This window comes from Scyliorhinus torazame, chromosome 7, assembly GCF_047496885.1.
Source record: "Scyliorhinus torazame isolate Kashiwa2021f chromosome 7, sScyTor2.1, whole genome shotgun sequence".
In the NCBI taxonomy this organism is placed as follows: Eukaryota; Metazoa; Chordata; class Chondrichthyes; order Carcharhiniformes; family Scyliorhinidae; genus Scyliorhinus; species Scyliorhinus torazame.
Genome location: NC_092713.1, coordinates 78,884,727 through 79,028,905, shown reverse-complemented (window position 1 = coordinate 79,028,905; position 144,179 = coordinate 78,884,727). Strand labels below are relative to the sequence as shown.

Genomic DNA, 144,179 nt, shown 5'->3' with positions numbered 1-144,179 from the left:
AAGACAAAACGATTTCCCCCATCGCCTCCGCCAGGATACAGCGTTGGGCCCTACTGTTGGCTGCATGTGAATACTCATTTGAGCATCATCCAGGTACCCAGATCGCGAACGTGGATGCGTTAAGCCGACTGCCTTTGTCGCCATGCCGTCTTCTCCTCCCAACCCTGACGAGATAGTGGCCATGCTCAATTTTATGGACTTGTTGCCTGTTACGGAATCCCAAATCCGTAAATGGACACAAACTGACTCAGCCCTTTCGAAAGTTCATCAGCATAGAAGATTGCCAAACGACAAAAATGTCTGAGATTACTGTAGAAGGTGGCATCCTTTTGTGGGGGACGCATGTCGTCCCGGGGAATGGGCCAAGATTTGATCTTAAGGGACCTGCCTAATGGACACCCGGGGCTGTCCAAAATGAAAATGCTCGCCCGCAGCTATGTTTGGTGGTCAGACCTGGATGCTGATATAGAACGGGTGGCCCAGCAGTGTTTCATTTGTCAGTAACAACAGAAGCTCCCGCCAGCCACGTCCCTTCGCCCATGGGAATAGACTGTGGGTGCAGTGACATGCCAACTTTACCAGCCCTTTTTAAGGCTCGATGTTCTTTCTCGTGATAGATGATAATGGTTTGAGGTCCATAAAATGTTGTCAGCCACTTCAATGGCGACCATTGTGAAATTACACCTGCCTTTCAGTTCGTACGATATCCCAGAGGTGTTGGTTACTGACAACGAATGCCCTTCATTAGTGAGGAATTCATGGGATTGATGAAGGCAAATAGCGTACCTATGGCTCTGGATCACCTGGCTTCCAACCGGCTGATAGAAAGGGAGGTACAGACATTCAAACGAGGGCTGAAAATGCAGACTTTGGGGTCAATGGACATGAGACTAGCCAGATTCTTCTTCTGCTATAGGACCACGCCCCATTCTGCGACCGGAATGGCACTGGTTGAATTGCGAATTGGCCGGAGGCTTCGAACCCGGCTTAATCTTGCTTTCCCTGATATTGGCGGGAAAGTTTGCCACAGCCATGAGCAGCAAGGACATTGCCCAATTAGATGAAAACCGCCCAGACTACTTGTACCTGTTGACGCTGTCTATGTCTGCAACTTTGCAGATGGCGTCAGTGGGTCTCAGAACAATCATCCACCAGACAGTGCCGGTATCATATCAAGGTCAGGCACAGAGTCATGTCATGAAAAAACACGTCGATCATATATGGTCCAGGAGACCAGGCATTTGAGAAATTCCTTGGGAGAGGAAAGTTACAATCAGACCACATCCATTGCCAGTAAAGGCTAGAGCATTTCCCTGAGAGGGTCAAGATGTCGAAATGAGAGAGCTTGTAGATACGGATTCCGCCATGGAGATCCAAGCGTCGGAAGTCTCTGAAGGGGAGCAAGCAGTGCAGCAGCCTCAGACAATATCTCCACATGGCGTTCCGAGCGAAAGTGGCGTTCGCCGCCCAGATATATACCGCCTGATCCGGCCCTGCAAGTGCAGGAATCACAGCCACGGGTGAAGAATGTCTGCCAACCTCCTACTTCGCAGTCGTTTGAAGAGTCTTCAGACGTTGGTGGGGAGAGATGTTATAACCCACGCGAGATCCACAGGGTTGGTGCAATCAGTCTCGCCGAATACAAGCTCCCCTGCTGAGGGGGACCAAGGGCTTTCATGATTGAGTTCTATATAAAGTCGGCCAGTTATGGAACCGACAGAGCAGACCCGGCTGGGATCTGATATATATTGTAAATATAATTGCTTTGCAATAAACCTCAAGAGCAGGTCAGAGGCTAGGAATTCCGTGGCGAGTCACTCACTTCTTGACCCACCAAAGCCTGTCCACCATCTGCAAGGCACAAGTCAGGTGTGTAATGGAATACTCTCCACATGCCTGGATGAGTGCAGCTCCAACAACACTCAAGAACCTCGGCACCATCCAGGACAAAGCAGCCCGTTTGATTGCTCCCCTTGAACAAACATTCAAACCCTTCAACATCGACGAACAGTGGCAGCTGTGTATACCATCTACACGATGCAGTGCAGTAACTCGCCAAGGTCCCTTAGACAGCACCTCCCAAACACACAACCAATACCATCTAGAAGTACAAGAGCAGCAGTTACCTGGGAAGCCCACCACCTGGAGAACCCTCCAAGTCACTCACCACCCTGACTTGGAAACATATCGCCGTTCCTTCACTGTCGCTGGGACAAAATCCTGGAACTCCATCCCTAACATCACTGTGGGCGTATCTACACCTCAGGGACTGCAATGGTTCAAGAAGGCAGCTCACCACCACTTTCTAAAGGGCAACTAGGGATGGGCAATAAATGCTGGCCTAACCAGCGATGCCGACATCCTGTAAATTATTTTTTTTTCATGTGTTTTCCCATTTTCTTGCCTTTAGTAGTTAATAAACACTCCATCATTAACTCAAGAAAGTCTGGTTAAATTGGTTCCCTTTAAAACATAAATATTGGGTCTGGGGAAAGGGATTCCTTTTTTATTAATCTTGTTGTGACCAGCAGAGAGCGTTCGGTAAATAAAAGGAACCAGTTAATCTCTCCTCACCTGGGGAGTAACAATTGGGGTATCGCAATCTGTCGCTAACACATTGAGGGATCTCGCTTGAGTTAACAAATTTGGGGAACCTCACCTGGGGGGTGTTCGCAACAATAGTAAGCAATTATTCAACTTTGCAAGATTCTTAAGTAATCCCATAATACAGTGCAACAGAGAACATTATTGATATCTTATCTGTCTCCGATGTTGCTGCTTCGCCTATCTCCATTCACCCTGTTTTCCTCTCTGTCTTTTTCTTTGCTTTCAGGTGGGAGGTGGTGGGTTACCTGGCATTGTGCATTGGGTGGGGAAAGGGCTACTAATGGCTGAAGGTGACTTTCAGGTTGTTTTTTGCTGGAAAAATGTGCTCCTCGGCAACTTTATTCTCTCCCTGAATGGCTTGTCCTTTCCCGCCATTCTGCCCTGTTGCATCCCCTACCCCTTAGCTCCCGTATCCGTTCCTCTTCCTACCAGCCCTATACTGTCATGACCCCTACCTCATCCTCTTTGAATAGCCCACTAAGCCCCTTATCTTCCCCTTCCCCCTTGTTTCACTGTCCCTCATCCTTTAAACCTCCATCTACTCTCCTAAACTCCCGCTTGTTTTAAAGGGTAGGAGGCATGAGAATAGGCAACCAATTTGCATCAACCCTCTTTTCCAATCTTTTGACTGTTTTTCCTCAAATGGCCTTGTTTGCTTTCAAAACTAATCTTTTCTTTTATCAAAACAAAATTAGAATGCTGAAAAAATATTTGTCTACTTTTTTTCTTTTTGATATTCTTCTGTCTCTCTCAAACTGCCCGAAAGCTGTTAGTCTTAACTACTTCTACCTCACAGATATAAATAATTAGCAGTGATCTTTTTTACCTGTCATTAAATGTAGCTGGAGATAATAAGTTGGAATTACCACTTTTGTTTTTCTCTTTTTAAAAAACATTTAGAGTACCCAATTCATTTTTTTCCAATTCAGGGGCAATTTAGCATGGCCAATCCACCTAGCCTGCACATTTTTGGTTGTGGGGGTGAAGCCCATGCAAACATGGGGAGAATGTGCAAACTCCACACGGACAGTGACCCAGAGCCGGGATCGAACCTGGGACCTCAGTGCCGTGAGGCCACAGTGCTAACCCCTGCGCCACCGTGCTGCCCGAGTTACCACATTTAACAATAAAACATTGGAAGAAACTTTTATTTCGGCCTTTTTTTGGGGTATGTAACTGAGGGCGACCAGCTAGCCTGCACCCAAAATGGAAGGCCTAAGGTTGACTGGCCCAAAGCTGAACCTCAAGCTTTAATTTTATTTATATATATTTTTAGTTGAGTTTTATAATTCTTTACAAGTAACGCAACACAAATTTTCAGATCACAACTTGTATAGTACAGAACAAATATTACTGCAAATCTAAGAACAAACAAGACAGGATAAATTCACAACAGGCCTCAAGAAATAGTGCCTCCGGTTTTAATGTGCAGATCAGTCAGAAAATGGGGGAGAAAAAGAATAAGGCCATGTGAAGAAAATAGAGTAATATCTCATAGCATCTTTAAGTATGGCTCATGGGAAATCTTGCAAGAGTAATTCAGACAAGGCGCAGCCTAACAATTTGCGATAGGGGCCCCACACTTTACGAAATATATCAGACTGAGACTGGATCACAGACGTCAGGAATTCCATAGGGGTACACACCTTTTATTTTTTTTAAATATTTTTTATTCTCCTCCTTTTTCACATTTTCTCCCAAATTTACACCCACCAACAACAAACAATAGTCAGTAACAAATATGTCAATCCCCATATCAATAACAACAATCCCATCCTCCCACCAAACCCCAAACATTAGCCCACATATTCACATAACCAAATGACAAAAAGGAATCAGGAATCACCCATTGTCACCATCAACACACACCGCCCCCCCAACCCCCCTCCACAACTAATGTTCGATGTTATCCAGTTCTTGAAAGTGCATGATGAATAATGCCCATGAGTGGTAGAACCCCTCCATCCTTCCCCTCAGTTCAAACTTAACCTTCTCAAGAGTCAAGAATTCCAACAAGTCCCCCCACCATGCCAGGGCACAGGGTGGAGAGGCTGCTCTCCAGCCCATCAGGATCCGCCTTTGGGTGATCAACGAGGCGAAGGCTACAACATCTGCCTCCGCACCCTTTTCCAACCCTGGCTGGTCTGACACCCCGAATATGGTCACCTGGGGACCCGGGTCCAGTTTCACGTGCACCACTTTAGAAATTACCCTAAAAACCTCCTTCCAGTAATCCTCTAGCTTTGGACAGGACCAAAACATATGAACATGATTAGCGACCCCCCCCCCCCCCGCAACGTTCACACACATCTTCTACTCCTTCAAAGAATCGGCTCATTCTCGCCCTCGTGAGGTGTGCTCTGTATACCACCTTCAGCTGTATCAGCCCCACCCTTGCGCACGAGCAATGTGGAGGCCGGCTCCACTGGGAAGCTCTGTATCTCCTTTCTGGCAAAATAATGAACCTGCATGTATTTAAACATTTCCCCCTGCTCCAGCCCATACTTCGCTTCCAGCTCCTTCAGCCCTGCAAACCGACCCCTAAGAAACAAATCTTTTAGTGTCTTACTCCCCTTCTCCTCCCATTTCCGAAAATTTCCATCCCACCTCCCTGGCTCAAATCTGTGGTTCCCCCAAATCGGCATTTCCCTTGACCCTGCCCCCAACCCAAAGTGTTGGCGAAACTGCCTCCAAATTCTCAATGAAGCTATTATTACCCAACTCCCTGAGTACTTCCCCGGGGCTATCGGGAGCGGCGCTGTTGCTAGTGCTTTCAATCCCGACCCCCTGCACAAACTCTCTTCCATTCTGACCCACTGGGAATCAACCCGTCTGGCCCAGCTCCGCACCTTCTCCACATTCGCCGCCCAGTACATCAGGTTCGGGAGACCCAAATCCCCTGCCTGCCTTCCCCTCTGTAGCAGTACCTTCCTAACTCTGGCCACCATCCCTCCCCATATGAACAAAGTAATCCTTCCCTCAATCTCTCTGAAAAAAGCCTTTGGCAGGAAGAGATACACTCCATGCCCTATTTATGCCAGCTTTGATTTAAGGATACTTGTTGCTGATCCAGGAGCAGAGGAGATTTTTACGAGCTGCTCAAGCTTCAATTTAATAGTTGTCATGAGCTGTCAGTACTTGTTGCTCCTCCAAGGAAACTTGCCATATTTCAATGCAGCAGTGGCTCTCAGTTAATTGCCGGCCAGCAGTGGTACAGGAAGGGCAATGAGAAGGGGGTGAACGAGACCAGCAACAACCTTCAGGGGTGCTGCGTTCTGGCTCCTCCTGGGTTCACACAGGACTTTTATTTTTTTTAATTTAATTTTAATTTGCGGCCATTTGTTTGTCTGCATTCGTTGCTGGGAAAGATGAGTGAAGCCCGCCACATGCTTATTCCATCCAATGCAGCCCAATTTCAGCAAGCCGAATTAAAACAGCCTTATAGGACCCTCATTGACATATGAGGGGGACCTAATTGCCATTTTAAAGGGCCACCAGTGACACCTCAGAAACCAGTCAACCCAGTATGGATTTGGATGTCATGGAATTTACAGTACAGAACGAGGCTATTCGGCCCATCGAGTTTGCACCAGCCCTTGGAAAGAGCACCCTACCTAAGCCCACACCTCCACACTATCCCAGTAACCCAGTACCCACCTAACCTTTTTCGACATTAAGGACAATTTAGCTTGGTCAATCCACCTAACCTGCACATCTTTGGACAGTGGGAGGAGCACCCAGGAGGAAACCCAGGCAGACAAGCGGAGAACATGCAGACTCCGCACAGACAGTGACTCAAGCCGGGAATCGAACCTGGGACCCTGGAGCTGTGAAGCACCAGTGCTAACTACTGTGCCACCGAGCCAAAGCCTTGCAAATGTAATCCTTTTGCCCTCTGTACCACCAGAAAATAGGAGCGATGAAGTTCAATTTCCATGGAATTGTCTCTTTTTTCTCTTTCCCCTGACTCCTTTCTTTCTCTTGTGCCATTTCTGACACTGTCTCTCTTACCCTGGCTCTTCTCTGACTATTTCTGATTCATCGTCCTTTCTTTCCATTAGCTTAGTATGTTCTTAAAAAGCTTACAAAGCACATACGTTCGGGGCTGGATTAGCACAGTGGGCTAAAGAGCTGGCTTGTAATGCAGAACACAGCCAGCAGCGTGGGTTCAATTCCCATACCGCCCTCTCCGAACAGGTGCCGGAATGTGGCAACTAGGGGCTTTTCACAGTACCTTCATTGAAGCCTACTTGTGACAATAAGTGATTATTATTATTATAAATTGCCAGAGTTGAGTTACAAAATTCTGTTTCTTCTTTCTCTCAGACACATGGACACAAAGAAAGGCAGAGGGACTTCATTGGCTTGAAAGAAAACTTTTATTTCAGTTAAGTTTTTTTGAAAATTTTGCTCTTGATTTTCAAAATTATTTGAATAAAAAAGTTACAGGGCAGCCATCAAGATCAAGGGAAAAACCCGACCAAACATAGAACATTTACTTTACCTGGGGAGCTTTACCTCTCATCTAAGGCTGATATTGATGCGGCGATCCAACATCGTATCCAACCTGCGAGTGCCTCCTTTGGACGCCAAAAGACCAGAATCTTCGTCACCCACAACATTTGTGCTGACATCAAGATCCTCGCGTACAAGGCAGTCTTCCTCCCAACTCTTTTATATGGCTCAGAAACTTGGACTACATACAGGCACCACCTCAAGACCCTGGAGAGGTGCCCCCGGAAAGTAGGGAGGTGGAGATAGTGGTCACGATGGATGCGGAAAAAGCTTTTGACCGGGTTGAGTGGGATTATTTACGGGAGGTTTTGGGGCGGTTCGGATTTGGGAGGGACTTTATTGACTGGGTCAGGTTGCTGTACCAGGCTCCTGTGGCAAGTGTACGGATGAACAGGACGACTTCAGACTATTTTAGACTGCACTGGGGGACGAGGCAGGGATGCCCCCTCTCCCCACTGCTGTTTGTGCTGGCTATAGAGACGCTGGCAATTGCCCTGAGGGCCTCAAGGGGCTGTTCTGTGGGGTGGGGAAGGGGGGGGAGCACAGAGTCTCGCTGTATGCTGATGACCTGCTTCTGTATGTTTCAGATCCTATTGAGGGGATGGAAGAAATAATGGGGATTTTAGGGGAATTCGGCCGGTTTTCGGGGTACAAGCTTAATATGGGGAAGAGCGAGATGTTTGCGGTCCAGGCGAGGGGTCAGGAGAGGCGACTGGGGGAACTGCCGTTTAGATTGATAGGGGCCAGTTTCAGGTACCTGGGTATCCAAGTGGCGAGGGATTGGGACCGGCTACATAAATTGAACTTGGCCCGGTTGGTGGATCAGATGAAAGATGATTTCCGGAGATGGGATGCGCTCCCGTTGTCTCTAGCTGGGAGAGTCCAAACGGTGAAAATGACGGTCCTCCCGAGATTCCTGTTTGTATTTCAATGTCTCCCCATCTTCATTCCGCGGTCCTTTTTTAAGCAGGTCAATAAAGTTATTGTGGGCTTCATATGGGGGGGCAAGTCCCCGCGAGTGAGGAGGGTAATGCTGGAGCGGAGTTGGGGAGAGGGAAGGCTGGCGCTGCCGAACTTTAGCAATTATTACTGGGCGGCTAACATAGCCATGATTAGGAAGTGGCTGGTGGTGGTGGGGGGGGTGGGGGTGGGGGGTGGGGGGGGGGGGGGAGTTTGCATTGGTGGGGGGGGCACGAATTTCGATATCTGCAGGTGCGGGTCCTTCTGCGTAGACAGGTATCAACCTTCCCACTCCTGCCGCTAAGGGGGATTCAGGACAGGGTAGTTTCCAGAGGATGGATAGGTGAGGGAAGCGTTTCTGACATTTACAAGGAACTTATGGGATCAGAGGAGACGCAGACCGGGGAGCTGAAGCGAAAGTGGGAGGAGGAGCTGGGGGGAGAGATAGAGGAGGGCCTTTGGGCTGACGTGTTGAGTAGAGTCAACGCGACCGCAACTTGTGCCAGACTCAGCCTGATTCAATTCAAGGTCGTTCACCGGGCCCACATGCCAGTGGCCCAGATGAGCAGATTCTTTGTGGTGGAAGACAGGTGCGCAAAATGTGCGGGAGGACCAGCAAACCATGTCCACATGTTCTGGGCATGTCCAAAGCTGAGGGGATTTTGGCAGGGGTTTGCTGATGTCATGTCCAAGGTATTAAAAACAAGGGTGGCATTGAGTCCAGAGGTGGCAATTTTCAGAGTGTTGCAGGATCCGGGAATCCAGGACGAGAAAGAGGCAAACGTTCTGGCCTTTGCTTCCCTGGTTGCCCGGAGGCGGATATTACTAGCATGGAGGGACTCAAGGCCCTCGAAGTCGGAGACCTGGCTATCTGTGGTGGTATGTATTAGGGGTAGTACGGTACCCAGTGATGCCGAGAGGCTATTGGTGGACAGACACTGGGTCCGGATTGGATCTGCCGCTTGCTGGCTCCACCCAGTAAGGCGGAGTATAAGAACCCGGGTTCTCCCAGCAGCCGCATTCTGTAACCGAGCTGCTGGGGAACAAGTCTGTGTAATAAAGCCATCGATTGACTTCATCTCTACTCACCTCGTGAGTGATTGATTGTGCTACAATTTATTACGCACACTTTAAAGGACTATGGAGCTCTAGATCGCCCCGGAGTGTCTGCAAATCAGCCCCCATGCAGCAAACTCAGCGGCCACTTTTAAACACTGGCTGGCGTGTTTTGAGGGATACCTCCGAACGGCCCCCGGCAGACCTACAGAAGACCAGAAAATGCAGGTCCTGCATTCCAGGGTGAGTCCGGAGATCTACACGCTCATTGAAGATGCAGAGGATTTCCCTACGGCGCTCACCATGCTGAGGGGAATCTACATTCGACCCGTAAACCAGGTCTACGCACGCCACCAACTCGCGATGAGATGGCAAATCCCCGGAGAATCGCTGGACGAGTTCTACAGCGCACTGCTAATATTGGGAAGGAGTTGCAACTGCCCACCGGTGACGGCTAACGAACATATGGAACTCCTAAACAGGGATGCTTTCGTAGCAGGTATGACCTCATCCCAAATTCGCCAGCGACTGCTGAAAAATGACTCGCTGGGGCTCACGGAGGCACGGGCCCTTGCGGCCTCCCTCGAGGTGGCATTGCAGAATTCCCACGCTTACGCCCCCGACCGCGCGGCAGCCCCTTGGGCTCCGTGAACCCCCGCCGCGACCGACTCCCCGGCACCCCCCATCCCCCCGCAAGCCTGTTCAGCCAGAGCACCAGACCACCCTGCTGCTACTTTTGCGGGCAATCGAAAAAGCCCCGGCAGCGCTGCCCGGCCCGCTCGGCCATCTGTAAAAGTGCGGCAAGAAGGGGCCAGTCCCGGGGGGTCGCCGCAATCTCCGGGGGAGAACTGGAATCACAGACTCAACCCCCCCAACGATCCATGTGCGGCCAACAGGCGCCACCATTTTGGGTCCCGGACTCCATGCGGGGGCGATGGGCGCCACCACCTTGTGCCCCGCCGGCCGCGTGCGATTCATGGGCGCCGCCATTTTTTCCGCCCCGTCCGCTTGCGATCCGTGGACGCCGCCATCTTGGCTGACAGCCAAGGACCCCAGCATGGATGGTGCCACGGGGCCTGAAGAAAATGCCCCGATGCAGCAACCATGACTGGCTTCAGTGACCCTGGACCAGTCGCGGCCCCAGACGCTCCAAACGGCAACGACGACGGTGCTGGTTAACGGGTACGAAACGCCATGTCTGATCGACTCTGGGAGCACGGAAAGTTGTATCCATCCGGATACGGTAAGACGCTGTTTTCTTTCAATTCATCCAAGCACCCAAAAGGTTTTTCTGGCAGCGGGATTCCATTCCGTAGAAATCAAAGGGTTCTGCATCGCGAGTCTAACGGTGCAGGGGAAGTTTAAGAATTACCGACTTTATGTCCTCCCCCACCTCTGCGCTCCCACTCTCCTGGGGCTAGATTTCCAATGTAACCTTCAGAGTTTAACGTTACAATTCGACGGCCCTATACCCCCACTTACTATCTGCAGCCTCGCGACCCTCAGGGTTGAACCGCCTTCCTTGTTTGCGAACCTCACCCCGGATTGCAAACCCGTCGCCACTAGGAGCAGACGGTACAGCGCCCAGGACCGAACATTTATCTGGTCTGAAGTCCAGCGGCTGCTGAAGGAAGGCATAATCCAGGCCAGCAATAGTCCCTGGAGAGCCCAGGTGGTAGTTGTAAAGACCGGGGAGAAGCAGAGGATGGTCGTAGACTATAGTCAAACCATCAATAGGTACACGCAGCTAGATGCGTACCCTCTCCCCCGCATATCCGACATGGTCAATCGGATTGCACAGTACAAGGTCTTTTCCACCATGGACCTTAAGTCCGCATATCATCAGCTCCCCATCCACCCGAGCGACCGCAGGTATACTGCCTTCGAAGCAGACGGGCGGTTCTCCCACTTTTTAAGGGTTCCATTCGGCGTCACTAACGGAGTCTCGGTCTTCCAACGGGAGATGGACCGAATGGTTGACCAGCACGGTTTACGGGCCACGTTCCCGTACCTCGACAATGTCACCATCTGCGGCCATGACCAGCAGGACCACGACGCCAACCTCCGCAAATTCCTCCAGACCGCTAACGCCCTGAACCTCACCTACAACAGGGAAAAATGCGTGTTTAGCACCGACCGTCTAGCCATCCTTGGCTACCTAGTGCGTAATGGAGTGAAAGACCCCGACCCTGACCGCATGCGCCCCCTTATGGAGTTCCCCCTCCCTCACTGTTCCAAAGCCCTGAAACGCTGCCTGGGCTTTTTCTCTTATTACGCCCAGTGGGGCCCCAACTACGCGGACAAGGCCCGCCCGCTAATTCAGTCCACCGTCTTTCCCCTGTCGACAGAGGCCCGCCAGGCCTTCAGCCGCATCAAAGCGGATATCGCAAAGGCCACGATGCACGCAATCGACGAGTCCCTCCCCTTCCAAGTCGAGAGCGATGCATCCGACGTAGCTCTGGCGGCCACTCTCAACCAAGCGGGCAGACCCGTGGCCTTATTCTCCCGTACCCTCCACGCTTCAGAGATCCGCCACTCCTCAGTGGAAAAGGAAGCCCAGGCCATAGTAGAAGCTGTGCAGCATTGGAGGCATGACCTGGCCGGCAGGAGATTCACTCTCCTCACGGACCAACGGTCGGTAGCCTTCATGTTCGATAAAGCGCAGCGGGGCAAGATCAAGAACGACAAGATCTTGCGGAGGAAGATCGAACTCTCCACATATAATTATGAGATCTTGTATCGTCCCAGAAAGCTGAACGAGCCGTCCGATGCCCTATCCCGCAGCACATGTACCAACGCACAAGTGGACCATCTCCAAGCCCTCCACGAGGACCTCTGCCACCCGGGGGTCACTCGGTTCTACCACTTCGTGAAGACCTGCAACCTCCCCATCACCGTCGAGGAGGTCCGAACAGCCACCAGGAACTGCCAAATCTGCGCAGAGTGCAAGCCGCACTTTTTCAGGCCAGATAGAGCGCACCTGATAAAGGCTTCCCGTCCCTTTGAGCGCCTCAGTCTGGACTTCAAAGGCCCCCTCCCCTCCACCGATCGCAACACATACTTCCTAAACGTGGTTGACGAATACTCCCGTTTCCCTTTCGCCATCCCCTGGCCCGACATGACGGCAGCCACAGTCATTAAAGCCCTCTGCACCATATTTACACTGTTCGGTTTACCCGCCTACATCCATAGCGATAGGGGGTCCTCCTTCATGAGCGACGAACTGCGTCAATTCCTGCTCAGCAAGGGCATCGCCTCGAGCAGGACGACTCGGGACAACTCCCGAGGGAACGGTCAGGTAGAGAGGGAGAACGGAACGGTCTGGAAGACCGTCCTACTGGCCCTACGGTCCAGACGTCTCCCAGTTTCCCGCTGGCAGGAAGTCCTCATGGATGCCCTCCACTCCATCCGGTTGCTGCTGTGTACCATAACTAATCAAACGCCTCACGAGCGCCTCCTTGTCTTCCCTAGGACGTCCTCCTCCGGAACGTCACTTCCAACCTGGCTGGCAGCCCCAGGACCCATCTTGCTCCAAAAGCATGTGCGGGCGCACAAATCGGACCCGTTGGTCGAGAGGGTTCATCTTCTCCATGCGAACCCTCAATACGCCTACGTGGCATATCCCGACGGCCGACAGGACACGGTCTCCCTGCGGGACCTGGCGCCCGCCGGAGCTCCCCACACCTCCCCAACACCAATCACCCCTTCCCTCCCGCCGGCGCATCCCACAGCCGCTCCCTTCCCTGGTGGATCGGTCCTCCTCCCGTGCCCTCCCAGGAGTAGTGAAACAGGAACAAACATTGCGACGCTCCCAGAGACGACAGTGCCGAGCCAGCGCCTGCACCACCATCGGAGCTGAGACGATCGGCAAGGACGCCCAGGGCACCCACTCGACTCATTGAATCTGCGTGACAAAGCAAGATCTGTAAATGATTCAGTAGCCCAGTAAAAGCGGCATTGTAAATAGTTAACAGTTGATATCGATGCGTAGCCACTGTGTTAATGGAATCCCAGTACCAACCTTGTAAATCCCTACCACCATGCGACCCACCACCCCGCCGGGTTCTTTTTTAACAAGGGGTGAATGTGGTGGTATGTATTAGGGGTAGTACGGTACCCAGTGATGCCGAGAGGCTATTGGTGGACAGACACTGGGTCCGGATTGGATCTGCCGCCTGCTGGCTCCACCCAGTAAGGCGGAGTATAAGAACCCGGGTTCTCCCAGCAGCCGCATTCTGTAACCGAGCTGCTGGGGAACAAGTCTGCGCAATAAAGCCATCGATTGACTTCATCTCTTCTCACCTCGTGAGTGATTGATTGTGCTACACTATCGAACATGACTAGCTTTCTCTGGAGAAAATTAAGTTTGCCTTGAGAGGGTCACTGTCAGAGTTCGCCTGGAGGTGGCAACCATTCATCGACTTCTTCGCGGAGAATTAACAGCAGAGGGGGGGGGGGAGGGGGTTAGGTTAGCGTAGATTTGGGGGTTAATTAATGGTGGGACCTGTTGGGGTCGGTGGTATTTGCACTATGTTTATATTTTCATGTACATTGTTTATATTGCTGCTGTTACACTGCCAAAAAATACCTCAATAAAATGTTTATTTTAAAAAAAAGATCCTGGAGAGGTACCATCAACACTGTCTGAGGTGGATTCTCTGCATCAGCTGGGAGGACAGACGTACTAACATCAGCCTCCTGAAGGAGCCAAGGCCACCAGTATTGAGGCCATGATCATCCAAAACCAACTCTGCTGGGCTGACCATGTGCTTAGGATGGCAGAGTCCCGAATGCCAAAGCAAATCTTTGTTGCCCAGGTCAATGAAGGTTCCCGAACTTGAGGAGGACAAAGGAAGTTCTACAAAGACACTCTGAAGGCTTACCTCAAGAAATGCAACATATACATCAATGCCTGGGAGACCCTTGCCCAGCAAAGATCTACTTGAAGGAACCTCCTAGTTGAAGGGACACAATTCTTCTCGGATACCCAATGGCGAGAGGAGGCCTGGAAAAGGAGCCTGAGAAAGGAATACCAATGATCTAGAATCCAAGGACTGATCCCACCTCCTGGAAACACCTACCAAATGTGCGGTCGAAGATGCGGCTCTCGGATCGGGCTCATCAGCCACGCAAAGACCCGTAGATCCCGTGATCAGTAACACGGAGTTTCTTAGGTGGACAATCATACTTATGGGCGAGACAGCTGGTTTGTGATGCAGAACAAGGCCAGCAGCGCGGGTTCAATTCCCGTACCAGCTGAGAATTCTGAATTCTTCCTCTGTTTACCCGTATGCTTCACCTGATGTCGGAATGTGGTGACTAGGGGCTTTTCACAGTAACTTCATTGCAGTGTTAATGTAAGCCTACTTGTGACAATTAAAAAAAAGATTATACTTGTTAGCGAGTGATCACTGAAGACTTTATGGAACAGAAACATATCCCATCTATACAGCTGATGCCTGGCACTGATTAAACAAGCTCACACAGCACAATCCAAATTCAACTCGATACATATCTGGAGAAATAGCCAAAATCATGCCTAGGCTTTTGGAAAATTTTTAACTTTCTTATTAAAATAAATTAAGATGTTAAAATACAAAACATAATTTAACGGATCAGTTTAATTATGTGTGGTAATCACCACTGTTGTATATATTAGGGGATGTGTGGTAAGGCCCTGTACTACAGGTACGGGGGTAGTTCCTGCCTGCTGCTCCACCCAGTAGGCGGAGTATAAATATGTGTGCTCCCTATACAGCAGCCATTTCGCCAGCTGCTGTAGGAGGCCACACATCTTAGAGTAATAAAGCCTCAGTTGTATTCAACTCTCGTCTCTGTGCAATTGATCGTGCATCAATTTATTACTCTAAGATTTTCAGAAGATGGACCTCCGCCTCAAGCCGGATCGCCTGCAGCTGGATCCGCAATCAAGCGACGCCAAAAAGGACTTTCAACACTGGCTAGCTTGTTTCGTAGCTTACATCAGGTCTGCACCAGACCCAATCCCGGAAGCTCAGAAGATCCAGATACTCTACTCGCGGCTGAGCTCCAACGTCTTTCCTCTTATCCAGGATGTGCCAGACTACACCGAAGCCATGGCGCTACTGAAAGAGAATTACGCCCAGCAGACGAACACGCTCTTCGCCAGACACGTACTCTCTACTCGCAGTCAACTCCCTGGTGAGTCCGTAGAAGATTTCTGGCGTGCTTTCATTCCTCTGGTCAGAGACTGTGACTGTCAGGCCGTCACGGCCACGGAACATTCAAACCTCCTCATGCGGGATGCCTTCGTTATGGGGATAGGGTCAGACCTCATATGCCAGCGGCTTTTAGAGGGGGCCATGCTCGACCTCGCAGCAACAAAAAAGCTGGCGCTATCGATGACGGTCGTCTCGCGCAGTATTCAGGCCTACACCCCCAGCCGCACGGCCCACCCCTCCTACACATCGTGGACTCCGCAGACGGCCGCCCCACCGGGGGCCTCATCCAGTCAATACGCCTGTGCCACGTGCCAGCCAACCAAACCCAGGGGCCCCCGATGTTACTTCTGCGGGCAAGAGTAACACCCCCGCCAACGCTGCCCGGCCCGCAACACCCTTTGCAAGGCCTGCGGCAAGAAGGGGCACTCTGCTGCGGTGTGCCAGGCATGCTCAGTCGCCGCTATTGCCCCGACCCCCCTCGCGTACAGACAATGGGCGCCACCTTCACCTCCCCGGACCACGCGCGGCCAGTGGGCACCGCCATCTTGTCTTCCCCACGGCACATGGGCACCACCATTGTTCCTGGACCCGTGCCCCCCGGGCACCCCATTGTTCGACACCAGCGACGACCAGCCACGACTCGCCTCGGTCATGATCGACCAGTCTCGCCCGCACAATCTAGCCACCGCCTTGACAAGCGTGAAGATCGATGGGCACGAGACCTCTTGCCTGCTGGGAGCACCGAACGCTTCATCCATCCAGATATGGTAAGGCGCTGCTCCCTTGCTGTCCACCCCGCCAATCAAAGAATCTCCCTGGCCTCCGTGGCGATCCGGGGGTACTGTATAGTCACACTCACGGTCCAGGGTGAAGAATTCAGCGGCTTCTGCCTTTACATCCTCCCCAACCTCTGCGCTGCCCTGCTACTCGGCCTGGACTTCCAGTGTAACCTCCAGAGCCTAACCTTGAAATTTGGGGGGCCCCTACCACCCCTTACTATGTGTGGCCTCGCCACCCTAAAGGTCGACCCACGTTCCCTATTCGCAAACCTAACCCCGGATTGCAAACCCGTCGCCACCAGCAGCAGACGGTACAGCACCCAGGACAGGACCTTCATCAGGTCCGAGGTCCAGCGGCTGCTTCGGGAAGGCATCATCGAGGCCAGCAACAGCCCCTGGAGAGCCCAAGTGGTAGTGGTGAAAACTGGGGAGAAACACAGAATGGTCGTGGACTACAGCCAGACCATCAATCGGTACACGCAGCACGAAGCGTACCCCCTCCCATGCATATCTGATATGGTCAATCAGATTGCACAGTACCGGGTCTTCTCAACTGTAGACCTCGAATCCGCCTACCACCAGCTCCCCATCCGTAAGGCGGACCGCCCATACACTGCCTTCGAGGCAGATGGCCGCCTCTACCATTTTCGCAGGATCCCTTCAGCGTCACCAACAGGGTCTTGGTCTTCCAAAGGGAGATGGACCGAATGGTCGACCGGTACGGGTTGCGGGCCACCTTCCTGTACCTAGACAATGTCGCCTTCTGCGGCCACGATCAGCAAGACCACGATGCCAACCGTGATAAATTTCTCCACACCGCCACTCTCCTAAACCTCACCTATAACAAGGAGAAGTGCGTATTCAGCACTAACTGCTTAGCCATCCTCGGCTATGTGGTCCAGAACGGAGTTCTGGGACCCGATCCCAACCGTATGCGCCCTCTCATGGAGCTCTGCCTTCCGCACTGCACCAAGGCCCTCAAACTCTGCCTGGGGTTCTTTTCATACTACGCCCAGTGGGTCCCAAACTACACGAACAAGGCCCGCCCACTCATCCAGTCCACCCTTTACCCCCTGACGGCCGAGGCTCAACATGCCTTCAACCGTATTAGAGCCGATATCGCCAAGGCCACGATGCATGCAGTAGACGAGATGCTGCCCTTTCAAATGGAGAGCGACGCATCAGATGTCACCCTAGCCACCACGCTCAACCAGGCGGGCAGGTCCGTGGCATACTTTTCCCGCACCCTTCATGCCTCCGAAATTTGGCACTCCTCCGTCGAAAAAGAGGCCCAAGCCATCGTTGAAGCTGTGAGGCATTACCTGGCCGGCAAGAGATTCACTCTCCTCACTGACCAACAGTCGGTAGCCTTCATGTTCAATAACACACAGCGGGGTAAAGTCAAAAATGATAAAATCTTGAGGTGGAGGATCAAGCTCTCCACCTACAACTACGAGATTTTGTATCGCCCCAGCAAGCTCAACGAGCCCCCAGATGCCCTATCCCGAGGTACATGTGCCAGCGCACAGGTTGCCAGACTCCTGACCCTGCACGATAACCTTTGTCACCCGGGAGTCACACGGTTGTACCATTTCATAAAGGCCCGCAATCTGCCCTACTTTGTCGAGGAAGTCAGGGCAATCACCAGAGACTGCCAGGTATGTGCGGAGTGCAAACCGCACTTCTACCAGCCGGACCACGCGTGCCTGGTGAAGGCTTCCCGCCCCTTTGAACGCCTCGGCGTGGATTTCAAAGGGCCCCTCCCCTCCACCGACCGTAACACGTATTTCCTCAGTGTGGTCGATGAATACTCCAGATTCCCCTTCGCCATCCCATGCACCGATATGACGTCTGCCACCATTATCAAAGCCCTCAACACAATCTTCGCTTTGTTCGGCTTCCCCGCCTACATCCACAGTGACAGGGGATCCTCATTCATGAGTGATGAGCTGCGTCAGTTCCTGTTCAGCAGGGGTATCGCCTCCAGCAGGACGACAAGTTATAACCCCCGGGGAAACGGGCAGGTGGAGAGGGAGAACGGGACGGTCTGGAGGGCCGTCCAACTGGCCCTATGGTCCAGAAATCTCCCGGCCTCCTGCTGGCAGAAGGTCCTCCCCAATGCACTGCACTCCATTCGGTCGCTACTATGCACCACCACTAACGACACACCCCACGAACGTCTTTTGCCTTCCCCAGAAGTCCACATCCAGGGTGTCGCTCTTGACTTGGCTCTCATCTCTAGGTCCCGTACTCCTCCGTAGGCATGTCCGACTCCACAAGGCGGACCCGTTGGTTGAAAGGGTGCAGTTACTCCACGCTAACCCCCAGTATGCCTACGTAGCGTACCCCGACGTCCGCCAGGATACTGTCTCCCTCAGGGACCTGGCACCAGCAGGTTCCACACACACACACCCCTCCGGCCCGGCTCCGCCCCCCCCCTCCCCCGGTGCATCCAGCAGCAACCCCCCCAGGACCATCCATCCTCCCCCTGCCCACGCCCGAGGATGAAGAGGATTTTGGCATGCTCCCGGTGTCACCGAGGGCCAGACCAACACCGGAATCGCCGCCACCACTGCATCGCTCCCAACGCCACATCAAGGCCCCGGACCGGCTAAATCTATAATTGGTTCGGGACTATCAAACCACCTTGTACTGGACTTCAGAAAGAAATATTTTTTTTCACTTCTGTATATTAAACTTGCTCTGTATCTAGTCCTCCACCACCCCCGTCAGACTCAATTTTAACAGGGGGTGAATGTGGTAATCACCACTGTTGTATATATTAGGAGATGTGTGGTAAGGCCCTGTACTACAGGTACGGGGGTAGTCCCTGCCTGCTGGCTCCTCCCAGTAGATGGAGTATAAATACGTGTGCTCCCTATACAGCAGCCATTTCACCAGCTGCTGTAGGAGGCCACACAACTTAGAGTAATAAAGCCTCAGTTGTATTCAACTCTCATCTCTGTGCAATTGATCGTGCATCAATATGTTTACATCCATTATACTGTAAAACACTCCTCTTCTTTTGATGACACATGTCACATATGTTTAATGCAACATGCAACGGCCATAAGTGTAGGGCTGAGGCTTGATTAAAAAGCAATTTGATTACTATAGTTAAGTACGAAATGGGAAGCTATAAGACTACAAAATTGCAATGGTACACTTTACAAATGTTGGACAATGCATCGAAGTGTGTCGAACCCTACAGCATAAGAAGCTAGGAACAAGGACTTTATGCACCGTCTAGATGGAAGTGAAAATAAGCAGCACTCCCACTCATCTCTGTGTTTCTACCATGATTAAACTATGTTCAGCCAATTTGCGGCTGAATGGCTGGGCCGCTGGCCAATTAGTGGCCATACCGCAGGGCAAACTGGTGGCCTAATGAAATGAGGTGTTGGTGGGGTCACGCAGTGAACTGAATCCTGAGGATCCTGAGGCAGAAGTCCTTGTTGTCGAGATGCTCCAGGGATGAGTGTAGGGCCAAGGAGATAGCTTCTACTGTGGACCGGTTGTGGTGGTATGCGAATTGCAGTGGATCAAGGCATTCTGGGATATGGAGTTGATGTGTCTCATTAAAACTTCAAAATGTTATAGCACCTGGTCCAGTCTCTTAGTCACTGTTGAGAGTTGACCAGGCATCCATAACACTGCCTTGGCATTACAAGTGCACATCTAAATACTTCTTAAATGTTATGAAGGCCTCTGCCTCTACCACCCTTTCAGGCAGCGAGTTCCAGACACCCACCATCTTCTGGGTGAAAAAGAATTTCTTCACATCCCCTCTACACCTCCTACCCTTCCCTTAAATCTAGGCTCCCTGGTCATTGATCCCTCCACCAAGGGGAAAGGTTTCTTTCTGTTTACTCTATGTATGCCCTCATAATTTTATAAATGTTACTTGCCATTTATCAGCCCAAGCCTTATTGTGTCCAGGTCCTCCTGCATATGGACACGGACTGTGTCAATATCTGGGGAGTTGCGAATGGTGCACAAAGTTGAGCTACTGAACGGCAACATGTTAAAAATATTGTGCAAACATGCACACTCCTGACCTGAAAATGGAGGGAAGGTCATTGGTCAGTAGCTGAATTGGACCTGGGACACTATCCTGTGGAATGCCTGCAGTGATCTCCTAGGATTGAGATGAGTAACTTTCAATGGCCACAACCATCTTTGACAAAGGGTCATCTGGACTCGAAACGTTAGCTCTTTTCGCTCCTTACAGATGCTGCCAGGCCTGCTGAGATTTTGCAGCATTTTCTCTTTTAGCCACAATCATCTTCATTTGTTATAGTTTTGACTCCACCTGTCACAGCAAATTGTCTGGGTTTGTTTTTATTTGCCTGAGATCAAATATATGTGAATGTGTGCATTTCGGAGTGATTGACTCAGTTTTAATTGCCCAGCAGCAGGCTTTTGTGTATTAAAAGGAAGGAAGTTACGTTATACCTTGCACACATTTTCCAGAGGTTATCAAAACAATCACATAATTTACCCATGCTATCTCACACACAAAACTTAGGTACAGTCCAGATGAAGATAAAACAATAACTATGAAAATGAGTTCTAACTCAGGTGTGGCCATGAAGTTTCTCAGTTGAGTTGTTACTTCGGCTGAAGTGAATGTTTTGGGAATGCAGCAATTTCTCAGTAGCTGTGATGGTTCCTACAATCGATCTCTTGAGAGATTAATTTTGCTGGTCAGCTTGAAGATGGAACAGATTCGAAGAGAGGGAATCCCTTGTCCCCTTTGAAGGTACTGAGGTTCGTCACTTTGGCTGCTTCATTGACTGTAGCAGTCGGATAGCTTTGCTTATTTGACTCCCTCTCTCTGTGATGGAATTCCGTCTGCAACCAGTTCGAATTGCCTGCTGTATCTTTTTGCACACAGCAACGTTTGCCACCTTATCAATGTGAACTCATAACAAGTGTCGAATCATGGTCCAACTAAGGTATTGTGGTAACACAAAAGCAGTCTGAATCCTTCGCCTACCTATGGATCCTCCTTCAGTTAGTTGTTTAATTGTCCACCACCATTGACAACCGGATGTTAGAGGACTGCTGAGTTTGGATTTGACCTGTTGGTTGTGGGACCGCTTAGCTGTGTCTATTGCATGCTGCTTCTGTTGTTTGGCATGAAAACAGTCCTATATTGTGGCTCTACCAGGTTGAAGCCTGATGTTAGATATGCCTGATGCTGCTGCTGGTGTGCTGTTATGCACTCTTTATCAAACCAGGTCGGTCCCCCGGCTTGATGGTGACGGCCATGTGCCGGGCCATGAGGTTACAGATTATGTTTTAATAGAATTCTGCTGCTGCTGTTGGCCCACAGCACCTCATGGATGCAAAGTTTTAAGTTGTTGGGTATATTATTAATAATATATTGAAGTAAAATATTACAGTTGCTGGAAATCTGAAATAAAAACAGAAAATGCTAGAAAAACTCAGCAAGACTAGCAGCATCTGTGGAAGGAGAAATAGTTAGCGGACTGGAGAATCACGAGGGCCCGGAAAACAGGGACTGCTATGTTTGACAAAGGTGGCACTGTTGCACCAATTCTTCAATGGCTTTATCTATGATGCCCACCAGGCATAGATAAAGGATACTGCAGTGTGTAGAGGAAGTGAAAGTCCTTGGCCTGAATGTCCACAGATCCCTGAAGATAGCAGGACAGGCTGTTAAGGTGGTTAAGAAGGCTTATGGAATCCCTTCATCTATTAGTTGAGACATAGAATATAAGGAGGGAGGTTATGCTGGAACTATATCAAACATTAATTAGACCACAGTTTGCGTACTGTGTGCAGCTCTGGTCACCTCATTATGGGAAGGATGTCATTGCACCAGCGAGGAGATTCACCAGATCCGGAAAAATGCACCTTATGAGGGAAGTTTCGAGAGGCTGAGGTTGTTTCCCACGGAACAGAGGAGGCTGAGGGGAGATTTTATTGAGATTACAAATTTGTGAGGGGCCTGGATTGAACAGATGGGAAGGGCCTATTTGCTTTAGTAGAAAGGTCAGTAACTAGGGGGTATAGATTTAAAGTGATTCAGTGGTGAGGAAATAGTTTTTCACCCAGAGGGTTGTGACTACCTGGAACTCATTGCCAGGAAGGATAATTGAGGCAGTAGTCTTGAGCTCATTTAAAAGGTGTCTGGTTATGCACCTGAAGTAACCTACAGGGCTCCAGGACAAATGCCGGAAAGTGAGATTAGGCTGGGTGGCTAGTGTTTCGCCTAGTACAGACACGATGGGCCAAGTGGCCGCATTCTGTGCCAAAAACCTTCTATGATTCTATGATTTCTATCATCGTCCAACAAATGAATATATACTGGAAGAAATACATGCCACAAATTTTAATATAGTGGTTAAACTAGATTGTGGCACAGAGGATTTATTGCACTTTAGGAGATCTTAAAATGTTGTATCATACTTGCCAAGTTCCATCAGCACTGCATTAAGGCAATAACAATTCAAAATAAAAAGCTTTCTTGAATGTTATAATTTTTTAACATGTTGCCGTTCAGTAGCTCGACTTTTTACTCTTGCCAAAACTTAATTTAAAATGTTTGCATTTAATTTCTGTATGTGATAGTAAATCCAGTAACACTTATCTCTATCGTGCTAATTTGTTCCAACTCTCCTACACTACATTTTGGAACAGAAATAAAGTACAAATGCACAAATAAGTTTAGAAGCACAGAAAATAAGAATAGGAGTTCAATACCATCGTGGCTGATCCTTTCTATCAATGCTATGCTGCCACTTCCTCTGCACACCCCTTGACACCTTTAGAATCTTTATAGAATATATGATAGAAATGTATCTATTTCCTTCTTAAATATATTCAGTGACTTGACCACCATTAAATCTCGCAAGGCGTTTCGAGCGTCGCAAATATCGCGAGGGGCCTCTTGCGAGATTCAAAGGCCTTGTCCCGACACCACTTCAGGCCGACGAGGCCATTAAATCCTGTCCTGTGTCTCTATTTATAAAGTTCAAGATCCAGAATGCCAGTGCTTCCCAAGGTTTTTCGAGATGTCTCATACTTTGTGTGATCCAAGATGTAAAATTTTGAGAGTTAAAAGAAAGCAGTTCTTGGTGGCAGACTTGTTTCTATTTTTTACCTTCCAGGAATACACAAAATAAGGGGTTAAAATCCAACTGCAACCCTGGTTGCTGTGTGCTTGTCTGGTGTCCTAGATCTACTGTGCTACTGTTTGTTGTGAAAGTCACAATGGAAGAACATCCACCAGGTATCCCTGCGCTTGCAGGTAAATAGGTCTATTTTCTGATTGCTGGTAGCAACTGACTTGTCAGCAAAGCCACAGTCAAAAAGGAAACAGAACATCTCATTTTGCAGAACCAAGAATCTCCAAACCAACAGTTCAACTGCTGAAACAGCACCAATAGTTTCACTCAACTTAACAGTCACACATTTCACCACCTAGTCCTTAAAGTCAAGCCAAAGATGATTCTTATATATTCTTTAGTTTCTCTTTGTGGACTCACTTCTCATTTCTAATCTGTGTGTATGTGCGTTGTGTTTTATTATTTTTTCCTCGCATTTTAGTAACTAATAAACTCTTCCTTTAACCCACGGGAGCTTGATTAAATTGGCTCCTTTCAAAACATAAATATGCTTGGACTGAGGAAAGGCATCCGCAAGGGAAGGGATTATATTTAAATTGAGCTGCTGTGGCCAATGGAGGAGTTTGAATAAAGAGCAACTATGGAGCATGACAATTTTAGGGATTTCATCTGGAACTATAACAAACCGTTGGATCTCACTGGGGATTGGTCATAACAGGGGTGTAGGGGAAGGACTTCAGTTGCTGAGGGAGGTTAGGCTTGGGTTGCTTAGGGGAGGCTGCTAGTCTTCAGCTGCTGAGGGGGGATGGGGCGTTCGGGGTTAGGGTTGGAGGTGGGTGCTTTAGTATTTGACTGGGGGAGAGGGAGTGAGTGTTGAACATTGGGGAAGTGAATGAACAGATAGGGGGTGGGATTCTCCATTGGCCGACATGATCGGGAAAGGCGATTGGCCAGAGAATCGGTCGTGAGACCAAAATCATTGCCAGCGCCAGGCGCACAACAGAATGTCATGCTCTGGTACCTCAACAGAGGCGTCAATGCTTTCTACGCCCCAGGTACAGTAAATGCTGGCTGCATGTCATTAACGGGCCTAACCTGTTATTCTCCAGGGCCTTCTCAATGTTCTGCATCCGTCAGGAGGAATTACCGATGGCATGTTTGACTTGTGTCTTTAAAAATTTGGGAAATGGCGGGGTGGGGGGCAGGGGGGCAGCGTATGGGCTGTGGGGGCAGTGTGACCCCCCCACTGACTGGGGTGTTCAGGCATGGACCGCTATTGCCATAACCGGCAAGGCAGCCATCTTGCTGTATAGCCCACTGACCGCCCACCGTGGCCCATGGTTGTGCAGAGTTACACCGGCCATATGGGTGCCCCCACCCGACCACTCCCTGGACCCCAATCCCCACCCCACCACTTCCACACCCCAACCCCCACCCTCCACCCCACCGACTTCACACTCCAGCCCCCACCCTCCACTCTACCAACTTCCCTCCACCAAACCGGCTGCCACCCAAGGGCAACGCCCACAGTAGCCCCTGCAGGACGGCGCCAAATGGGGGCAGCAGAGTGTACCACTGGCATGGGCAGCACACAATGGCTATCGGAATCCAACCAGGAATGGTGGCCTTCATCCTGGCCGCTGCAGCCTTGGGGGATGCACTGAGGCTGTACGAGTTGGAGCTGCACGAGAAGGACCCACCCCAGAGGAACAGGAGCCAGCTGGAGAGGATGGAGAGCCGGCCACCCGACAGGCCAACAAGGAAGAGGTGGGAAGGAGGCATAGCATGGGGCCCCGCGTGTACCGGCAGCACCTGTCATTTGAGGACCTGCCAGACCGGGCATGCTGTCGAAGACTCCGGCTGAGCAGGGGGACCAGACAGCATATCTACCAAATCATGGCCCACCAGGCACCACTGGGGAATGGCAGAGGATACCCACTCCCAGTGGTCGTCAAGGTGACGGTCGCCCTGAACCTTTACGCAATGGGGTCCTTCCAGGCGCCGAGTGGGGACCTGCCCGAATCCTCCCAGACCTCGATGTGCAGGTGCAACTGTGCACAATGTATGAATTTCAATGTGGACCGAGCCCACCAGGATACCTGGACAGTGGGGTTCGCCATCATCGCCAAGATGCCCCTGGTCCAACGGGATACATGTCGCCCTATGAGGCATGATGGGCCAGTCTTCAGAAACTGAAAGGGATTCAACTTGATGAACGTACAGCTGGTGTGTGACCATGAGATGTGCATTATTTATGTTTGTGCTCGATAGCCGGGCAGTGTGCGTGACGCTTTCATCATGGTAGTCTCAACGTTTCCTGACCTCTTCAAGGCGCTCCCCCAGCTGAGGGGTTGGCTCCTGTGCGAGAGGGCTGATCTGCTGCAGGCATGGCTAGTGACGCCTATCCAGAGGCCATGGACTGATGCGGAGATCTGCTACAACGACGCTCATGCGTCGAGTGGTGCTTTGGCATCCTGAAGATGCAGTAAGAATCTCCCACATCATGGCGGCCTGCTACATTCTCCACCACATCGTGCAGCAGAGGGGCAACCTGCTGGAGGAGGAGGACGAACACCAGGCCTACTCTGACGAGGAGGATGCAGGGTGGTGCAAGGATGGGCAGGAAATGGTGCTCGGGCAGGCATGGGAGGCCGCACAATATGTGCGCCTGGGCCGACACGCACAGGACAGGGGCTGTTTAGCACAGGGCTAAATCGCTGGCTTTGAAAGCAGACCAAGGCAGGCCAGCAGCACGGTTCGATTCCCGTAACAGCCTCCCCGAACAGGCGCCGGAATGTTACGACTAGGGGCTTTTCACAGTAACTTCATTTGAAGCCGACGTGTGACAATAAGCGATTTTCATTTCATTTCACCTCCAGGTTCATTGAATATGGGGTCTGGCCAGTGGCACAGACCTCCCATCTCACCCCAATATCCGCCCCCCCCCCCCCACCCGGCTGAATACCCTCCCCCCCCCCCCATGAACACCCTCCCAGTGCTACCCCCCCCTCCCCCCCGTGAAATCCCCTCTGAGTGGGGTGTGGCAGGTGGGGAGGTAGGGGGTATGGGGTGTGGGGTGGAGAGAGATGGGAGCAATGAGCACTGGCTGAACTGGGGTTCCTGGCCCAGGTCCACCCACAACATCCACCCATATACCCCCTGCCACCGATGTGCTCAGCCATGGCGGTCAAGGTGACAGTCGCCCTGACCCTTTGCGCAATGGGGTCCTTCCAGGCGCCGAGTGGGGACCTGTCCAGAATCTCCCAAACCTCGACAACCAGCCTAGCCCAGCCTATCCCTCACATCCTTCTGACAGAGCACCGAGGCAGGTTGAAACATTGTGAACAGGTGTTTATTGTGAAACGGTGAACATATATAACAGATTTGTGCCCTAGCTCCTAATGCTATACTGTGCCCTGCACCTGTGCCAACTTAACTAATGTCTAACTTTCTGGCCTTACTGGCCCCAATGCTACTCCTCATAGATCCCCAGGTGGTACACCAGAAGTGGAGGCAGCCTGCTGCGCTTCCCGCCCTGTGTTCTAGGTCCCCTTTGGCGGCTGTCTACTGGGGCGACTGGGCCTGGATGGGCCCAGCTGCTCGGGTGTCCCAGTGGCATGGTGCCACCCTGTTCTGCCGGCTGCCCATCAGACCTGCCAGGGACAGGAGGGAACAGTCCAAGGTGTTGTGGTGTTCTAGCACTACCACTGCAGGAGTCACAGGCACAGGCCCCATCGCCTCCTCCTCCCTCGGGTGGTGGGGGTGGGGGGGGGGGGGGGGACCTAATGGCCCCCAGGCTATTCCTTGGTATGGTGGTGCATGTGGAGATATCCCCTGAGGTGCCCCCGCCACCTGGCGCTGCCAGTCTTGGAGGCCCGCCACCATCTCGGCCAGGGTCTCAATGCTCTCGGCCGTGGAGCACAGGAAGTGGACCACCTGCCTCTGAGACTGTGCCACACCACCCAATGAATGTGTCACCACCTTCTGGGTCTGTGCCACACCAGCCAGTGACTGCGCCACATCTCTCTAGGTCTGTGCCACATGAGCTAGTGACTGTGCCACCTACCTCTGTGCCTGGTTCAGGTGCGCCACGACTTGGGTAATGCCACCTAAGTGACTGGGCCATGCTCTGGACCATCGCTGCAATGTCCAGCTGGCCCTGGTACATGGTTGTCTGTGACATGGCAGCCATGTCCTGTGTCTCAGCCACCGGCCAAACAGAATGCCCCTGGCCTTGAACATCTTGACCCATGGCTGCCTTCATCCCCAAGGCCTTCACCGCGGATGCCACACTTGCAGGGCTAGCCTGGGTGGCATGCATGGGCAGCACCGCCTCCTGCCGCTGCACGCGGTTGGACTCCTCCAATTGCACCTGCAGGTGCTGGATTGTTACTAACAGCCCCTCAATTAGTCCCCGGCTCAGTGTCTGCACCTCCATTATTGATGAGCCTGCCCTTTCCAGAAGCCCAAAACCCAGCCGGAAGGCAGCTAATCCCTGGATTTGGGCCGCTGTCTGACCATCCCCTCGAGGTTCCTACCTCCATCTGATTTACAGCAGCATGTGTATGGTGCGCACCAAATGGTGCCCCCAGGAGCCTCTTCTCTAAAGTGTCCAACCTAGGTGAGTGTCTCTGGGATGGTGGAAGGTGTTGGAGACAACTGAGAAGGGAAGTCAGTGTCATCCCCGGACTAATGCTCCAGGATGTCACAGGCCGTGTTTTGAGGGCTCCCGTCGCTGTCCGTGTCCTACTCCTCATCGCTGATATCTGCTTGGGGGTGGGCTGCTCGACACCAGAAGGCCCTGCCTCATTGCCAGTTGATTCTACAAGACATAAGACATGTCACATGATTGGATCACGGGTTGGAGTGGTGGGTGGTCATGTAGGGGGGTGTGGGGGTGGCGATGGGGGTGGGGACACAAGTATCATGGGGAACTGCAGCTCAGCGGGGTCTCACTTGCTCGCACAATGCCGACCTCCTCCTTGGTGACTGCCCTCTCTCCTGGCCCACCAATCAGGTTCAATTCCTGCTACTCCACTGTGGTAGGGGGCCACAGGTCCGGCGGCCCGCCTCCAGTCTTTTCCCTCTCCCGGCTGTTGTGGTCCACCTTATCCTGGCTGGGGGCGAGACAGAATGTGCCCAGTGTTAGGCAGTCGGATGCATGCAGCCCAGGGGGTGGGCAGCTGGTGGCCTTTGTGACCAGGGCACCGGGTATTGGCCAGTCCAGGTGGTGGGGCCCACGGCGCTCATGGTGTCTGCCACCTGAGCCCAGGCCCAGTGTACAGCAGTGAGTGGCACCCTCCTTCCCACCCAAGGGTACAGGGTAGCCTGCCTCTCCTCCATGGCGTCTGGCAGGGTTTCGAGCTCAGAGTCCATGAACCGGGGTGCCACTCTCCGTGCTGCCATCTTGTTTGCTGGGATGAGTGTGTGGGCATTGGAGTACCAATATGCAGCTGCAGCTTGTCAGCCGCTCGAGTGCCAATCCTGACCCTGGAGAATCTGACACCATTTTTCATTGGAACCGCTCGTGTTCCACGTGGCGCTGGTGCTAACCCATTAACCTTTGTTGAATTGCTCTGGGAGTGGCGCCCATTTTGCTGCCACGCCGTGCACCGATTCTGTCCTGGAGTCAGCACTTACTTTCTGAAATGGAGAATCGCGCCCAGGATTTTTTTCAAATGCAGACCCACAGTTTGGAAAGCCTTGCATTTAACTTTGTTAACAGCAAGCACAACCTGCTATGCCATCTTCAATGATTTGTGCACATTCACCTCCAAATCCCTTAGGTCTGCAGCCCAGTAGAATTGTTCTGTTTATTTTATATTGTCTCTCCACATTCTTCCTACCAAAATGAATCACTTTTAACTTCTCTGCGTAAAGTTTCACTTGTGCGCCCATTCCAACCTGCCTATGTCCTTTTGAATTTTAATACTAAATTCACTGTTCAGAATACTTCCAAATTTCATCATCTGCAAATTTTGAAACTGCCCTTGCTAGATTATTAACATATATCAAGAATAACAGGGGTCCTAACAGTGACCCCACTAAAAACCTTCCTCCAGTCCAAAAAACAACCACTACTCTTTGTTTCCAGCTACTTAGCCAATTTTATGTCCATCTTGCTACTGTCCCTTTAATTCCATGGACTCTCACTTTACTCACAAGTCTGTGGTGCACTTTATCAAATGTCTTTTGGAAGTCCATGTACACCACATCAACTGTATTACCCATATCTACTTCTCAGTTACATCATCAAATATTCAAGCATGATTTGCCCTCATTTAATCCATCCGGGTTTCCTTAATTAATTTGCATTTGCCCAAGCCATCCATAATTATGTCCCAAATTGTATTTTCGAAAAGCCTCCCCAGCACCAAGGTTGAACTGACGGGCCTGTAGTTGCTGTGCTTATCTTTACAATTTTTGAGCAAGGGATTAGCAAAACGTTTGTAATTCTCCAGTCCTCTGGCACCAACCGTGTACCCAAGGAGGATTGGAAAATTGTGGCCAATGCCTCCACCATTTCCACTCTTCCCTCAGTATCCTCTGATGCATCTCACCCGGCCTTGGTGAGGTGCTTTACAGGATAATTTGGTGCTTGATGAAGTTGGTTATGATTAGACGGTGGCCTCTCCTACATACGCTGAATGAACTGAACGGAGGGGTGACCCGGCTGCCAGTGCAATCCTCTCTCGCTGCTGATTATTATTCTGAAGGTGACTGTTGTTATCTCCACATTGGACATTAGGTGGCGCATTTGGCTCTCGTCGACTAAATGTAGCAAGGATCCCTCAATGGGAGTTGGTTTTTGACACCGAGACATGAAAGTAACGATCAGAACCTTCATGTAGGGGGCGAGTCTGCAGCATGTTGGGTCGTGTTATGTCCAATGTCGATAGATCATGATCGAAAGTGACCAAGGCAAGCAGATATACCACGCCAAGTTATCTGGATCCTAAATCCACGCGGAGTCCGCTTGATGTTCACAGTTGGAGACGTTTTAGTATCCTCTATCGCTCGAAATACGCAACCAAACCATTGAGACTGTTGTACTTAAACTTGGTGAAAAAGGATTTAGGTAAACATATTTTAATCCGTCTATAAATACTGATGCAAAATAAAATTCCTTTGAAATATTTGTATTTATCAGAACTAAGTCCAGGCTGACGCGTGAGGCTGTTGCTTGCACCATGTAAAAACAAATGACCTTTGTTCCTTTGAAACGATTACATACAAATAATTCGTTAAGATTTATCCAGAATCACATTGGCAGAGAGAAAACGTTAGGGATATTGTCGTTTATGTTGTGAGTTAAAGGTCAATGAACTTAATAAATAGGCTCCCATTCAACGGGTTAGGAAAATCGAAGCAAGGAAATAACTTTGCAAAGAGCCTTTGTATTGCATTCCTTCCTAATTGTTTAAATCACTTTTTAATGTTGGGTACATGCAATTATATATGCTCTAGCTGAGGTGCCCTGTTTTCGCGCGTAATGCAGGAATAGTTGGCGGACAGGTAAATAATTGGGAGAGAGAGATTATATAGTTGATGTTGGTAGCGACAGTATCCTAATCCTTAGTTTTTATTTGCAAGCACAGGAGTTTCTTTAGGGACGCTTTTGATCATCTGTGTGTTTAGTTTAAATCACCCTGGATGTGTTTCAATGTGTTTGTGGAATGCTTTAGAAATCAACAGCAGAGATCACATAATCATTTAGAAAGTACAAACTGTTGGGAATTTGGAAATTGACTGGCATTTGGAATTGACAGCTGTTGTCCACGCTTGCTGTTGCTTTACCAGGAACATGCCAGCCCAGCACCTGTTGCAACACACCAGCGTTATACGCTGAATACTACACTTCTTACATACAATTTAAACCTCGCCCCGGTTTCTTGAATTACAAATTGGTGATCGCGTGGTAAACATGCCATTCCGGTCACTGGCAGAAAATGTACACCGGCAAAACGATGAATATCTACACTGGTTCTCAAAGTCATTCTGCTGTCAGCGTGAACCAGCGCCAGGCGGTATCAAACTGGTAATTTCAACACATCATTCATAATGTCCAAATTCCCAACACAGTAAACACACATAGAAAAACTATGCGTTTGACAAGAACATTCAACACCGACAACGTAAGCAGCTAAACCGTGTCTGGGCATTGAGCTATGCAGCCACATTACGTCCTGTGTAGCAGCTCTGTGCACTAATAGACGATCTTGAAACATCAACGTTGGGAATCAAATGGTCCCTTTGAAAATGCAAGTTTGAATGAAGAAAATGAGCAGGCGACGTGATTCCAGGAAATAGCATTTCGCTTGAAGTTCTTAATGATCTTAAACCGCTCGAAATAGATCGGTGAGTCAAGTCTAAATGTGGAGGGAGCTCATTGCCATAATTGTGGAACATTGCGGGTAACATGATGTGCTACAAGGATGTGCAAAGATTTATTACATAACAGCGAGGGCTAGCAGCTAGCGGCCTTGCTCCAATTGTCCAGAAACAACCCTGTCACACCAGGCATCACTTGGAGAAGTTCTGATTGTTTCCAATAAAAGTTTGGAATGATCTGTTTTGTGGTTGTAATGTACGTTTTTGGAAATTCTTGCCTTAAACCGCTGAAAAGAGACGGGACCAGGCTTCTTGGTGATGAGAATAAGGTTTTCCAAGATGCACACATTTAATTCTGAATCGTAGCCAGCACAAAATTAGCATCTGGGCAATATTGTAAAATCCGGAAAGTGTTGCATTTGATAATGTATCAGGAGAAACGGCGATGTATGAAGCCAGTTTAATCTGAATATAAAATTACAAAGAAGGTGGTGATTTTTCAAAAAGGACGCAGAGTTTGAAATTGGGTGCATTTTCAACCAATCTGGGATTGCAGAAATTACAAAAAGTATATTGTTTTCAGCGGCCATAACGCATTGTTCGCAACACCGAATGTGTGTGTTCGGTGATGATGGGGGACAGCTCCTCAAGATAATAGGTGAAGCAGGGTTCCAGTAATGATATTCTGTCTCTCAGAAATAAATCTGAAGCTGATTTATTTTATGAGCTGTGACTGGACTGGCTGTGGTAAGGAAGCTCAAAGTGAACCGATTTGTCAGATTACTGTAATACCGCGGCTTCCCTTTGTTGTTTTCTGTTCATTCACAATTAAAGTTGTCTGCTCATTTTCCCCGGCACAATACACATCAATTTAAAATGTCAAGCATGTTAAGCCATTTCTTTTACCAAACAGATAAACCTACCGCAGTTAGCTAGTTGAATCCTTGGAGTTATTCTTCGTGCATTTCATTGGTAAATAAATGGGGATACCTAAACCTCCCACGTTAGGAAATCGATATATTTGACGAGAGAGCTATCTTAAAAAGCGGATAAAGTACATATTACAGAAGCTGTTTTAGGTGACCGAGATCATTATTCAGTAAATTCACCAGCCAATGGGAAGTCAAATTGGCGATTTTGATTGAACAAAATAAGCTGTAAGAACATGAATCTTTTTGTTGAATGTCCCACACCAGTCAAATGCAATGTGTGTTTTCAATAAAGCGTTCTACTGAATCTCGACTGGACGGCACGTCAGTTAATGTAACCTAGGAACGGAACAGACGATACAGAGTCGCGTCCTGGAAAACATTGCATGGACACAATTCGATGAATAAATAGCGAAAATCGGTGACATTCTTTAAATCATAGGATATAAAATATTGGTAATTGCAGTGATTAGAGATAGGAATTGCAGTCTGAGTGATCTTGCTGTTGGGATTGAAGTTTCACTGGGTGATCTCTGGTCTCTAATGTGAATTGCAGGCAGGGTGATCTTGCTGTAGGGATTGAGGTTTCACTGGGTGATCTCTGGTCTCTAATGTGAATTACAGGCTGGGTGATCTTGCTGTAGGGATTGAGGTTTCACTGGGTGATCTCTGGTCTCTAATGTGAATTGCAGGCTGGGTGATCTTACTGGTGGGATTGAGGTTTTACTGGGTGATGTCTGATCTGCAATGTGAATTGCAGGCTGGATGATCTTGCTGGTGGGATTGAGGTTTCACTGGGTGATCTCTGATCTCTAATGTGAATTACAGGCTGGATGATCTAGCTGTAGGGATTGCGGTTTCTCTGGGTGATCTCTGATCTCTAATGTGAATTGCAGCCTGAGTGATCGTGCTGTTGGGTTCAGAGTTTCACTGTGCGATCTCTGATCTCTAATGTGAATTACAGGCTGGGTGATCTTGCTGTTGGGTTCAGAGTTTCACTGGGTGAACTCTGATCTCTAATGTGAATTGAGGTTGGGTGATCTTGATGTTGGGTTCAGAGTTTCACTGGGTGATCTCTGGTCTCTAATGTGAATTACAGGCTGGGTGATCTTGCTGTTGGGTTCAGAGTTTCATTAGGTGATCTCTGATCTCTAATGTGAATTGCAGGCAGGATGATCTTGCTGTAGGGATTGAGGTTTCACTGGGTGAACTCTGGTCTCTGGTGTGAATTGCAGGCAGGGTGATCTTGCTGGTGGGATTGAAGTTTCACTGGGTGATCTCTGGACTCTAATTTGAATTGCAGGCTGGATGATCTTGCTGTTGGGTTCAGAGTTTCACTGGGTGATCTCTGGTCTCTAATGTGAATTGCAGGCTGTGTGATCTTGCTATTGGGATTGAAGTTTCACTGGGTGATCTCATAGAATTTACAGTGCTGAAGGAGGCCATTCGGCCCATCGAGTCTGCACTGGCTCTTTGAAAGAGCACCCTACCCAAGCCCAGACCTCCACTCTATCCCCATAACCCAGTAACCCCACCCAACACTAAGGGCAATTTTGGACACTAAGGGCAATTTAGCATGGCCAATCCACCTAACCCGCGCATCTTTGGACTGTGGGAGGAAACCAGAGCACCCGGAGGAAACCCACGCACACACGGGGAGAACGTACCGACTCCGCACAGACAGTGACCCAAGCCGGGAATCGAACCTGGGACTCTGGAGCTGTGAAGCAATTGTGCTAACCACTATGCTACCGTGCTGCCCCTCTCTGGTCTCTAATGTGGATTACAGGCTGGGTGATCTTACTGTTTGGTTCAGAGTTTCACTGCGATCTCTGGTCTCTAATGTGAATTACAGGTTGGGTGATCTTGCTGTTGGGTTCAGAGTTTCACTGGGTAATCTCTGATCTCTAATGTGAATTACAGGCTGGGTGATCTTGCTGTTGGGTTCAGAGTTTCATTGGGTGATCTCTTTTCTCTAATGTGAATTGCAGTCTGGGTGATCTTGCTATTGGGGTTGAGGTGTCACTGTGCGATCTCAGGTCTCTGATGTGAATTTCAGGCTGGGTGATCTTGCTGGTGGGGTTGAAGTTTCACTGGTTGATGTCTGATCTCTAATGTGAATTGCAGGTTGGGTGATCTTGCTCTTGGTATAGAAGTTTCACCTGAGTGATCACTGGTCTCTAATGTGAATTGCAGGTTGGGTGATCTTGCTCTTGGTATAGAAGTTTCACCTGAGTGATCACTGGTCTCTAATGTGAATTGCAGGCTGGGTGATCTTGCTGGTAGGATTGAAGTTTTACTGGGTGATCTCTGATCTGTAATGTGAATTGCAGGCTCGGTGATCTTGCTGTTGGGTTCAGAGTTTCACTGGGTGCTCTCTGGTCTCTAATATGAATTGCATCAGGCTCGGTGAGCTTGCTGTTGGGATTGAGGTTTCACTGGGTGATGTCTGGCTGGTCCCTTTAAGAGGAGCCTCGGGCTCTTCACCCAGAGAGAACCCAGCTCGCCCCTGACGTCAGAGCCACGTGACGCCCCCTGTCGGATAAATGTCTATTGGCAGCAGATTGAGGAGCAGAAGAGCTTTCCGCAGTCTGCCTCAACCCGGCCAACTTTTTAAAAAAACTTTGCAGCCAGCCTCGATCGGCTGTGCAGCCATATCCAACCCACATGCATTTGTATGTAATAGGGCACGGCCAGACAGTGAGTACATAACACCAACGGAGAAGCAAACTACTGCAGCAATCTGCAAAGTGGTCGATGAGAAATAAAGAGAACAGGGACCTCTTGGAAAGGGCTGCGGAATCCCTGATAGCGACTTGTTCTCCTGTTAGCCATTCTGAGCCACTCCGCTAGGGGGTCTGGGAGACAGGAGATTTCCGACCGACAGAGGCATTGAAGAAACTGGGCCGATCACTTCAACAATGACTCTAGGTGCCGATATGTCTGATCATTCTCTGCTCTCCGAGGATACGGATATTGATGTGGTCGGTGATATGAACGGCACAGAGGGGAAATATGGCAGCTTCCCCTCGGACAATGATTCCGATGATAACTTAAGCAGAAACGCTTGTGAGAATGTGGAGTCGCCGGACTTGTCCAGCGGATCTGATGCCAGCACAACCCGGGGAAGTGACAAGCTGTGTAAGAGTGCTCTGGTTAAACCTCCTTATTCCTACATCGCTCTGATCACCATGGCTATCCTCCAGAGCCCAAAGAAAAGACTGACACTCAGTGAAATCTGTGAGTTTATCAGCAACCGTTTCCCATATTACAGAGAAAAGTTTCCTGCTTGGCAAAACTCCATCCGACATAATTTGTCTCTTAACGACTGCTTCGTGAAAATCCCCCGGGAGCCGGGTAATCCCGGCAAAGGCAACTACTGGACTCTCGACCCGGACTCTGCAGACATGTTTGACAACGGCAGCTTCCTACGCCGGAGAAAACGGTTCAAAAGGCAGCAACCGTCCGAGATCTTGAGAGAGCACAGCAGCTTCCTGCCCAGTTTTGGATATGGACCCTATGGCTGCGGCTATGGCATCCAGCTGCAGAATTTCCACCACCCCCATCACCATGCTTCACCGAGCACATTCCCGTTCCAATCGCCACACTGCGCAGTGCCACCTCCAGCCTCAATGTTCCCCACTCCAGCCATCCCCTCGCTTTTACACGGCGGCGACCTAACCAGGAAGTCCTTCTACCCGCAGCTAAGTCCTACTCTACCCAGCCTGCAAGGATTGAAAGCCGACCCGAGCCAGTCGAGGCCTTCCTTCTCCATAGACAATATCATCGGGGCTGCTCCATCGAATGCCCCCGGGTCGCCCTATCCAACCCCGACTGGAAGTCAAGCCCAGGTACTGGCAATGTTAAGTCCGGCACTCACTCAGTCCCAGAACCCCCTGAACTTAACACACGAGAATGTTCCACAGACTGGACAGAACTTTACAAGTAAACTCACAAATCTTAACACCTGTCACTATTAAATGTCTCGTCCCGCGCCAGGTAGGAATGATACATTTTTGAATATTTGGAACCACACAAATATTTCTGTTCTGGAAAAAAAAGACAAAATATATTTATCATATGTATATATGTAAAATTCAAAGAATGCGTGGGGAATACTGAATTCTTAATGTCATCTTTTATTGTGTCCAGTGTACTGAACGTTTTTGATCCACTATCTTGTTCGAGCACTGTCCAAGGACGGTTAGGGACACTCAGGATTATCGAACCGAACTTTGATGTAAATTTCATGGAATAATTTGACGAAAGGAAAATTAATAAATGATTTTTTAATATTTCAGTTATCTTTAAAGTCTAGTCCCTAATCCGTTTTTTTTGTAATTATTTGTATATAGATATAGGAAAGATGTACAACGCACGCACTTCCAGCCTACTGTCCCGTTGGGTTGTGCATTGGTCTATTTTATAAGGGATGCCTGTGAATGATACAGTGCTGTTTGTTTTTAAATGTCCATCAGGTCTTTCGGTGTAAATTAATAAATGTGTTGAACTCTGAAAAATATGTCTTGACGTGCATTTGTATATAATATTTGCACATAAAATTTCAAACCTACTTTTTAACTCTGTGTGCTACCGATTTGCAATTATCTTCACAGCGCCGAGGGATGGCGTTAATACTTTTCACTTCAGGTTAGTCATGTTCTGCCAAATACAATGATATTAACAATGGAAATGCCCAACAACAAAAAAAGTGCGTGTTTTCGAGTTTGCTGGATTATTTGGTAAATTCCAGGTTTATGACAGACATGGCACTGCTCCCATTAACCGTGCCGGAGGAAAGTAGCTCAGGCGCCAGTTTAGTTCAACTCAAGGGTCAAGCGACCCTCGTCATGTAGCGTTGGTGAAACTGAAACGCGCGTGTTGGACCATTTCAGCTCGAATGAACATATTTTACATTCAACAAAAATGGTCATGGTTAACTTACAGCTGGATGCACATTTTTTAATTCGCAATTTCCGCTTAGAAAAGGAAACCAAAAGATCAACCAAAATATTCACTGTTAATGACGTTTAGGAGCTGGTCTTTTTCTATTCAAACGTCTAATCATTTCATCAGAAGTGTCCGTATTCCAATGTGTGTTTTTTTGTACGGAACATCAAATGGCCGAAGGGCAGTTTTTGAATGGGGTAGCTATCACTAGAGTAGAAAAGTTTAAGCATTTTACAAAGCTGCTCATTTCCATCAAGCCTAACGTTCAGATGGAATCTCCATTTTAGTTCACCTGTACCTTGGTTGGTATTTTCCTGCAGTTGGTTGGATAGTTTGCTCTAAGAATTTGCACACTTTGGGCAGTGGTTGGAACTGCTCTTTCCCAATTCCTCCTGCACCAGTGGCTTGTTGGTCGATCTGGTTTTAGATTCTATTTTCGGGGCAGCACTAATTTGCAGAAGCTTTGTATCTGCTGTAATCCACATAAAGGACTGGAGTTTGTTTATGTTGCTGACAATGCCTCGTCCTGAATAAACGACGCTCAGTGAGCGGTCCCAGATCCAGCTCACACATTTGCTGTTGAAAAGCGATCTTCCCTCAGACAGTTGGGTTGGCTTTTATGTTTGTGTTTGTTTGCCTGTACAAAGGTTGCTTAAGACTCGGGGATCCGCGCCACGGGAGAAAATAGACGGGCAATGAATCTATTTTAAAAGTTTACCAACTGCATGTTTGACTTTGAATTGTAAATGTGTTTTATTTGCTGGGACTCTGTGCGAATTGCTACATTACTGCGTATGGGTTTGTTGACACGCTCATTACCCCAAGGTAGCTCTTTGTGAAGTCTTTGATGATGCTGAAATATGTGTTTTCTGTTGTTTAAGTCCTCAAGATGTCAGTACAACTGTTTTTAATTACTGACAGCAGTCTGTACAAATCGGCCGCATAATTTCGGCTAATTGGCAAAAAATGAAGACAATCGTCCAGGATGAACCACAGGATAGAAAGAACACGCCCAATTAAAAATAGCCTCCTTCTTGATGGGATACAATAAAAAAAAGAATTCTAATCAATTCGTCAAGTTTTTAAAAAATTGTTCTACTTTTTTGGACTCTGTTTAGCGCTTCCCTGCTATCGTTGGTATTTGGTGTCTATAAGTAACTAAAGACGGATTGAAACGCCCAGTAAAGTAGACAAACACAATTCCTCTTTAAAAAAAAGCTATTCCCTTCAATTTCCTGCAGGGAATGTCCCTGCAAGTATGTTAATGTTGTCGTTCTAACAGTGCAGATTTCCCTTCCAAATTGATCCTTTTTTTCCAGTTTACAAGCTGGGGGGGGGGGGGGGGGGGGGGAGAGAGAGTTATACCCACTAGATTAGTTAAAGTGACATGAAAACAAGCTTCTGTTTTTTTTAAATTGCAGACTTCCAGCATCCGCAGCATTTTGCTTTTATTTTCGAAGTTAATGTAACAGATTGTGTCATTTGAGGACGTTTATTTCAAATGATTTTTTAGCATTATGAAAACAAAAGTTATTAGTCTTATTAATGATAGAGTCTGGTTTTAAATGCTTGGGAAGCTGCCCTTTGGGGGCATAGGTGGGAGCTCGAATTAAAACTACGGTTTTAATCCATTTTAAAAATACAATCAATCTGCGTTGTTCTCAGGCTTTTAAAGATGGCCATTATTTTTATTCCTACTTGTAGCAGACTGGGAACACATCTGAAATGTATATCCATATCGTTCCTTAAGGGAGAAGTGCCGCCGCCTCGCTTTTTTGCTTGCGTTTGAATGTTGCCATACAAATAAACTGTGAAGAGGGTTCTTCATACAAATCTTTGGACGGCAACTGAAGCAGTTCACGCACACGGTGTGCGGTATGCACAGCAAGGAGCCACACGCACGAAATAGGAGCTTTCACCTTCAGCCTAAATCTTTTAAGGAGCATGTTAATAAGGGATTATTTGCAATAACAGCAATAAAACCCCCTTAAAAAAAACAGCCCCTATTTGTAATAGACTGTGTAAATCTCAAATTATTGTTCAATGGGTCGTCACGGGCGCTGAAGGTTGGGTTGTTTTAACCCAAGTAAATACTACTAAATGTACAGCTTAACGTCCGCTTCATAGAGTTTAGAGTTTCAGCCCTCCCCCTCCGCATTCTGAAGGGGCTTTTGCCTATTAACTGGATCACAGGGTTCTTCTGAAAATGGCTTCAGCGTTGATTAGGGGGATTTTGTTTTCCCAGCCACGAGCTGGAAAGGGGAGTTTGTCAGTTTTATACCAAGTGTGTGGCTGTTGGGGGAAGCAGCGGAAGTGTGTTAGAAATGAAGGATGTGTTGACTTGAGGCGGAACATTGAGGATAGGCATCTGGCTGGCATTTAGTCGACCTCTGCCCACGCTGCGGCCGTAAGCAGAGCCCAAACCGTATGAACCTACACTTTAATGAGATTTATGAGGCATAAGTATCAGTTTCTCAGTGATGAAATTTGAATGCTGTTGATATTGATAATTAGATATATACAATACTGTAAACAACTACTAATGACATGTAGCTTGCAGATACCAAAAACGCCGAATAGAACATTTGGCAAATGTGATTGGTGGTCTTTTCGTATCTTCGTTTTCTGGCCCATATTTCCTGGGGTTCATTTTGAATATATATAGAAAATGTTATCTGTTTCTTAGAGTCTACGGTGGATATAATGGTCGTCTAAGTTTCTTCATGATTCACGTTTCTAACCACAACCCCCTGTCCCCTGAATTTTGCGTTCAAAAGAATCTGAAATTTTAAACCAATTAAGATGTGGGCAGGAAATCAGATTTAGTGTCGGGATTAACCTGGCCAACACACAGCTGCTTTGTACAACACAGGAGAACAACGATGATGGCACCAAATGTAATACTGAATCAATTTTGCCATCACCAAACTTTAAGACATATTCGCCTTTTCAAATATACAGATAATTAATTTGGACGCCGATGCTTTACGGCCGTATATATGAAGATACACTTTCAAGGATATTCCGGGCGAGCTTGTGCGCGCTTTATTATGGAAGTGTCTTCATGTCCTCTCAATCTGGAATATGAGACGCACTTTACATTTTGAAGATAAACATTCAAATCGATTGCTCAATCCCCCAGAAAACATGTTTCCAAATCCTAGTGCAAGCCATATCATTTAGATTTTCTTTTCTTTTGTAAGCAGGCCAATCTTCCAAACGAAGCAAATAATGTCAGTTGACAGGGGAAAGTACAGCTCAATTAGGAGATTTAAATGGCGTCCTCTTTAATGTAAGGTTACAACAACAAAAACAACGATATTGTTTTTATTCCATTGCAATAGATCTGACAACCAAATCCCCTACCGAGTTAGCCATGTTGCACTGAAGTGTCATTGTCCTTTTCATAACCTGATATATCTAAATAGGAGTTTCTGCTCGCGGTCTCCTGCAACAGGTGCCGGGTTCGCTCCCAACAAGAGGGCTTTCTTTGATCCTGAGATTATTGGTGTCATCCGTCCGAACTCAATTCAGATGCAAATCGCGTCAGTTCGAATCCTGCTTTGATGGTGAAGAGAATGGTCCAAGTATAACGATTGTTGTGGGGCTGGGGGATGTGTGTGGTGGGTAAACGCAGTTATTCCGCTGTATTATATGACAGCGGATCCTCGCAATGATTGTTATCAAAGAAAGGCTCGGAATGTTAAAGTGAAAGGAGAGAAAGTCTCCAGGAGAAAGTCGTTCTATTAAAAATAACGGGGCAAGGATCAAGCAGATAGGAAACGTAACAATCCTTCCTATTTTTTTTGCGTGTATCCCTCTGAAGAACTACACGCTGATTGTTCGCTGGAACAGCGTGCTGTATTTGGGGAGTCATTTATTATAGTAATATTTGATTAACATCGCCACAAAAATCTTTGCTCATTTTCTCCAAGTGTTCTTTCTGTGTAGAACAGGAAACCGGGAGGTGTTTCTCACAATACTAAACAATAAGACAATATTTTTTTCCAAAGAATGAGGCCTCATTCTCAACACTTTGTAATAAGTTGCTTTAGGTTACAAGCCCCACCATTCATTTTCCACCCGTAATGCTACTGTCTATTTTAGAAAGCGACCTTCCATTTCACATATGATAATATTCAAAGGGGTCCAGTTAGCACTGTTGCTTCACAGCTCCAGGGTCCCAGGTTCGATTCCCCGCTGGGTCACTGTCTGTGCGGAGTATGCACTTTCTCCCCGTGTCTGCGTGGGTTTCCTCCGGGTGCTCCGGTTTCCTCCCACAGTCCAAAGATGTGCAGGTTAGGTGGATTGGCTATTCGAAATTACCCTTCGTGTCCAAAAAAGGTTAGGTGAGGTTACGGGAATAGGGTGGAGGTGTGGAGATAGGGCGGAGGTATGGGTTTAGGTAGGGTGCTCTTTCTGAGGGCCGGTGCGGTCTCAATGGGCCGAATGGCTTCCTTCTGCACTGTAAAATCTATTTTAACAAAACCAATTTACACCCTTACCTTCAAAACGAAAACACTTGACAGCGGATGACAAATCATTGAAGAAACATAGTGCTAATTTACGTTTTTTTGACACTACCCCCCCCCCCCCCCCCCCCCACTGACTGACAAATTAATAGACACCTGCCCTCGTCATTTACCCAGACACAGTGAGAGCAATCCCGTCAGCACTTGGAAATGGGTTGCAGATTAATACAGCGGCGCTCTTCCCGTAAAACGCATTTTCTTCCCACAGACTTGATTGCAAAAAATGAACTAAGCAAAACCATTTTCGCTGTTGATGTTTTCACTGGCAAACCTCATGAACGGCTTTTTACTTGAGGTTTGAGTTGGCCAGGATTAAAGGCTTGAAGTCAAATGTGCATGATGTTCTGTGTTGATAGGAATGGCTCCAAAGCCCTGCGATGCGTTTGATGTCAATGGTCGATGCCCCCTATGCCTAACGCAGGGCCCTTTTCATAAGACGCCGTTATTTTTAAAATTGTCGAGGGTCGCATTATAACAACGCCGATATCTTCATGGAACTTACCTCGATCACAGGGGTTGAAATGCGGAATTGAATCTTGAAACGTCACAAGGAAACGCGGACAGAGGTCCTGTTGTAACAGTTGATGTTCACGTGTGAAATAAAATCAGCTGAAGAAGTGATTCAATGTGGTTTACGGTAAGTTAACCACAGACTGCAATGGTAAATAAAAGTGGACGGAAAGAAGGAGACCCGTGCACTATTTAATTATCTATGACAGTGTTTTGGGAAGAAAATCTGAATTTAAAATTAATTTCATGAAATGAATATTGCAAACTAGCCCTTTATATCTATTAAAAACACATAGAACTTTCATTTTAGGATGGTGTGTGGATTTATGATTGTGTTGGACTAGGAATTAAGAAATGTGGGTTATCTAAATCATGTTCACCTGGAGTTCTGTTATTGGATTGGGAATGTGTTGGATTCTAATGGTCCCTTCAGGAGACAGAGATTCCCATAACCTCTCCATCCCCGAAGAGGGCAGCCAGATCCTTCTGGCAGTAACTCCGCACAGCTCCTCTCGGAGCATATTCACCCTAGAGGTATCGCCTACAGTGACAAAGTGATTGCAAATTCGACACACCTCCGTTGCCAGCACACTTGGATGAAGGTAAGGTCTTATTACCTAACACTATCCAAATAAGCAATACCTCCTTCTAGCTCCCATTGCTTCCTCACTTACAAAACGAAGGAACTTAAAATCCAAGATGCTTGATTTTATAAACTAAATTGAAAAAAAAGTGCCATTATATGCATGTTAAAGTTAATCCATTTTATGTTAAGTGGGAGTAAAAGGCGCATCAATGCGTTATGTTTCCGAAGGACGAAACGGGTTTTTGGAGAAGGTTGGTGATTGGAAGAATAATTATCCAGCATTTAAACGCGCAGAGAGGACATGGAATTTCCTTTCCAATGTTATTTTTGTTGTTGTGAAAGGGAAAACACTTCTGAAATTTTGAAAATCTGCCGCCACTGCGGCTGCTTCAGTGTAACACCTATACAAATAGGTGAGGTAAGCTGACTTTATTAAGAAAAATAACTTGTTCCGAAAGAAAGACTACAGAGCAATTATACATTTCACCAGAATTGCTTTTCCCATTTGGTGCGCACGCACATTGACGGTGGTTACATTGTTGAATTTTCAGGCTCAAGCTTTGGAATAAATCCAACGCACATATTTGTGTTTCAATTGAAATACTCAAAAGGCAAGAAATGAGAGCAGAAAACGCATTTCTGCAGAGACTGTGCTCACACAAACACACCTACATAAACATATGCTGACACACAAACACATACATGCATAAATACACATGCAGACACTGAGACATACACAGAACACAATCGGATACGATCCTCCTGTGAGAAGGGGTTTGTGTCCCTTTATCTTATAGGCAGCAATGTATTTCTCAACACTGTTCTGCAAGACCAAGAACAATGATACATAATATAGATTTTAAAAATGAACTTAATGCAGGACCCAAAGCAGCACCAATCCGTTTACAGTCTTTTATAGCGACATTGTCTTTCAGTAATATTTTTCATTCCCCGTTCTTCTTCAAATGGCCCGGGATAGGCCCGAGATTGCTTAAGCACATGGCTACTTGCACCAGCACAGACCATGTTCGCATACTTATCTTTTATTCAGGAACTTCTGTGTGTGGCAAATTATTTATCAAGTTCGTACAAAACCAATCGGATTGCCTTCAGATTTCAAACATCATTTATTATCCAGAGGTCTCAGGTTAGGTGGATTGGCCATGATCTGTGCACGGGTTTACGGGGATAGGGCGGGAGAGTGGGCCCAGATCTAAATGACCTCGTCCTGCACTCCAGGGATTCTGTGGATTACGAAGTCCATTGGGTTGAGTTTTGTTCAGAGCAGCAAATCCCTTTACGCCCCATTTCTAAACATTAATGGGCATTTAAATATTTACCAACATTTCAAAACAAAAAGTAACTACCGGAATCTTGAAGAGTACATGGTTCATCTTTATCTTGTAATGTTTTGCTTGTGCCTATCTTAGTTCGGTGGGCCCTAAGTATAGACACAAGCACAAAGGCACATAACGCAAGGTCATGTTGCAGATATCTACAAATATATTTTGCTAAATAAAATGAACAAGTGCCTGTCCCATAATTTTTTTTAGCAGATTAATAGTCAGCATTCAAAAGTTGCAAGTACTGACGAAGTTAGTTTGCCTTTAGTCTATCTTCAACCTATTCTTAGTTTATCTTTCATCTGTATTTTTAATCTAACTTTGCCTGACAGATGTCATGCAATTCCAGCTGTTCTGTTTCTGTTTCTGACTTCAAGCATTTATGTGTTTTGATTCGTCCCATTACAACACGTCAGACTGTACTTAGATCCAGAGAAAACGACACATATTATCAGTACTTATTTAGTTGATAGGCTTGCTTGTATTAATTAAAGCGACAATGGGATGAAGCAATTTGCATAGGGAACATATATCATTGTTTAAACCTTATTTTTTGTCAGGTCAGGGCCCTTCTGTCCACGAGGTACCACGGGAAGTAACAGTAAACTTACTGCATGGAATTGAAAATCTATCTTCACCGAGCCATGATCTAAAGAACTAAATGAATTGTTGAAATTCTAAAAACGGACACCATGCAAGTATATTTAAATATGTTACACTAATTAAATATTCACCAGGAGCCCATTGATAACGTGGACGTGTCTCTATTGAGACATTGACTTAGTCTTTGTCGCTAAAATAAAGTGTCTTGCTTTTTTAAGACTTGATAGTGAGTCCTGTTGCAACACTGAAATGGTAGTTGATCTCCCCCTCCCCCTCCCCCCCCCCCCCTCCAATGTCTACACAACCATATGTGGTGATCACCTATGAACGTGGGATTGCAGCATGAGATATGTATTTGTGCGCACTCGTAACTACCTATCAATATCGCCAAATGTGCGTACCAGTACGTATTTTATTGTATATAGGTATGCGTATATGAAGCAAAATGTTTCCGTGCTGGAAATTTGAAATATAAACTGAAAATGCTGGCAACTCTCAGCTGGTCAGGCAGCATCTATGGAGAAAGGAAAGCAGGATTAATGGTTCCCGTCGATGATCTTCGCTCAGAACCAGAACATCGTGAACCTGAAGCATTGACCTGTCAGACCGGATGAGCTTTTCCAGTATTTTCCGATTTTACTTATGTAAAGGTCCGTCTATCGCGTTAGTTATCCGTGTGGCTCTCATTGTGTGTAAAAGTGTTCGCTTATCATTATGTGTAAACATGTGTATACCATAATTTCATTGTTATTTCATACCAGTCTAACCAGTTTGAATAAATATCTGTGCGCGACCAATAATTTGTGCAAATTCTTTTGTGTGTGCATTTGGGACGTGTGCAAGTTTCCGTATTGTGTTCTCAGCAATATGTGTAAATGCAGCAACGTGTCCCTGCCATTTTTCTATCCACTTTATTTGGGACCTATCGAAATGTCAAGCTTTTTCGTGAGCAATTATTTCAATCGAGCGTTCTTTTGTGATTTTTAAGGACGGGTCAGAGTCTCGCCTGTTTGCTTCCAAATTTTGAGCAATCGGTTTCTCTTGGGTTCAGGAAGAAATGATCTCTGCCGTGAGCTGGACCTGGTCGTCGGACGGCAGTACTTTTAATATCAGTAAGTAGAGCAAATATCATACTTCGTGGGGTGAAGCGTTTGACTGTGTGTGGTTTGTGCTTGAGAGAAAAGAAGAAGTCACTAAATGTGCAGTGCAAGGGCGGAGATATTAACTAAATGACTGAAAGGGTTTAACATGTGACCTCTGCAATTACGGTAATTCAACCTGATCGCAGCTGGGGCCGCCTCCCTGAGTAGCAGTTGTGTTCTTAAGACAAAATCTTTCTCAAATAATTAGATACATTTCACGTATTAAAGCGGCGCTATCGCGTTTCAACAATCTGCTCGACAGTGTGAGGTCAGGCGACCATTAATTGAAATGAAGCAACCAGCCTGTAAACGGTGCAATAAACTTCAGATATCCGTAGCTCTGATTTATTTGCTTTTCAACGAAAAAAAAACAGGACATTCCTTTTTTCCCCCCAGCTCTGGTCCGCACAGTCTTTTGCATTTTGTCCCTTGTCTCGTGAATTGATGGCGTGAGAGAGATGCCGGGATAAGATCGAACCTTTGTTGACCAAAACACCAAGCGCAGTTGTAATTGTTAGCGAGTACTTGAATACTTGTCTTCACAAAACGAACCAGCCTGCTTCGGTGTGTAGAAGGGTCCCGGGTGCATTTGCCTAGATATCTGTAAATGAAGATATTATTTAAATAGGAAAATTGTTTTTCTTAAAGCTTTACATTTCTGCATTTGTTTCACCCTAATCGTATTTTTCTCCCTTTGGCAAATAAACAATTAAATTAAAACAATCGACCGTCCGACTGCCGGCTGTAAAAATAACCTTTTACTTGACCACAAATAAGCTTATGGGTTTGTGAATTTAGAAATTAGCGAGAGCTCCTGAAAGGAGACAGTGAATGACGCCTACACATTTAGTAATCAGACTGGAGCTACACATCTTTGTTCACACTACCAGCAATACGCTAAAATGTTTTCACACTCCTTCGGGATTTTCTGTCTTTAGTTATTCCAGCTATGGACACGAATTACACCAGCAAATCATATATCAGTGAAGACATTCCAGACGCTAATAAATATGTGGCACTCGTCAATTTTGCGAAACTGGCGTCATGTTCAAATTACTGATATATGAAAGTTGGTTTGTACAGAGAGGTTTTTTTTTGGCTTTTCCTTGTCATATGTACAGAGCAGTTCAGCAGCGATGACACGATATTTCGAACCTTGCTAATGTCGGCGGCACTTCACTTTTGATCCAATATTAATAAAGGTTGGAGCCAGGTACGATGGATTAGATTGGATAACCACAGCACATCAAAGCACATCTCACTATTATGTACGCAGCTCAAGTTGTGTGTTTCCCCCCTCACTGTCAGTGAAAGATAAATGCCGCGTTTAAATTTGCAATTATTCATTATGAAACCCCCAATCGAAGCTTTAAAACAACCCAGGTCTCCGTTCAGGGACAACACGGACTATTCTGGAAGGGGAGATACAGGCGCCCTCTTCGAAAAGAGCGGACAATGTTTCCCTTCACAATGAAATTCGCGCCGCCCTATGCTACAAAAGTTAACACCACCAAACAACTCAAATCCCTCAATAACTACCGCTGAAAGTAATCTGTTCTCATTGGGGCTAGATTAGACATTTTATTACAAATATCACCGTTGTGATTTATAGATGTTTTCAATTTTAATGTGAACCCCAATGTTTAGTTGGTGTTTCGGGTATAGACATGTCCATTTAGCCTGGTCTTTAGTTGCTGCCCCAGTATCTGTGAACCGATTCACTGATGTTGCTGCATCCCCTAACCCAGCTTTCCAGAGGCCAGGGCTGTAATTCACAACACATTTCAGGCAACTGAACACCGCCTGAATTTACTGCATCCCATATTCCAGACACATTTTGATTTATTTTCATTCCCCTGCACTTCTAATTCCATCAGAGTGTATATAAACCAGCGACATATTTACATTTTGAAATACATACACCCCGCCCCAAAATGGACCATTGGGAAAGTGTAAATGCAGTTGTAACACTGCACTGATAACATTAACATTTCTGATACAAACAGCGCGGTGGAAAGAAAGCAGAGGCGCAGAATGGTTGCGTATAAAAATAACTGTTCCGCTGCCAACAAAAAAATATTTAGTCTGCGCAGAATAAAGAGATGTGGTTTTACAGAAATAAACGCAATCAAATGGTTGAGGTCAATAGTGCAAACTTTTTAAGACTAATGTTTATTTAGAGGAGTGATTGTTGTCTGCCTCGCTTTTCTTGTGCCCCTGTGCCTGGAGATCCTAATAACTTTACCAGAGGTGCACACAGCAGCCAATGCAACCTGGGCTGCCAAAGCTAGAGTAAACTGAACATCAACATCTATCATTAACCAGTTGTAGCGTTGCAAAAAAAAAACACCCCTCATTCATCTGGTCTCCATCTCCAGAATCAGCAGCTTGGTCAGCCATCCTAATGGAGAGTGAAACAGAGGGGAAACCTCCCAGAACTCTCAATTCACTGATTGGTTTTTTTTTGAACCGAGGTTTATTTTTGTCTGAAATATACATGATACTAATCTGCGCTTTCGCAAGAAGTAAAAAGAAAACACGTGCCCGGGGAATCTGTAGGCCATTTTTATTTCAGACCAACAAAAGCAAATAGAACATTTTTTAAACAAAGCCTTATGACATAATTGAATGAAAGCTGGAGCAACATAAATTGTTATCCCCGCCTATTAGAAACTAGGCTTTCCTTTTTCGGCAGACACGAGTTGTTTCAATGCTGTGTAAAATGTCACCATGTTGCCCAGTATATATATATATGTTATCTTTACATATCATGGGTATCATGTTCCAAGAACACCCCCCCCCCCCCACTCCTGCTCACCCCCCCCCCCCCACCATTCCCCAGATAATAACTGCTTGTCTGATTTTAAAAAAATGTCCATTCAGCAAATCGCAATATTTCTCCTGTCCATAGAATGTACTTTAATTCCGGGTTAGTCAGTGTCAACTAGGTGGTTGGTTGGCTTGGTGAGAATCAGTCATTCATTTCTCTTGTGTTATTCTGCAGCAGCGGCCCAAGTACATTTTCTCTCGATGTTTTGTTTTTACACAGTTCCTGGTGGAGACATTTAGTTTTGTTTGCACAACTGGAAAAACCATCCGAATCTGTTTAAATATATTTTAAAAAACGGGTCACAGAGCCCGGGGGGAGGGGGTTGGTGGTGTGGATTGGGGGGGGGGGGGGGGGCGATCCCTCCTTTAAACTGAGAGAAGATTTGTGACATTTTCTTCACACATACACAGAAATCCCAACTAGCGATTGCCTCTTTTGCGGTTTCGTCCTTTTTAATTCTCCGGCCAAGAATGAGCCGAAAATGTCAGCTTTGGCCTGATGCTGATGGGGTCTCCCAGGTGAAAATTTGCCTCCCTCACTCTCCGCGCTTGGGGGACTCTGGAAGCGCCTCGAATCCTTTGGATGTGGACAGCCGGCCTTAGCCGCAGTTGAAATGTTACAATATAAATCCCTGGACGGTGCTAGACTATTTGTTGAGAGGGGGGGGGGGGGGGGGGCTACTAAACGTGTTGCTCAGGGTCAAACGCTTTCATTCAATTAAACATTTGCTGGAGGGTAATTCTTCCCAACAAAAATATTACATCATTTGGCCTGTTGGCTTCGGATTGTTTTCCTTTCCTGGGAAATATATTCGCAGCATTCCGTTAAATAAATAAGGTCAAGAAAGTTCGTGAAATAAGTCGTGCGGGGAGAAAAACACGTTATATTTCATATTCAAGACATGTTTTATTAATGTTCCTAAATTACAATAATTTATCCAAATCATCCCAAAGTACAACGTAAAGAAAAAAATAATAGTAATTGGCCCACTGCCATTCTGAGAGGCTGCCCGCCTGGTAGGTCTCTTTAAATATGCAAATAGCGTTTTTAAATCATACAATAGCACTTGAATTGGCACTTTGGGATAGAGCTGGTTATCATGTTCATGGTTTCATTAGTTCCACTGGCAATGTCACCTAATGTGCCGTTTTAAAAATTATTTTTTAAGGTAAGTTTAAAATTATTCTTTGCGGGCCAGACGGAGCTCCTCTGGTCCCCACAGCAATAATTTAGGAGTGATTTTGCTACAAGCGCAGTGACCTATGCAGCGCCCGATTTGGACCAGCTTGAATCCCAAACAGTGCGGGTTGTCAGCCCCAGTTCTGGACTCTTTGCTTCCGGCTGGACTACCGAAGTGCTGTGCAGATTGCGATTCTCCTCCGCCCACACACAAGGTAAAAGTGACATCATACATTGACACTGTCAATCAACTTTGAGAGATCACGCGGGAAATATTGGATGGACCACTTGTTAAACACGCTCCATTTAATGGGAAAAAATGGTCGAGGTGTGTCTGCAGTGAGAAGTCTTACAACACCAGGTTAAAGTCCAACAGGCTTGTTTTGAATCACTAGCTTTCGGAGCGCAGCCCCTTCATCAGGTGAATGAAGAGGTGGGTGCCACATACACATATGCAGACAAATTCAATGATGGAAGATGATACTTTGAATGCGAGGTGTGTATGGGCAGTCAAACCAAGATTGGCCATTAAATAGAAGCCCCTCGCCCCCAACACACACAGAGCTGACCACAAAAAAATGATTTTAATTAATTCTCACTGCAACTTTAAATTATGAAGATACAAATATATCTCACACATGTTGATATTTATCTCATATGGTAGTACCTAAAACACCTTCATTTATATGTGCAGGAGACTTCTGTTTAATACACCTTAATAAGTTCTCTACAGTCAATATCTCCAGCCCGCCATTTTCCGTTGTTCATCTTGGAATGTGTATTTACAAGAGTTTGCCCAAAGCTAATATTAACCAGGAAACAGGCTACACTCTGGTCATCACAAGTCTCAGTGTTAAAATTGTTCCACTCATTTACATAAGAGTACAGCAAGAGTGGAAATTATTTAGTTGCAGTCTTAATCAAAGGGCATCTCGCACACACACAATCACAAATGCAGGATAAACAGTATGTCATTATTTAATAGCTAAATTCTATACCCTTTTTCTGTACATCCTCCCCAACTCCCAAAAGATAAATGCAAAACAATGACTTCTTCTTTTCATTTTAAAATGGGTTAATCAATGTAACCTCTTTTTCCAATATTTGATTTGTTTTGATATTTAAGAAGATGATATTTTGCATGCTAAGGAAAGCTGATCTGACCTGGATTTACTTTGAGCATTTCAGGTGTGTGCTTTTGCACATGAATATTTCTAAATATATGTAATATATATATATATAATGGGCAGGGCATCTAACTTAATGTTCCATTTACTTACAAATCAATATAAGTCTTCTGAAGAGTCAAAGCTGAAAATCCATTTCCTTTTTGTTATTGTGATCATATTGCATGTGGCAATGATGGCAGTGAAATATTGTGCATCTTCAAAATTATGTTTGAACTTAGAATAAAATGAAGATCTAAGGATATGCTTATCCCCCAATGATTGGCAAGGTGCATTGTATAGCACTTGGTGAGAAAGCTTAAGCTTTCTTTTGTATGAGAACAATTTAAAGAGTATAGTGTGGGAGAACCCAGGCTGCACAATTAGAATTTAGTTTGCTCCACCGATGATACAACCTCTTGAAATTCAGCAGATTCAAGCACCTATAGGAACCATTCAAGTACAAGTTCTTTTATTTTGTAGTTACTAACAGGGTGAAGTAATTAAAAATCTGAATTGAGACAACATATGCTAACCAGAGCTGGTATGCATTATTAGCCTAATAGCACACAAATCTTAACATTATACCTGAAACGTGTGAAATCTGCCGGACTTCTGCAGGAGAAGAGTATAATTACACTGCAAAGACTAATCAGTCAAATAAAACATTACATCCAGTAAATATAAACCACTCTATATCTTTGAAGTGTTGGAAAAAAATTACAGGGGCAAAAATCCCAGGTTAAAGAGGTTATTGAAACAGGAATATTTACCATACGATACAAAATCAAAATCAGTAGCTTTAAAATGTTGAAAGAACCCATGATGATTAATTCAAAGCTATCTTCCTGTTGCCAAATTCCAATCTGATTTTTAGTGTGCATTTTTCAAAAATCTTGCCAGACATGCACAAATACATTTTTTACTGTAATTTTTCCCATGCCCAGTTCCTGAACGTATTGAATCACAGAATCACAGAATTGTTACAGCGCAGGAGGTAATTTGGCCCATCGTGTCTGCACAGGCTCTCCAAATGAGCAACATTGCTTCCTGGCATTCCCCTGTCTTTTCCCCGTACCCCTGAACATTGTTTCTATTCAAGTAATCATCTAATGCTCTCTTAAATGCTTCACTTGAATCTGCCTCCACCACACTTCCAGGCAGTGAATTTCAGACCTGAACAACGTGTTGTGTGAAAAAGTTTTTTCTAAAATCACATTTGCTTCTTTTGCAAATCACTTTAAATTAGCACCCTCTGGTCCTCGATCTTTTAAAGAACAGGAACAGTTTCTCTCCATCCAGCCACCTCATGATTTTGAACATCTCTATCAAACCTCTTCCAAGCCTTCTTCCCTCCAAGGAGAACTGTCCCCACCTCCCCAATCTATCCTCATAACTGAACCATTATTGTAAGCCTCTTCTGCACTCACATGCTCCCTATAGTGTGGTGCCCCGAACTGTGCACAATATTCCAACTGTGGTCTAACTAGTGTCTTTTATAAGTTCAACATAACCTCCTTGCTATTATACTCTATGCTCCTATTAATGAAATCCAGAATATTATATGCTTTATTAACTGCTCTCCACCTGCCCTGCCACCTTCAATGATCTATGCACATATGCAACAAGGTCCCTCTCTTCCTTGCACCCCTTTAAGAATTTTACCTCTTATTTCACATTATCTCTCCATGTTCTTCCTACCAAAATGCATCACTTCACACTTCTCCACATTGAACTCCATCTGCCACCCACCTGCCCTTTCCACCAACTTGTCTAAGTCCTTTTGATGTTCTACACTGTCCTTTTCACAGTTTACAGTACTTTCAAATTTTGTATTATCAGCAAACTTTGAAATTGTCCCCTGCACACCAAGATCTGGATCATTATTACATATCAGGAAAAGCAAGGGTACCAATACCAAACGCTGGGGAACACCACTACAAACATTCCACCAGCCCAAAAAACATCAGTTGACCATTACTCTCTGCTTCCTATTATTCAGCCAATTTTATATGCACATTGCTACTGCCCCTTTTATTCCAGGAGCTTTAACTTTTCTCACAAGTCTGTTGTGTGGCACTAAACCCAATGCCTTCTGAAAGTCCATGTACACCACATCAACACTTTCTGTTACCACCTCAAAAAACCCCAGAAGGTTAGTTAAAAATGAAATCCATGCTGGCTGTTCCTAGTTAACTCACAATTTCCCACGCGACTACTAATTCAATCCCAAATAATTGCTTATCGAAACATATCTATGACTGATGTTAAACCAACTGGGCTGTAATCGCGGGGACTATCCTTACAACCTTTTTTGAGCAAGCGCATAACATGTGAAATTATCCAGTGCAACATACAGTTAGAGCATCTTGCTCCTTGAGTGACTTAATTTATACTCGAGACTTGTTAGTTTGCTTTGGCCAGCAAGCAATTCTACCATGGGTGTTCTCACCCTGTCTTTACCCAACATCTATAAATTGGTAATCTCAACAGAGGTCAAAAGTGGGAACTCAGGTTGTTTGCTGCCTCCATAAATCAGGGACATTGAATCCAATTTATTACCCAATAGCCACCCAAGCTAGGTTCATCTATTCCACATAGACTGGGAATTGAACCTGGTTTATATGATTCATTAATTTGTTAAACTCACTGAGCCACTGGGGAAGCCAGTTATAAAACTTTAGTTGAAATTAAAACACAGCAAATCAGTTGAATATTGGTAGAAACATTCCATTCAATACCTCACATTATCTGGTTATAACTTAATTAATAGCAACAAATCTTCACAATGTGGGAAAAATGCCTACAGGGACTCAAATGGATGCTTAATTGTACCCTTAAGTTGCTTAATTGGCCACCCAGTGGGCAGTTGCGCTACCGAGGTTCCGCCACTGGTCATGAAGACCTGCTGCTACATGGGAAGACTGCCAGGCAAACCCTGTAGACTCCTAGCAGATTCCAGAGAGGGATGGGGTAAGGGGTGGGGAGGAGCCCTCATTGATAGGCATTCCATGGCCCATGGAAAGCTTCCCTGGGTTCAACAGGTGCCCTCCAACCTAAGGTGCCACCATCAGTATAGCACCACCCCCACCCTGACTGGCGCCTGCTCGTTTGGCCCTGCCTTCCTCAGAGCAGCTCACCAGTCCTCGAGGGTACCTCAGCATTGAGCAGTGCTCTGCATTGTCATATAGCCTCAGCACTGGCCGCTGCTAGTGGTAGTCCTGCTAAAGACTGCTGGCCTTCTGAATTGGACTGGTAGCTGTGGGAAACAGGCCATTGTCCTCAATTGGATGATGGTCCTGGCTGAAGCTCGTTGATTGGCTGCTTGTGGCAAAATGCTGCCCAGGGTCCCACCATCCACTGTAGTGCGGTTGGCTGCCATTTTTGTCCTGAGTGGGACTTGAGCTTTCCGAGTAAATTTGTTTGAAGTTTAAGATTGTCCATAGTTAGCCTTTCCTTCAACCATATAAGTCGAAAAGGCTTCACATTTTAAATGTTGGAAAACAAATACAAAACAATACCATGAGGTTGAATTAATAATATGAACTTACTTCACAATACTGTAAAATAGATATAAAAAATGTTTCCACAGTGATGGTATCTTTTATAAATCATATCCAATGGTATGCAGGCCTATTACAGTGTGCGGTATAATTGCTCCAACATTGGTTTAATAAATCCCAAGCTCTGGAATTCCCTCCCTGCTCTTCAAACTCGCTTTCCTCTTTAAGACACTCTTAAAAGTTAACTCATTGATTGTGTTTTTGGCCATCTGACTTAATACCTCCTTATGCGGCAGACTGTGTCATACTGGTCCTGTGAAGCACCTTGAGACGTTTCAGTACTATATGTTAAAGACCCAATTCCAAAATGTTGTTGCTGCAAGTTGCAATGACACCACACTACTGATACAAGATCAGTAGCTGCAAAGTGCAAAGCTGCAAGATCTGAGTTATGCTGTATTACAGGTGCCACATGATTGGTATGCCACAAACATGTGTAGTGTTCCATTAACTCTACAATTAATTTTTAATCTTAGAGAGATTAGGCTATAGAGTCTGCTTTCTTATTGCATAAACATATGTTTACAAAGTACTCCTGAATTTCAATGGACTGCTTAAGCATTGTTTAAATTTGTTATTGTTCACACACTGGACTTACAGTCCAGCAATCCAAGTGATGTTGCACTACTTCCTGGAAGGGATCTCATGAAGCTTGGCTATAGACTCAGAAATAAGGTAACGGTAAAGTCACCATAGTCCCAGATGACCGCAGGTTGCTTTCCCCTTTGAGAGGGAGAGCTGGCTGGTGATGATTTAACCTGAGGGTTACCACACCTCAAGCAAGGGGCAAGGTTGAGAAGGTGTGCCTTCATGAATAACCTCTGTGATGCATCGCAAAACTCCTTTGCAGCAACATTGCTGACACAATAGAACTGCTACTTAAGCAACCAACATAGATGTGGAAACCCCATGATGTAGACTTTGAAAAGGAATCTTTTTACTTATCTTTTCTCTTACACATTTCAAAATTGACAGCATTCTGTGCTGGGGGCTTGACTCTACAAATAAAAACAAACTTAAAAATATAATTCAGAATCCAAATAATTCGGTTCTACTCGATATAATCAATCCCAGAAAATTGGACATTTTGGTTTACTCCGGGCATTGATACAAGATCAGTAGCTGCATGTCATAATTTTAATATATTTGCATCTCATGATAAGCACTCCTTCACAGAATCATCCCCCCCCCCCGCCCCCCACGCTCTTTAATCAGCGCATATCGCCTTGCAGTTAGAATGACATGTTTCACAATGATACATAAGCAACATGCACCTGGCAACCTATGCTTTGCTTGTGATTTCGAGGTTATTTCACCTACCTTGCATTGTGCAGTACTCGCAGGTATCAGTGCCAAGTTTCGCTGGCAGGGTGGTCTCTATCTACCAGACCAGCAGTAAGACAGCGTGGCTTTTAATGGACTGAAGGGCAAGGGCTCCACAGGGTAAGGGGGGGCAACTGACCTCAGGCAGGGAAAGGGGTTGCAGTACTAGGGGGGTACTGGGAAGGGTGGGGGGAGGGACAACTGGCCTCAGGCAGGGGAAGGGGCTGCAGGGCCATTGGTGTACCAGGTGTATGTGGAACGTTGCAATGAGACACCTGGTTGGGGGGAGGTTGTGGAGGATTAGAGTCCTCAGCATTAGGATGGGGAGAGAGAATGTTACAAACTGATGTAAGACACTTGGCATCAGAATGGGATGAGCTGAGAGAAATGCTTCAGTTTACATTGTTGAACTTGCAAAGATTGTCCCTGACCTAGCCCAGGGAGCGGCAGTGTATGGCAGACCAGTCTCAATCATGCTCAACATGCTGTGTGCATGCTATGGTAATAACATCACGTGCCTCATTCGGCGGGAGTTCTGCAATCATAAAGGGCCGCAGAGGGCACACTGAGATAGGGCCTACAGTTGGGGAAAAGGCATTGTGGGGGTATCTAAGGATGTGGTGGTGGTATATGTATAAATAGTCTCAAGATGGGAAGGTCCAAATGGGGCAATTCAAATTTTCAAGGGTTACAAATGATTCTGCACCATAAACAGGATGGGATCAAGTAATAGAGAGAATGATTGAACGGTCTGTGAGAGAGGGAAACCTGAACATTAACCTCCTCCAAAACAATGGGAGAGATTTCCTTACTCACACAGAGTGGGTCCAAGCTGGCCTGGCAGTGAGACTTCTACACCACCATCTTCCCCTTGATATGCACTCTACATTGGCCACCATTTCAGGGGCAAGTACTTTCCAACCCACAAACAAAGCCTTTTAACGCACATTTGCTGATGAGTCATTGACAGAAAGAGACTAATGCTCTTGTCTGTTTCTCATTGATAGTGCAGAGGGAAGACCATCAGCAAGGTGGAGCCTGGATTTATCACTGCTGTTTTATTGCTTGCAGATGGCAGAGAAGAAGGAGAAGATTGCAATGGAAACTTGGATCATTAAAGGGAGGAGAAAAACTTTCAAGACTGAAGGCCAGCAGGGCCTTCTCTGGACACAGAGAATGAAGCTCGCACAGATGTTGTGTGAAGGCAGCTTACAAGACCAGGATACACAGACATTGCATGGTTTATTAGCAGATGTGCGAGAACCCATGCCACCAACGGCTCTGCATGTCCAAGGATCTGTAACGCGTGTCTGCCACATCCCCCAGGAATTGGCACCACGGGGACTGGGAAGGCATCCATTGTGAGAGTAACAGCTAGACTGAAACTTTAAACCAGTAGTTCCTTTCAGAGTTCCACTGGGGATCTCTCAGGATCTCTCAAGCATCCACTCACAAATGCATTAATGAGGTGACTGATGCCCTTTCTGCCAAGGCCCACAATTAAGTCAAATTCGGCACAGATTAAACAAGCCAGGATGCCAGAGCATTGGGCCTTGTTGACATTTACGGATTCTCACAGGTGCAGGGAGCCTTTGACTGCAGTCACATGGCTACAAAAGCTCCAAAGCAACGGGGACTCCAATACATAAACTGGAAATGCTACCACTCACTCAATGTATAGCTTGTCTGTGACTACAGAAAACTGATCATGCAGGTCTGTGGCAGACACCCAGGAAGCTTGAGTAGATCGACAATCCCAGACATTTTCAAGACATTACAGGATGCAGGGCTGTCTCCTCAATGACAAGGGGTACCCGAAAAGGCTGATGATGCCTGTGCAGTGACCTCAGGTTCCTGCAGAGAGTAGTTACAATGAGGCTCATGCCAATAGCCAAGCATTGGTTGAGCAGAGAATAGGCACCTTAAAGATGCAATTCCAATGCCTGGACAAGTCTGGAAGAGCACTCAGAGCAGTCCGGTGCAGTCCCCAGAAGGTGTCTCGGATCGTCTTGGCTTGCTTTGCTCTGCACAACCTGTTTCTGCAATGGGGAGGAGACGGCCAGTCAAATGACGAGATGGAGAAGTTGCACTCATACTCTGATGAGGAGGATCTTGAAGGGGATGAGGCCGAGGAAGCTGAGACTGCAGAGGAATAGGCCATAGAATGGACCAGATGAGGCAGAGGTGCATGAGAAACCCTCATAGCCACCAGATTCCAGAAAGAGGCTGAAGAGTTGCAATGTGAATCCTCTTGGACCATTGCTCTCCATCATGGGCCAACATTAATACCAGCATTGCTATTCCTCTATTTTGAACTATACACTTCAAGATGAGAGTGTATTTTTGCACATCAGGCGCACATTGTTCTGATCCTTTGAAGGATGATGAAGTCTAAGGAGCATGTGTCCTTGCTGAGATGAGCAGCTGACTGGAGTCCTGTCAAAAATGTCTGGAAGTGCTGCCTCTTCAAGCATCTCTCCAGCATCCCAGTCGCAATGTCAGTGTAAAAGAGTGAGGAGCTGTTCCACTCACCTCAGTGGGGTTGTAGCTGTATTCCATTGCAACCTGACAAAGCTTCTGAAACAGTTCCATCACCAGCAATGGGAGAATGCATTCTGTGTAATCCTGATGGTGGAACTGATGGGTGACACTTGGGCCAAAGCAGCCGAGGATGTACCACAGGTGTGGGTGAATCTTGAGGTGACTCAGTCCTGTACGACACCTTCTTCTCAAACACACTGACATCCGGCACTCTTAGTTGCGTATGCTCGTCTGCATTTAGCCTCAACTTACTATGTATGTGCACCATCTAATTGCTTGCCAGACATTAAAATGCTTCCTCTTCAATGCAGAGATTGTGCCCTCATGGCCAGCCCTGTCCCTTGCAAACTGAAAATGCTCAGAAGCTGTGACGCCCTCGCGGTCACGCCTTGTTCCTAATAAAGAGCAGACTTCAGCTTCAGTACACTTTCCTATCCCATTGCTCTACGCAACAGTGTCTAAAGCTTAGATGTGCAAATCCGGAGTATACTCAAAGGCTCTTCAATCGGTAGAAATGACTATTTGGAATTTGCATCAGTGACCTCGGCCAGTGTTTAGGTCAGGGGAGGAACAGCGCTGCATCTATACATTGTGACGAGAGCCTTGTCCCTGTGATACAGGTAGCTACAGGATAGTACTCACAAGTGTAGGTTTGTGCGCTCAGACAATAATGTGCCTGAGTGGGGCATAACTTTGTCGCCTTGGGGCGGTAAAGTGCTCACACTTATTGGTGAGCTTATTATAATGTACATTCGGAAAGGCGGTTTCCAGATAGGAGCGCACATGAGCTCTTGAGTACAGGCTCATCGCATAAAAACTTTGCTGGATGATAGAGAGGAGGACATGGAGTTCTAGGGATGTATGACCCCTTCTCCATGCATTTACACATCTGGCCTTTGAAACTGCACCTTTCAGTCATGTAGATGCGATAGGAAAACGCCTCAGCCTTACTCTTACACAGCCAAGACTGAACATGGCATGATTCTGTAAAGCATGTGAATGACATGTCTTCCACCAACATGCTTAACATTAAGAGGCATCACTGATGTCTCAGTGATCTGAAAACAGGCACACACTGTGGTGAAATGGAAATAGACTACGTAAACAAGATGCCCATGACAGCCACATCTGCGATAAATGAGGGGGTGAACCAGGGTGTGCCGGCCTAATTGACTACACCACAGCTCATTATAAAATGGAGGCATATACAAGGGATGAGGATTGGGTGTGATTCTGTTTATAATTATGAACATTATATACATGTTGTGAACACCTATGCCAGCATTGTGATCCAAAATCCTTTTACTTTCCTTATCCTACCACAACACCTTGGTGCTTCCCTGGCATCCACAGCAGAGATGGAGGCAGCCTACTAACGGCTACCTTCTGTTGTCTGTGATTACTTTGCCGGGCAGGTGCACCCTCCTCAGCCTGTGGACCTGGAGTTGATGGGGCCACAGGAATGGGGATTGGGATTGGCTGAATGTTTCTGGAGTCACCTGGGTGGATGGCCCAGTGGTGTCCAGCTGCTGGTTCTCTTCCCAATGAATGTTCAAGGCCCCCTGGCTGACTCCTTGAGGATAAGGGGCAGCTGGAGTGAGATTGAGGTGCCCTGCCCCCTATCGTGTTGGTACTGATAGGTGCCACCAATGCCTACTCTGATGAAGTGCAGCTCCTGCAGCAGAGCAGGATCAATGCCTCCATGGTGTCTGCCATCTATCAGCATTGACCTTGGTATATTGGTATGCTGGTGCTCTCACCTCAGACTACAGGCAGGCGACCCCTCAATCGTCCATTGCAATCTAAGGAATGCAATTGACATTCCTTCCTGATAGTCCGTTTACTGTCGCTGCAGCTCCATCAATTGGTTTGGACCTGATTCCAGAGGCTCATCATCTGACTCGGGCTCATCAGAATCCTGGCCTCCAGCAGTTCACCCGGTGCTGGTGGTATTGCATGTCGTTGCCTCCACTTGTTGTGCTCACCACATTGTGATCTGCTCTCGGACTATGTCTTAATGAGGTATAAGCCTCTGTGTTGGTGCAGAGTGAGTGCTGTGATGGGCCTTCAAAGCTGCCGTCCTCAGCTTCCTTGTCTGAGGTGACCTGGGGGCTGGAGCCAAGGTATGGCTGATTGAGGGCCTCAAGCGGTTGGCAGAAGTGTCGATAGAAATAAAGTGAAGATAATTATTGCATGGCAGCCGAATAAAAAAACAGGACAGCACACTCACAGTAGCGTTGATTGTGGGATGAGCTGGTGCTGGATGCTCACACAAGTGTTTGCCGCCAAACTCACTGTCCCGAAGATATGGTCCATGTCCTCGCATTAGAAATAAGGTATAGTTTAAAGTGAGTTTAATTAATGCTGGACAAAAATGCTTATCTGTATGTGTGGGGTGTGATTAAGTTCTAACTGTGTTTCTGTTGTGCTTAGAGAGGACTACAGTGTGAAGAATAAATAAAAGGCATAAGCATGTGAGTGTTGCTGGGGCCTTGTACATTAGAAAGCTTTAATTTAGCTAATTTGATTACAGTTGGAGACATGGGGCGGGATTCTTCGACCCCCACGCTGCGGGCCTGCCCCGGCGATTCTCCGGCCCATGATGGGCCGAAGTCCCGCTGCTGTCATGCCAGTCCCGACGGCATGAATCAAACCACCTACTTTACCGGCGGGACTGGCGGTGCGGGCGGGCTCCGGGTCCTGGGGGGTGCGCGGGGCGATCTGGCCCCGGGGGGTGCCCCCACGGTGGCCTGGCCCACGATCGAGGCCCACCGATCCGCGGGCGGGCCTGTGCCGTGGGGGCACTATTTTCCTTTTGCCTCGGCCATAGCCTCCGCGATGGCCGATGTGGAAGTGACCCCCCCCCCCCGCTCATGCGCGGGGATGACGTCAGCAGTCGCTGACGCTCCCGCGCACGCGCGGACTTCCGCCAGCTGAAGGAGTCCCTTCGGCCTTGGCTGGCGTGGCGCCAAAGGTCTTTCCTGCACCTTTGGGGCGGCCCGACGCCGGAGTGGTTCTCGCCACTCCATCCTGCCGGGACCCCCCTCCCCCCCGCCGGGTAGGGGAGAATCCCGGCCATGTTGTGAGAGAGAAGGGAGCTCGCACAGCTTTGCTGGAAGCAGTTGGTTTTAGAACGCTAAAGAGGGATCATCCCTCTCAGCCTTTACTATGAAGTAATGGTTAAGGAAACAGATGTTGGAAATCTAAAGTCCAGTTCATTAAAGAAACTAGAGAAATGAAGAGAAGTGTTGAGAGTTAAGTGAACAGAGACCAAGGTATTGTTCAGAAGACTTCAAGGAAGAGTAAACAAAGTGTCCTGAGTTAACGAGACAATTACAATAACTCGATTTAAAGTAGGACAGCAGGCTTCAGCAGTAGATGAAACATTTGATGCCATTTTAACAGAGTCTGGGAATTTAGAGTCTGGGAATTGATAGTTAAAGCAATTGGGAACAGTTTGCACAGCAGTCAAGCCAAAGAAATCCTAAAGGTGTAAAATCCTGGACTGGATTCACTGTTAAAAGTGGAGCAGAACTTTGTTTAAAAGTGACATTTGGAAAATCTGTTGTGGATTTTTGAATGCAAACTCACAAAAGAAAACATTACTGTGAGAGAAAGTTTTAAAGTGTGTTTGGGAGCAGTAGTTGGAAACCCTTATGTGACAATCATTTGGGGTATTCTGAGGAGAAAACCATGGACACTAACGTGTGTTCAGAGTGGATTGTGTGGGTATAATCTCACACTTCTCACAAATTGGACTGGATTTGTTTATTGTCACATGTACCGAGATACAGAGAAAAGTATTATTCTGAGTACAGTCCAGACAGATCATTTCATACATGAAAAGAAAATACATAGGGCAAAGATAAAATACACAATGTAAATACATAGACACAGACTTCAGGTGAAGCATACAGGAGTGAAGTATTACTCAGTAGAGAAGATGAGTGAAGAGATCAGATTGGTCCATAAGATGGTCATTCAGGAGACTGGTAATAGCGGTGAAGAAGCTGTTTTTGAATCTGCTAGTGCGTGTTCTCAGACTTTTGTATCTCCTGCCCAATAGAAGAAGTTGGAAGAGTGAATAAGCTGGGTGGGAGGGGTCTTTGATTATGCTGCCTGCTTTGCCAAATCAGCGGGAGGTATAGACAGAGTCAATGGATGGGAGGAGGGTTTGTGTGATGGACTGGGCGGTTTTCACGACTTTCTGTTTTTTCTTACGGTCTTGGGCTGAGAAGTTGCCATACCAGACTGTGATGCAACTTTCTATAGAAGGATACTTTCTATGGTACAACTGTAAACGTTGGTAAGAGTCAATGTGGGCATGCTGATTTTCATTAGTTGCCTGAGAAAGTATAGGTGCTGTTGTGCTTTCTTGGTCATTAGCATCGATACGGGTGGACCAGATTAGATTGTTGGTGATGTACACACCTAGGAAATTGAAGCTGTCAACCGTCTCCATCTCGGCCCCTTTGATGCAGACAAGGGTGTGTATGATGCTTTGCTTCCTAAAGTCAATGAACAGCTCTTTACTCTTTAGTTTTGCTCAGTACGAAGTCTTACAACACCAGGTTAAAGTCCAACAGGTTTGTTTCGATGTCACTAGCTTTCGGAGCGCTGCTGGCATTGAAGGATAGATTGTTGTCATCACACCACTCCACTAGGCTCTCTATCTCCCGCCTGTATTCTGACTCAGCTTGTCGATGGAGTTGGAGCCACATTTTACCATGCAGTTGTGTGTATAGGGAGTATAGCAGGGGCTAAGTACGCAACCTTGCGAGGCCCTGGTATTGAGGATTATCGTGGAGGAGGTGTTTATTCTTACTAATTGTGGTCTGTGGGTCAGAAAGACCAGAAAGATCAAAGATCTTCTACCTCAAGGAAAATCCCCCTCATCTGGGTCCCCGTCATGTGTACCCTATGCACCACCTTGAATTTATTGAAGCTCATCATCTCAAGAGGAAGTCGAATTGACCCGACGCAGTACCTCACTCCACATCCCCCACCCTAGCTCCATCCACAGCTCTTCCCCCCACCTGCCCTTAATTCTTTCCACTAACACCATCTCTTTCTTCCCTAACCACCCTTTAATGTCTCCGATCTTCACTTCCCAACACTCGTCCGGAGCTAGCATTTTTTCCAGTAACATATAATCCAAGAGTTGGGGGAAAGTGGACTTCTCCTTTAACACATAGTCCTGCACCTGAAGGTACCTGAACTCATTCCCCTTTGTTAACTCAAATTTCTCCAGAAACTTCACCAAATCTGCAAACTGTTCCTCTAGAAATAGGTCCCTCACTCGTACTGCCGTATGCCACCTTTCATACATCGAGTTCATCCATCTGCGCACAAACCTATGATTCCTGCACAGCGGGGCCAGTATTGATGGCTGCCCCAACTGAAAATGCTTCTGTAACTGATTCCAGATCCTCATTGGTGATACCACCACCAGGATATTAGTGTATTTCCCTGGGGCAAAGGGAAGCGGGGCCTTTACCATATTCCTTAAACTCGATCCCTTACAGGAATCCATCTCCACCAGCGCCCATTGCAACCCCTCCCTCTGCCCACAACTGTCTTACTTTCTCCACATTGGCTGTGCAGTAATAGTGCAGCAAATTTGGGAGCGCCTCTTCCTCTGCAAAAGGAATGGCCCTCTTCGGTGTCTTGCCTTCCCAAACAAACTGAGATCAGTCTATCAACCCACCGGAAAAAAGCCTGAGGGAGAAAAATTGGGAGCGATTAGAAGATAACGAAGAACCTAGGCAACACGTTCATCTTTATGGCCTTAAATCTCCCTTTCAACGACAATGGCAAGGCGTCCCATCTCTTCAAATTCCCCTTAACCCCCTCCACCAGTTAAGTTCCATCTGTTCATCATTACCCAATCATGTGCACCCTGAATCCCCAAATACTGGAACCTAGCCTTAGGAATCCTAAATGGCAACACCCGAAGATTCATACTCCTTCCCAAATCATTCCCCGGCAAGACCTCACTGTTTCCCACATTTGATTTGTACCTAGGGAAGGTCTCGCTTTTTCCAGCAAGTCCATAATTTTTCCCCTTACTCTCCAACATGTCCGCCACATACAGCAGTAGGTCATCGGCATACACCCTATGCTCCTTCCCCCACCTCCCAATCCCCGGCCAGTCCTCCGAAGCCCGGAGCACAATTGGCAGTTTCTATTGCCAGCGAAAACAATAATGGCGACAAAGGGCACCTGGTTTAGTTCCCTATGTAACCTGAAATACTTAGAATCAATCCAATTTGTTCACACACTTGCCATGGTGGATGAATAAAGTAAACCTACCAATGCCACAAACGTTGGCCTGAACCCAAACCTCCTCAGAGTCACAGACAAATATTGCCACTCCACTTGATCAAAGGCCCTCTCTACATTCATTGATCACTAGCACTTCCGGCACTCTACCACCCGATAGGGTCATGACCATGTTCAATAGCCGTATTTAGCAATGAAATGGGCCTATATGACCGACACTCCAACAGATCCTTGTCTTTCTTTCGAATCAAGGAAATAAAGGCCTGTGTCAACGTACCCGGCAACTTCCCCTTCACCAGTGCCTCATTGAACATACTCAGGTGGTGTGGGGCCAAATCCCCTAAGAACTGTTTATAAAATTCGACTGGTTAGCCATCCGGCCCCGGAGCCTTCCCCGACTGGATCTACCCAACCCCGTCCACTATTTCCTGCAACCCCAGTAGCTCCTTCAATGCTTATCCCTTCTCCTCACCCATCTCTGGGAACACTAACATCCAAAAAGCACTCCATACCTTCCTCGCCACCACCACCACGCTGGCTAGCCATCACAGCTCCCACCCCACACTGCGTCTGTTTAACCGCATATCTCGCTAGCATAGCGGCTTGTACCTGGAGGTCCAAACCTCCATCACCCGTCTCACTCATCCCCCCCACTCTACCTACTCCATCCACTCCCCTCTCTAACCCATCGCGCTCCCCGCTGCCCTGTTTACACAGAATCTAACCATCTCCCCCACCTTCGCAAAACTACCCATAGCACCATCCTAAAGAAGTATCCAAGGCAGGAAAGACCAGGTATCAGCACTTGGAAGCGCACATAAGCAACATCACACATACAAACAAAACTCAATAACATATTACAGATGCAATTGAGCATATATCTGACAAATCGTGAATCATACAAAATGTCCCAGTCTAACCCTCCCCCAGGCCATGGTCTCGGACAAAGTCATTTGCCTCTTCTCGTGTCTGAAGATAATGTTCCTTGCCCTTGAACGTTACCCACAATTTGGTAGAGAACAACGCCCCAAACCGAACCTTGCTGCGGAAGAGCACTGCTTTGTCCCTGTTGAATCCCGCCCGTCGGTACCAATGTCCTGGTATATCCGGACCCCATTCCATCCCAGCTACAGTCCCGAGTTGCCTTGGCCCACCTCTGAATGCATTCACACATCACAGCCCGGGGCTGCTCCCCCGTCCTCGGCTTCTGTCTCAAGGACCGGTGGGCCCAATCCACCTCAGGGGCCCTCTTAAATACCTTCTTATCCACCAACTTCTCAAACACCTTTGTAACATAGCTGGTGGCATTCGCTCCCTTCGCTCTCTCTGGCAGACCTATTCTGCCACCTGGATCGATTTTCCTGGTGATTTACCACCACCCGCAGCTCCCTGCACATATCCTCCAGCATCAGAATTTTTGCCTCCAGTGATATGATTCGGTCACTCTGGTCCGAAACCATCTGCTCCACTTCTTTGATCGTCACACCCTGTACTTCCAAATGCTTCTCCACTCGATCCATAGACCTGTGAAGAGGTGCTACTTCACCCTCAATCAATCTCCCTGCATCTCCTTACGCTGTTGTCGAAATTCTTCTTTTATGAAACTCATAAGCTGCTCCATCGGCAATGTGGCTGCCATCGACAGCCCATCCCCCTCTGCCATATTTCCCAATACTGCTGCGCTATGAGGCACCTCCAATTCCACAGCTAGGACTTTCATTTACCTTTTCCGGGTCTGGTGCCCTGTCTTCATTCAAGACTGGGGGACAATCCATCACCCTTCCCTCTCCTCACAACCTGTCACCAAAAATCACCCATCAAAGGGCAGTAAGTTCGAAAACCAACACCTCTATGCAACAGCCTAGCTGTATGTGATTGCCAAACTATGGCTGCCACCGGAAGTCCCATGCGTGCATACTTTATGATATGCTGCAAAAACCTGCCATTTTGGCCAGCAGGAAAAAACTTGTTTTTGCTTCACCCACGGAATTAGAAACATAGAAAAAATAGGAGCAGAAGGAGGCCATTCAACCCTTCAAGCCCACTCCGCCATTCATTATGATCATAGCTGATCATTCAACTCAATAGCTTAATCCCGCTTCCCCATTTCCTTTGATCCTCTTTGCCTTAAGCGCTATATCTAACTGCTTTTTGATACCATACAATGTTTTGGACTCAACTAATTCCTGTGGTAATGAATTCCACAGGCTCACCACTCTCTGGGTGAAGAAAGTTCTCCTCATCCCTGTCCTAAATGGTCTACCCCATATCCTCAAACTGTGTCCCCTGGTTTGGACCCACCACCATTGAGAACATCCTTTCTGCATCTACCCTGTCCAGTTCTATTAGAATTTTATAGGTTTCTAAAAGATCCCCCCTCTATACTCCGGCGAATACAATCCTTTTTTTTGTTTGAAAATCTTCTTATTGGCTTTTCTCATATTTATAAACAGTTGTTACTTATATACATTACATTTTTCTTGCCCGCACTAATTTGCTTTATTAGCGAATACAATCCTAACCAATTCAATCTCTCCTTGTACGTCAGTCCTGCCATCCCAGGAATCAGTCTGGTAAACCTTTGCTGCACTCCCTCTATAGCTAGAACATACTTCCTCAGCTAAGGAGTCCAAAACTGCACACAATATTCCAGGTGTGGCCTCACCAAGTCCCTGTTTAACTGCAGCAAGACATCCCTGCTCCTTTACTAGAATCCTCTCGCAATGAAGGCCAGCATACCATTTGCCTTTTTTTACCGCCTGTTGCACCTGCGTTTCGAGTCCAGATGACCCTTTGCAAAGCTGACTAATAGTCAGCCTTCTTGTTTTTGTTACCAAAGTGGATAGCCACGCATTTATCCTAATTATACTGTCGTGTTATGTGCTCTGGGATAACACAGTCTGCAACTGGTTGCAGCTTTAGCCAAAAGATACTCCAGAGTTGAAGTTAGTTCAATCTGATGTATTGAACCAGTAGTACAGTTAGCACAATTCTCTATGTGTTCGACTCTCTGCTAACCTAAGTGTGGTTACTCTGTCTGACTGAACCAGACTAGCTCTTAGCCACGTGCTGGAGGTGTGATACTGTACATACACCCTGACTCACTCTGTAGATGTTCATCAGTGGAAAGAGGCGGAGTGTGAGTGCCTCGTGCCTTTTATAGTGAGATACCACACCTGAGTGTCCTGCCTGCTCATTGGTCATGTCCTGTTCTCTGTGTTCATTAGCTGCCTGTCTGTACATCATTATCTGCATGTCTGCATATCATGACATCTCCCTTTTTTTTTTGTTTTATGTTTTGTTGGCATATGCGAACATACTTACATGTGGTGGCATATATTAACATATTTACAAGCAGTGGCATATGTGAACGTATTTACATGTGAAGACAGCTGTCTAATGTGAGAAAACAGAACATAGCAAACAAAACAAATGTTCATAAGTCCAGTCTCTGGGGCTTGCGTCTGATCCTTGTCGACCGCCGGAGAGGTGGTGGTGGGAAGACGGCGCCTTGACAGGCGGAATGGAAGCCTGACTGGTGGCCTTGTAGTTCGAGGTATCAGGAGGTGGCAAAACAACGGATGGAAAAGGAGAAGAAAGTGGTTGCGGGAAGGCAACTTTGCGCAGTGCCCATCTGTTGCGTCACACAACAGAACCATCAGCCATACCTACAACATACGAGTGGGGCGCAACCTGTCGAACAACGACAGCTGGAGAAACCAGCCACCATCCGGTATCTTGATCCTGACAGTGTCTGCCGGGTATAACACGGGCAAATCGGTGGCATGAGTATTATAGCCCTGCTTTTGCTGGTTTCGGAGCTGCTGCACCTTCTGCAGCACCGAGAGGTGATCCAGGTTGGGCAAGTGTATGGCTGGAAGTGTTGTCCGCAGGTCCCTGTTCATCAGGAGTTGAGCCGGCGAATTGCCAATGGACAGTGGGGTCGCCCTGTACGCGAGCAGCGTGAGGTAGATGTCAGAAGCAGAATCCGCGGCCTTGCCGATGAGCTGTTTCACAATGTGCACCCCTTTTTCAACCTTCCCATTGGACTGCAGATAGTGTGGGCTGGAAGTGACATGTTTGAAATGGTATGACTTGGCAAACATAGACCACTCGTGGCTGTTGAAGCACGGGCCATTGTCACTCATGACAGTGAGTGGGATACCATGCCTGGAGAACGTCTCCTTACAGGCCTTGATGAAGGTCCGAGATGTGAGGCATGAGAGCTTCACAACTTCAGGGTAATTGGAGAAATAATCAATAATCAACACGTAGTCATGACAATTCGCACGAAAGAGGTCGATGTAAACCTTGGACCACGGGGAGGTCTTGATTTCATGCTGCTGGAGCGTCGCCTTGCTCTGCGCTGGCTGGAAGCATTGACAGTTGAGGACCATGTTCGAGATGTCCTGGCTAATACCGGGCCAGTAGACAGCCTGCCTGGCTCTGCATCTGCACTTCTCGACGCCCAGGTGTCCCTCATGGATTTGGTGAAGCACCAAGTTCTGGGGACTGAGTGGAATAACAATCCGATCCAGCTTGAGGAGGATTCCATCAATCACCGTCAGGTCGTCCTTTACATTGTAAAATTGAGGACACTGCCCTTTCTGCCAGCCATTGACGAGGTGGTGCATGCCACGCTGCAAGAGGGAGTCTTTGGCTGTCTCCTCGCGTATACGAACCACCTTCTCATCAGATGCCGGGAGGGTGCTAGCACACAGCTGCACCTGTGATTCAATCTGCCGGATGATTTCCAGCAGTTCACTAGGCAATGTGATGGAGCGGGACAATGCATCAGTGATGATGCGCTCCTTGTCAGGCATGTCCACTAAGCCAAAGTCGTGCCTTCTGAGTTTGAGGAGGATGCGCTGCAACTGAGGTGTCATATCGTTCAGGCACTTGTGGATAATGTGGATCAGAGGCCTATGATCCGTCTCAACAGTGAATGTCGGCAGGCCGTAGACATAGTCGTGAAACTTGAGAATGCCAGTGAGAAGACCCAGGCATTCCTTCTCTATTTGCGCATTCCTTGTTTCGATGGGCGTCATGGCCCTCGATGCGTAGGCTACCGGTGCCCAGGATGAAGTGTCATCGCGTTGAAGCAGCACCGCATCAATGCCATCCTGATTCGCATCTGTCGAGATCTTCGTCTCCCTGTCTGGGTTGAAAAATGCCAAGACGGGTACAGTGGTGAGCTTGACTTTCAGCTCCAACCACTCTGCCTGATGTGCTGCCTTCCACTCAAAGGCAGTGGACATTTTTACCAGGTTTCGTAGGGCCGTGGTGTGTGAGGCCAGGTTTGGGATGAACTTGCCCAGAAAGTTGACCATGCCCAGGAAGCGCAACACTGCCTTCTTGTCTTCAGGGACCTTCATGGCTTCGGTGGCCTTGACCTTGTCTGTGACCGGCGCACGCCCTGTTGAGAGATCTGGTCACCTAGGAACTTGAGTATCGACATGCCAAAGCAACATTTGGACCTGTTCAGCTTCAGGCCATTGGCATGGACACGGCGGAATACCTACTGGAGATGGGAAACATGCTCTTCAGGGGTCGTGACCATATGATGATGTTGTCCACGTTCACACGAACCCTTCAATGCCCTCCATCATCTGCTCCATGATGCGATGGAAGATCTCCGATGCCGAGACAATGCCAAACGCCATGCGATTATAGCAGAATCTGCCAAACAGTGTGTTGAAGGTACAGAGCCTTCTGTTGGACTCATCCAGCTGGATTTGGCAAAATCCATGTGACGCATCTAACTTGGTGAAAAAACGTGCGTGTGCCATCTCATTGGTGAGTTCCTCCCGCTTCGGGATGGGGTAGTGTTCACGCATTATATTCTTATTGAGATCCTAGGGATCAACGCAGGTGCGCAGGTCTCCCGAAGGCTTTCTAACACATACCATCGAGCTGACCCAGTCAGTCGGTTCGGTTACCTTGGAAATGATGCCCTGTTGCTGAAGATCCTTGAGCTGTGCCTTCAGGCGCTCCCTCAGCAGAGCCGGGGCCCGGCATGGTGTGTGGACCACTGGCTTGGCATCAGGTCGTAGCAGAATCTTGTATCGATATGGCAGCATGCCCATCCCATCGAACACATCCGGATACTGAGCGAGGATGTCGTTAATGCCGGCCTGAAGATCCACATTGGAGGATGTTGTTGTGTAAACCTGCTGCACGAGGTTCAGCTGCTTGCAGGCATGCGCGCCAAGTAGGGATGCCCTGTCTGGCTGGACAATTTCAAAACGTAATGTGCATGGTTGGAGACGAGTAGATGGCAGGATCCCAGTGCCATGATGGCATTTCCGTTGTAGGAACCTGTAGGCTGCTGGAAGGACCTTGGGGGGCTTCTTGATGCATTTGAAATCGGCCTGTGAGAGGAGATTGGCAGAAGCATCCGTGTCCCGCTTAAACTGGATGGAGCAGTGGTTGACCTGCATCACCGCACGCCATTCGTCTGCAGAATGCACAGCGAGGATGGATTGAATTTGTGATGAGTTGGATGTGGCATATTCACATTTGGTAATGATGCCCACACAGTAGGCGGAGTCCAGGCATTCTTCCTCTGGATCCGTTTTGCTGCCAGGATCAGAATCCTGTAATCGTTGTTGCACACTCTGAATGCGCCGTCGGCGGAATTGGGAGTGCTGGCCCCTGCCTGGTGGTGCAGACCTGCACAAGACTGCATAGTGTCCAGGCTTCCCGCAGTTTAAACATCGCCTGCCTCTTGCAGGGCAGTGTTTCTTTAAGTGGTCGTTGCCGCAGTTCGAGCACGTCATGACGTCGGTGTCCTGACGCTCTGCGCGTCGTCGCACATGCGCAGTGTGGGGCCCTGGGAAAAGCGCGTGAAATGGCCGCTTTCATTAATGCTGAGTCGCTGCATCCGGGAGATGGCCTGCACACTCTCTGCCTCGTGGGAGGCAAGTTTCTCATTTTCAGCCGATTTGTACTGGGCATAGCGATTTTTGGCGTGCTCATGCACTGTGCATGTTTCAATCGCGACTGGCAGTGTCATATGCTTGATTTTCAGTAGCTGCTCTCTCAGAGGATCAGAGTGAACTCCAAAAATGATTTGGTTACTGTTCTTGGAGTCAGCAGGACAAAGTTGCAGGACAGCGCTAGCAGGCGGAGGTTTGTTAAGCAGGAGTTGAAAGATTCATCTTTACCTTGTAGACGCTGGTTGAATATGTAGCGCTTGAAGATTTCATTGGTGTCCACTTCATAGTGACTGTCAAACTTGTCCAAGATGGTCTGAAACTTTGTCTTGTCCTGGCCTTCGGTGAAGTGAAAAGAGTTGAAGAGTTTGATGGCTTGATCACCCGCTGTTGAGAGGAGAAGCGCGATCTTCCTTGCATCAGACGCACCCTCGAGGTCTGAAGCTTCGGTGTACAGCAGAAACTTTTGCTTGAATGTCCGCCAGTTGGCTCTGAGATTGCCGGAGGTCCTGAGCTGGTGAGGAGCCTGAATCTTCTCCATGGTGCTGGGATACATTCGCTGGTTGTCACCGGACAGACTGAGGTAAACCACCTACATTAAGCAGTCTCCTGGTAGCAAGTCATGTTATGTACTCTGGGACAACACAGGCTGCAACTGGATGCAGCTTTAACCAAAAGATACTCCAGACCTTGAAGTTAGTTCAATCTGATTTATTGAACCAGTAGTACAGTTAGCACAGTTCTCTATGAGTTTGACTCTCTGCTAACTTAAGTGTGGTTACTCTGTCTGACTGAACCAGACTAGCTCTTAGCCATGTGCTGGAGATGTGATGCTATACATACACCCTGACTCACTCTGTAGATGTTCATCAGTGGAAAGAGGTGGAGTGTGAGTGCTCGTGCCTTTTGTAGTGAGATACAACCCCTGAGTGTCCTGCCTGCTCATTGGTCATGTCCGGTTCTTTGTGTTCATTAGCTGCCTGTCTGTGCCTAACTGTATATCAATATCTGCATGTCTGCATATCATGACATATACTGCATTCATTTGCCCACTCACTCAACATGTCCAAATCTCACTGAAGGATCTTTGCATCCTCCTCACAGCTCACACTCCCACCCAACTTTCTGCCAGCTGCAAATTTGGAGATATGACATATATATTGTGAAAAGCTGTGGTCCTAGCACTGCTCCCTGTGGCACCCCACTAAGCTGGCTGCCAATTTGAAAAAGACCCGTTAATTCCTACTCTTTGTTTCCCCTCTGCCAACCAGTTTTATATCCATCTCAATACACTTCCCCCAATCCCATGCACTTCAATTTTACACGCCAATCTTTTATGCCGGACTTTGTCAAAAGCCTTCTGAAAGTCCAAAAACACCACATCCACTGGCTCCCCTTTATAAATTCTACTAGTTACATCCTTGATGAATCCCAGTTGATTTGTCAAGCATGATTTCCCCTTCATAAATCCATGCTGACTCTGGCCGATCCTGCCATGGATTGACCTTTCCTGTTTTTCCTTTGGTCCAGTCAGGAATAAACAATTAGTGCAATGAGGGGAAAATCCCATCCAGTGTTTCCAGCTTCACTTCTCAATGACCTATATAGCTTTAAACACTTCAGTTAGATTACCATTAGTCTGCCAAATTCAAGGGAGTACCAGACAGGTTGATGCAACCTGTCCTTATAATTTACTTTTCAGCTTGGCATTATTTCTGGTAAGGCACATTTGTCTGCTGTCCAGAATTGAACACGATACACCATATGGGTTCTGCCCAAGGTTCTGTACAACTGAAGTATCAGTTCCTCAATTTGTTTACAAGAATACCTAAATTCCATTGCTGCTTCACATTTCTTAGTCTCTCATCGTTGTGATTTGTGTTCCTCAGATCCAAAGTAGATAACTTCACTGAACCCCAAATTGAACTCTTCTGCTTTAAATTTGTTCACTCACTTAGTCTGTCTATGTCCCTTTGTAACTTAATGCTACTGTACATACAACTTGCAGAGCCTTCAAACTTAAAATCATCTGAAATCTTGATATACAACTCTATTCTGTTGCTTGTCATTAATGTATGGTCAAAAGCAGAGCCACAAATGCAGATGCCGGGGGAACACCACTTGCTCCAGCCTGACAGGCCGTCGGTTAGCTTAGTTGGCTGGATGGCTGGTTTGTGATGTGGAGCAATACCATTGGAACAGGCTCAATGCCTTTACCGGCTGAGGTTATTCATGAAGGCCCTGCCTTCTCAACCACACCTGAGATATGGTGACCCTCGGGTTAAATCACCACCAGTCAGCTCTCAAAGAGAAGAGCAGCTTCTGCGATTGTGGTGACATTATTATTGCATCCTGTCAGTCTGGCTCTTTGTCTCCGACCTTCCAACCACCTATTGACACATGTCACCAGATTCCCTACAATTCTGTGCACTCTCCTTTTAGTTAATAATCTCTTGAGCAGAACCTTATTAAATGCTTTAATGAAAGTCTATATAGTTAGCATCCATGGACACTTTCCTCAGAAAATGTTGATGTCCTCCCAGAAAGTGTAACATTCAGGTATGGTCAATCCATCGCAAATTCGTGCTGGCTGCACGTATTTCTGGCATTTTCTGCTTTATTTTTGATTCCCAGCTGATATGATTCATTCAGTTTTATCCTACCTTTCCATCTTTCCGAAGACCCGGCAAGATTGAAAACCTTATGGGCTGGATTCTCCGATTTGCAGACTAAGTGCTGACGACGGTGTGGGAACAGTGGCGTTTTACGCCAGAAAAAACGGCGCAAATGCTGCACCAATCCTCCGTCTGATGGGGGGGCTAGCAGCTGCGCAGCCTAAAGCCCTCCCTTTACCTGCGGATACGGCCGGAGAATTGCCGGGTCAGTGGCCGCGCATGCACACGGCAGCGGCCTCCAGTGGCCATGCCGTGCAACATTTTGCCAGCCACACGCAAACCCGGCCTGCCAAAAACTGCCCCCCTGTAACCAGCCTCGCCACCCCGGGATCAACCCTCCACCAGTCCCCCCAGCCCCCGACAAAGGCTCCCCTGCCCATGGAATGGCCACGCCGGGTTCACAAAAAAAAAGATTTGTGTTCCACACCGTTGGGAACTCGGCCCATCGGGGGTGAAGCATCGGGGTGGGCCTCTGGTGATGTCCTGAGGCCGTCCATATGGCATGTGGTGTACTCGAACGCACGCCATTTTTGAAGGGGCGGAGCATTGCAAAAACAGCACCACCCCGATTTTAAAGCAAACGGGGATTCTCCGGTCGATCGCCAAATGCAATTTCGGCATCAGCGACCGGAGAATCCTGTTGCATGTTTCTCCAGCATTTCATGTTTATTCTGATGCTTAGAATCAGGGGCAAAATTCTCCGTTATCGGCGGAAACTCCGCCGATCGGCGCAAAAAACGGCGCAAATCCCACTTGCGTCACGTCATAAAAATGGGCCGATAGTCTGCGGCCCGAAATGGGCTAGCAGCGACGTAACGGGATCCGCGCTTGCGCAGTGGTTCACGCCGTGCAGCGTCATACGTGCTGCACGGCGTGACGGCTCATAAGGCCGCGCAGCTCCCCCCCACCCGACCGGAACAGCCGACCGCAACACCCGACTTGATGGCTGGCCGTCGCTCAGCCCCGAGGTTCGAGTCACGCGATGTGGAGGCGCTCCTGGATGCGGTGGAGCAGAGGAGGGACGCCCTGTATCCCGGGCACGGCCGCAGAGTTGCCCCACGCCACAGCCGGCGTCTGTGGAGGGAGGTGGCAGAGGCCGTCACCGCTGTGGCCCTAACACCACGGACAGGCACCCAGTGCCACAAGAAGGTGAACGACCTCGTCAGAGCAGGCAGGGTGAGCGTCCCCCATATCCCCCATATCCCCTCTCCCCCATATTCCCCATATCCCCCCCTCCCCCATATCCCCCCTCCCCCATATCCCCCCTCCCCCATATCCCCCATATCCCCCCTCCCCATATCCCCCATATCCCCCCTCCCCCATATCCCCCCCTCCCCCATATCCCCCATATTCCCCCCTCCCCCATATCCCCCCTCCCACATATCCCCCCTCCCCATATCCCCCATATCCCCCCTCCCCCATATCCCCCCTCCACCATATCCCCCATATTCCCCCCTCCCCCATATCCCCCATATCCCCCCTCCCCCATATCCCCCATATCCCCCTCCCCCATATCCCCCTCCACCATATCCCCCATATTCCCCCCTCCCCCATATCCCCCATATCCCCCCTCCCCCATATCCCCCATATCCCCCTTCCCCCATATCCCCCATATCCCCCCTCCCCCATATCCCCCATATCCCCCCTCCCCCATATCCCCCATATCCCCAAGTGAATCCAGCCCTAACCTTAACCTCTGCAATGCACGCGCAACCAATGGCGTGCATTCATATACCTGCCTAACACTGTTGCCTTTTACCCCTGCCACCACCCCCCCCCCCCAGGAGAAGCGCGCACACAACAATAGGGAGCATGTGAGGACTGGAGGAGGGCCCGCTGATGAGAGGCCACTGACCGTACACGAGGAAAGGGCCCTGGAACAGGCTGGCGGACCTGAGGACCGGGAGGTTGCTGATGCAGAGGTCGGGGCCCCACGAGCAAGTGAGCCACCAACAGCCCGTCCCCATATCCCCCCTCCCCTATATCCCCCTCTCCCGTATCACCTGATCACTGCCTGATGTCTAACCATGCATGCTTCATTGTGTATCGCAGGACCAAACGTCCAGGCACCCATCCCCGCAGATGCAGACCGCCCGCAGGATGCCCCTCGGAGACCACGGGAGACGGAGAGACCCGCACCCTCCAGCATGCGACGCCCGCAGGATGCCCCTCCGAGACCACGGGAGACGGAGAGACCCGCACCCTCCAGCATGCGACGCCCGCAGGATGCCCCTCGGAGACCACGGGAGACGGAGAGACCCGCACCCTCCAGCATGCGACGCCCGCAGGATGCCCCTCCGAGACCACGGGAGATGGAGAGACCCGCACCCTCCAGCATGCGACGTCCGCAGGATGCACCTCGGAGACCACGGGAGACGGAGAGACCCGCACCCTCCAGCATGCGACGCCCGCAGGATGCCCCTCGGAGACCACGGGAGACGGAGAGACCCGAACCCTCCAGCATGCGACGCCCGCAGGATGCCCCTCGGAGACCACGGGAGACGGAGAGACCCGAACCCTCCAGCATGCGACGCCCGCAGGATGCCCTCGGAGACCACGGGAGACGGAGAGACCTGGAGCAACAGGGAGACGACACCCCCGTCACGTGCGGGAGCGACCACCCAGCGATGAGGGGGGCAGCCACAGGCCCCCGTCACATCCGAGCCAGGACACCACTACCCAGGACACCACTATCCAGGACACCCCTACCCGGGACACCACTACCCAGGACACCCCTACCCGGGACAGCACTACCCGGGACAGCACTACCCAGGACACCCCTACCCGGGAAGACGAAATACCGGACAGTGACTCAGAGTGGATGGGTGGAGACGAACCCCCACCCCAAAGTGCCATGGACTCAGAGTGGGACGAAGAGCACGACACAACGCCACTGCTGTCACCAACACCCTCCACCATCGCAGAAACACTCACCACGGTTGGGCACTTTAGTGATGAGGCGTCTGGTACACTCACTGGTGCGCACAACACAGCCGTCCCGGTACAGCAGGTGGAGGTAGGAGCAGCAGAGGGACCGGGCGGTCGGAGGGCAGCCCAGGCCAAGCGAACATCTGCCGCCCAGATGGATCCCGGGTTCCTGCAGTTACCACACCCACACATAGATCCGATGCAACCACCGACACGGAGACGAGCGAATAGGGTGGCGGGTGGCTTGCGGCGGCTGCGGTCGCAGGTGGAGGAGTCCACCCGCGTCCAGGAGCTGGGAGTGGTCCCGGTCATGCGTGCCACCCAGGCTGACACCGCACGGGTGGCGTCCGCGGTGGAGGCAATGGGTGCGACGGTGTCAGACATGGGGAACGGTTTGCGAGGCCTGGGGCCTTCCGTGCAGGCGGCGTCTGTGGCCCAGGAAATGGCTGCCCTCTCACAGGAGGCCATGAGCCAGTGCCAGCGCCAGATGGCAGAGGCGCTCAACGCCATAGCCCAGTCTCAGCAGGCCATGGCCCAGTCTCAGCAGGCCATAGCCCAGTCTCTGCAGGCCATGGCCCAGTCTCTGCAGGCCATGGCCCAGTCTCAGCAGGCCATCGCTGAGGGCATCGGCGCCAGTGGCCATGTGCGAGCTGGCGTCGCACTGTCGCAGACAGGGTTCGACAACCCCCTGGGCTCCATGGCTGCAAACCTGCAGACCCCTGTCGATACCAGCACGGGCCTCCAGGACTGGCAGCGCCAGATGTCGGGGGCGCGTCGGATGGCCAGTCCGTTCGCATCCCCCACCCATGTAGAGGCCTGGGGGCCATCGGGCACCCCGAGGGAGGAGGAGGTGGTGTGGTCCGTCCCGGCTCCCTCTGTAGGGGAGGTCCCGGTACACCGCGACACCTCGGACTCCCCCCCTTCCGTCCCAGGTGCATCGGGTGGGCAACGGGCAGGACAGGCTGGCAGCTCGCCATCCCAGTCGCCCGGGCCGCAGCCTGGCCCATCTAGGCCAGGACGCCCCAGGAAACGGCCGCCAAAGGGATCCAGTGTCAGAGGGCAGGAATCACAGGAGTCCACCTCCAGTTCTGCTGTACCGTCTGGGGAACCACGTAGACGTAGTCAAAGGGCCCGTAAGGCCAAACAATTAGACACTGAGTAAGTTGGCACGGGTGCAGGGCACAGATGAGTTTTAGGCGCTAGGGCACGTGCATGAACTCCTTTGGTTATTAAAGTCAATGTTACACCTACCGAAGCTGCCTTTGTGCTCTGTCCAAAGTGTGCGGGGGTGTCATGTACGTTGAGCGCAAGTGTGTGTGTGAGGGGTGGTCTTACCTCAGCCCCAGGTGAGTCTGCCCCCTTCCCCCTGGGCCGCCATCAACATCCCCCGGGCAGAGGACGGGACCGTGCGCTGCAGTGTCACAGCCGCATGCAGGGATGGTCCGGGTGGATGGTGGTACTGTGGCCATGGGTCAGACATAGTCCAACGATGTAGAGCCAGGAGCTCATCGGAGGCGGGTTGTCATCATTCTCCATGGCCTGCGATAGACACGCGTCCACCCGCAACTGGGTGAGCCCGGCCCGTTGTGCCGCCGGTGGATCGGCAATTGGGAGTGGGGGGGTGGTGTGCATGCGGGTGGGGTGTGTGGGGTTGGGGAGGGGGGTGATGGTGCTGGGTGGATGGATGGGTGGGGGGTGTGGGTGGTCGGCTGTTGTCATGGTGTGCGGTCTGTGGCCATACTACCCGATTCCCACGCCCATCTAGTCAGTGAAGCGGGCGTCTATCAGTCTGTCCCGTGCCCGCTGGGCCAGCCGGTAACGGTGGACAGCCACCCGTCTGTGTCTACCCCGTCTGCCCTGACCATTGCCCCCATCCCCCTCATCTGGGGAGGACTGGGCCTCTTCCTGCTGCTCCTCCACTCCGCCCTCCTCTGCCTGCGGCACATCGCCCCTCTGCTGGGCTATGTTGTGCAGGACGCAGCACACCACAATGATGCGGCCGACCCTATCTGACCGATACTGGAGGGCGCCCCCAGAGAGGTCCAGGCACCTGAAACGCATCTTCAGCACGCCAAAGCACCTCTCGATCACTCCCCTTGTCGCTACATGGGCATCATTGTAGCGGTTCTCCGCCTCATTGCGTGGCCTCCGTATAGGCGTCATCAGCCACGATCGCAATGGGTAGCCCCTGTCGCCCAGCAACCAGCCCCTCAGCCGGGGATGGCGTCCCTCGTACATGCCGGGGATGGATGACCGCGACAACACGAATGAGTCGTGTACACTGCCTGGGTAACGGGCGCAGACGTGCAGGATCATCATGCGGTGGTCGCAGACCACCTGTTCGTTCATCGAATAGGTCCCCTTCCTATTAGTGAACACGGCCCTGTTATCTGCAGGTGGCCGCACGGCGACGTGCATCCCATCGATCGCGCCCTGGACCATGGGGAACCCGGCAATGGCAGAGAAGCCCACGGCCCGGGCATCTTGGCTGGCCCGGTCCACGGGGAAGCGGATGTAGCGGTGCGCCATGGCATAAAGGGCATCTGTCACTGCCCGGATGCACCGATGCACCGATGTCTGCGATATGCCGGACAGGTCCCCACTCGGTGCCTGGAATGACCCCGTTGCATAAAAGTTCAGGGCCACCGTAACCTTGACGGACACGGGGAGAGGGTGTCCCCCGCCAGTGCCACGCGGTGACAGGTGTGCCAGCAGGTGGCAGATGTGTGCCACGGTTTCCCGGCTCATCCGGAGTCTCCTCCTGCATTCCCGGTCCGTGAGGTCCTGGTATGACTGCCGGGGCCGGTACACACGGGGCGCCCTCGGGTGCCTCCGTTGCCGTGGGGCCGCGACGTCCTCCTCCCCCTCCTCGTCCTGTCGGTCAGGTGTCCCTCCAGCCTGGGCGGCTGCCGCCTGCCCCTCTGCGGCAGCCTGCGCCGCCTCTCTGGCACGCTCCTCCTCCTCCTCCTCCTCATCCAGGGCAACATAGACATGAGCGGCTGCCACCACGGCGGCCAACATCGCTGGATGATCTGAAAACATGACGACCTGGTGGGGGGGAGGGGAACGACGACATGTCATCATTGCCCATATCCCCTCCTCCCCCCAGCCAGGTGGCATGGACCGCATGGGTCCAACTGTTGGAGGCTGGCACCTGGCCAGGTGGACCAACTCATTTGCCCTCCCATCACCCACCCCGGAACGGACACCCCCCCCCCCAACCTCCACCCCAGCACGGACCCCCTCCCCAACCTCCACCCCGGCACGGACCCCCTCCACAACCCCCAACCTCCACCCCGGCACGGACCCCCTCCCCAACCTCCACCCCGGCACGGACCCCCTCCCCAACCTCCACCCCGGCACGGACCCCCTCCACAACCCCCAACCTCCACCCCGGCACGGACCCCCTCCCCAACCTCCACCCCGGCACGGACCCCCTCCCCAACCTCCACCCCGGCACGGACCCCCTCCACAACCCCCAACCTCCACCCCGGCATGGACCCCCTCCCCAACCTCCACCCCGGCACGGACCCCCTCCCCAACCTCCACCCCGGCACGGACCCCCCCCCCCCAACCTCCACCCCGGCACGGACCCCCTCCCCAACCTCCACCCCGGCACGGACCCCCTCCACAACCCCCAACCTCCACCCCGGCACGGACCCCCTCCCCAACCTCCACCCCGGCACGGACCCCCTCCACAACCCCCAACCTCCACCCCGGCACGGACCCCCTCCCCAACCTCCACCCCGGCACGGACCCCCTCCACAACCCCCAACCTCCACCCCGGCACGGACCCCCTCCCCAACCTCCACCCCGGCACGGACCCCCTCCCCAACCTCCACCCCGGCACGGACCCCCCCCCCAACCTCCACCCCGGCACGGACCCCCTCCCCAACCCCCAACCTCCACCCCGGCACGGACCCCCTCCCCAACCTCCACCCCGGCACGGACCCCCTCCCCAACCTCCACCCCGGCACGGAACCCCTCCCCAACCCCCAACCTCCACCCCAGCACGGACCCCCCCCCCCCAACCTCCACCCCGGCACGGACCCCCTCCCCAACCCCCAACCTCCACCCCAGCACGGACCCCCCCCAACCTCCACCCCGGCACGGAACCCCTCCCCAACCCCCAACCTCCACCCCAGCACGGACCCCCCCCCCCAACCTCCACCCCGGCACGGACCCCCTCCCCAACCTCCACCCCGGCACGGACCCCCTCCACAACCCCCAACCTCCACCCCGGCACGGACCCCCTCCCCAACCTCCACCCCGGCACGGACCCCCTCCACAACCCCCAACCTCCACCCCGGCACGGACCCCCTCCCCAACCTCCACCCCGGCACGGACCCCCTCCACAACCCCCAACCTCCACCCCGGCACGGACCCCCTCCCCAACCTCCACCCCGGCACGGACCCCCTCCCCAACCTCCACCCCGGCACGGACCCCCTCCCCAACCTCCACCCCGGCACGGAACCCCTCCCCAACCCCCAACCTCCACCCCGGCACGGACCCCCTCCCGGCACTCCCCCGGAGCCCAGCCTACTCTAACCACCCCCCCCCCCCCCCCCCGCCGCACACACACACAAGCCGAGACACACCTCTCCTCAGGCAATCAGTCTGCGGCCACGCCATTTCCTGCCCAGAGCCAACCCCCCAGGCCGTCACTCACCTCCTCGCTGGTCGGCGTGAGCCTGGAGCACCGGGTCACGCCGATGAAAAGGAGGTTTGATTGACGTCGACGTGAACGGTCATCACGTCGACGGGACTTCGGCCCATCCGGAAGGGAGAATATCGGCAGGCCGAAAATCGGCTGCCTTGCGCAGACCCGTGACATTCTCCGCGGCAGCGGCGCCATTAACGCCCCGCCGACTTTTCTCCCTTCGGAGACTTCGGCGGGGGCGGGGGCGGGATTCACGGCGGCCAACGGCCATTCTCCGACCCGGCGGGGGGTCGGAGAATGACGCCCAGGATTTGTGGCTTTTTTACTTCACCATTCCCAGGGCTTGAATGCCTCCCTGGTGATGAAAATTATTATTTGAGATACGTTAAAGGATACTTTAATGTCAGATCAGCTACGGTGTTGTGGTTGATTTAAAATTTGTCTTTTATGTGAACTCGTTTTGATTAAAAAATTGTAATTTAATTTAATTTAATTATTACACCTTTGGTCCAGTGGCAAGTGGGATTTAAAATGCTCTGCAATTTGTAATAGTCAAGTGAGAAAAATTATTGGATGTTTATGGCTACAAATACTCCTGGGTTGTAATGTTAATAAACATAATTCTTAAAATTATTAATAATATTGCTGATTTTGCATCAATTTTCCGACCAAAATAGTTGACATATATTGAATGTTTCTTCTGCAGATGTAATTCTCCTCTCTAAAGTGATACTGAGTGCTGTAGCTGCTGATAATACTGCAGGAATGAGTACATTCCCGTTAATCCTTTGAACTGATTTGAATGGTTGATTCTAATAGTACAGGAAGCAACTTTAATATTTCTTTAGGTATTTTTAAAGAATACACTTGTGGATCACAAAGGAACAAACAAACAAAAGCTTTATTGGAAAGGCGTTTACTCCACAGGCTGTTAGGATAGACTGCCCATTTGACATCATTAATACATCACATGATCAAACTCTGAAAGTGATCTTGTTCCAACTCGGAACAAGAAGGAATGCATAACACTTTCTTTCTCCTTTACACGTGAGGTTCCTGCAATGAAGCACAATATAACATTAATAATCCAAACTTAGATATGAACAAATAATAAACACAACAGTCAACAAGTTGAAAAATTCATTGTGTCCAGAGTTTGCCTTGATGTTGTAGTGCCCTCAACTGGTGTACTGTCTTCCTCAGTTGTTTGTGTTATTGTCAGGTTCTCAGGGATGTCTAGGTATTCACTTGGCACAGCTTGTTGTGGAACCTCAGCTGATTTTGTCTCTTGATTATGACCACTTTGAAATGGCCCTTCTGACCATTCCCATGGTGTCATGGCGCTCGTGGCAGCAGGCTTTGAGAAGGTTGAACACATGCCCGCCTTCTCCTTGATTTCGCTATTGAGCCCTCGCCAACAAAAGTAGCTTCTGGCTATCTCCTTCATACTGACTAGCTGACAATGACCTTCATGAAGTTGGTTTAAAACACGTTTCCATAACAATGGCAGAATAATAACCCTCATTCCCCAGAGTAGCCAACCAGCATGTACGGTTAGTTTGAGTCTTCGGGTAACATATGTCTCCAACTCAGGGTTTACTCCCGCGGTCTTTCCACAGAGTACCATGTCCACAATTTCAGAAAGTAGTGGGTTATTCTTGTTATACCTCTTAACCTGTCCTGTGCTGTGGTTACAGGAGTGTTACCGACTTCAGCGAAATAGAAAATATTATCACTTATTGATGACTTGTTAGGTAAAGGTAATCTAGAGAGCCCATCAGTGTTCTCATGGAGATTTGTCTGATGATCTTTTATCGAATTTGTATGTGCTAACAGCAATGCCCATCTCTGCATTGGGCTTGCTGCTAGAAATGGAATACCAGCATGTGGCCTAAGTATCGTTGTCAGTGATCGATAATCCGTTCGTAAAGTAAGTTTCCTTTCATTTAGATATTGGTAAAAATAATTCTGAAAATGATGCCGAAAGCTTACTTCTTTATCTGTGCACAGTTCATTTCTGCTTTGTTCAAAGATCTTGATGCAATGCTATTGGCTTGACTTCATCATTAGGCATTATCTGAGAAACCGCTACTCCCATCCCATAAGGTGATGCATCACAAACCAGTTGCAACTTTAACTTTGGATTAAAGTGTTTCAGGACTTCTGACTTTATCTTGTGTAAAGGACTTCTCACATTGAGTCATCCATTTCCATTTCCTGTTTTGACACAATAAGTTGTGTAAAGGCTTGAGAATAGATGCTAGATTAGGGAAAAACCTTCCATAATTGTTTGACCAACCCCAAAAATAATCAAAGTTGATTTACGTTTTGAAGTGCAGGTGCCTCAGTTATGGCCTTTACTTTTGAAGGTGATTAGTGCAGTCCCTTTGCATCTCTGACATGAAATGAAATGAAAATCGCTTATTGCCACAAATAGGCTTTGAATGAAATTACTGTGAAAAGCCCCTAGTCACCACATTCCAGCGCCTGTTTGGGGAGGCTGGTACGGGAATATGTAGTGATTATAAAGTTGCTCTGAATCCGGTACTGTGTGCAGAGCAGTACCATCCATGATGAACCTCTTTTTTCATCATGGGTACTATCGGCGTGACCCAATCACTTAGATTAATGGGTTCTGCCTCAACATTAGGCCTGATGGCTTATGGCACGCACAGAGCCTTTACGCATCTTGCTTGGCTATTGTCCTTAATCCTTAGTTTGACTGCGATCTCTTTCAAGCTTCCCAGCTCTTCATTAAAGACAATAGCATGTTTCGTTAAAATTTTGGTAGACCTGCTTCGGACTCCAAAATGAGATTCACCTAGGCCCAGAGTAGCTTGATACTTTCCAGTCAGGTTCTCCACATTACGGCTGGATAATTACTTTTAACAATGTGCAGGGAAAAGTCTGTGATCTGTCCATTTAGCTGCATGTTTGCATTGATACAGCCCGTCAACGAAACCACTTCCCCAGTGTAGGTTCTCAGTATTATATTTGAGGGTTTTAATGCGAAATGTTGTAGCTTCTCTAGCTCAACTCACTCTCACCATAGGTTTTCAAGCCAGATTTTTCTGGCTGCACTAGACTTTGCAGGAGGTTGAATTGCCTCCCCCCCCCCGCCAATGTACTCAGGCAAGTTGGAACTGTGTAACTTTTAGCACTACCTTGTTTTCTTTTCCTTGAGCTCAGCCTGTTTCATTCCTAAGTTTTGGAACACCCCCATCTCTAAACTATTGTTGCAGGGTACTTGCTACTCAAATTGTTCGCTGCACTGTTCCGGCTCTTTCCAGGCAGAGCGCATGGCGAGCTTCTTTTCAATGTTGATTCATCTTAGTTGAAATTTTGGTTCCTTTGATGGCTGCTACCTATATTTGGCATCAGTCTGTCGCCAACTTTGGTGCAGCAAAGTTTTTAGCTTCTTAATCCTTTTCTGATGTCTGCGCATGGATAGATGATTTTTCTATATTGTGTGACTTCTCCAGGAGTCTGCCAGCATGGTTCTGAGCCCTTAGTCACCAGCTTTCTTAGTGATAGTTTTAAAGGATAGTCTTGCAGACCACAAAGGTCCAAATAAACAAGGGACGGGATTCTCCCCTACCCGGCGGGGCGGGGGATCCCGGCGGGATGGAGTGGCGGGAACCACTCCGGCATCGGGCCGCCCCAAAGGTGTGGATTTCTCTGCATCTTTAGGGGCCTTGAGGGGCTAGCCCCGCGCCCGGGTGGTTTCTGCTCCACCGGCTGGCATGGAAGGCCTTTGGCGCCACGCCAGTCGGGGCCGAAAGAACTCTGCCAGCCGGCGCGAGTCTGCACATGCGTGGGAGCGTCAGCGGCTGCTGACGTCATCCCCGCGCATGCGCAGGGGGGGTGTCTCTTCTGCGTCGGCCATGGTGAAGGCTGTGGCCGAGGCGGAGGGAAAAGAGTGCCCGCACGGCACAGGCCTGTCCGCCGATCAGTGGGCCCTGATCGCGGGCCAGGCCACCATGGGGGCACCCCCCGGGGCCAAATCGTCCCGCGCCCCCCTCCCTCCCCAGGACCCCGGAGCCCGTCCGCCAGGTCCCGCCGGTAAGAGTGGTGGTTTGATCCTCGCCGGCAGGACAGGCATTCCAGCAGCGGGACTTCGGCCCTTCACGGGCCGGAGAATTGACGGGACGGGGGGGCTCGCCGACCGGCGCAGCGTGATTCCCGCCCCCGCCGAATATCCGGTGCCGGAGAATTCGGCTACCGGCGGGCGCGGGATTCACGCCAGCCCCCGGCGATTCTCCGACCCGGCAGGGGGTCAGAGAATCCCACCCAAGGTGTTTATAGGCTGTTCGGCCAGACTGCCCGTTGCCTGCGCAAATCGCCGATGACATAATCAATATGTCACGTAATCGGACTCTTAAAGTGACCTTGGTCCAACTAGGAGCGAACATAAATGCACAACAGTAACCATTATAATGTTATGATTTCAATATGAGCTGCAATGGACTTTCAACATGCCACTCAGCTGTAAAACTGTTGATTAGATGCTACCTAATTTGCAATCAATGCAGATGATGATTGGACACTTTCTTTAAAGCTACTTCTGTTTGTTACCACACAAATTATACTAAGCTGCCACAGGTATCATCACCATCCTTTGACAAGTCACACACAAACACAATCCTACAAACAAGAAAACTGAATATGGCCACCAGTCACCCAAATCTTCACACAAATGGTGGAGATGGCAATTAATGTCACTGGGAAAGAGAGGGCATTGAGCCTGATGGTGAGGAGTCTTTTTCCATCTTCCCCTTTCTTTCCCTTGTTACTGATGTCTCTTTCTCACACACTCCATTTGAGAACCCGGTGATCCACGGAATTCCCACTCTTCTGATCCTGCTGTCTCTTGTCACTAAGTCACTAACTCTGTTCCTTTCTATTACAGGTCCCAGGCTCAGTTGTAGCAGTGAAGGAAGAAGGCAGCCCTCTGACATCATCATAATTTCATCCCTTGCAAGCATCAGTTCATAAATTAGCAACTCATATACTTGTTTGCCTGAGATGCAGTGTCTGTACTGGACAATTTACCAAACAAAAATGAATAGGAGCAAGGGCATTTGGAAGGACAGTACGTGTGTTCTAATATTCTACAGAGGATATGGATGAGGACCTCCAGGAACAAGCCTTTAATATGATAACAGTATGCCAGGAATTGTCTGGCGTGGATCTCCTGTGCCATGTTGACATTATGAAGGAGAGGACTTCAAACCTTTTTGGTCTTGTGGATTCAAGAAATGCAATCAACCATGAAATGTGTGGTCAGATTTATGCACCCTGCAACAGGGCTCTTAGTTCACCATCCTGTGGCACCAGCACTGGCAGCTTTATTTGAAGCCCATCGAAGTGTCATTCAGGTTCTGGCAGCACCATGTGTATAGACTTGGAAAACCTGAACCAAATGTATGCATGGAGGTTTCAGTAGCATCAGAGCTCTTCAGAAATCTGGGGCGGGATTCTCCATGAATCGGCCCGATGGCCCAAACCCGGTGCCAAAAACGGCGCGAATAACTCCGGCGTCGGGCTCCCCGAAACGTCGCGAATTCTCCGGCCGGGAATGGGCTAGTAGCGGCGTGACGCCATTCGCGACGGCGTCACTCGTCACGGACACGCGTGGCGTCACTGCACAAAAGACACCCGGAGACCAGGCAAAATGGCGGCCCGCCGCGCAGTGCCAAGTGAGACCACACACTGCCTGCCCCCCTTTCCCCTTCCCCCCTTCCCCCATATCCCCACTTCCCCCATTTGGATATGGGGGAAGGGGAATATGAGGGAAGGGGGGATATGGGAGAAGGGGAATATGGGGGAAGGGGGGATATGGGGGAAGGGGGATATGGGGGAAGGGGGGATATGGGGGAAGGGGGATATAGGGAAGGGGATATGGGGGAAGGGGGGACATGGGGGAAGGGGATATGGGGGAAGGGGATATGGGGAAGGGGATATGGGGGAAGGGGGGATATGGGGGGGATATGGGGAAAGGGAAGGGGATATGGGGAAGGGGATATGGGGGAAGGGGGATATGGGGAAAGGGGGATATGGGAGTAGAGAGATATGGGGAAGGGGATATGGGGGAAGGGGGGATATGGGGAAGGGAAATATAGGGGAAGGGGGATATGGGGGAAGGGGGGACATGGGGAAGGGGGATATGGGGGAAGGGGGATATGGGGAAGGGGGATATGGCGGAAGGGGGGATTTGGGGAAGGGGATATGGGGGAAGGGGGACATGGGGAAGGGGATATGGGGAAGGGGGATATGGGGGGATATGGGGAAAGGGGGATATGGGGGTAGGGAGATATGGGGAAGGTGGGATATGGGGGAAGGGGGATATGGGGGAAGGGGGGATATGGGGAAGGGGATATGGGGAAAGGGGATATGGGGGAAGGGGATATGGGGGAAGGGGGATATGGGGAAGGGGGATATGGGGGAAGGGGGGATGTGGGGGGGGAAGGGGAAGGGGGATATGGGGAAGGGGATATGGGGGAAGGGGGATATGGGGTATGTGAGGATATGGGGGGATATGGGGAAGGGGGGATATGGGGAAGGGGATATGGGGGAAGGGGGGAATGGGGGGATATGGGGAAGGGGATATGGGGGAAGGGGATATGGGGGCAGGGGGATATGGGGGATATGGGAGAAGGGGAATGGGGGTAAGGGGATATGGGGGAAGGGGGATATGGGGGTATGGGGGGATATGGGGGAAGGGTGGATATGGGGGAAGGGGGATATGGGGAAGGGGGAATGGGGGGATATCGGGGAAAGGGGATATGGGGGAAGGGGGATATGGGGATATGGAGAAGGGGATATGGGGAAGGGGTTTATGTGGAAGGGGATATGGGGGAAGGGGGATATGGGAGGGAGGGGGGATTTGGGGGGAGGGAGGATATGGGGGAAGGGGCGAAAGACCCGGACCATCAGGCGGCCGCCGCCCCCAGGACGTTCCAGGGCGGCCATGAGCCAGTGATAGACCCGGAGCAGCAGGCGGACGCCGCCCACATCTAGTGCGAGTGCGGCAACGCCAGAGTACCACACCCAGCGACAAGGAGGGCAGCCACAGCAATAGGCCCCGTTGCAGCCGACCCAGGACACTGACGCACAGGACACCGACACACAGGACACCGACACTCAGGACCCTAACACACAGGACACCGACACACAGGACACCGACACACAGGACACCGACACACAGGACCCTAACACACAGGACACCGACACACAGGACCCTAACACACAGGACACTGACGCACAGGACACCGACACACAGGACCTTAACACACAGGACCCTAACACATAGGACACCAATGCCCAGGACACTGACACACACGACACCCACACACAGGGGATGGATGGACAGGAATCACCACTCCAGAGGACCCTGGACTTCGGATTGGATGAGGAGCACGCCATTACGCCACTGCTATCTTCTACACCCTCCACCATCGCAGAGACACTCACCTCGGTTGGGCACTTTAGCGATGAGGCATCTGGGACGCTAACTGGTGCTCACAACACAGCCGTCCCGGTACAGCAGGTGGAGGCAGGAGCAGCCGAGGGGCCGGGCGGTCGGAGTGCAGCCCGCCGCAGGCAACCATCTGCCGCCCAGACGGGTCCCGGGTTCCTGGAGATACCACACCCACCCATAGGCCCGATGCAGGCACGGACCAAGAGACGACCGAAGGGTGTGACGGCCGGCTTGCGGCAGCTGCAGGCGAAGCTGGAGGAGTCCACCTGCGTGCAGGAGCAGGTAGTGGTGTCGGTTATGCGTACCACCCAGGCTGACACCGCACGGCTGGCATCCGCGGTGGAGGCAATGGGTGCGACGGTGTCAGATATGAGTCGCAGTGTGCAAGGTCTGGGGCTTTCCGTGCAGACAGCGTCCGTGGCCCAGGACATGGCTCCCCTCTCACAGGCAGCCATGAGCCAGAGCCAGCAGCAGATCACAGAGGCGCTCAGCGCTGTAGCCCAGTCTCGGCAGGCCATTGCTGAGGGCAACGGCGCCATTGCCCAGTTGCCCAGACACAGACAGGGGTGGCCAACTCCCTGAGCTCCATGACTGCCCGGGGGCCATCGGGCACCCCGAGGGAGGAGGAGGTGCTGGGGCCCATTCCGGGTCCCCCTGTAGGGTAGGTCCTGGACTACCGCGACACTTCGGACTCCGCCCCCCCTTCTGTCCCAGGTGCATCTGGTGGGCAACGGGCAGGACAGGCTGGCAGCTCGCCATCCCAGTCGACCGAGCCACAGCCTGGCCCATCTAGGCCGGGCCGCCCCAGGAAACGGCAGCCAAAGGGGTCCCTTGTAACAGGGCAGGAATCACAGGAGTCCACCTCCAGTTCTGCTGCACCGTCTGGGGAACCACCAAGACGTAGTCATAGTTCCCAAAAGGCCAAAGAGTTAGACACTGAGTAAGTTGGCACGGGTGCAGGGCACAGATTAGTTCTGGCGTTAGGGCACGTGTATGAACTGTTTGTTATTAAAATCACTTTCACACCTACAGAAGCTGCCTTTGTGCTCTGTCCGATGCGTGCGGGAGTGTGGTGTGAGGTGAGCGCCAGTGAGTGTGTGTGGGATGATAAAATGTCGGCCTCAGGTGAGTGTGCCCCCCCTCCCCCCGAGTCGCCCTCGCCATCCCCCCAGGCAGACGACGGGACCGTGCGCTGCAGTGTCAGCGGCCGCATGCAGGGACGGTCTGGGTGGAGGGTGGTACTGTGGCCATGGGTCAGATATTGTCCAACGATGTAGAGCCCAGAGCTCATCGCAGGGCGGATTGTCATCATCCTCCATGGCCTGCAATAGACACGCTTCCACCGGCGACCGTGTGAGCCCAGCCCGTTGTGCCTCAGGTGGATGTGCAATGGAGGGGTGGTGTGCATGCGGGTGGGGTGCGGGTGGTTGGTGTTGGTTGGGCGGGGTGAGGGTGGTTGGTATTGGGTAGGTGGGGTGAGGGTGGTTGGTATTGGGTAGGTGGGGTGAGGGTGGTTGGTATTGGGTAGGTGGGGTGAGGGCGGTTGGTGTTGGGTGGGTGTGCTGAAGGTGGTTGGTGTTGGGTGGGTGGGGTGAGGGTGGTAGGCTGGTGCAGTGGTGTGCAGTCTGTGCCCATACTCGGCGATTCCCACGACCCCCTAGTCCGTGAACCGGGTGGCTATCAGCCTGTCCCATGCCCGCTGGCCCAGCCGGTAACAGTGGGCAGCCTCCTGTCCATGACCACCCCGTCTGTCCTGACCATTGCCCCCATCCTCCTCATCTGGGAGGTCTGCGCCTCATCTTGCTGCTCCTCCCCTTCCCCCTCCTCTACCTGCAGCACATCGCCCCCCTGCTGGGATATGTTGTGCAGGACCCAGCAGACCACAACGATACGGCCGACCCTATCTGACGGGTACTGGAGGGCCCCTCCAGAGCGATCCAGGCACCTGAAGCGCATCTTCAGCAGCCCAAAGCACCCCTCTAGCAGACCCCTGGTCGATGCATGGGCATCGTTGTAGCGGTTCTCCGCGTCAGTCTGTGGCCTCCGTATAGGCATCAGCCACGACCGCAACCCCTGTCACCCAACAACCAGCCCTTCAGCCGGGGAGGGCAGCCCTCGAACATGGTGGGGATTGTCATAATATACACCAGTACATCATGGTGCAGACACACACACTGATGGACACACAGCAAGACCAATCACCACACACAACACCGCAGCCAATCACCAGTTCGAGCACACTCACTATAAAGACAGAGGACATCAATTTTCCCGCTCATTCGGATGCAGCCTCTCAGAAGGACAAAGCTTACAGCTCACAGCACAGATCTTCACCATGTGCTGAGTGCATAGACTGGTTAGGATAGGCAAAGGTCTTTAGTTTAATCTAACATTGTGTTAACCCACAGTGAAAGTATGTTCAACAGTTTCTAGCTTACTAAAATAGTGTTGTTCTATTTTAAGTGTTGGTAGCCTGTATGTGTTCCATGGATCCAAAGCACACAACACATCAGGGATGAAAGATTGCGCCAACATGAATGAATCATGCACACTGCCCGGGTACCGGGCGCAGACGTGCAGGATCCTCATGCGGTGGTCACAGACCACCTGCACGTTCATGGAATAGGTCCCCTTCCTATTCATGAACACGGCCCTGTTATCCGCAGGTGGGCGCACGGCGACGTGCATCCCATCATCGCCCCCTGGACCATGAGCATCCTGGCCACGGCAGCAAAGCCCTCTGCCCGGGTGTAGCGCACAAAGACTCCGTGAGACGAATAGAGTGAAGTCGATGAGGCTTTATTAAGCGTGTCTGTTCCCCCGCAGCTCGATAGTAAACTGGCCTGCGGGGGAAGACTCCGGCTTCTTATACTCCGCCTTCAGGGCGGAGCTTGAGGTCAACGGCCAACCAGGACCCGGGATCTGTCAGCCAATGACATTAGGGCTTCCAGTCCCACATAACCCCCAATACATACTACCACATTCACCCCTTGTCAAAAATGAACCCGGCGGGGTGGTGCTTCGTATGGTGGTAAGGGTTTACAGGGCTGGTCCTGGGAGGACAAAACATTCACATGGCAATACAGTATTGGACAATTTCGTCCTGTTGCAACTATTTACAGAGGGTATAGGAAGAAAAGCAAAATGTTCTTGTGAACAGTCCATATTTGTTTTACATCGACGCCACGAGTCGGTCGGGCGGTCTGGTCGTCCGTGTCGATCGCCTCGGCCCCGGCGGTGGTGGTGGTGCTTGTACCAGCGTTGTCGCCTCCAGGAGCCGTACGGTTTCAGCTCGGGCTTGATTCTTGGTTGGTGCTGAGGGGAGGGGAACCGATCCTCCTGGGAAGGGGGCGGTCGCGGGGTGCGGCGGTGGCAGGAAGGGGGGGGTTTGGGTTGATGGTGTCGGGGGGGGTGTGCGTGTTGCCGGTGGGCGCCAGATCCCGCAGGGAGACCATGTCCTGTCGGCCGTCGGGGTACTCCACGTAGGCGTACTGGGGGTTCGCGTGGAGGAGGTGAACCCTTTCGATCAACGGGTCCGCCTTATGTGCCCGCACATGCTTTCGGAGCAGGATGGGTCCTGGGGCCGCCAGCCAGGTCGGCAGCGACGTTCCAGAGGAGGACCTCCTAGGGAAGACAAGGAGACGCTCATGAGGCGTTTGATTAGTGCTCGTACATAATAACGACCGGATGGAATGGAGAGCGTCCGGGAGGACCTCCTGCCACCGTGAAACTGGGAGGTCCCTGGACCGTAGGGCCAGTAGGACGGCCTTCCAGACCGTGCCGTTCTCCCTTTCTACTTGCCCATTCCCCCGGGGGTTGTAGCTGGTCGTCCTGCTTGAGGCTATGCCCTTGCTGAGCAGGAACTGGCGCAGCTCGTCACTCATGAAAGAGGACCCCCTGTCGCTGTGGACGTATGCGGGGTAACCGAACAGTGTGAAGATGCTGTTCAGGGCTTTAATGACTGTGGCCGCGGTCATGTCAGAACAGGGAATGGCAAAAGGGAAGCGGGAGTATTCGTCCACTACATTAAGAAAATATGCGTTGCGGTCGGTGGAGGGGAGGGGCCCTTTGAAATCGAGACTGAGGCGTTCAAAGGGGCGGGAAGCCTTAATCAGGTGTGCTCCATCTGGCCTAAAAAAATGCGGCTTGCATTCCGCGCAGATGTGGCAGTCCCTTGTGACTGTACGGAACTCCTCTAAAGAGTATGGGAGATTGCGGGACTTGATGAAGTGGTAAAACCGAGTGACCCCCGGGTGACAGAGGTCCTCGTGGAGGGTTTGGAGGCGGTTAATTTGTGCGTTGGCACATGTGCCGCGGGATAGGGCATCGGACGGCTCGTTCAGCTTTCCGGGACGATACAAAATCTCATAGTTGAAGGTGGAGAGCTCGATCCTCCACCTTAAGATTTTGTCGTTTTTGATTTTGCCCCGCTGTGCACGATCGAACATGAAGGCTACCGACCGTTGGTCCGTGAGGAGAGTGAATCTCCTGCCGGCCAGGTAATGCCTCCAATGTTGCACAGCTTCCACTATGGCTTGGGCTTCCTTTTCTACTGAAGAGTGGCGGATTTCTGAGGCGTGGAGGGTCCGGGAGAAAAAGGCCACGGGTCTGCCCGATTGGTTAAGGGTGGCCGCTAGAGCTATGTCGGAGGCGTCGCTCTCGACCTGGAAGGGGAGGGACTCGTCGATGGCACGCATCGTGGCCTTTGCGATATCCGCTTTGATGCGGCTGAAGGCCTGGCAAGCCTCTGTCGACAGAGGGAAGGTCGTGGTCTGTATTAGAGGGCGGGCCTTGTCTGCGTACTGGGGGACCCACTGGGCGTAGTATGAAAAGAACCCCAAGCAGCGTTTCAGGGCTTTTGGGCAGTGCGGGAGGGGAAATTCCATGAGTGCGCGCATACGTTCGGGGTCGGGGCCTATTATCCCATTGCGCACTACGTAGCCCAGAATGGCTAGCCGGTCGGTGCTAAAAACGCACTTGTCCTCGTTGTACGTGTGGTTCAAGGCTTTGGCGATCTGGAGGAATTTTTGGAGGTTGGCGTCGTGGTCCTGCTGACCGTGGCCGCAGATGGTTACATTGTCGAGATACGGGAACGTGGCCCGCAACCAATGTTGATCAACCATTCGGTCCATCTCCCGTTGGAAGACCGAGACCCCGTTTGTGACGCCAAAAGGGACCCGTAGGAAATGGTATAATCGCCCGTCTGCCTCGAAGGCTGTGTACTTGCGGTCACTTGGGCGGATGGGGAGCTGATGGTAGGCGGACTTGAGGTCCACGGTGGAGAAGACTTTATATTGGGCAATCCGATTGACCATGTCGGATATGCGGGGGAGAGTGTACGCGTCTAGTTGTGTGTACCTGTTGATGGTCTGGCTATAGTCAATGACCATCCTTTGTTTCTCCCCTGTCTTCACTACTACCACCTGCGCTCTCCAGGGACTATTGCTGGCCTGGATTATGCCCTCCTTTCGTAGCCGCTGGACTTCGGACCGAATGAAGGTCCGGTCCTGGGCGCTGTACCGTCTGCTCCTAGTGGCGACGGGTTTGCAATCCGGGGTGAGGTTCGCAAACAAGGACGGGGGTTGCACCTTGAGGGTTGCGAGGCCGCAGATAGTGAGTGGGGGTATGGGGCCGCCGAATTTGAACGTAAGGCTCTGTAGATTGCATTGGAAATCTAATCCCAGCAAGGTGGGGGCACAGAGTTGGGGAAGGACGTTTAGTTTGTAGTTTTTGAACTCCCTCCCCTGCACCGTTAGGGTAACTATGCAGAATCCCTGGATCTGTACGGAGTGGGATCCTTCAGCTAGGCAAATCTTTTGTGCGCTGGGATAGGTGGTCAAGGAACAGCGTCTTACCGTGTCGGGGTGTATAAAGCTTTCCGTGCTCCCGGAGTCGACTAGGCATGGCGTCTCGTGGCCGTTTATTAGTACCGTTGTCGTCGTCGTCTGGAGTGTCCGGGGCCGAGCTTGATTGAGCGTAATCGAAGCGAGCCGTGGTTGTAGTAGTGGAGTGGGGTCCGTTGTTGCCGTCCAAGATGGTGTCGGAGATGAACAAAATGGCCGCCCCCATACATCGCACGTGGCTGGGGGGGTCACAAGATGGCGGCGGGGGTGGACAAAATGGCCACCCCCATGCGTCGTACAGGTCTGGGACGGTCCAAGATGGCGGCGCCCCTCCTCCCCTCGTGGTGGCCGGGACCCAAAATGGCGGCGTCTGCGGGTCGCACATCGGCGCCCCTCCTACCCTCGTGGTGGCCGGGACACAAAATGGCGGCATCTGCGGGTCGCACATGGAGTGCTGGGGGGGCTGGGGAGCACTAGGACCGCGCGGAGCTCCCTCACCGGGGACAGCGGTGGTCGGGGCCCAAGTAGGTGGCGCCGGCGGGTCAGGCGTGGGGCGCGGGGTGGGGGTTAGGGTGGCGTTAGGGACGCGGAAAACTCCCTCCTCTCCGTGGAGAGTGTTGGCCGGGACCCAAAGCGGTAGCGCCGGCGGCGGGTCATACATGGGCTGCGGGGAGGGGGGTTGGGAAGCGTAGGCGGCGTGCAGGGCTCCCAGTTCTCCCGGGACCGCGGTGGTCGGGACCCAGAGCGGCTGCGTCTGCGGGTCGTACATGGCGTGCTGGGGGGGTTGGGGCGCGTAAACTGCTTGCAGGGCTCCCTGTGCTCCCGGGACGGCGGCGACCTCGCGGGACCGGCACACAACCGCATAATGGCCCTTTTTCCCGCAGCTTTTGCAGATAGCTGCGTGGGCCGGGCAGCGCTGTCGGGGGTGTTTCGCCTGGCCGCAGAAATAACAGCGGGCACCCCCGGTGCGATTCGGCGTTTGGACCGCGCAAGCCTGTGGGGTGTCCGGGGGGGGGGGTAGGGGGTTTGTCGCGACGGGTACGTACGGAGCCCAATGGGCTGCCGCGCGGTCGGGGCCGTAGGCACGGGTATTACGCGCGGCCACGTCTAGGGAGGCTGCTAGGGCCCGTGCCTCTGAGAGTCCTAGCGACTCTTTTTCTAGAAGTCTTTGGCGGATTTGGGAGGATTGCATACCTGCCACAAAAGCATCGCGCATTAACATGTCCGTGTGTTCGTTTGCGTTCACCGACGGGCAGCTGCAGGCTCGTCCCAAAATCAGCAGCGCGGCGTAGAACTCGTCCATCGATTCTCCGGGAGCTTGCCGTCTCGTCGCGAGCTGGTAGCGAGCGTAGAGTTGGTTAACAGGGCGGACATAGAGACTTTTCAGTGCTGTGAACGCCGTCTGGAAATCGTCCGAGTCTTCGATGAGGGAGAAAATCTCCGTGCTCACCCTCGAGTGCAGGACCTGCAGTTTTTGGTCTTCTGAGACTCGGCCGGTGGTCGTTCTGAGGTAGGCCTCGAAGCAAGTCTGCCAGTGCTTGAAGGCTGCTGCCGCGTTCACTGCGTGGGGGCTGATCCTCAAGCATTCCGGAATGATCCTGAGCTCCATAGTCCTTTTTTTTTTTTTAGGCACGCTTAATAAATTGTAGCGCACAAAGACTCCGTGAGACGAATAGAGCGAAGTCGATGAGGCTTTATTAAGCGTGTCTGTTCCCCCGCAGCTCGATAGTAAACTGGCCTGCGGGGGAAGACTCCGGCTTCTTATACTCCGCCTTCAGGGCGGAGCTTGAGGTCAACGGCCAACCAGGACCCGGGATCTGTCAGCCAATGACATTAGGGCTTCCAGTCCCACATGACCCCCAATACATACTACCACACCGGGCATCCTGGCTCACCTGGTGCACAGGGAACTGGATGTAGCAGTCCGCAATGGCATGTAGGGCGTCTGTCACTGCACAGGTGCACCAATGCCTGCGAGATGCCGGACAGGTCCCCACTCGGCGCCTGGAAGGACCCCGTGGCATAGAAATTCAGGGCCACCGTAACCTTGATGGCCACGGGGAGAGGGTATCCTCCCCCAGTGCAACGCGGTGCCAGGTGTGTCATCAGGTGGCAGATATGTGCCACGGTTTCCCGGCTCATCCGGAGTCTCCTCCTGCATGCCCGGTCCGTCAGGTCCTGGTACGACGAGTGGGGCCGGTGCACACGGGGCCTCATCAGCGTCTTCGTCGCCATGGCAACACCACCACCTCCTCCTCCTCCTCTTCGTCCTGCCATGCTGGTGGCCCTCCAGCCTGGGCGGCTGCCACCTGACTCCCTGCGGCATGCTCCTCTGCGGCAGCCTCCGCCGCCTCCCTGGCTCCTGCTCCAGCTCCCCCAGGGCAACATGTGGAAGTGCAGCTTCCGCCATGGCGGCCATCATTGCTCTGCTCCCTGGCATGCAACCTCCCCAACCCCCCCTCCTCCCCGGCACGCACCCTCCCTAACAACCCCCCCCCCCCACCCCTCCACCTCCCCGGCACGCACCCTCTCCAACACTCGCCCTCCCCGGCCACCCCTTCTCCTCCCCGGCATGCACCTTCTCCATCACTCGCCCTCCCGAACACCCCCTCTCTTCCCTGGCACGCACCCTCCCCAACCCCCCCCCCCCCTCCTCCCCGGCACGCATGACTGGTTGACACCGTTAAATCGGTGGTTTGATTTACGCCGGTGTGACCCGTGGTCACGTCGGCGGGACTTCGGCCCATCCAGCCCGGAGAATTGGGGTGGTCCCCGGGCCCGTTGCGTTGCGCCGGTCCTCGACATTCTCTGAGGCGTGCGGCGTGATTCACATCAATGGGATTTTTGGGTGACCGGACAATATCGCGGGGCGGCCGGGCGGGATTTATGCCGCCAGGAGGTTGGAGAATCCTGCCCCTGTACTCCCACAAATCAGTATGAGTGAAAAATTTGTACCATGTAAAAGATGAACAGAATTTGAACTTTAGAAAAAGCTATGTAACATAAATATACCATGTGGGACAAGACCTTTGAATGTTGACCCATGAGAATAATAATATTGAGAATTAAGCTGCAATTCTGCAAACATTGCCAAAAAAGTGTAGCAGCATTTGGCCCCATTGCTCCCCATATAGTGAGAATAACTTTGACAATGAAACTACCTCCAGTTTAGACAAAAATAAAATTTAGAGTTTGAGGGAAGAAAACTTAAAAAAACAATGGTTTGGTATAATCTTAAGACAATTCAATTAATCTAGCTTAGAAACAAAAACACTTCCTCAACGGAAGTTCACACAAGAACATTTATTCATTACATTTAAATTGATATGCCATCAATGAACACACGGCGAGTGTTGAATGTAACTGAGGCTTTAATACACGAAACAGAAAACCTCCTGGCCTCTGATCCCGAACTGGATCAGAGGCGGAGACCAGCCACCTTTATACATGAGCCCAAGGGGAGGAGCCACAGGCTTGGCCAGCAGGGACAAGCCCAGGCAGGTAACAATACAATACAATACAGTGGTTTACCACATTCACCCCCTGTTAAAAAAAAGAGTCCAGCGGGGGTGAAGTGGGCTTATAGATCAAATCTGTCGGGAGCCTTGACCTTCCGCCGTTATCGCCTCAGTCCCGGCTGTGGTGTGGGTACCGGTGTCGAGACCTGCGCGCCAGGGAGTGTGTTGTCTTCTTCTTCACCCAGTTGTTGAGTCGGTGGAGGGGGGCGGGTGTATGGGCTGGGGTGGTGATGATCGCCGGTGGGCCTGCGGGTGCCAGTTCTTGAAGTAGGTGGGTACAGGTGGGGGAAGACGGTGTAGGGTCGGGGGTGGTGGTGATGGTCGCTGGGGAACCTGCAGGTGCCAAATCCCGAAGGGAGACTGTGTCCTGTCACCCGTCCTGATGTTAAACCACCAAAGTAGTTGATTGATAGCCAATGAACTGCATGCTTAATTTATTCAAAACATGAAAATGTAAAAAATGGAATTCATTAACTGTTGTGCATTTCCAAGGTTTTTTTGTTATTAAAGCAAACTATTTTACTTGTTGCACAATTCACAGACACTGTTTTTGTATCAACTGTATAATCAAAGGATAAGCAAGTGAATTTTGTTCCAATGATTATCCGTAATGTGAATAATGTTTCTTGTATGCATGCCTAATTCACACATGTGATGTTATTTGTAATATCTAAATATTGTATTCTGCCATATCATCCCCCAAAAAACATGCATTTATAACGCACCATTCAATTTCAGGATGTTTCACACACTTTACAGCCAATGAAGTACTTTTGAATTCTTGTAACTATTTCAATATAAGCAAAGGCAGCCAATTGGCAAAAAACAAGCTCGCAAAAACAACAATATGATAATGACCAGATATTCCGGTTTCGTGATATTGGTGGAGGGATAAATATTGGGTAAAACACACGACTCCCACTCTTCTCCAAATAGCATTATGGTATATTTTATGTCTGCCTGAGAGGGCACACAAGGCATTGATTAATGTCTCTTCCGAAAGTTAGCGCTTCCAACAGCACAGACACTGTAGTACTGCATTAGAGTCCTGGCCTAGATTAAAATAAACCCTGTGACCAATTTTTGCCTGTCACATGGTGTAACATCACTCTGAACCTAATCAAGTGAGTGCAGAAATGAAATTGGAATATCAATTATTACTCACTCCTGTAACTCGAATAGCAAAAAAAGGCTAATATAGTAGCTAAATATGGGAGAATATAAACTGCTGCACTTTCATAAACTATCACACTCCTTTCAGTGTGTTGCCCACAATGTTTCTGGGGTTGTGGTATTATTTGTTAAGGTCCTTAAGCTTTGCTCTCAATCATCTCAATTCATAAAACCGTAAGACATAGGAGCAGAATTACGCCAGCTGGCCCATTGAGTCAGCTCTGTCATTCAATCATGGCTGATACGTTTCTCATCCCCATTCTCCATTCTCCTGCCTTCTCCCCATAACCTCTGATCCCCTCACTAATCAAGAACCTATTTATCGCTGTCTTAAAGACACTCAATGACTTGGCCTCCAGAACCTTCTGCAGCAAGAGTTGCGCAGATTCACCTGCTCTGGCTGAATAAATTCCTCCTCATCTCAGTTGTAAAGGATCATCCCTTCAGTCTGAGGCTGTGCCCTCAGGTTCTAGTTTTTCCTACTAGTGGAAACATCCTCTCCACTTCCACTCTATCTAGGTCTCTCAGTATCCTGTAAGTTTGAATAAGATCCACCCTCATCCTCCAAACCTCAGAGTACAGACCCAGAGTTCTCAACCGCTCCTGATATGGCAAGCTCTTCATTCCAGGGATCATTCTTGTGAATATCCTCTGGACACTTTCCAAGGCCAGCACACCCTTCCTTAGATATGGGCCCAAAATTGCTCACAATACTCCAAATGAGTTCTGACCAACACCTTATACACCCTCAGAAGTATATCGCAGCTCTTGTATGCTAGCCCTCTTGACATGAATGCTAACATCTCATTTGCTTTCATAATTGCTGACTGAACCTGTACATTAACCTTAAGAGAATCTTGAACTAGGACTCCTAAGTCCCTTTGTGCTTCTGATTTCCTAAGTCTTTTCCCATTTAGAAAATAGTTTATGCCTCCATTCTTCCTACCAAAGTGCATTACTGTACACTTTTCCAGATTGTATTCCATCTGCCATTTCCTATCTGTCCAAGTCCTTCTGAAGCCCCCGTGCTTCCTCAATACTACCTGTCCCTTTGCATATCATTGTATCATCTGAAAATGTAGCATCAGTGCCCTCAGTTCTTTCTTCCAGATTGTTAATTTATATTGTGAAAGGTTGTAGTCCCAATACTGACCCCTGAGGCACACCAGTAGTCACCAACTGCCATCCTGAAAAAAACCTTTATTCCCCACTCTCTGCCTTCTGCCAGTCAGCCAATCCTCTATCCATGCCAGTATCTTACCCTTAACACCATGGGCTCTTAACCTTTTAACAGCCTCCTATATGGTGCCTTGTCAAAGGCCTCTGGAAATCTAAATAGATCACGTCCACTCCTTTGTCTACCTACCTTGTTACCTCCTCAAAGAATTTTAACAGATTTGTCAGACATGACCTCCCCTTGAAGAAGCCGTGCTGACTCAGTCCTATTTTATCATGCATTTCCAAGTATTGCGCAATCTCATCTTTAAGTCCAGCTATGTATTAAGTCCTGTAATTTGTTCCAGACGATGTACTCTCTATAAACATCAAAGTCTTATGCAACACATTTATGGTTAGATCATAAACAAGCGTGTTAATTTCCCATTCATGGGAAAAGCTATAAAGTAGGAAGGAACATCAAGCCCATGTAACAGCAGCACAGCAAGTGGAGGAAGACCATAGGGTAAACATGTGTTGAAATTAGAATGTGTCCTGTGTACATAACAGGTATTCTTATGTGCTGAATGACTCATAATGAGTCGAAAGGAGAATATTGTTTTGTGTCCCAGATATGTGAATATCCCAGATGCTATCTGTTACTTTTTTCTTTCTTTGCATTGCTTATGTACATCTGAAAGTAACAGATTCTCTTCGAACAATCTACTAAGTAGCTACTTTTATATATTTACGTTCAATCACAAGTATGGCCTAACTACTCTGAAATCTAAAGAAGTCTAAAAATCTTTAGTAGCTGATGAGTAAGTGTTTGGATGTCATTCCTTTTAGTACAGGCATTTAACCCTTTATTTTAATTGGGCAAACACTCAGCTAAAATAGTATACTTAAATATGCCACATGAAGCTAATTGCACAAATGCCACGAACCTCATTTTTAGGGTATCATTTTAAAAAGAAAAGGAATCAAAGTTAAACTAAAAGATCAATCAAGAAACAATATCAGTATTTCAGTACAGATTTGTGCAAGATTGCACATAATTTGTAATGAGAGGAATCCTGCATTTAGAAGATATTTATTAAATTTAATGATTGGATCAAGTGATCAAAGTGGGAGTAAAGATTTTACCCCAAAAAATCATTCAAATAAAATCTTACTTATTTCCACACACCTACCCACTTGTTGGACATTTGCTCAACCTAATGATACTACTATCAGCCGATACTTGTTTCTCAACAGTGCTGTTTTCTTCGAATTATCCTTCACGCAAGCAAGTATGGTAATTTTAGTAAATATTTCTCTGTTTTCTTGCAGTGAACCACGTATTGTACCAAAGCAATATAAAAAATTAATAGAAGAGAAAGGGCTGTTCAGTCAATCGAGTATATCTTTCGAGAGATCAGATGTAACTTACCTCATCAGGAACTCCACTAAGTGCCTACAAAGAGATGACAAACCCGGGTTAAAGTTCCATTTTAAGACCCAGAGATTCTCCTCTTTGATCACCAAATATTTTCCCCAAGATAATATTGAACTTAATCTATTCTCATAGCCAACATTATTCAATTCACAGAAGTTACTTTCTCCAGACAAAATATTCAGATCCCAAGAGTTATAATCAAGTGTGAATCCACCCATTCATTCCGAAGGCAATTGAGCAAATATTTTGACGCATATTATACCCTAAATATCCAATAGAACGCTTAAATATATTGGTCAACTTGATTTTTGTACCTAGTTTTCTACTTTTGATTTATTTTCAATGACCTGACAAAAATCCACTCCATGGGAAAAAAGGTTAATAGGACACTGTGGAACAGTCTTTGAAAATTGTCAAAACTAGGTAATATGAATCTTTAATTTAAAAAATGCACCTATGGTATATAATAAAAACATACAATCAAAATTCATGTATCAACTACAATCCAGTCACCATAATATATAAATGTGTTTTGTTTTACATTCCTTCAAGGGCTGGAGTAATAAGCTTATATTGACTGCAGTATGCAAAATGGGATAAATTCATTTCATTGAAAATAGCTTCAACCCGAGAAGCTTAATAGCTTTTCATTACATACAAGGGAAGGAGGCAGGTTACTTAAGTAAATTGTGTTTTCCTTCTCATGGCTGTGATAAACTCTATTATTGAAGATTATATTTATATAGCTCCAATCTCAGACCTGTTAGTTTTGATGAAATGACCTTGTTACATTTTAAAGTCCATTACTCTGTTTTTCTCTCTCTTTCTTATGCCATTCATTTCCCTCACCTCTTCCCACTCTCTTTCTCATTTTATATGATTATTATTTTGAAGATTTCTACTTTGTAAATATTGCAAGTTATGGGTACCTTATGCAAGTATCAAGATTTAATATATTATGTTTGTTAACTTCAGAATCTGTTCATACTCCATATTCTGTCCATGTATTTTATAGTCTGTTCATATATTATACATTCTTTTTTAAAATAAATTTAGAGTACCAAATTATTTTTTTTTCCAATTAAGGGGCAATTTAGCGTGGCCAATCCACCTAACCAGCACATCTTTATGTTGTGGGGGTGAAACCCACGCAGATACGGGGAGAATGTGCAAACTCCACACGGACAGTGACGCAGAGCCGGGATTCGAACCTGGGCCCTCGGCGCCGCAGTCCCAGTGTTAACCACTGCGCCACGTGCCGCCCATATATTATACATTCTTGAACTCTATATTATAGATTCAGTTCAGTTACACCCTATTTTATTTATGAACTCTGCATACATTTCATGTAGGCTTTAATAAAGGCAAAGGGAGTCAGAAGAGTAAAGTAAAGAAGACGTTTATTTCTAAGAGCGTACTATTTACAAGGGGTCTGGTTGAACCTCACCGGGTCCTCTCTCTGTGTCAGTTAGTTCCTATCCGGCCGACGTTTCATACAACATAGTTATAGTTATCAGCCCCGTTCACTCATTCCCCCATTAGTGGGGGAGCTTATACTCCTCAAGCCACACGGGGGGAAAAATCGAACCAGCCCCATGTGTCCCGTGCAGGTTATTACATACGCTAATAGCAGTGGCACAATGGGTTAGCCCTGCTGGCTCATGGCACCGAGGTCCCAGGTTCCATCCCGGCTCTGGGTCACTGTCCGTGTGGAGTTTGCACATTCTCCTCATGTTTGCGTGGCTTTCGCCTCCACAACCCAAAAGATGTGCAGGGTAGGTGGATTGGCCATGCTAAATTTCCCCTTAATTGGAAAAATGAATGTGTGCTCTAAAATAAAATAAAAAACAGCAACTGCAGAATTATAGTTTGCTCAAAAGTGGCATAGCATCATGAGTAGGGCATCATATTTAGGCCATTATGTGGAAGAGAGGAAACTGAGCTCTGATAAACCCCAGGGAGAATGCAGTTATACTCTGGATGGACCTCATACCCAAGAAGCATTAATGCATGGACTGCCCTTGAGTTGGACAAAATGATCACTGAGATATTATGAAGTGTAGCAGCATAGGCATTCAATTAAGTGATATAATGTGGAGAGCAAGTCCCAATCAAGTTCCTTGCCCCATTTATGTTGAAATGCTGAATATTGAAAAGATGTCCAGACCTCGTGTCAGCTGTTTACTGAGCTGAAAAACTTTTCACATGATAAATGGTTTTAGTCATCAATGAAAAGCAATGTTTAAGCGTCATTTGGATGTTGCAGAATTTACAACCATACTTAATTGGACTTTATTTTCTGAATACACTTGGTGTGGTTATATTTGATTTGTGTTCAAAAATATATATCTCTTGTCATTGATTAAACATTGTCATGGTCCCCCCAAAAAGAACAATGACAAGTTGTTACATCAGAAACAGACCTTTCAATTCCTACAAATACTTGTGAGTGTTTGAGGGGCTCATACGCAATGAATCAGAGAGGAAGGATTATGTCATAAATGCGGCAGCATGGTATTCTTCTTTACCTCTGTGTTTTGGGAATTTAGATGGCAGTAACTTAATGTTGCATTTTCTCAGTAATGCTTTGAAAAGTATTTCTCAGCTTATCTGATTTAAGAGTAGGGAAGTCTTCAAAGAAATAGTTATGCCAGCTCACTTGGCTAGACGTCTGGTTCGTGATACAGAGGAAGGCCAGCAGCATGGGTTCAAATCGCATACTGGGTGAGGTTATTCATGAAGGCCCCACCCTCTCAACCTTGCCCCTCACCTGATGTGTGGTGATCCTCAGGTTAAACCACCACCAATCAGCGCCCCCTTAAGGGGAAAGCAGTCTATAGTCATCTGGGACTATCACACTTTACCTTTACCTTTATTCTGTGGACAATGAAAAAAAGAGTCCCATACAATAATATTACATGCATTATCATTCAGTGCACTAGCCATGACTATGTGTTATATACTTGGAGATAATTACATTTACAAACTGCTGTAAAACCCACATTGCTACCATTATTTCTTTAAAAAATATATCTGCCACTTAAAGTCAACATCTTGTAAAGTCCTGATTCAGCCACCATCTAATGACAATGATTATCATGAAGCACATGAATAAAATAAATGGAAGAGGTTATTTTTAGGCATGTTACAAATTCACCATGATATTTCTGCAGGTTAAAAAAAAATACTCCCTGGGACATAGGGAGCTAGGAGCAACAGTAGGAACAAAGGTAAAGAATGAATTATTATTTTTATCTAAGGTGTAACATGATATTGGTTTATTCAATTCTGTACAAAAGTGGTTAAAAACCCTAACACAAAAGAAAATATCCTAGTTTATTTTGATACAATAGTTGCAATCACTGGCTGTCTGACCAAATGTTTGAGTAAGGAAAAACGAATCATTCAATTCAAATACAAAGCTGTACTGGGATTGGTTTGAATAACTTTGTTCAGAAGTTAAAACTTAAGTCATAGTCCATGAAATGTTTATTTTATCTTGCTGCCATCTGAAATCAAGAAAAAAATCACTTGTGGACACCTGACAAAACCAGTAAAATGAAATAAAGTGGTGTTCACTATTGAATCTCTTGGCATTTATAAACTTATCCAAATAGCCAAGCAAATGGAAGTAATTTCTGTGACACAGGAAACCAGGACTAATTTATAGAAGTGATCTAAGAGGCTGAACTCCAAAAGTATCTAGGGTAAAAAAGAATAACTCTGTATGCAACATGTTACATATTGATGATCATATATTCTGTACTCTTTTCATTCACCCTATGTTCCATACTCCACTTCCATTTAAGTGCTGCGGTTCTGTTCACATATTCTATATTCTGTTCACCAGCTATTACTATTCAGGGGTGTAAAGGCACATTTGTTGCCCATTCCTAAGTGCCCTAAGATGTTGCCGATGGGGATTTTCTTTTCCATTGGTACAGTTTGGGTAGGGATGGTTCTGCCACAATAGTGTTAGATAGAGAATTCTGGGCCTTTGATGCAGAGATGATAAAAGAATGGAGATACATATCAGGTTGGTTTGTGACGTAAGGAGAACCTGGACACAATGGTGTGTTCAGGATGTTGCTGCTCTTATCCTTTCCAGTGGTGGAGGCGTAAGGGTAGGTAGATAATGTTAGGGTAAGCTTGATGATTTGGTGCAATGCCAAGTTAATACATTTGCCGACCACAATGCACTTGTCTTGGAGGAGGTGGCTATTAAATTCACTGGTAGAGGTGCTGATCAAAAATATTCTATGCTGGATTGTGTTAATCTTCTTGAGTTTTTTGAATCTGTGTCCATCCACCTAAGTGAGGATTATTCTGTCACACTCCTAAGTTGAACCTTTTAAATGATGGAGTGACTTCTTTATGTGTGGTAAAGTAATTATTGTGGACAAGAATTTCCTGTTGGAAACACGTCCTCTGTTGTTCTGTGACTTTGAGGGGAAGTTGTGAACCACTCATTTCAGAGTTCCCAATCTCTACTCTGCCCTTGTCATCATGGTGTGGCCATTGTTTGTTCTTGTAAGTGGTAACCCCAAAGAAATGGATTCACGAATGATGGTGCAGCTGGGGATTGATGGTTAGGCTTTCTCCTGTGCATGGTGGCTAATGCCTGACACTTAAGTGGCACAACTGTCACCAACCATTTCTCAGACCAAGCCTAAATGCTGTCTAGGTCCTGTTGGAGGCCAACATGACAGCTTCACTCTGTTTATGTGATCCATATTATCCTCATGTACTCTATAGTCTTTCTACATACATTATATTCTATCGTGGGCCTCTCATCAGGAAATATGCATACATTTTTATTTTATTGCTTCTTAGAGATAGATAAATATTCTGAAAACTTTCTTAAAAGTACAGTTTACAACAATTGAGACTTGAGTGACTTTTTTTCTGAGAAGAAAAGAGCTGAAACCTTTCTATCATATCACATCTGATATATATTGGCCTCTTTCAACACGCCTACAATTATTTATGGCACACGCTTAGTGTATGAACAACAGAGGACGTGTTTCCAACAGGAAATTCCTGTCCACAATAATTACTTTACCACACATGAAGAAGCCAATGTGGCTACACCACAGCCTTCCAAATCCCTGGTGGTCTCCACACAGTTTCTGGTGCCAATGTCATTAAACAGTCCCATACAAATAAAATTACATTTTAATTAGAATTGAGTCTTCTCCCTTAAGCCACTTCTGTTGCACATATGTGGCGCTCATGATAATATGACATCAATATGATGATGGCAATTTATATTTTGACAAGCCGAATATTTTGTTTAATCATATAAATAAATACAATTTAAAGAGCATATATTTTTCCAGAACATGTTGAGTTGAAGCATTTCTGTATATACCTGAGTAAAGACTCCTTTACCAATTGTAGCACCCATTTGCTATTCTCCCCTTCAAAGTATAAATATTTTAATTGCCATATTTATTTTGGTAGAACACTGGCAAAATAGTGTGAAAATGTGTTCCTTAAAACTGAGAAGTCACCTCCCAAAGAAGAAAAACATTTACTCTGTTATTCCTAACTTAAGGCTGGCCTCATGTAAGATTAGGAAGATTTCCTCATGGGGCATTTGTTTAAGTAATGGAAATTTAGCTTTACAATTACAGCAGTGTTTGTTAAGGAACAGCTTTAAATAGAATTGTTCTAAGGGAAAGAAAACATTTATATTGGAGGTGGTTTTTTTCTTCAGAAGTTAGTGCTGTTCTGTCACGGAGTATTGTAACTAGAAGTGATAAATGAAGTCGAGTTGGAAAGAAGGAAGGAAATGTTAGTTGAGATAGAAAGAAAAATGGCTCTTGCAGTATCCAAACTGTAAAGCAACATAAAGATTTTTTTGCATTAGTATGGCAAATTCTAATGAAGAACTGCTCATAAATATTTTTAAGGTTTGTAGGAAGCTGACAATTGTTTTCATTCCATAAGGTCTTATTCCATTCCAAATAAGAATGTATTTTTAAAGTAAGGGTTGTGATTGACCCAATCGTTTGCACATCCCTTGATTTGAATCATACCCACTTTGGACAAAAATATCCTTTCTGTGAACTGTAATACAGCTTTCTGTCATGTTACTATAATGTTATAATACCTTGGGCTTATTTGCTGCACAAGATACAAGGCACCAATTGATAAACCTGTTGTGGGTTCAATTATTAAGAATAACCCCATGAGAATAGTTATACATTGGTATAAAGCATCAGAGCTGTTTGTGTGTGCTCAGCTCAAAGCAAAAGTGAAACTAAGACAATCACAAGGCATATTTCTCTTCTATTGATATCATGCTGTTACTGGCAAGGGCATTGGTGATATATTTGCAGTGCTGTGTACAGTTTAGGTCTTCTCAGTTAAGGAGGAATAAATTTGCATTGGACGTAGTTCAGAGAAGGTTCATTAGTTTGATTCCTGTTTGAAGGGATTTATTTTATTAGGAAAGGCTGAGTAATTTGGGCCTGGACACATTGGAGGAGAGAAGGATGAGAGCTGCTCTTATTGAAACATATACAATGAACTGGGGGGGGGAGGGGGGGGGGCGGGGAATATAGATCTAGAATATAGAGCTAGAATATAGAACTAGAATATAGAAAGAAGTCTTACAACACCAGGTTAAAGTCCAACAGGTTTGTTTCGAATGATTCAAAACAAACCTGTTGGACTTTAACCTGGTGTTGTAAGACTTCTTACTGTGCCCACCCCAGTCCAACACCGGCACCTCCACATCATAGAAGATAGAACTAGGGGGAATATAGAACAAGAATATAGAACTAGAATATAGAACTAGAATATAGAGCTAGAATTAGAACTTTGATAGTGCAGAATCCAGAGCGTCCCACCTTACCCACCTCATCAAGCACCGCCTGCCAAACCTATGGCAGAGTCTGTGGATCCAGGGTCGGACTTTTCAGCCACCGCAGAACTCACCTCCCCGGAGTGGAAGCAAGTCATCCTCAACACTAGGAACTGCCCAAGAAGAAGAACTAGGGGGCACAGGAAGTGGAATTAAGGCCAAAATCAGACCAGACATGAATGTTGGAGCAGGCTCAATGGACTGAATGGTGGTCTCCTATTTTGGTGTTCCTATTTCTTACATACTCATGGGTATGCCTTCAGCCAGCCGGTGGAATTCCACCCCAAAGCCCCTCTCCTTGTGTGTCCCACCAATCAGTTTTTGGGATATCTTAGGTCAGATCATAGCAGAACAGCACTTGTCCACTGGCTCCCTGTGTTTACATTGCAACAACTGGCTCTTCCATTCTCACGGCAGAATGGTAAACTCATTTTTTATCTGCAATTCCTCTTTCAAAATATGGACATAGGGAACCAATGCATTATTGTTAGTCTTTGGAGAGCTGAATGAAACAGGTATCCATGCAAACATGTCTTTTAGCTCAACAGTGAAAGAGGTTGGGCACAGGATAGAGCACAGAATTAATTTAATACAAATTAACATCAAAGTTGCAGCAGAATTTTTAAAAAGTCTAACTGATTGGAAGGCAACTACTCTACAAAGTAGAGTGGGTTCCTTTTTCAGGTTGGAGATATGGGTTTAGCTGATTAGATGGGGATCGTTCCTATTTGGGTCTGCATAATGAATGAATTAGATGGGCAAAATAACTTAATCCATACGATGCTCAATATTGAAACAGCTTGTAAAGTCCAATTTGATGGTTTAACCTTTTATCCGTTTAAAGCTGTGTCTCATGTTAGCGTTACATTATTTCAAGTAGGAGTGAAAAGATTAAAGGGAAAATTCTCCTGGGGCTCATAAAAACCTGTGTTATGTTTGGCAGCATTGCACCTGTCATCTGTTCTGTAGCCCTGATACCATTCTAGGCCTAATTTGCTTGTCATGGGTGTTACATGGGCAGGCATGAATGTTTCCCAATGGATGCAGCACAAGCACACCTATAGAGTATTCTGGAGGGCGATGGTACACAGCCAGCTTGATATCTCTGGGGCAATTGGACTGGTTCTGGAAAAGGTACCTGGGTTCACACCTGAAGCACTGTAACCTGCAAGGCTACTTAGCGGGGCTGGAAGGTGGGACGGGAATGAGTGTTAATCTTTTCATCTGGTGCAGACAGAATGGCCTCTTTCTGTGCCGTAAATCTTCTATGGTTTTACGGCTTCTGGATTTTGACAGTGTTGGGAACAACACAGAAGAAGCTTCTGATATCGACACAGTGGAACATCAATTAAAGTATTTAAAAAGCAAATTAATTCAAATTTTACAACATATTGCAGCACTTTGCTTCTGAGGGAGCATGGGGGTGGCAAACCATTTGCTCCTCTGCAATGTCCAGTCCCATGTCAGTCACCCCTATCTATCAACTTCAGCAGCCTTACTGCTTTACAAACCATTCATCTTCCAAGTAATGGGACATTGTCGTCTTGTTCGATCGGTTGGAAATGGTGCAGTCTAACTTTAGGTCGACTTTGTCATGATATTCAAACATACATCATAACACATACATAATGATAGACAGACCAACGGACCAATTAGCATAACACGACAGCCAATCACAGACAAGAGCAGACACAGTATAAGACAAGAAACACAACACTTCCTGGGCAGTCCATCTGGAGACAGCACAGGGCCAGGACCTCATAGCAGGACACTCACAACATCACAACGTGCTGAGTACCAAGTCTGATGTATAAATAGTTAAATGAAATAAAACTGCGTTGTACCAATCGCAACCGTGTTGGTTCGTCTGTACCTCAGAGCACCCAACACTTCAGACTTGATAACGGTTAGAGGGATTTTGTCTCACCAGTATCTAATTCCTAAAGATCAGTGAGGTACAATGGGGATCATAGTCTTCTTGAGGATTATAAAAAGAGCTTCACCACATGAGTTACTAGTAGCTAATCCAGGTTTGTTAGGAATGTAAATCTGTTGCTGTTATTTCCCAAACCTCTTTATCAGTTATGCACAAAATATTAGTGATGCAACTTCCGTATTTTTGATTCTGCTGCTGAAATAAAGGAGCCGGATTTGGTGATTATTAACACTAGGAACTGGTCTCCCAGATGCAGACCTCACCAAACATCAATGTAAAAGCAGCTGGAGTTAATCACCAGTTACTAAAGTCTCCCTTTGTCTCTGGGAAACCTGTTACCTGGTATCCAAAACAATTGGATTTCTCCAGGTCTTTCCTTACTTTCAAATACCAATGTCAGGGTCGAGATTTGTCCTGTGAGACGACATTCTCAGTCTGAAAAAGAGAAAAAAAGTGTCAGGAAATTTTCCACAGAAATTCTCCTCAAAGAATTCGATATTTTTTGGAAGATATTGTGTGGCAAGTTTGAGGGTTCAATTTAACACAACATTGACTGTAGGAAATGGAAGGAGGTACAATGGCATTTCCTCCACACTGAAAATTAAAGGCTTCACATTAGATTTCACCACACAACTGCACATAGATCAGGATGCTATTTAAGTAGGTTTCCTCCTAATGGCTTTGTGGTTGAAGGCACCAACAAGGGTGGCATAAACCAACCAGAAGTTCCCAGGTTCGTTTCCTAGCCTGCGTTTAATTAGTTAATTTTAGTTGGAGCACCACAGCTGGCTTTGGAACTGAGGAGTTACACAGGAAATAGTGCCACAAGATTCCCTCTTGTGGGTGTTTTTGAGATACCTCCTACACTGACATAAAATTATGTAATATTGTGAGTAGTTTTGGGCCCCGTATCTAAGGAAGGATGTGCTGGACTTGGAAAGGGTCCAGAGGAGGTTCACAAGAATGATCCCCGGAATGAAGGACTTGTCATATGAGAAGCGGTTGAGGACTCCATGTCTGTACTCGATGGAGTTTAGAAGGATGAGGGGGATCTAATTGAAACTTACAGAACACTGAGAGGTCTAGATAAAGTGAACTTGGAGAGGATGTTTCCACTAGTAGGAGAAACTAGAAGCCGAGGCACAGTCTCAGTCTGAAGGGATGATCCTTTAAAACAGAGATGAGAAGGAATTTGTTCAGCCAGAGGGTGGCGAATCTGTGGAACTCATTGTCACAGAAGGCTGTGGATGCCAATTCACTGAGTGTCTTTAAGACAGGAATAGATGGGTTCTTGATTAGTGAGGGGGCAAGGGGTTATGGGGAGAAGGCAGGAGGATGGGGATGAGAAACATATCAGCCATGATTGAATAGTGGAGCAGATTTGATGGGCCAAATGGCCTAATTCTGCTCTGATGTCTTATTGGATTGGATTTGTTTATTTGTCACGTGTACCGAGGTACAGTGAAAAATATTTTTCTGTGTGCAGCTCAAACAGATCATTTAATACATGGTCTTATGGGTGTACCCTGGGTTGGGATTGGACTCTGATTGATGCTATCCTTTATTTAGCAGCATGTCACCATTCATTGTTTCAGCCTCACACAGGATGAATGGGCAAAGAGCAGATAACCATGGAATTAAACTCCAGCAAAATTCAGAACCTTGAGAAAAGGGAAATATGGAATGATCAAGAATACATAAGCGATTTTACTTTTGAATGTCAATAATTTTGAATGTCATTCTAAATAGTTCAATGAAGTTAATAAAGAGCTTGTATTTGTAAGGGTTAGTTGTAACCGGGAGCTTTCTATTAACCACAGTAATGCTGAAAGGACCAAATGGTACAATAAGTTTTTAAAAAATTTATATTGTGCAAGGAAAATATTTTCAGAAATGTGGTTATAACTATTGTTTTCTTCAGATTTTATAAAATATGCCATGCCAAAAGGATTTGTTTTGCCAAAATTACTCAAAGTAGCCATTCAGGAGGACAAATAAAGCAACTGTGGATTTGTCTTAACCTAGGTCTAAGAAATATTTCACTCTTTTATGACAGAATGAAATAGATTTGAAATGACAGATGACAGTCATCACCCAAGCAAATGGATGAGGCGCGACGATACACACCTTTCATTTTACTGTGGCCAATGTGAATAGTAAGCTGCTGATGACAGCTGACCATAGTCTTACAGCATTGCCAAACTACACTGACAGGAACAGGATGTACACATTGGAAGGGCCTGAGGGATTTCCTTTCTTACTGCACTGCAACTAGCTTGTAAGTACAGTATCATATATCAAATTAGCAATGATTTTTGGGGGGCAATGAGAGTCAGCCAGTGAGGTAACATTGATCAAATGTGTATTGTATTACCATCTCATGTTATAATGTCTTCTCGTCTGCAACATTTTTAGCTTTTCATTACCGATGCAGTTAGTGCTTACCTTCATTTCTAAACTGTTTGTTGTACACTCCTGCTTTTTCCTTTCCCCACACATATTGACCTAAATCCTCCCACACAACAGCTGTGAATCTCCTTTTTCCCAATTCTTTTCATGTCACCCCAACCTACTCCAATCAAAGAACCGATCCCAGTGGCCCACAAATGTTAAGATTTATTTCATTCAAGATGAGGTGGGGGCTTCAAACAATGGGAGGATCCCCATTGTTATAACAACACTCCTTCCTATTAGATGCTTCTTTTTCCTGCCAGCCTAATAGTATTGTTGAATCGTGACCGTTTTGAACAGTTGCGACCTCACCACGCAAATTACCACCTGTTTCCCAAAACGTGCATGTGTCAATGAGCGGACAACATATAAATAACATATAGTGGAAACCTTGAAACTGTGAAACCCTTTCCGTTTCCAGTGATTTGAAACACAAGCATGCTTGAGGGCCATCTCGTAAATGCGTGAGAAAAGCTAAAGGGATTCTAAATGGTCACCAAGCGTCCAAAGTCAAAATGAGGTGGTTGAGATGAAAATGTGGCTTTCAGTAATGTGATACATTACACTTACAACTAAATGCAGGGGACAGAAATGATATAATTAAAAATAAAATCAAGTGCAACAGCAGAGCACTACAAAGTGAAAAGTGTTGAATTAAATGAGCACGGAACATTCCAACACTTTTAAAATCAGAGATCAGGGTTGTGGTAGTAGAGGTATTACGGTACCTGGTAATGCTGGAACACCATTGGTAGAAACTTATGCTTCCTATTAGTCAAGATGTATGGTAGCTCCGCCCTGCTAGGCAGGGTATAAGAGCCCGTGCCGCCCCAGCAGCCCTCATTCTGTACCTGACCTGCTGGGGAAACATCTAGCTTATTAAAGCCTTCAGTTGGACTACAACCTCGTTTTAGTGGTCATTGATCGTGCATTAATTTAATAAGATAGTTTTAAAAAGGAGGGAGGTCCGAATCAAGCCGGAGTGTCTGCAACTCAGCCCCCATGCGACGAACTCAGCGGCAATCTTCAAGCACTGGCTGGCGTGCTTTACAGGATATCTCGGGATGGCCGAAAACACACCCACGGGAGAACAGAAAATGCAAGTCCTGCACTCAAGGGTGAGCCCGGGGATTTACTCCCTCATCGAGGAAGCGGAAGACTTCGATGCAGCAATAGAGCTGCTAAAAGGACATTATATTCGCCCAGTAAACCAGGTCTACGCCCGACATCTGCTAGCAACGAGGCGACAAACACCTGGGGAATCGCTGGAAGAATTCTACCGTGCACTCCTGGTGTTGGGGAGAAACTACAGCTGCCCACAAGTTTCGGCGAGCGAACACACTGAACTCTTGGTCCGGGATGCTTTCGTGGCAGGTATGCTATCCTCCCAAATCCGCCAGCGATTGCTAGAAAAAGACACTCTAGGTCACAAGGAGGCATGGGCCCTTGCAGGTTCCCTGGAGATATTACGGTACCTGGTAATGCTGGAACACCATTGGTAGAAACTGTATGCTTCCTATTGGTCAAGATGTATGGTAGCTCCGCCCTGCTAGGTGGGGTATAAGAGCCCGTGCCGCCCCAGCAGCCCTCATTCTGTACCTGAGCTGCTGGGGAAACATCTAGCTTATTAAAGCCTTCAGCTGAACTACAACCTCGCTTTAGTGGTCATTAATTGAGCATCAAGGGTAAATACACATGTCAAGCCATTAAAATAACAGCACAAATCAACTTATAGCAATCAACAAAATAAATATTTTGTCCCTGTCCTATCTAGCCAACCAGTTGAATATGTAAGTTTATTTATTTTTCATATAAAAATATTGACCCATTGAATTCAGCATTCATCTTGAGTGCACTGTGACAACAAATTTTCTAATTCTTTCTAGTTGTACTCCCATCCCAGCAGTCTCAAAGATTCAAAAGCTAATATGTCAAAACTCATTTCCAACACTTGAGTTAAAACATTTGTGCAGTGAGCAATTTAGTTTTACACCAGTCTTCTATTCATGTGACCTCTGCTCTCTAAATATTCAAATACCCCACAGTGTGCACAATCTGCCTTGCAGTGTTTCATTGTGGTGCCATTTGCTTCCAAGCCTCAACTGTCTCGTGTAATTCTTCTCACGCCCGGCTACACATAATGCTGCTGCAATCCAAAAAACATGCACTGTTTTATATATATAATGTTATGTTGCCAGTACAGGGAATGCCACAGAGCTGTCTGCTTTTCCTAATGATATAATGAGAGCTGTTGTTGACGGAACATTTGTTGTTACTGGACACGAGATGTGGCTACCGTAACCACTGTCTCAGGCTCTTCCGACCACAACCTTGTTGCTAATGATGGTGGAAATGCTTTCCTACCAACCATGGTGGTTTGTATACCTGCATGTCCCTAGTAAGGGATGTGTTGCCTACTTTCTGTCAGCCTTCTTACTGAAGCCAGTAAGAACGACACTCGTTTGTCATTGCTCATAATTTTAATCAATTTCAGAACTAAACACTTTTCTTTCTTCTTTCATTTTCTCCAAACTGCACTGAGAGAAATTTAACACACATATCATAGACCTAGTTATATTATTTACTTTGAATCCACATTACCTTATGTTTTGAAAGTGAAATTCATAGTCAGTGTTTCTGTTGTACTTTCTGGAAAATACTGACACTGACCCTCATAGAATCGAACATTTCCTATCTCTCTCTTGCTTTCTTATTTTTTTACTACTCCCTATTTTGTCAATACTATTGGTTTTGTTGTTCCACTGAACTTTCCTACATGTTTTTAGGACCTCTAACACGCTAACATGTCTCTTCCCCCTTTATGTTCTCACCACATTAGAATCAAGATGTTTTTCACTATTTTCACATTAACTGGTAATTTATAATAATAATAATCTTTATTAGTGTCACAAGTAGGCTTACATCAACACTGCTATGAAAATCCCCTAGTCGCCACAATCTGGTGCCAGTTTGGGTGCACTGAGGGAGAATTTAGAATGTCCAATTCACCTCACAAGCACGTCTTTCGGGACTTGTGGGAGGAAACCGGAGCGCCCAGAGGAAACCCACACAGACATGGGGAGAATGTGCAGATTCTGCACAGACAGTGACCCAAGCCAGGAATCAAACTAGGGACCTTGGCGCTGAGAAGCAATAGTGCTAACCACTGTGCTACCATGCCACCCATTTTGCCATAATCTCGAAACTGTGCAACCCTTTCCTTTTTCAGTGATTTGAAACAAAAGCTTGATGACACTTGTTTGGATAAATGCAGATTAATTAAAGAACTCCAACATAGATTTGTTAAGGGCAATTTGTGTTTAACTAACTTGCTGGAGTTTTTTTATGAAGTAACAGATAAAATTGATGAGGGAATGCTTTATAGGTCGTGTACAGAAATTCCAGAAAGCATTTGTCAAAGTGCTCCACAACATGCTTGTGAGAAAAGTGGAATAGCTCATGGAATAAAAGGGGCAGTAGCAATAGCAATTGGCGAAGTGGCATGTGTTATGAGGATGCGATTTTTAAAGATAGAGGGAATGATTTAACAGCCTTCCCATCTGCCTTGGTGTCGAGACGAGGCTGTTGGCCTCTCACGACATTCGCGCTGCTCGAAACATCTTGTGAGGTTCAACAAAACCTCGCGAGACGTCCCAAACTGGATCTCGTTCTCATTGGGAGAGATCCCAATCAGCATATTTAAATGAGCTGTTAACTTCATTTAAATATGCATTCGCCACATTCTCCTGATGCCCAGGACCTAACAGTCTTGTCTGGGAGACCTCACCAGGGTGCCATTTAGTATTGGTCCACACAAATGTGGATCAGATGTAACGGCACTGTGGGGTCTCCCAGGCTATTGAAGATGCATGCATGGTTGGAGACAGGGCAGGATGGCACCCTGGCACTCCCCTTGGCAACTGGGCACCTTGGCACTGCCACCTTGGCACTGCCAGGGTGCCCCTGTGATACTGCCAGGGTGACAGGGGCACTGACAGGGTGCCAGGGTACAGTGGCAGGGTGCCATGGTGGCACTGCCAAGGGCCAGGGCCTGAGGGGGAGCCATGCCATGAAAGGGGATGAGGTAGGTATGAAGGGTGGTGGGGGTTGAGGGCGGGTATGAAGGAGCCTAATAAAGGTTGGACTGGTGAAGGCTGGGGGAGTCCTGAAAAGGGAGGAGGGGCAAAAGGGGGTTGGAGAGTCACAAAAGAGCGGGCTCCTCAGCAACCCCATAGCGGGGTGTCCTCACTTGGGGTGTGGGGGGGTGACATTGTCCATGGGTGGGGCACCTTTTGAAAATGGCGGCCTTATCTCTAAGGAGCTGGTCTCGCTGGCGGGTTCAGCTCCCCAATGTTGAAAACATTTCAAAGTGTGGGCTAGATAGGGGAGAAACTCCCCAAGGACCCAAAAAATAATCAGATGTTGGTAAATACTGATGTCGATCTCACACAAAAAGCTGATGTGAAACATGCTGCCAAACTCGCAGAAAATGGCACTTGGAAATGTTTTGATTGAATTCTGCTTATACTTTCTAATTTTTCTTCTTTTCTTTTTCTGGCTGGATTGTAAAAAAACTGGGACCTCGAAAGGCAAAGGAAAATTATTCAGATGGCTGCAATACCCAATTTTGCATTCTACCAAGTGGGATGAAGATACAGACATTCAACCCTCTGGGGACTGTAAAACCCACACCCGCTGTTCAAATCATCCTGTGGCTTTTCAAACATTTCGGAGATGAGACATCAAAGTGAAATTACTTGTTCTGAAACAATAATTGCAGTAGACATGAATTAACAGAATGTCTCTGGAATGGAAAGCCAGCAAGGCACTTTAAGGATTTGTTACCAAGCAGGAGGGAGAGAACAAAATACAATTCTGTCCTGAACAAAGGCCGCCTAAAGCCCAGTGCCCTCTCTGTCTCTCTCTCTCTCAGAAGTATTGTGCCTGATTTGCAATATAACCATCCTGAGAAGAGAAATGTACTATGAACCGAGACCCTTTGGGAACAAAAATGTGTAAACCTGTTCCGTACGACTCCAAGAGAACAACTGCACAAAACAACTGCAATGTGGAATTACTGCAATGAGACCAGCCAAGGAACAGCTAACTGTATACTCCTTTGTTTCACTTTTTGTAAAAATCCTGGCCGGGATTCTCTGAGCTCACGCCGGCTCGGAGAATTGGAGATGATGCCGAGAAGGCCCGTGACGCCGGGACGCGATTCTCTGGCGACCGGAGAATCAGCGGCAGCCGTGCACGCGCAGTCGATGCGGTGCCGGTCGGGGACCGATGAAAGAGGCCCCCGCGGCGATTCTCTGCGGTCGACTGGCCTAGTTTTCGCCGGCGTGGTTCTAACATGGTTCTACCTGGTGGGAGCTTGGACCTCCGGTGGCCGTCCTGGTGGGGAGGTGGGGGGATTGGACTCCGGGGTCGGGCCTCCACGTATCGGGGCCGGCGCTGCATGCAGCACTCCAGTGCCGTGCTGGCCCCCTGAGCGCCACGGAATCGCTGGGCCAGGAGGCCCATTGACGCCAGCGTGAAACACTCCGGTGCTTACGCTGGCATCAACACTGAGCCGCGATTTTAGAGAAGCCTGCCCTCCAGTACTCATCTTACTCTGACATCTGTATTGGCACGTTTGTGTTTGTGAGACCCAGCAAAATGTATGCAACATATGAATGGCGGTTGCTGTTTACCTAGAGCTTGTTTAGTTTGGACAATTGTTTCAGTAAACTTATCTTACTATTCATTAAACCTAAGAAACCCTATCAGACTAATTCTTTGGAACCTGGAAACATAAATAGTGGAATTCTAACAGAATTGGCAAAGCATAACCTCTCTACGTTTACAAGAAAAGTGCTGTTATGGTCAAAAATGGAGTGAGAAAATAGGGGAGTAATTTCTGCCTTCCTTGCATGGTTAATGGATGCTTTTCAGGATAGAGGAAGGTTTGTAATGGAGTTCCCCACTCTTTTCTTGTTCTTCTTTAGCTATATTAATGGATTAGACCTTACCCTTTGTGTATAGGGCACAATTTCAAAATTTTCAGATGATGCAATACTTGGAACATCAGAGAGCACAATGCAGACCTTCAAAAGGAAATAGATAAGTTGGTAGAATGGGTGGACAAGCAGCAGATGAAATTTAATGCAGAGAAGTGTCTTTGGGGAGCATGAAAACTGCTTGTATGTTTCAGTTATTTAATTGGCTGGCATATGCGGCTATTCTGTGTGTTGTCACGGTAGGAGCAAGAACATGTAAAATGTTAAGTAATGGAGAAGAGAAACAACATCAGCAGCATATGGGACAAATTGCAGAAGAGGAAATATAAAAATAAAGATGATTATATTGTGAAACCTATTTTATTCAAAATCTCAAGTTTCCCATATCTTGATCAGACATTTCCCGAGGATAACACTAGGCATTGACTTCTCTTTATGACCATTTATTTGCAGGGAAATGCACACAAGCAAACATGTGAAGAAAAGTACAGAAACAATTGTTTACATAGGAACAAAAAATAGAAACAGAAAAATGGGGAGCTTAAAGTGAGAATCTGTGAGAAACAAAGAGCAAAAACGCTTTGGGAGAAAAGCATTGTCCAAGCAAATAGTAAGTTATCAATAACATAATATCATTGGATTCAAAATATATGAGGGCATAGGAGTGAAAATGCAAAAGTACGATGAAACTTTTCCTGTTTCTTTATGTTTACTATTGTGCATTCCCAGAAGCTTTAAAGCTGAAAAGAAAAGCCAAAGAATAGTATTATCCTCAGGAAATGTCTGATCAAGATATGGAAACATTAGATCTTGAATAACACAGGCTTCACTATGGTTCCTCCAGACAGGGATATGGGAACACCACCACCTGGAAGTTGCCCTCCTAGTCACTCAACATCCTGACTTGGAAATATAGTGCAGATCTTTCACTGTCGCTGGGTCAATATCATGGAACTCCTTCACTAACAGCACTGTGGGTTTACCTACACCACATGGACTGCAGCGGTTCAAGAAGGAGGCTCACCACCATCTTCTCAAAGGCAATTTTGAATGGGCAATAAATCCTGGCCTAGCCAGTGAAGTCCACATTTAATAAAAGATTATTTACCAACCAACCCCATTGGTATATTACCTTGGTGCAAATGATAATATCACTGCCCTTCCCAGGCCCATTACGGCTTTCATATTGCCACATAGAAAAACTTTCTTAAACCAGTGACTTCAGAGTCATTGACAATTTGCCATGCTGTCTTCCACATTCAGCTGGTTATTCCATACAGGGATATGGTAGCACAGTCGTCGGTTATATTGCTGGACTAGTGCTCTCGAGGCCTGGACAATTTATCAACATGAATTCAATTTTAACAGGGTAAATGGGGACTTTAAAGTGAATTAAAACATTTGAAGCTAGTCTCAGTAATGGTGACCCCATGACCGCCATCGATTGATGTAAAAAACCATCTGGTTCACTAATGTCCTTTCAGGAAGGAAATCTGCCATCTTTACCCAGTCTGGCCAAAATCTGACTCCAGACCCACAGCAATGTGATTGACTCTTACCGTTCCTTTGAGTAGTTGAGTGAGTCATTCACTCAAAGGCAATCAGAGATTGACAACAAATGCTGGTCTTGCCAGTTCTGCCAACATCCCATGAAAGAATAAAGGAAAAAAATAACTCTGGAATGTAAAGCTAGTATCATTAATAGTGTCCATTAGGAAAGGAAATCTGCTATCTTTACCAGTCCTACCTACATATAAAACTCTAAACCCTTAGCAATGGGATTGACTTTTATTGGCCATTGGAATATGTTATGATATAAGGTGATGTTATAACTGGATGGGAAGTTCGCAAAATGGAACCCTGACTCAAAAGACCATAACTTTAACTTTTTCTGGAAAACATGGGGGAAAAGAGTCGCAGGACTGCTAATTAGTTTTTTAACAAAAAGATTTTAATGAAAAGTTTTGGATTATAACACAATATTCCTTTACTCCTCCTTTAGCTACACAAATGTATACAATGCTGAAAGGTAACACCCCACTCCGAAACCAAATGGCTGATGCCACTCAACCGATATTCCATACAGCTCTCTCATAATCCCATCAGATGATTGTCACATGTGTGTTTCTGAACTCCACTCCAACAGGAACCACATTTAAAACCTTCTTTCAAACAATGCTTTCCATCAGCTTTTGCATTAAGAATTCATACCAGCTTTTCCAAACTATCCTTTCAAACAAAGCTTCTGCTCTGCTTTTAAGAAGGAATCCACTCCAGGTTTTCCACTTAGCTTTCAGGTTTCCTTTGTCTCAAATGTTTTTCCATTAACTCCAAGATCCAGCCATCGATTTCCCCAGTTATTTCAACTCACATTCCACAGGCTGTAGTAAAATCCCACAATCCTGAAAATTGCTTCAGATATCTTTCTGGCTTCTCAGAAGTTCGTCTAACCTCTGTCTGTCTTCATGGAATAATTTTCTGTTCTCGTATTTTTAACCTCAGACTTCTTAGAAACTTCTCTTAATTTCTCTAGTTTCCATACGTAGCTGCTCTTTAGATCTCTGCACTTGTTTTCTGAACCATTACTCCATGCTAATTCTAGCGAAGCTGAGAGAGTTGTTCCCTCTCTCACCTTCTAAAATCACCTGTCTCTAGTAGAGCTGTGAGAGCTGCTTTTTCTCTCCCTACTTACCTCTAACTACTTTATATCCAGCTAAAACTAAAATAAAAACGCCTTCCTACCCTAAAGGTGCCCCTGGTTGTTAAGCAATGACTTTATGCTTCTGCAAACTTGTTTACTTTTCACGCTGAAACCATCTCTAAGCATAATAGAAGCACAATTTGAACTGAGCAAATCCCTGCACATACAAATACCCTCACATAGCATGAATCTAACCATTGGTTTACCCTTCCTTACACAGTAAAACTAAATTAAACCCAGCTACAATTATACCTTATTTCCTATATTTAGCAACAAATGTAGCTTATCTAAAACTACCAAGAGCTGCCAGTACCATAAAAGTGAAAGCAGGAGCCTTTACTCATTCCCTGTTGTGCTGGTTGAATCCTCTTGCAAAGATAAAATCCAACTCTTCAATTATAGAAGCTATTGCTGATGCTAAACCAAACCTCAAGCATCTACCCCTTCACTCTAGGAAGAAGAAATCGAAGCAAATATATCTCAGAGAGACTGACTTGAAATCTCATTTTTAAATATTTTTAAAAATCTTTATCTGCTTTTAATCTTTGTATTTTGACTTTAGTGAATAACTTTATCACTTTTACCTTTCAGCTGTAGTTTTTGTAATAAACTAATCTTTTATCTTGTTCAAGACTTGTCCGAAAGTCTTTCTTTCTCACTGAAATATATCTTTGCTGAAAGTTATGAAATATCTTCTTTAATTTCTGCCACAACATTTCGACTGATCTATCCCTTAACCTAATTTCCCTGTTCAGTTCAGCCAAATCTGTCTTCCAACCCTTGTAATTGCCTTGATTCAAGTTTAAAAGCCAAATCTTAGGTCCATTCTTCTCATCCTCAAACTGAATGCATAATTCAATCATGTTATGATCTCGGCGAACTAGAGGCTCCTTCACCATGAGATAATTAATTAACCCAGCCTCATTGCACACTAACAGGTCTAGAATAGCCTGCTCCTTGGCTGGGTAGAGAAATTGCTGCTCTGTAAATTCATGTCCAGTCCGAAAGGACGTAGCTGCTGGACTGGATCTGTGGCAAATGAAGCAAGCAACAGAGGGAAAAATCTATTTGACCTTGTCCTGACCAAACTACCTGAAGCAGCTGCATCTGTCCATGACAATGTCAGTAGGAGTGGCTACTGCGTAGTCCCTGTGGAGGCAAAGTCCTGTCTTCACATCGAAGATACCCTCCATCGTGTTGTTTGGCACGAACAACAAACTAAATGGGATAGATTTTGAACAGATCTAGCAACTCAAAACTGGGCATCCGTGAGGCGCTGTGGACCATCAGCAACAGCAGTATTGTATTCAATACAAACTGTAACCTCACTCCTGGAATATTTCTCACTCTACCATTATCATAAAGCTGGGGCATCAACCTTGCTTCAAGTGCTGGAGGGCATGCCAGGAGCAACACCAGGCATACTTAAAAATGAGGTGTCAACCTGGTGAAGCTACAACGCAAGACTACTTGCATGCCAAACAGCACAAGCAATTACAAAACCAACGTATCAGATCTAAGATCTGCAGTTCTGCCACATCCAGTTGTGAATGTACATGGACAATTAAACAACTAAATGGAGGAAGAATCTCCACAAATATCCCGATCTTCAATGATGGGGGAGTCTAATGCAAAAGATTAGGCTGAAGCATCTGCACCTATGTTCAGTCAGAAATGCCGGGTGGATGATCCATCTCGGCCTCCCCCTGTGGTTCCCAGCATCACAGATGCCAATCTTTAGCCAATTCGATTAATTCCATGTGATATCAACAAATGGCTGAAGGCACTGCAAATGCCATGGGCTTTGACAATAGTACTGAAGATTTCAGAACTTTAGAATTTGCTGAGCCCCTAGCCAAGATGTTCCAGTACAGAACATAACAATGGCATCTACGCAGCAATGTGTAAAATTACCCAGGTATGTCCTGTTCACAAAAGCAGATAAAATCCAACGCGATCAATGACCACCCCATCAGTCTACTCTCAATCATCAGCAAAGTGATGGAATGGGTCATTGACATTTCTATCAAACGGCACTTACTCAGCAATAAGCTGCTTATGGACACTCAGTTTGAAATCCACCAGGGCCACTCAGATTCTGACCTCATTACAGCCTTGGTTCAAACATGATCAAAAGAGCTGAGGTGAGTGTGACTGCCCTGAAAATCATTTGTAAATCAACGAAAGAACACAAGAGATTTGAAATATATGTTAAAACCTAAACAAAAACAACTTTTTGAAGTGTCTTCATTATCAACCACAATAAGAAACATTAAGTAAATACAACCGATGCATCAAAAACCTGTAAGTAACCTGTAACTAAAGCTTTTGTATAATTTTAAGACTTCTACAACATACAGCAAGTACACAAAAGCAATAAATAAATCTCGGTCCAATCAAATTTAATTTATTGATTCCCATGCCCCATGACGGGAGGGGTCATCAACAATGCTATTGAGAGCACTGGCTGAGCAATAACCTGCTCATTGATGTTCAGTTTGTGTTCCTCCAGTGCCACTGAGCTTCTGATCTCATTGCAGACTTAGTTCAAATATGGAAAAATGAACTGAACTGCAGAGGTGAGCTGAGAGTGACGGCCCTTGTCATCAAGGCAGCATTTGACCGAGTGTGGCATCAAGGAGCCCTAGCAAAACTGGAGTCAATGGGAATTAGGGGGAAAACTCTCCACTGGTTGGACTCAAGCCTCGCACAAAGGAAGATGGATGTGGTCATTGGAAGTAAATCATCGCAATCCCAGGACATCACTGCAGGAGTTCCTCAGGGTAGTGTTCTAGGATCAACCATTTTCAGCTGCCTCATATTTGGCCTTCCCTCCATCATAAAGTCTGAAGTGTGGATATTCACTGGTGATTGCACAATGTTCAGTACCTTTCGCAACTTCTCAAATAATGAAGCTGTCTCTGTACATATGCAGCAAAACCTGGATGATACACAGGCTTGGACTGCTAGTGCAAGCTACATTCACACCACACAAGTGCCAGACAACAACCATCTCCAACAAGAGAAAATCTAAACATCTCCACTTGGCATTCAATGACCTTATTTGCTGAATTTCCCGCTATCAATATTTTAGGGGTTACCAATGACCAGAACCTGAACTCAGCTACAAGAACAGGTCAGAATGTAGGAATCCTGTAGGGAGTAACTCACTTCCTGACTCCACAAAGCCTATCCACCATCTACAAGGCATAAGTCAGGAGTATAATAGGAGACACTCCACTTGCCTGAATGAGTGCAGATCCAACAACACTTAAGAAGTTCAACACTATACAGGACAATTAGCAGCCTGCTTTATAGGCACTGCATGCACCATCTTCAAGATTTAATCCCGCCACTACCACTGCATAATGAAAGCATTTATAACATGCACTGCAGCAACTCAACAAGGCTTCTTTGACAGCACCTTCCAAACCCATAACCTCTACCACCTAGAAGGTCAAGGGGAACAGATGTATGGGAGCATCATCACTTGCATAGATGCTCCCCCTTCCCCACCCGCCCCAAGCCACACACAATCCTTACTTGGGGATATCACCATTCCTTCATCGTCACTGGGTCGAAATCCTGGATCTCCCTTCCTAAAAGCTGTGAGTCTACCTACACCACATGAATCAAAGCTGTTCGCCACCACTTTCCCAATTGTAATTAGAGATGGGCAATAAATGCTGGCCTAACCAGCAACGATAATATCTGTGAAGGAATAAGCAGAAAACAATTGTATATTATTTACTTCAATCATCTTTACTGGCCTTCTACTCCAAAGCTTTGTCATTATTTGGGTGAAAAAGTTTCACTTAGCTTTCCTTCTTATTGCTAATTTCCCATATTTGAAGCTCTAGCCCTCGGATTTATCAAAAACATTCATAATATTGAAAATTGCAATGAGGTCTTTCCTTTTTTCTACACAAACAATTAAGTCGAATTGATTAAGTTCCTTAATTTTTCCTAATTTCAAAGCATCTGCTTTTCAAAAGGTTATCGTTTTGAAACATTCCATATTTTTTCCACTGCCTGAATGGCTCCATTTTCTGTTTTCATGTCAGATTCCTGGCACCCACAGTATTTTCATTTTGCTGTATTCGGTTTCAATTTGTGTTGTATATTAGTTCATTACTGATCATTTTTTTACTGCAGCATAAGTGCTGCACTGATGGTTTCATGAATGTGTCCAATGTAAACCCGAGATCTACTTTACTGATCATTTTGTTATGCCACTGCCTTGCTTACTACCATCTCTTGTTCTTGGCTTCCATATAATTTTACATTTGTTCAAATTCAACTGCACCTGCCATTAGAATTCTAGGTAACCTAATGTAACTTTCATCACTTAAAGAAGGTATGTGGTTCAGACATGCTGTTTGAAACTCTTCATCTGACAAATATATAGCTGTTAGAATTTGCTGCCAAAAGATGTCACCAGTACCTATTTGTACTTGACACAGGATAGCATTGACATTTAGGCCTAAATTTCTTCTGACGGGTCAGGAGTGCAGTCTGGACAATTCCAGGCTCTGTAAACCCCACCCGGGAAAAAGTGCCTGGAAGTTGAGATTTTCGTTCTGTGATGGTGGGGTTGACTGGGAGACGGGGCTGGTGACCCCAGGAAGAATATGAAAACTGACAGGTGTAGAGATTGGTTGGATGGAAGCCACAGGCACGTTGCCAAAGATTGTTTAAAAAAATTAAAACAACATCAGCCCTCTCACACCCTTCACCACCCCACATACTCTCCATGTCCCATTCATGCCAACCAGGCCACCCACCCCCTTAGTTGCTCATAACCGCCTTGCCAACCTATGTCACTCTACCCATCATACTTTTCATGACAACCCGTTCCCCCACACAACACCCTTTGCCCTTACACCTGTCATGACAACCCACCCAGTATCCACTATGGGCAGACCTCAAGAACTATGCTAAGAATAAATTAAATAAAATTCTAAGTGCCTATTACAGAATTTATTTCTGAATGAAATGCTCATTCATAAAAATACTTTAATTGCATTTGCATTCTTTCAACTACATATCATACTGCCCGGGTTTGCAGAATCTTACTTAACTGTCCTGGCTTGAGACAATTCACACCTCAATTATCTGTGATTATGCCTCACTCTCCTCACGTTGTTTGTACCTGTAAAGGCTTGTTTACCTGTAAAGACTTGCATTCCAACCATTCTTCACATTCCAATCAGTAATTATTTTGCCATTGTGTCTCGGCCTATATATGCTGTGTTTGTGTTTGAGAACCCGCCTCCATTTCACCAGGTGAATGAGGAGTGCTCTGAAAGCTTGTGATTTCAAATGAACCTGTTGGACTTTAACCTGGTACTGTGAGACTTCTTATTGTTCAACTACATAATCCCTTTAAGAACAAATATTTTATTCAAGTGCTTTATCCACTATAAAAACAAGCATTGGAACTCATAGTTCATTTCAGAGTCTATAAACACTTGGAGCTGTCAATCAAACTGTGAAATGGAAGGCAACACACTGTGATAATGGAGTGTGTGAAATCAGTCATATATTGATACAAATATTGCAATGTTAACCCTCAGGCTTATGTTAACAGACAGAGTGAAATAACAAGCAATGATTTTTTAAAAACCCATCACACAATGTTTTAAAATAATCAAAGGGGGCAAATAAATGTCTTGTCAGATGTTTTTGACTCGTTTAACATTTTTGACTGTTCCTTTTTGCAGTTCTCTTGAGAGTTCTTTTGACAGTTCTAATAAATTTATGCACTTCTTATGCACATTTGTGTCTACTTTTAACAGTCCCAAAGGACACCTTACTTCTTCCAAAGGGCAGTTTCCTTCACAAAAAGAGAACCTGACTTCCAGAGACCAAATCTAAAGGTGCATCCTCCCGCTCCAAAAGGATATCCTATCCCTCTGAAGGATTCTGCAAAGTTTAGACCTTCACCTCCCAGGTCTATTCTGTACACTTAGTATTTTTCATTTCTGACTAATGAACATTCGACATGACTGGAGGAGCCTGCTGTTTCATGTGGGCAGTTGCCTCTGTGAAATATACATACACAAATCCTGACCTTAGCCTATTCCCACCACCAAGAATGTGACAGGTGTGTTCGGGGTGGGACTTCTATATTTTGGTTGGCGAGGCTCTCCTTGTTGTAAAAATTCAGGCCTTAGTCACAAAAAACAATAATCAGGCTTAACATTTATTAAAGTGCTTGTGAAATATAAGATATATATGTCTTTGGGGTATAAATTAGGAAAGCCTTTTGATCAATTTCTGGCAAGCAACTATGTGGCTTTCATGATAAGAATATTTTTTTTAAATGATGAACTGGGGGCAATGTAGGAAGCATGTGGAGCGGAGGGACCATCAGTCTGGTCTCCAATTTGTTATAATCACCAGTTTGCCCCGGGAAGGTTGGATGGAGGGTTTTGGAGATGGCAGAGATAGGAATTGAGAGGATGGGGGATATGTTTATAGAGGGGAGCTTCCCTAGCTTGTGGGAGCTAGAGGAGAGATTTGGATTGGTGAGGGGAAGCAAATTCAGATACCTGCAGGTGTGGGACTTCCTACGTAGGCAGATCTCAACCTTCCCGCTCCTACCGCCAAGAGGGTTACAGGATAGGGTAGTTTCCAGAATGTGGGTGGGAGAAAGGAAGGTCTCTGACATCTAAGAAACTCATGGGGTCAGAGGATACGCAGACTGAGGAGCTGAAGCGCAAGTGGGAAAAGGAGTTAGGAGGTGAGATAGAGGATGATCTCTGGCCGGATGCGTTGAGTAGAATCAACGCATCCACACATGCGCCAAGCTAAGCCTGATACAGTTCAAGGTCGTTCACCGGGCTCACATAACAGTGGCCCGGATGAGCAGGTTCTTTGGGGTAGAAGATAGGTGCGCAACGTATGCGGGGGGGGGAGCGAACCATGTCTACGTGTCTTGGACATGCCCAAAGCTCAGGGGATTCTGGCAGGGGTTTGCAGATGTCATGTCCACGGTGTTAAAAACAAGGGTGGCACCGAGTCCGGAGGTGGCGAGTTTCGGGGTGTCGGAAGATCCGGGTATCCAGGAGAAGAAAGAGGCAGACGTTGTGGCCTTTGCTTCCCTGGTAGCCCGGAGACGGATATTATTAGCTTGGAGGGACTCAAAGCCCCCGAAGTCAGAGACCTGGCTTACTGACATGGCTAGCTTTCTCTGTTTGGAGAAAATCAAGTTCGTCTTGAGAGGGTCACTGTTAGCGTTCACCCGTAGGTGGCAACCGTTTGTCGACTTCTTTGCGGGATTAGTTTAGCTTAGTGTAGGGGGTTAATAAAGGTGGGACCTGTAAAGGAGGAAGCAGGCTTTTGCAGTATGTTTATAGACTCATGTACATTGTTTATTTTGTTGTTGTAAAACCAAAAATTCCTCAATAAAATGTTTGTTAAAAAAAAAAGAAGACAGTGCTGTCAATTCCTGTGTGACCTATGCAAATATAAAATAAAAACTGCCAACCTTCATGCAAGAACAAGCACATGGACCAGACCACTAGAGGGAGCAAAATGCAGAAGCAAAATGGAAGACTCAAATCCTGCCTGTTGTGTATTCATATGTGAGCCTAATTGGAACAAGGTCACTTCACGTGATGTATTGATGACATCATCGGCCGTTGCATGGGCAAACGGGCAGTCTATCCTAACAGCCTGCAGAGTAAAGATCTTTCCAATAAAGCTCTTGTTTGTTTGTACCTTTGTGGTCTGCAAACTGAGTCTTTAAAAGTACCACACACCTTTTAGGAACCAAAATTTATAGGTAGATTTCAGAGAAAATAACATCGAAAGAAGCTTGCCATGTGCTCTGCCCAGAAACATCTGGAACAGTGCAGGGAACACTGTATCTAGTAAGTACCCTGCAATAATATTTTAGTGCCGGGGGTGTTCCAAAACTTGGAACGAAACAGGCTGAGCTCAGGGGTACCTTATTTTAAAAAATAAGTGATGTCGTGCTAAGAGTTTGGGGGCATACTGCGCTTACAGAAGCTCTTTCTACAGTGAAAATGGTGAGACCTTTTGGTACTGTGGGAGCGTATGATGAGAACACTGAGTCTGAAAGATTCAGTTATTTTGGCCAAGCAAATAAAATTGTGCCAGATACTGTAGTCCCAACTTCTCTTATTACAATGTGGGGGGAAACAGTTAACCTCCTGTGAGGTCTGTTGCAGCCAGAAAAACCAGGCTCAAAAACCTATGATGAGATTGTGGAGATATTGCAGGGCCACTTCACACTTAAAACTTTGGTTATCGCTGAGAGGTTCAGGTTGCATAAACATAACCAATAAGAAGGTGAATCAATCACACAATTCATAGCTACTTTGTAGAAATCAGCTGAATACTGTGAATTTGGAGATGTCTTGAACGACACCATTAGAGACAGACTAGTGTGTGTGTTAAAAAGAGAAGCTATCCAAAAAAAGACTGTGAACAAAAAGCAACTTAAACCTAAAGAAGGCTTCAGAAGTCGCAATCTCTATGGAATTAGCAGCTAAGGAAGCCCAACAACTACGTTTGAGCACTAGAATCCATAAAATGTCGGCTGAGACCTGAACACAGACATAGGTTTGAAATTGCCACCGGTGTGCAAAAACTGGGCACGCAGCAGCAGACTGCTGGCACAAAGATGCAAAATGAAGGAATTATGGTAAAATGGGGCACAATGATCATGTGAACATGCACGTTGGGAAAAGAACTAACACGTTCCAAACAAGAACTATAAAAAGCACAAATCAAATGTACTAAATGGAAAACAGAACAGAGGAAAAAGATCCAGGTGATATAAAAAGAACGCATAAAAGGACGAGAGTCACAGTCAGATGATGAACTGTTGTTGACTATATTGGCCATTGCGAATGCAACAAATCATTGCTGGGTCATTCCTTTACTGGACAGACAACCAGTGAAAATTGGGGTTAACATTGGAGCAGCAGTTTCATTGGTGCCATAAACAGCTTAGTAAGAAGTCTTACAACACCAGGTTAAAGTCCAACAGGTTTGTTTCAAACACTAGTTTCGGAGAACTGCTCCTTCCTCAAGTGAAACAGCTTAGCAAGAGAAACTACGACATATTGCCTTAAAACACTCAAAGACAATATTACAAATCTATACTGGGGAAATTGTTCCCTTTTGGGCCGTATAGATGTAAATGTCCATTTAAATGAACAGATCGCAGACTTGTCCCTGCATGTCATTAAAGGAAACTATCCAGCCCTAATGAGGAGAACCTGGCTGAAGAAAATCAAGCTAAACTGGGCTAAGGTGAATCTCATGTCAGAGTCTGAAGCTGGTCGACCGAAGACTTTAAAGAAAATTGCTCATGTCTTTAATGGAGAGCTGGGTAGCATGAAAGAGATCTCAGTCAAGCTAAAAGTTAAGGAGGACAGCCAAGCAGGATGCTTAAAGGCTAGGTCAGTGTCATATGTCATCAGGCCTAAGGTCGAAGCAGAATTAGAGTGGCTGGTCAAGACGGATCCTCAAACCTGTGAATGGAGGTGATTGGGCCATGCCAATAGTACCTGTGATGAAGAAAGATGGTTTTGGTATGCATACATGGCAATTTTAAAGTTGCTGTCAATCTGGTACTGTGTGCAGAGCAGTAGTTTGTGGCAAGATCCCAGGATCAAACCCAGGGTTGAAGCCATCATTTACCCGAAGGTGCAAACTATCTGTACAGGGTGGTTGCCTTCTCTGGGGAATGAGGGTCATTATTCCATTAAGGAAACATGTGCTAAACCAACTCCATGAAGGTCATCATGGGATAGTAAGGATGAAGGAGATAGCCAGAAGCTATTTATGGTGGCCAGAGCTTGATACTGAAATTGAGGAGAAGGCGGGCATGTGTTCAGATTGTGCAAAGGTTCAAAACTTGCTGCAACTAGTGCCATTACACCCATGGGAATAGCCAGATGGGCCATGGCAAATAATTCATATAGATTATGACGGAACCTTTGAAGGGCGAATGTTTTTCATTGTGGCAGATGCGCACTCAATATAGCCTCAAGTTGCCTTTATGTCCTTGGAGCAAACAATGGAAAGACTGGGCGAGATTTTTGCAAAATTCGGTTACCCTGAACAACTTGTTGGTGACAATGAGCTACAGTTCTTCTCCCAAGAATTACCAAAAGCAGAACGGAATCCAACACATTCAATCCGTTCCTTATCATCCTACTGCAAATGGGATGGCTGAAAGGTTTCTTCGGCAATGAACCATTCATTGAAGGTAACTCATGAGCAATGATCATCATCTAAACATCTAAGCTAATTCCTGATGACACACAAGAATACAACATATTTGTGGTTAGCACTGCTGCCTCACGCCGCTGAGGTCCCAGGTTCGATCCCGGCTCTGGGTCACTGTCCGTGTGGAGTTTGCACATTCTCCCCGTGTTTGTGTGGGTTTTGCCCCCACGACCAAAAGATGTGCAGAGTAGGTGGATTGGCGACGCTAAATTGCCCCTTAATTGGAAAAAATTAATTGGGTACACTAAATTTATTTAAAAAAAGAATACAACACATTCGACAACCCAAATCTCTCCAGCATTATTCGTGGTAAACAATCAGTTACGAACAATGTTTGATTTGCTGAAGCTGCCTAAGACAAAATAAATTGTTGAGGGAAACAGCAAAGCCAGGTTTTGTAATGTGAGAACAGAGCTAAATGCTGTGTTTTCCAGGAAGGTCAGGAAGCATTGGAAAGGAACTATACCAGCAGTGAGAATGAATACCACCATCATCTTTGCACAGGTAAGACCGGTCTCCTACACCTTTCAAACTCGGGAAGATGCAGTGTGGAGAAGACATGCTGATCAACCTTTAGCAACTAGAACTAATTTGCCAGAGGCAGAGTCAACCGAGAGGCTGCAATAAACTGTGCCAAGTAAAGACCAAATAAAGACCTAGGCATTCATGGATTGGCCATGCTAAATTGCCCTTAGTGTCCAAAAAGGTTAATTGGGGTTACTGGGTAAAGGGAATGGGGTGGGGGAGGTGTGTACTTGAGTGGGGTGCTCTTTCCAAGAGCCAGTGCCGACGCGATGGGCCTAATGGCCTCCTTCTGCACTGTAAATTCTATGATTCTATGATTCTATAATTTTGTTTGACATGAACAACTCACTTGAGACAGGTCATCTGCTTGAAGGGGCAGTGGATCCTCACCCTGTGGCACAGGCCAACCTGGCTGTTGGTGAATGCTCTCTGTTCAGTCAACCCCATGATCTGCACAGCCCGTTCCTCTTTGGGGGTGAAGAATCGCATGTCTGGTAAGCTGACCCCCCTCTTGGCCGTTTCCTGCTTGTAAAGGGCTATCTTCTCCTGTGGGGACACAGAGAGGACATTGTGAGCCGCACGCTTGATAGATCAGGGTGACCTATGACAGGTGGCATGTGAGGGCACTGCATGAAGGGGCTGTGCTGGTGTGTGCCAGTGGGTCCTGAGGAACAAGCACAAAGATTAGACTTAGGGAGGATACGAGGTTCAGTCAGTGATTTGTTGGGGGAGGTTGGGAATCTGAGGAGTGGCAGGTGGAACTAGGAGATGGTAACTTACCCTTGCAGCTCGGTGGACGTCGTTGGTCTTTTACCTACATTGGACATTAGTCTCCCTGGTCATGCTGCCAGCACTGATAGCCGCTGTCAATGCCTCCCAGTCAATGTGACCCTATTGCTGGTCCTCTGACCCCTCGGGGGAATAGTATGTCCCATCTCGCATCCGCAGCGACGAGAAGCCTGGCCAGGTTGGCATCGCCAAAGCAAGGAGCAGGACTGCGCACTGCCACGCTTGTGTGTTGACTGGGAGTGAGTGGTGATGGAGCGTTTAAAAGCAGCTCCCCGTTGTTAGCAGCAAAACGCTGAGGCACGGGTTTATTGAATCAGACGGCGAAACACCCTGTAATGGCAAGATGCTCATGGGGCTCATTTCCGGCATGAAGTGCCATTAAATAATGGCTGTGATCTCGCCAATGTGGTCGCCGAGATACTCCCCGCCAATCGTGCCTAAAATGGCACTTCAAAATTTTTCCAAAGGCATTCCGATACAAGTACATCAATACAAATTAAATTCCTATAGTACAAAAATTCAATATTATCTATAAGTTATGTATTTTACATTTGTTTTGTATGATTTATTTTTCATATGTTCCAATTGTTAGATTTCTTTCACAATGCCCCCCTGAGATCTTAAGTAACTATCTGCTATTCCTTAAATTAAAACATCGACCTACCTTAGAATGCTTCAGAAGTAGTCTGGAAAGGTGATCAGCATTATACACATTGAATAATGTAGAGAAAGTTGTTGGGACGTTAGGGCATTTCAAATGTGCTGTTACATAGATTTGCATACAATATGACGTCACAAAAAGTTTGTGTCTGTGCGGCATTTTAAAAATGAAATTATGCGAGTTTGACGTAACTGAATCTCTGATCAATTACATTTTTGAAAATAAACATATATAAGCAAAGCAAATCACCATCTCACAAAAGCCAGAAGATCGCTGTGAAGCAAATCAGTGTTGAATTTATTATTGTAATTTTACATCAAAGCTTGTGAGGAAACAGCTCACAGGAGGTTTCATTGTCTGCTGAAGAATTTTACATAAAGAATATGCTCCTATGCTAATATATCATTCAACAGTTTTTCGCGATCTAACCGGCCTGCTCCCGGTGGTGGTGTCTGGATCCTGCCCAGACATCGCTTGGCACCAATTGACACCAATTAAGACCAATCTCCATCTCATTAGCATGATGTAAATCCAATCTACTGGACTCCCAGCAACTAACCAGCTCCCCAGCGAGTGATCACACGGGCGGCGTTTAGCACTCCTTTTCAAAAAGGGAAAGCTGCCGCGATGGTTGCTGAGGGGAGCTGAGGAGGTGAGTAGCCATTTCCATTCCCCGACATGCACTGGCCACTGGATCTGCTACCCCAGTGCTTGGGCCATAGAGAGGGGGAGGGTGGTACCGGGGAGGGTGGTGTGCATGTGCTTGGTCAGAGGGTTGGGTGTCATAGGTCATGGGTCACCCCTGGGTTGTAGGGGGTGAGGGGCATAGCCATCCCCCAATATTGTGTATACCCATATCAGGGGCAACTACAGATGCTTCTGATTGTCCTACCAAACACCTCCAGGACAGAGCCATGTTCTTGGTTATATGTTGAAGGTCACTATAGTTTCCTTTGACTGAGCAACCTTGAGCGGCACAGCTGAACGCTATTGCTAATGAGGAATTTGCCTTGTTAATTATGTGAGCACTTCACAGCTGCAGGTTGTTTTTGCTACTGCTGTTGGCTGCAAATGCCTGGAGGCTGCTGTTGCTGTTTCCTTACTTTTTCTGCAGCCGAAAGAAGGACAATATTTTCTAAGAATCCTGGAACCTGGGACACTGGGTTCAGGAGGACGTTTGAGTCCAGAAGGCAATCAGATTTGAAACAAGAAGACTCTGTGGAACCTGGAACAACATTGATCCAAATGAGCAACCTGCTGCAGACGTTGTAGAAATGCTTTCGCAGATTGCTGATGTTTCTGTTGCTGGTGTGGTGAGTATTGTTTGTAACTGGCATGTCACTACGGGTTATACATCTGGAAGTCAAGGATGTTCAACTGCACCTTGAGCGCCAGTGGAATATGTGATATATTGATTTCTTCCTGATCTCAAATTCACCTCCTTACGTGTTCCCCATCTCCCTTTAACCTGTTTTTCAATCAGAGCCCATAATAGGTATGAAATAATCAGAAATATATATATCTCCTTCTTGAAACCATTTAATGATTCAGGCTCCCCTACACTATGGGGCTTTAATTCCACAAATTTACCATCCTCTGCAAGATATAGTTCCTCCTTATCTCAGTTCTAAATCTACCACCTCTCAACCTATGTCTGCGACCTCTCGCTCTAGATTGCCTCACAAGGGGAAACATTTGGTCTGTGTTTATTTTATCTCTTTCAGTATTTTATATACTTCGATCAGATCTCCTCTCATCCTTCTAACTCTAGCGAGTGCAAGCCCAAACTGTTTGATCTCTCCTTATACGTCAAGTCTTTCATCCCCAGAATCAATCTGGTGAACCACCTCTGAACTGCCTCCAATGTCACCACATCCTTCCTCACATAAAGAGCCCAAAACTGGATGCGATACTCCAGATGTGACCTCACCAACACCCTATGTTCCTATGTTCCTGGCAGGTGTCTGGGGTTTAGGGGTTCCAGCTCTGGCCTGGCTGAGTGTGCAGAGTGGAGTTCTCCAGCACAACTGGGTTAGTGAACGACACTCTGAGAGAAGGCGGGACAAGTAAGGGTGGGGGAGGCTCGGTGGATATGATGGTCCCAGGGTGGCAACCTAATTGATCTTTCCTTCTCCAATTCCTGACAGATACCACATTGGATGGTTTGAATGACCCCCACAGCGGCTGCCCTCGCGGTGCTGGTGGCAGCCCAGGCGGCCAGACGCCAGAGAAGTTGACGCAGGCTGGATGTGGCACCCCATGTGCAAGGGGCCTTCCCAAAACCCTGAAGACCCAGCCACCCATCAGACCCAGGAGGGATCCAGAGGGAGATTATGGCGATGGCCCAAGGTGTACAGACTTTGTTGGTCATACGAGGAGATGACAGACAGCATGTGCTGCAGGAGACTCCATCTCAAAAAAGAGATAGTGCGGCACCTGTGCCATGTCCTCATGGATTTGGTGGAGAAGGAGGACACCTGCTCCCTGTGGCCCTGAGTTTTTATGCCACTGGATCATTCCAAGGCTCGAGCGGGGACTTGTGCAGCATTTCAGAAGCTCCAGCCCACAAGTGTCCCCATTAGGTCACGGGTGCTCTGTATGCCCGGGTAGCTGACGATATCAACTTTGAGCTGGACCAAGCCCATCAAGTTGCCCGGGCTGCAGGATTCTACGCCATCGCTGGGATGCCCAGATTCAGGGGTAATTGATGGCGTGCATGTCGCCTTGCACACACTAGGGCATCAGGGAGTGCCCTTCATTAACAGGAAGGGGTTTCACTCCCTGAATGTTCAAATCATGTGCGAAAACCATCCCCGGATCATGCACATGTGTACACACTTCCCAGGGAGCGTACATGACAACTGCACCTGGGGCAATTGGATATCCCAGCGTCTTTGCAGACCATCCAGGATGACTGGTTGGCCCTTAGCGGATAAGGGATACCCGCTGAGGTCCTGGCTTATGACGCCATGTGGAAACCGAGGCCGAGATCCGATATAACGAGGACCATGTTCCCACCCGTGCTGTTACTGAGCGGTGGATCAGCCTGCTAAAAATGCGGTTCCGATGCCTGGACTGCTCTGGTGGTGCTCTGCAGTACACCCCCCAGAGGATCTCCCACTTTGTAGTGGTCTGCTGTGCCCTTCAAAACCTGTCACAACAGCGGGCGACATGTTTGAGGAGGAGAGACATACGGCCTCGTCTGAGGAGGATGCGGAGGGGTCGGACCAGGAAGGGATAATGAATGAGCCAGGGAGGATTCGCGGGAGCTGCCTGAAGATGGAGGTCAGGCACCAAGAGTCCACCATGCCCGAAGGGCAAGGGAGGCCCTCATCCTCGCCCACTTCTCATAGGACGTGGCTTTACCCCTTCCCCCCATTCACTCACATTTCCCTCCTTCCCACCCTTTTCCCTCCTTCCTCTGTCCCCTCCATTCCCCCATCCTCTCACAACCACCCTTCCCCCATTGACCACCCCCACTCCCATTCCTCTTCTTCCCACCCATTTCCATCCTTCCATTCCCCCCACCATTCTCCAAACATCCTAAAACCCCCTCTCCCCAAGTACCCTTTCCACACTCCCAGGGTCTGTGTAACATCACTCCAGGGTGATGGGGCCTGCGTCGGCACTATCAGCGGGTCAAGATACAAGGCAGAGGGTGATGATAACCCATTGTGAGGAAAGCTCTGGTGCTCCTCAGTTTATGTCAAAGTCTGACTCCTGTCCTTCTGATGACAGTGTGCTCATACCATCACATGCACGGGGTCTGCATCAGGGGCTCTTGATCTTGGACCACTGTGCCTGCGGGGCAGTGGGTGGGGGGCGAGTAGGGCAACAGGGGCGTGGGTGCAGAGGCACATGACAGAGGCTTCACATGTATCAGATATTAGATGCTTAATGGTTAACATTTGAAACTTCCATTCTCTCTAGCTACAGAATGTGCCCCCCAACCCCTCATGCTCCCACTGCCTACTCAGAGATTCTCAAAATTCTTAATTTTCTGTACTCTGCCGTTACATAGAACATAGAACATTACAGCGCAGTACAGGCCCTTCTGCCCTCGATGTTGCGCCGACCTGTGAAACCACTCTAAAGCCCATCTACACTATTCCCTTATCTTGGTGTGTTCCCAGGATGCAGATCAGAAGGGGAGGCAGCTTGTTGCTTTCCGCGCCCTGTGGCCTTTGACGCCTTGGTGGACGTCCTCTGGAAGGCCTGGAGTCAGAATGCCCCGGCCGACATACCACCCTGTTCTGTCCACTGAACTTGTGACATGCCAGTGTCAGGAGGGGTGATTCCGGTGAGGTGGTGAATGCTGGCTGGCACCAGGAAGGCCTCCAGCGCTTGATGGTGCCCGTAGAGCCCTGGGGGTCTCCATAGGATGGAGGGTCAGCTGGAGTGAGCTCCAGAGGCCTCTGCATCATCTGGCTCTGCCGGTCCTCAGCGATGCTCATCAGTGACTGGGATATGATGTCAAGGCTCTGAGCCTTGGCTGTCACCGACTGAGCAATGCCTTGGGCACCACCACTCAAGGCGCTGTGCTCCAGGTTTTCCACTGTGGCCGCCACCCTAGCAGCTGGCCTCGGTGCCACACATTTCCAGCCATCTCCTGCACCCGTAATCTTTGGGTCTCCTCCAATCGCTATGCACTCATTGGAATATCGCTGACAACCCCTCCTGAATTTCACGGTCATGTCCTAACGTCTGCATCAGCTCCAGGATAACCTTGCACAGAGGCTCGGCATATGACTGGGACTCAGCTGAGTCCTGGGATCCAGCAGACCTCCGTCTCCTAACCCTTGGATGTTCCTGCCCCAGATTGTGCCCCAGAAGCCGATCCACTTGTGTCACCCACCGTGGTGTGTGTCTCTGCGCTGGTGGAAGGTGGGGGTGATAGTTGTGATGCCTCGATGGTGGTATCCTCGCAGCTGTTCTCCAATGTGGTCTCTTGGTGGAGGAGGGGGGGGGGGGGGGGTGACCCCGGATTGCCGTGCCCCATCAGATGGACATCCTGCGGGAGAAGGGACATGTGGCCAGTTGGAGCGAAGGATCATTTTGTCTGACATGAACAACTCATTTGAGGCAGGTCATTTGTGTGAAGGGGAAGTGGATCCTCATCTCTGCGCCGCAGGCCAACCTCACTGTCAGTGACTGCTCTCTCCTCAGCAACCCTGCGATCTCCAGGGCACATTCCTCATAGGGGGCGAGGAACATAGAACATAGAAAAATACAGCACAGAACAGGCCCTTCGGCCCACGATGTTGTGCCGAACTTTTGTCCTAGATTAATCATAGATTATCATAGAATCTACAGTGCAAAAGGAGGCCATTCGGCCCATCGAGTCTGCACCGGCTCTTGGAAAGAGCACCCTACCCAAGGTCAACACCTCCACCCAACAGTAAGGGCAATTATGGACACTCAGGGCAATTTATCATGGCCAATCCACCTAACCTGCACATCTTTGGACTGTGGGAGGAAACCGGAGCACCCGGAGGAAACCCGCGCACACACGGGGAGGATGTGCAGACTCCGCACAGACAGTGACCCAAGCCGGAATCGAACCTGGGACCCTGGAGCTGTGAAGCAATTGTGCTATCCAGAATGCTACCGTGCTGCCCTTAAGAACAAATTAATCTACACTATATCATTCTACCATAATCCATGTACCTATCCAATAGCTACTTGAAGGTCCCTAATGTTTCCGACTCAACTACTTCCACAGGCAGTGCATTCCATGCCCCCACTACTCTCTGGGTAAAGAACCTACCTCTGACAACCCCCCTATATCTTCCACCATTCACCTTAAATTTATGTCCCCTTGTAGTGGTTTGTTCCTCCCGGGGAAAATGTCTCTGACTGTCTACTCTATCTATTCCCCTGATCATCTTATAAACCTCTATCAAGTTGCCCCTCATCCTTCTCCGTTCTAATGAGAAAAGGCCTAGCACCCTCAACCTTTCCTCGTAAGACCTACTCTCCATTCCAGGCAACATCCTGGTAAATCTCCTTTGCACCTTTTCCAAAGCTTCCACATCCTCACTAAAACTGAACTGTACACAGTACTCCAAATGTGGCCTTACCAAAGTTTTGTACAGCTGAATCATCACCTCACGGCTCTTAAATTCAATCCCTCTGTTAATGAATGCTAGCGCACCATAGGCCTTCTTCACAGCTCTATCCATTTGAGTGGCAACTTTCAAAGATATATGAACATAGAGCCCAAGATCTCTCTGCTCCTCCACGTTGCCAAGAACTCTACCGTTAACCCTGTATTCTGCATTCATATTTGTCCTTCCAAAATGGACAACCTCACACTTTTCAAGGTTAAACTCCATCTGCCACTTCTCAGCCCAGCTCTATGTCTCTTTGCAGCCGACAACAGCCCTCCTCACTATCCACAACTCCATCAATCTTTGTATCGTCTGCAAATTTACTAACCCACACTTCAACTCCCTCATCCAAGTCATTAATGAAAATCACAAACAGCAGAGGACCCAGAACTGATCCCTGCGGCACGCCACTGTTAACTGGGATCCAGGCTGAATATTTGCCATCCACCACCACTCTCTGACTTCTATCGGTTAGTCAGTTTGTTATCCAACTGGCCAAATTTCCCACTATCCCATGCCTCCTTACTTTCTGCATAAGCCTACCATGGGGAACCTTATCAAATGCCTTACTAAAATCCATGTACACTACATCCACTGCTTTACCTTCATCCACATGCTTGGTCACCTCCTGAAAGAATTCAATAAGACTTGTAAGGCAAGAGCTACCCCTCACAAATCCGTGCTGACTATCCCAAATCAAGCAGTGTCTTTCCAGATGCTCAGAAATCCTATCCTTCAGTACCCTTTCCATTACTTTGCCTACCACCGAAGTAAGACTAACTGGCCTGTAATCCCCAGGGTTATCCCTCGTCCCTTTTTTGAACAGGGGCACGACATTCGCCACTCTCCAATCCCCTGGTACCACCCCTGTTGACAGTGAGGATGAAAAGATCATTGCCAATGGCTCTGCAATTTCATCTCTTGCTTCCCATAGAATCCTTGGATATATCCCGTCAGGCCCGGGGGACTTGTCTATCCTCAAGTTTTTCAAAATTCCCAACACATCTTCCTTCCTAACAAGCATTTCTTCGAGCTTACCAGTCTGTTTCACACTGTCCTCTCCAACAATATGGCCCCTCTCATTTGGAAATACAGAAGAAAAGTACTCGTTCAAGACCTCTCCTATCTCTTCAGACACAATCTCCCGCTAGTGTCCTTGATCGGACCTACCCTCGTTCTAGTCATTCTCATATTTCTCACATATGTGTAAAAGGCCTTGGGGTTTTCCTTGATCCTACCCGCCAAAGATTGTTCATGCCCTCTCATAGCTCTCCTAATCCCTTTCTTCAGTTCCCTCCTGGCTATCTTGTATCCCTCCAGCACCCTGTCTGAACCTTGTTTCCTCAGCCTGACATAAGTCTCCTTTTTCCTCTTAACAAGACATTCCACCTCTCTTGTCAACCATGGTTCCCTCACTCGACCATCTCTTCCCTGCCTGACAGGGACATACATATCAAAGACACGTAGTACCTGTTCCTTGAGGACTCTGATATCTGGAACTCCTCTGCCCATCTGGGCCCTTTCACACCTATTATGGGCTTATTTCTCATGCGGTCACAGAGAGGGACCATTGTGAGCTAGGCAAATGCATCAAGAGGGGGTCTATGGCATGCGGCATGTGTGGGCACTACACCCGGACATGGAGGGGTTGTGCTGGTGGGTACCAGGGTGTATTGTGGCATACGCGTGGTAATCAGATGTGGGGAGGGTGCGAGGTGCCAGGCACTGACTTGTTTGGGGGGTGCCGAGGTCAGGGGGTGGCAGGCGGAACTGATGCCAGGGGGCTAGTGTTAACTTACCGAGTGGAGGTCGCTTCTCTTCTTCCTGCATTGTACTGCGGTCCTCCTGATCACACTGCCCAAACTGACGCCTGCTGCCACTGCCTCCCAGGCAGCATTGCCAGTCCTGCTGCTGGAACCCCCTTGAGGTAATAGGCTCCCACCCCCAGAGTGTCCAGCGGCCTTGTCAGGTCGGCATCCCCAAAGTCTGGAGCAGTTCTGCATTTTTCCATGCTTGTGTGTTGACTGGGATTGAGTTTGGAGGGAGCGTTTAAAAGCAGCTCCCCTTTGTTAGCAGGGAGAGTGAGGTGCAAATCTGGCAAATCAGTTTGCAGGACAGCCAGTACCAGAGTGAAACTCTTGGGGGATGACTTTTGGCATCAAGTGCTGTTAAATACGGGCTACGGTCTCGCCGGGTCGGCTGTCAGGAAACACCCAGGAAGTTGCGCCCGATATGACACTTTTTCCATATAATCGCGCCCAGTTACTCACACATGATCCCTGTAAAATTGCATCAGTTTAGCCCATATTTGGTGCAAGCCTGATGTTTTTCAAGTTGAAACGTTACATTGTATGAAGCAAAGGTTTTGAAGTTGTAGGATGGCTTCAGCTATCAATTTGCCAGAGGTTTCTTGAACAGGTGAAATCAGGCTTAAAGGGAAGAGAGAAGAGTCCTTTCTGCTGGCACCAGTTCTCCTCCTGGAACACTTGAATGACATGCTGCTCCAAGTCACATGAAATTTTTTTTTGCACTGTTTTTCAATATGCATAGGTGTGCTGGGCCCACCCTGAGGCCAAAGAACTTACACTGCTGAATTGCACGTCTGCACATGTGCTGAAACATCAGAGTCCATCGGGTTACCTGATCTTTGCTCTTGACTTTAAGGTATGCCCGATTGCATAACATGGTACATGACGAGATATTGCTCTTCACTGTGTCTGTGCATCACAGTGCTCATTAAAATGTGTGCTGTGTACACCTGCATGAGCTGTGTATATATACATGCCTCAATGCTGAAGCAGAGGTATGCGCCATGTCTCACACCTTATCTACAGCATGTAGATATGGCCCATCCCTTCGTGATTTCTGTGGATGAGCCAAGCTGCTCACCTTGCCAGGATGTATCAGATTGAAACTTTTCTTGCACTGAATTCACAATTGCTGATGGTCACCAGCTGCCCTCAACTCAGCTGCAATTTGAATCCAGATCTTCTTGGTTGCTGAAAGGGCATTACGGCAGCCAGAAGGGAACAGG

The 144,179-nt window shown here is 47.7% G+C and overlaps 1 protein-coding gene and 2 long non-coding RNA genes across 3 annotated transcripts; all 3 read left to right on the top strand.

Annotated features, from left to right (window-relative positions):
• The first annotated feature begins 35,039 nt into the window (after positions 1 to 35,039).
• Positions 35,040 to 36,994, top strand: foxd2 (forkhead box D2). The gene has a single exon (XM_072510939.1). The coding sequence runs from the start codon at positions 35,396 to 35,398 to the stop codon at positions 36,452 to 36,454; it is 1,059 nt and encodes a 352-aa protein (XP_072367040.1). The 5' UTR covers positions 35,040 to 35,395; the 3' UTR covers positions 36,455 to 36,994.
• A 2,785-nt stretch (positions 36,995 to 39,779) lies between these two features.
• Positions 39,780 to 45,144, top strand: LOC140427292 (uncharacterized). The gene is made up of 3 exons (XR_011948445.1): positions 39,780 to 39,849; positions 42,313 to 42,593; positions 44,956 to 45,144. It is a non-coding gene; the product is annotated as an uncharacterized lncRNA (long non-coding RNA).
• Positions 45,145 to 45,992: 848 nt separating this feature from the next.
• On the top strand, positions 45,993 to 119,849 carry LOC140426330 (uncharacterized). The gene is made up of 3 exons (XR_011948183.1): positions 45,993 to 46,110; positions 113,694 to 113,915; positions 118,678 to 119,849. It is a non-coding gene; the product is annotated as an uncharacterized lncRNA (long non-coding RNA).
• The last annotated feature ends 24,330 nt before the right edge of the window (positions 119,850 to 144,179 follow it).

What these genes read in the sequence shown, in the direction of transcription:
- foxd2 (XM_072510939.1), top strand. Translation starts at nt 35,396, where the DNA reads ATGACTCTAGGTGCCGATATGTCTGATCATTCTCTGCTCTCCGAGGAT.